At 40.1% G+C, this 108,854-nt stretch overlaps 1 protein-coding gene across 1 annotated transcript; it reads right to left on the minus strand.

Moving 5' to 3' along the window:
• Nucleotides 1-3,550: 3,550 nt before the first annotated feature.
• On the minus strand, nucleotides 3,551-63,624 carry KCTD8 (potassium channel tetramerization domain containing 8). The gene is made up of 2 exons (XM_063310408.1): nucleotides 62,754-63,624; nucleotides 3,551-4,779 (listed from the first exon to the last, which is right to left on the minus strand). Exons 1-2 carry the CDS (start codon nucleotides 63,622-63,624, stop codon nucleotides 4,319-4,321), a joined length of 1,332 nt encoding a protein of 443 aa, XP_063166478.1. The 3' UTR covers nucleotides 3,551-4,318.
• Nucleotides 63,625-108,854: the final 45,230 nt, after the last annotated feature.

Below are 108,854 nucleotides of genomic sequence, written 5' to 3' on the forward strand. Positions count from 1 at the left end.
TTGAGTGGCCCTGCATTCCCCATGTGGTGGACACTTATATGCCATGGGTAATATGTGCACGCATCTTCTTTACAATCATCTTCCATTGATTGTGCAATCAATAATAGAAGTACCTGACGCTTAGAGTTGGCATGCATAATGTCACTGTGGGGAAGGTTTTTTGACACTTCTCCCCTCCCACACAGACATACACACATGCACAAACATTGTCTTATGGAGGGATTTTACAGACAGTGTGAGGTTGTGTTTCTCTTTTTTCTTTTTTTGTACCTAATTGCTCGGATCATTTTCAATTAGAGGACAGTTTTGCTGGGTAGGCTAGATACTTAATCGTATGCAAAGTATAGCAGATCAATAAAGGTAAGGTGAAAATTGCTAGATCATATTTGTCTAACGAAATATCTACTTTTGATCTTCTAAAATGGCTGGCTGGGGAATTCTGGGAGTTGAAGTCCACACATCTTAAAGTTGCTGAGGCTGAGAAACACTGCCTTACTCTACAGTTATGTGATACTAAAAAATTGTAAAGTTGCAATGTGGTCCACTGAAGACCTGTTGTGAATACTCTGTGTAGAGTATCTTCTCTTTAAAATAAAGCCCAGGCACAGGAAATGCCATGAACCTAATGGTTATGTACATCTGTAAAGTGCATTGGGGAGTATGTCTGCGATGGATAGCCTCTAAGATATATTCATGCGATCAGTTCTGTATGTCCTACTCCATAATACTGTCAGAGAAAGACTCTGCTTTATTTTTTTTCTACTTTGGACATAGGCCAGAGCCAAGAGTTCTGTCCCTTTGATGCAGTGATTAGCTCCCTTGTGGAATACATGATACATAATTCCAGCCCATCCTTTCTGATGTTATTTTCCTTCAAAATACCCCCTTCTTTCTTGCTTTTATGACATCTCTTTCCAGAAACTGGCGCTCCCATGCACTGCAGAGTATGTCATCTCTGGAAGCAGTATTGCTATCCATTTCTCTTGCAGGATTGTGCTTGGGAGAAGTGTACGTTATTTATGTAAGCAAGGAAAATCAAGCTGGGACGTTTTTTAAATAGATATTGTAAATCAGCCCATAAAGGAATAAGATGGGCCTTGCTGGTAAAATCTTCTTGTGAACTCAGATCACAAGATCAGGCAACTCACCAAGGGGAGGAAGCAAAAACTGGGAAATAAAAATGAGGAAGAACAATAGTTTGAATTTGTGCCTCTTTGCAGACAGAAAATTGAACTAGGAAAAAAGAATACATGGAATTAACTGAAGCCTGAAACTGCATTTCTATTTTTTGCCCCAAATATGTTGCATTTCTAACATTGCCTATTTCTCCCTCAGTCACAAGCTGTGTGCTTTGTGCTTACTTTACTGAAGAGAGGCAGCACACAGATATTATGCTGCATTGTCATGGACCATCTGAGCAGCAATTACATTTTGGGAAATTATTGCAACCCCTGTGTCTTAAACACAGAAGGAGATCTAGTGTAGATCCTGCTAAAAATAATTTCCATGGCAACATTCACAATCTAGAATTTCCAGCCTAGGAGGTTTGTCAAATCAGGTTCCAGCTTTCTTTCTACTGGCAGATGAAAGTATCTGCATCCTTTCTGATTTAGTCCATGTTTTGCTGACTGTTTAAGCAGCTACAATTTTAACTTTAAATCATATCTTACACAGCTGCAAGTCACTTTGACCTTACTTAAGGGTGAAAGTTACTAATGTATACTACCTGCCTAGCAAAAAGGAAAATGGGCAGCTTGGCAACATCAAATTGTTGGTAAGTTTTTTGAACTAGCATTGATTGTCACGGTGATCTCTAGTTCCAACTGGTTTGTGGAAGCGAACAGTTGTTCAAGACTAGGAAAATCTTCACTGCATGCTACTTTCAGAGGTTGGTTGAAGCCACCTAACTCACCGTCAAATTTGCATCTGCTTTCTCTACATGTTCAGTCACTTTCCATCTGATTAGGGTAAAGGTAAAGGTTTCCCTTGACATTAAGTCCAGTCGTGTCTGACTCTAGGGGGCGGTGCTCATCTCCGTTTCAAAGCCGAAGAGCCGGTGTTTGTCCGTAGACACTTCCGTGGTCACATGGCCGGCATGACTAAACGGAACGCCGTTACCTGCCCGCCAAAGCAGCACCTATTAATCTACTCACATTTGCATGTTTTCGAACTGCTAGGTTGGCAGGAGCTGGGACTAGCAATGGGAGCTCACCCCATTACACGGATTCGAACCGCCGACCTTCCAATCGGCAAGCTCAGCAGCTCAGCGGTTTAACCTGCAGCGCCACTGCGTCCATCTGATTACATGCACACAAATATTGGGTTAGTCACACCCATAAGGAACATAATCTATGCAAAGTTTCATCACTCATAATTTCAAATAGAAAGGCCAAGTAGAAATACAGGGAAGGGAAAACAAAAGCAAAAGAGAAAGGGAGAAGATTTTGATTAGTATGTAATCATAGTTAGAATTTATCCACTGAAATCCTTGGGCTTCAGTTATGAAGCATGACTAAATCTTGATCTAATTTAATTAACCAGGTCTGATATAAGCATGAGAAAGTGCTAATTTGTTTGATTTCTGGGATTTGTATACTCTTAATTTGATGCCTTACATAGATGAGGATATTTAGGATATTGCTTACTTGGGTCCACAACTCCACATTCTTTTGATATAATTACGGTTTTAATCCATTGCTGTAAACCGCCCAGAGCCCTCCGATGGGAGGAGATGGGCGGGGATCAATTAGATTAAATAAATCAATCAATAATTACCCAAGGGGTGCAGTTATTATTGAGTTGATCCAGACTGCAAGAGTATGTTTTTAAACATATAAATTGAAGTTACTAAATAAAATGGGCTATACAATCTCAATACCTGAAAATATTTCAACACTTGTGGCACCAAGGAACTCTTCCAAGCGTGATCTGCTGAACTAAGTTATTGAAGGTGCTAACAATATTGCAAACAAAAGCATGAAAAAGTAGAATTAAGAAACAAACTCTCTGTATATTAAAAAAAACTCAATACACGGCAATATTTCACTAGTCTGCAAATTAATTTGTAATAAAGTCTGTTTTGCTAGATTAGTTTGTGGCATCATGAGTAAGTATTACTTTTCATTCATTGTGAAATGTATTTTGACAGCTATATCTTATTTGGGATATTTTAAATTTAGTATCCTAATGCTAATTTACTATCAATTCTCAGAGATATTATTTTCTTTGCCAGATAAAATCTGTGCACTCATGGTGAGATTTTAACACAACTATGCTGAACGTTAATCAATAAGACTCTTTTTTCCTAACTTGTTGAATTTATCTTGAACATTTTAATTAAAACTCATAACCCAAGCATTATTCAGTTTTGTCTATAATGTGTTATTTACAATATGGTAGTAGAATAGATGAGGAATGAAAAAACTGAGTAAATTCTTCTTAAAATGTACTTGAAGGTTCAACAGAAATCAGGAAGGAAGGAAGGAAGGAAGGAAGGAAGGAAGGAAGGAAGGAAGGAAGTTCTAACAGTAGTCCCCTTTAAACAAATACATTAAGGTCATTTTTATTTTTATTTTTCCAACATCATTAACATGAAAACAGAAGATTTTCAGATCATCAAACCAGTTTCACAATCTGTTGATATTTTTGCATTTCACAGAAATAACCCTGGTAAACATTAATTAGATGAATGTCGGTGTGATCGTTAAACAATGTAAGGCATATTTACACCATCCTTATAAAACAAACACACAGCCATACACAAATCCTCATGAGGTTCACTTCCAAAGGCGTTTTACATTTATAATCTTGCCAATGAACAAAATATTTATCCAAGCAGCATATAACCCCATTTTTTTCCCCTCGTGTGAGCTACTTGTCACTATCGTGCTCATGCAAAATGGAAATCTGCTTCATTGTGCTAACTTTTAAAAATGTGTTTGCACTGAATTCTATTACTGCATCCTTGGACCCATTCTTTTTTATGCAGTGGACTTTTATAACACTGCTATTGTTATGGACATAGAACGGTGAGCGACCGGATGATATATTTATTCCACAGATGAGAAGGCTGAAACCCCAAATGTCTTGATCATGCACATTTAAACTATTAAAAAAGAATCTAGGGTTTGTTTTCATTAATTATATCCTTTAAAAAAGAAAGAAGAACAGTCAACCCAGGTCCTATCCAACATCCAGTTCACAGAAAGAAATAAGCAGCAGAACTCCGATGAGCAGACCAACAAGAAGGACACCAGTAGAAACTGGCAACGGAATACACACCTAACGCACCACTGACATGATACTCAATACTGAAAAACTATAGCCCGTATTTTTGTAATAGTTCAGATTGCCACGGGCGTTTCCGTTCTGGAAAATCATCGGGGATGTGGATTTTTTTAAAATCCTGGATGCATTTTTTCATCTCTTCTTCAACACTGAGCTTCTCACACACCTTTTTTTTAGAAAGGTTTGCTTCTCTGGACTTACTCATGAGAGTCTGGAAAAGTTCGCTGTTTCGGCGTTTGTCTGGTGGGGGCATTTTCTGTACTGGGGCCTTCTTGGATGGGCGATCCAACGTTAGAGTATTTGGCTGGTGCCCTGTAGGCTGCTGAACACTAGTGGCATTCTCTTGAGGAGTGCTTGCTTCTGAATGGCTCTCGCAACTGGAGGTGGACAATTCGTTGCAAGAAGTTCCACTCTCACTTCCTTTGTCTGTCACCTTTTCATGCTTCCTGTCTTCATGTTCTTGTTTAGGAGACACTGTTCTCTGTGGTGGTCCTAATAAACAAAAGGGTTCAGACTATTAGGACACAACAACTGATTTGCAAAAATCCTCAATATCTTGTAAGTTAATTAAAAAAAACTAACTAGAAAGGATTCCCGCAAGTATATAAGTAAGAGTTCATCTCACGTAACCTCTTTGTACAGAACCTGTGAAGAGACAACAAACTTCCCTGTCTCCTTTCTAGCCAGGAAATTCCATAATCTTCATTGAAAATGGTAGGCTGTAGAAATGGCATAGCTCAGTATAACCTTAGTTACCCTACATATCTCCCTTCATTTTACTTTTAGGGTCAATGAACTATATGCATCTCCAGAATATTCTAGCTCAGTCAGGGAGCTTCAGGGGTTGAGAACAGATTTAAACTTAGGTATCCCAGTCCTGGTCCAAAACCTTAAACCTTAATTCATCCCTACTTTTCTATAACATCAATGCAAAGTTACAAAAGATCAGGTGCTCAGAGGAGGGGCAGATAAAGACCTTACCTTACCTCTAGGGTCCTCCTGCCTTGTGGAGGAGGGAAGAATCAGAATTTTATGAATGTTTCTTGACAGGAAGGCAAATAGCAAAAGCAGTGTCATGCCATTGCACCTCAAGCCCCACCCCTTTGGCATGTGCCTTATGACATCACACTCATGGACAAAAGGGTTGGGGCCTGCATTGTGACAATATGATGCTGCTTTCATAATTTTGATGAAAGACTTTGATCTTGCAGATGCCTTTTTTTCCATAAAGACTGGCAAAAAAAAACCCAAACCCTTTTAATAACTAAGTTTACAAAACAAATATTGCATTAATAAACATAATTAGCTTCTTAATAGAGTACAGAAGCAGAAAGAAATGGAGATTGCCCAAAACAGCAAAAGTGGAATGTGTGTCTTGAGATTTTTTTACAGATGTTAAATGTTCCGAAAACTTCCCTCCATAATAGTTACTGTTTTTCATTGCATAAACAGCGGTGTTGATATCTCCCTTGCTTGAACAGAAAACTTATGATATTCATAATTAGATTTGACTGTTTTCAGTAAATTTTTACTTTTTTTCTGGCATGCATTTTGTGGCTCACAGGCATTCCAAAATGACGGGCAGTTGTGTGGCTATTACCGAAACTAAAAAAAAAAATCATTTAACATTCCTTTATCTACTTTAGGATGATAACATGATTTTTCTGTGTAGAATTCTGTAGTAGCAGTTAAGTGAAATTCTCAGAAGGGGAATTACTCTTTCATATCGTTGAACTTGATGGTGTGCATCTTGGATGTTGAAATAAATGCAATTATTTATCAAGAAGGAAAGGATCCCCCACACCCAGTGGTTACTGCTGGGCCAAAATGGGCAACATGGAGGAACTGGCATGGCAATGCAAGCTCCACGCCTTTTGTACATGCATATGATGTTGATACATGTGAAAGAGAGGGAGGTTTTAATGCAATTCCACTTCTGTCATCTTGCTTTTTTTGACAACTCCCCTCCTCCCAACACTGCTGCCTCCACCCCATTCCACCTGTCTGCAAGAGATAAACTGTTTATGCTAACCTTCTGGAGATCTGGATCCTTCCTCAAGTAGCCAAGAATTGAGATAAAGTACTTCGCTTTTATGACAGATGACAAAGGTCTCCCACTCTTTTACTTATCATTCTGGGTCTACCAGGAAGTCTCAGATCTCATGTATCACAAAATCTGTTTTAAAGCTTGGCAGATAGATGCAAAACATTCTATGGAATAAAGTCAGCAGACCATCCACCCTGCTCCTTCTCTCCCCAGCTTGCCATTTATTTTGCTCATTTAATTTAAAAAAACTGGGGTGGGGGAGATCTGAAGGCACTATCTAGGAGGCTTGCTTGCAAGCAATGCATCGCTGACTCCTGGTCTAGCCAATTCTGAATATAGCTATGTCAGTTTGGTAGATAGACCTAAGCATTTTCTCCTTGTCATATTTTCTTTTTAAAAAAACTCAGAAATACAGCCAAATTTGGTTGAAGCCATTCAGAACAGCTTTTAATATGAATCTGCAGTATGATAGTAACCATGAATATTAAATTCCTTTCCCCCAGCATTGTGGCGCCGTTTTAAATCAGACCTGCTAATGCCTGCTTTTAAGATTAAAAAAAAAATCAGTCGGTCACAATTTTTTGCATTGCATGTCAATTCACCCTAACAGTGCAATCCTGCACAAACTGCTGGGGAAGAAAGGGGCTCCGAGGAACAGATACTACGAAACACAATGGGGGGAAAAAAGGGAACTACGTAGCTCAGCTGAAATAAGCTTTCCCTAAAGTTAAAGGAGCAATAACACATAAAAGGGGCGATTTCAGTTCTTCATTTCTGCATTAGAAAGAGGTTTGTTTCTAATGCAGAGGATTTTCCATTCTTCAATTTCCATTAGTTTTATCTTCACTATCTCTGTCAGAATGCTTTACTCTGGATTCAAGACCAAGGCTTGGGTACAGTTAACATGGAAGAATGTGGCAATTGGTTGAGTGGATCTCCTTTTTGATCCAGCACTTCTGAAAATCCTTGTATATACAATACAGTATGTTTTAAAGTAAAGCACCGTAACATTCATGCACTGTTCACTGGCACTAGAAAGCAAGTACCTTTTCTGTCACTCAGAATAAAACCTAGGAGGGGAGGAATGATAAGAATAGGTCGGATTGCATAAACCTCTCCCAAGATATAACCACAAAAATGTGTATTTTATTATTCTATAGATTATAACACTTGCATCCTTCTGGGATCACATACATATACCACCAGAAACTTTGCTATGACCGCAGTGAATTCTTCTGTTAATGAAAACAGATTGCATTGTTATTGCTACAACTCTAACCATCCCAGGCAAATCTGCCCAAAAGATAAGAGGCAATAACTGCTTTTGCTGCAATTTTTTTTAAGTCAGTTCTAATTCACTTTGCCTTATTTTTTTCCCTCCCACTGGATAAGCACAATGAAAGTCTAGCCTGCGGAAAAGTAAAATTAGCTGCCAACATTGCTACAGAGAGACTGGCAGGGCACTACCACAGTTCTGCTCAATTGCATAATTATAAGCAGCCATTTAGACTTAATAGAATTTCATTCAGGAAAATATTCCTTCTTCTCTTCAGAATGTTCATTTCACAACTTCTGAGCTTCAATTTTAGCATTGTAACTATCCTAAAAAAGTTGAAGGAGCAATGAAATGTCACAGATAAACATTAATCTGGTCTTAATTTCTATAAAACATTAAGGGTTATTTGTATTGCTTTAATGGGGAATAAAAAAAAAACACAATTAAAAATATTTGTGAGAAAACAAGTAGACAGCCCTGCAGGCTGCTCTATCCGTAAGTGCAAGTTGTCACTAAAATTTCACCATACCAAACCAGCAGTCTATTCCTACTGCTAATTCAGGGAACAAACCCTTTTGAAGACTGTTCTTCTGTTTTGTAGATTTGCGAAGGAAATAAAGCATGTTCTAAACACCTTCTTTGGGGGATGAATTCCCAATAGTCTTAACCTCAGGTCTGAACCAAACTTGACCCTGTTTAGCTTCTGAGGCAGGCAAGGCTGGCTAGAGGTTGCCATTTGCTGAGTCATTTCCTTAGTGTTCATACACCATGCTTTGCAGAGCATGTTAGTAAGAGCGAAGCATCCCATCTCAGAAGATTAAGGCAGCTGTGGCCTTTGGAAGATTTGTACAGCTGCTCTGGAGGCTGTCCCTGGAAGTCTGCATGTGTGTGCAGATGCAGAGCCCCTTCACTGGCCATCCCAGCCCATGGGATGTTTGTGCATGGACAGCTATGCAGAGACAGCCAAAGATGCTTTGATGCAGCCATGCAGCCTTCTAGAGGACAGGGCTGCTTTTATGCTCCACAGACTGTTGCTTTGCTTTGGCAGCCTCCTTTTCAAGTACTTTATCTTGCCCTATCATTCAGCCAGGTGTGGTCTGCCATAACCCTTTTTTCTGATACAGAGCAGAGATGTAGAAATGTGAAGAAAATTCCATTACAAAATTCAGACACCATTTGCATGACAGAGGTGAACTAGTATTACACAGAGTCCTCAAAAGGCAGAACGATTAATCATTCTTTCTTCTGAGGGCTGTGTGTTCAACAGTAATCATTTTCTATGCCACCTCACTCTCTCACACACAAAATACATTGTAAAATAATAATAATTTTAAAAAAAACCCTGTTGGTAAAGTGATTAAGAAAGCCAAGGCAACAGGATAATGAGATGAAGAACACAGTCTAATTGGTCATGAAATGTCAATATTTCAATAAATGTGCACCGGAAGTTCATTATATTTAATTAGCCTCTCTCTCCTTCTATTCCTCCTTGCAAGCAATAAATCAAGAAAAAGACAAATTGCCAACTGTTGCAAAACATTCATATACTGATTTATCAAAACTAAAACAAATTCACTGAATAATATGTTTTGGAGAGATAAAGAAAACATAGTAAGCAGCTTGACTCGTTAGACTAATGCTTTTTTATTACAGTAGCTATAAGTGACCTTTACTGTTTCAACTTACAATTTATTCCCAGAGTTCAGTGATAATACGCATGAAATTTTGGTATGTGATTTTCATAGTATAGTTTCACTTTAGACACCAATAGCAAATTGCTTTTGTATAGAAATTAAATTCAGATACAGGGAACAAATTGGTCTTATTAAGTTGGTGATTCTATTCTATACTTTTCTACTGAACTGGAATTAAAAAACAAATAGCTACGATCATATGACAAGGAATTTTATTGTAAGGCAAAGCTTATTTAATAAAACTTCTCTGGAACTGTTCCATCACCAAAGGGGCTGCACTAAAGGACAAATTCAAGAGTACCATGTAGGCGAGAGCAGAGTTGTTGTTGTTTTGGCAAATCTTTATTACAGCAGCAGTGATATACCAGGATGCATATACTGAAGGAAATACAAGCTATCTATCTATCTATCTATCTATCTATCTATCTATCTATCTATCTATCTATCTATCTATCTATATCTATCTGAATTTATATCACTGCCCATCTCCCCCCAGTGGTTTGTATCCCCATGCAATTACAAGTATGGCATTAGCTGATTGGCAAGAGAGTTGAAAATAGCATTATCATGAATATTCTCTTCCTAACTTGGAGATTGTGCTTTCTAATTTTGCCTTAAACGTCTACCTCGGGGAATGTTGATGCTAGGTAGTTCCAAAATAAAATCTCTCAGTGCTTGTAATGCATGTAAATTGTAACAAATGAGAATTGGTGAGGAGTTTCTTCCTTCTGGCATGAGTGACATCACTGAAGAGCTCACCTCCATCAGTACAACATAATTTTTTGTACTTGGGAGTAATTATTTACATAGACAGGCTGTGCACTCCCTGTTATGATTGGGTGTTCACTGACATCACAGCATGATGTAGAGAGGGGAGGATCCACACATTGCTCCTTGTATTGAGATTTACACAAGAAAGCATTGTTTGAATAGTGGGGCTTTAACTAGTGTTGTATTGAGCTTCTTGAAGAATACAGTTGGGAGAAATAAACTCCTTGCAGTTTATATGCCCATATCGTGGGTCTATCAGGTGATGTACTAATCTTTATACATTACTAGACAACCAGTGACCCATTGGATCATACTTTGAGAGGTATTTCCTTACCTAAACAGAGAAACAGAATGATCATGGGTGGGTCCTGGATTTTGGATGCATTCTTTAAGTTAGCCCATTTGAGGTACGTTGATTCAAAACTTGTCACCCTATGATGCACTGTCTTGCCCAATTGAAGGTTACAAACAGACAAACAGACACAAGAATTTTAGTGGTACTGTATATAGATTTCATCATGAGCAATGGTGGTATGAGTGTGATACAATGGTAGAATGCCCACTCTCTTTTGAGTGCCCAACAATATATCCGTACACTCTGAGTATTTGAACAAATGGAAGTCCTATAGAGGATAACAGCATCCCCTCAAACCCCTCCAGATTCCTCTGAACATAAATTGTCTTCTTCATCTTCTTTCTTCCTTCTTCTTAGATTGTGGAATACTTGCCTACAGAATATAGTTTAACAAAATGCTAAGAAATCTGTAGATGAATTTATTAAATTGAGTCAAGTGCTTATCAACAGATAAAAAAGAGTTTCTGAGAACATTTTTATCAAGGGAATCAGCTATAAAATATCCACTGCAAATTACCTAGTGCATGTTTCAAATTAACAATAGTAACTTGATGCATTTCAAATGCTCAAAATGATACACATATATTAATTTAATAATCCTCCTTACAATAATATTGTAATATCGCCTAATGTAGCTTAATTCCCAGATTGCAAATGAAGGGCTCCTGATTAAAATAAAATGTTGGGATTGACATTTATATGCCTAGATATTATAAATATGGGATAGTTACATCCAGCATATAAAGCTACTATAAAAATCAAGATTAATGTGATTTGTTGCAAACATCAACCTATAAAATATTATTATAGAAAATACCTAATTCTATTAGTAAACTATTCTTGAACTCCTTGAACTAATATGAATATGTGTAGTCTTACCAAGCATAATAATCTACAATTCATGTGTCTGATAATGCAGATATAGTTGAATGACATGTTGTTGTTTTTCTTTGCCATTCAATGGCATCTGATCCCTGCAGTTTTCAATCCCGGCAAGATTTCAGAAGTGGTTTGCCAATGCCTCCTTCCTCGGGCTGAGAGAAAATGACTGGCCCAAGGTCACCCAGCTGGCTTTCATGCCTAAGGTGGGACTAGAACTATGACATGTATAAAGGACTGTAAACATGTTAAGAAAATATGATTTCAAACCTGAGTTTTAAATATTCAAATATGCAGATGGCTACAAAATTATAAAGAACAACTTATGAACAGAATTCAAAGAACACCAGCTGTTTAACGCATTCTAGAGAAGACTGGGTGAAGAAAAAGACTGAGATAGAGATGGATCAGTGTGCTAGCGTTTGGAGGAACACAGGAGGAGGCTAAAAAGGAGGTGATGTTTAATATGAAGAGTCCAGACTGACAGGAACTATACAGTCATATGGGGTGTAACTGATTAGAGACAGAGACTAGAAAATAAATAACTCAGCTGGCAAAGTTACAGGCCAACCATTCTAAGGGATCTGGCTGTGATCCATAGGTATGTCTCCGGCATAGGAACACCAAGGCTGAGTAGCTGTTGCACGTGAGTTACCAAAGATCCTAGCATTTGGGTAAGTGGCTGATTGTTATGAACACACACACACACACACACAAGATTACAGGTAGTCCTCACTTAACAACCACAATTGGGACCTGAATTTTTAAACAAAGCAGTCATTAAGTGACTTGATTTTACAACCTTTTTTGCGTTATTAAGCACATCACCATGGGCATTAAGCAAACCACATGGTCATTCAGCGAATCACCAGTTCCCTACTGATTTTGCTTGCCAGAAGCCAGCCAGGAAGGTCAAAAATGGCAATCATGTGACCATGGGATGTTGTGACGGTCATAAATCATGATCATGTGACTGCTGGGACATGGCTACAGTTTTAAGTGTGAGGACTGGTCACAAGTCCTTTTTTTCCAGCACCGTTGTAAGTCCAAACCATCACTAAATGAATGGTTGTTAAGTGAAGACTTCCTGTATGAAAGAGAAAAAAGGACTGACTGTGCCCTAGAAGATTTCCTTGCACTCCAACTCAAAAATGAACTGGTTCCTGCATCAATTACCCAAACACATAAAAATTGAGTGACCAAAACATGAAAAAGCATGATTCTTTCTTGCTGGGACAAGTAGAGAAAAACTGGAGAAACAATGAATACATTGTCAAATTAACTCAACTGCATCTATAAAGCTGCCTTTGAAAAATGATAATTTTCAGGAGAAGCTTATTCTTAGGTCAATATTAGTATGAGAAGGGAAGAAAAGTTTTATTTACTTTCTTCATTCCCAATTAGAGTAGCTTGAAAAAAACAAACCATACTCCAGAAGTAACAAAGGAACTCTTAATCATCAGATACCCACTGATTAGTTGATCAGTTTTAAAGCTATAGTTGTTTAAGAATTAAACCTTGCATCCTCATTCATATTTCATTTTTATGTATTTATTTGTTCATTAGATTTACAGTATATCCTGCCTTTCCTCTAGGAAATCTCCCTTCATTTTATCTCTGCAGCAGCAATCCTGTGAGGTGGCTGGGGTAGATGACCCAAAGTCACCCAGTGGTGGTATGTGGGAAAGACCTTGGGAGGCCGGGCCAAGAGACGCTGCCAAGGGAACGGTCAGATAAGAGACGGCATAGCCTGCAGCTGGATAGTGGGTGGGGCAAGAGGCTCAGAGGGGAGCCTCCCTAGTTTCTCGGGCTGTAAAAGAGATGGGAGAAATGTGCTTATCTGTAGAATTACATAGCTTATCTGGTTGTGGTTCCTATCTGGTTTACCCCACAAGGCTGATGCTAAGCAGAGCGCATCCACAAACACCAACTAGCAGTCAGAAGACATGATGAAAACTCCTTAATCTCACAATGCCTGGACAGACTCAACCATAGTTTCAACTGGGAAAGTGTGAGCATCCTAAACCAAGCCAAATCCAAAAATGCTAGGGAATTCCTGGAAGCCTGGCACTCAGACAAAGCAGCCATCAACAGACACATAAACAACATTTACATACCATTCAAAAGAGACAATAGAAAAGCCAAAAGACCAGTACACTCCCTTGCCAGCAATCAACACCCAGATATGCAAAAATCAACACTAGGATTAACACAAGATGAACCATCAAACAGCACAATACGCCCTAATCAAGGAACTATTAACTCAGGCAACCAACCAAGCAGCAAACAGCAGCCCAATCAAGGAACTCCCAAGGAGAGAACAACACCCCTACCAACACAAGCAGGGCAAGCCACGGTATATAAACTGAGAGCAAGGCCCACTCCCTCTTCGCACTGAAGATGTTGCCTAGTCTGGCAATGAAATGTCTGCAAGAAAACAACAAGGCTCAGAGAGCACCAAGGACTCCACAGTTCAACCCTGAGCTACAGATATATGTTGATCTACTCAGAGTCTTATGGTGACCTGTTTATCTTTCTACTGGAAGTTCGTTTAGATGTTGCCTATGTTTCAAACAGTTCTATATTTTAATGTCCTTTGCCACTGAATGTTTTACATGGGACTTCAAAAGGAATAGTTACTTTTTACAATACAATTTTATTCTATTTGTGCCTTGTCAGATTGGTCAGCATCATCTCTCTTACATGCCAGGGTTACAAGGGAAGATGCCTAGAAAAATACCAGGAGGATAACTCTTCCAGGAAGATGAATGGTGGCTACAGTAACTAGCAAGCCACACATCAAAATCAATGCCAGTGGGTTGGGTAGCCCCAGAAGCCTTCTGAGAGTGGCTTAAAAACCTCCAGCCATGCTTAGCCATGCAGCTACAACATAAACTGACTACTCAGGTAGTCCTCGGTTAACAACTGCCCTGTTTAGCAACTGTTCAAAGTTACGACAGCACTGAAAAAGTAACTTTATGACCATTCCTCAAACGTACGACCGTTGCAGTGTCCCAGCGGTCACGTGATTGCCATTCAGGCAGTTTGCAACCAGCATGCAATTAAGACTGTTGCAGCATCCCTGCAGTCATGTGATCACCATTTGTGAGCTTCACAGCTGACTTCCGACAAGCAAAGTCAATGGAGAAGCTGGCACTAAAACTGCAAGTCATGCTCCCATGATGTTTCACTTAATAACTGTGGGTGATTCACTTAACAGCAGCAGAATTGACATTTTAAGTTTGGCGTGGTCACGTGATGTTTTACTTATCAACCATATAGCGGTATATAATTCAAAAGAGCATTCATTTCTTTAATCTGTATTACTCTTTGTAACACCCTATTAACAAATTTAAGGATATTAAATTGGGATAATAATGGGACAAGCCCAAATCCTAAAGACTAGATATTGCTTCCTCATCTAATTTCAGAATGGTGAAGTCAACAGCCAGCACTTTCTAAATATTCTCTGAGGGTTAGGATTGAATAAATCTAATTTTAACATCACAAGAAACATACTTTATATTCTCTAAAACCTTTAAATATTGTATTACATGAATTATTGTAAATACCTTGAATAATTTATATGCAAATAAAATTTACACATTAATAAATATTTAAGAATTTAACCATTCTAAAACAGGGTGTCCTCCAAATGCTTTGGATTTAAACTTCTATCAGCTGCAGCCAATATAACCCAGAGCAAGTTATTGGGTGAATTGTACTCCAAAACATCTGGGGGTCACCAAATTGCCTTTCTGTCTTCAAGAGCAAAACCTGGGCCAAGGTTATATATATCTCCTCAGAAATAAAACACACTAAGTTCTGGCTATATATTCTCAACTAAGGCTGCATAGTATTGTACTCCTAATGCCCGTATATTTTCTTCTCACTAGCTAGAAAAGATATTGTAAGGTAGGAAAAGAATGGGTTGCAATAGCAATTATTTAAATAAATGTGAATAACAACAACAACAACAACAATTTATTAAATTTATATGCTACCCAACTCCCAGCAACTCTGGGTAATTTACACATTGTTAAAAACATTTAAAAACAAAGGAACAACACAAAATACACAAAAACAACACATAAGAAACAAAGATGACAGAGAAAATAAACCTGGATGCGAACAAATAAAAAGAAGAAAAGGGACATCAATCATCTTCACCAAAGATATATATGCACACATATATATCTAATATAGACATCTGCATATATATATATCTTTGGTGAGGATGGTTAGATGTATATGCACACAGAACCACAAACCAATGAAAGTTTTAAGCAATGTTTGTTGAAATATTACCTCCTTAATGACATTTAAGAAAGTGTTTGGATTTATATACATGTTTTTCTTATATGCATGCAATAAGGTAACATCTGTTCCTGGAGTAGATAAGAACATTTAATACTGGCTATGGTATTCTACATGCAGATATGTTTCACTGGAAAGATTTTAGGTTCCAACATGCAAGTAACAGTTCCAAGCTTAGCACCGAAATTATGCATTTCAATTTCAATTTTGCCTACTTAGAAAACCCTCAGAGGTTAGGTCAACTTTTCAGCCATCTAAATAAATCCCCCATTAAATCAGTCAGCTGAACCATAAAAGTTTCTGAAAAGTGCAGGCAACTACTCTCTCTGCTCATACGACGGCAGAGTATTTTTAGCTGAACAGATCAACAGAAAAAGGCATCTTGATTGTAGAAACAGCTGACATAAAAAAGCTCAATTGGCTGAGACTGACATTCCTTTACATTTCTAAAGGAAAATATGTGAATTACTCTTGAAAAAGGCAAAATGATTTCAAGACAGATTTTTTTTAATCTATGGAAAACAACATTGATTATAGACACTTAATTACAAGGCAAGAAACAAGTCTTCATATGAACAGTGAAAATCAGCAGGAGAAGTAGCAGATGGCCTGCAATGGAATCTCTTGTTCCTTGAGAAGAAATTAAAACATTAGGTCTAAGAGGATTTTGCCTTATTTATTACATACAGTATTCATATATGCTGCTCAGACTGACTCAAGGTGGTTCACAAGAATCAAAAAAGTATGAACAATAAAAAATAACAACCCCCAGACCTCCCCCCACAACAAAATTGCAGCCTGAACCTATCACTAGATCCCACGTGCTTCTCAAAGGGAACTGTCTTAAAATCTTTCTAAAAAGCCAATGAGAAGACCAACCAAACTGCCAGGGATAACTGTTGCACACGTATATGCCCTTCTACTCTTATAGCATCATCTTTCAATTGAATATAATAGGACGAGTTGGTCTTGAAGGTAAGGGAGAGCTGAGCCATTTTGAGCTTCAGAGGTCAGCACTAGCAATTTGAATTCAACTCAGGAATCTATTGGTAACCAGTTCAGCTACCACAGTACAGACATGATGCTCCTGAAGTGACCTATTGTTGTCAGCATCCAGGCCACATTACTGACCAATTGCAATTTATGAGTCATCTTCAAAGACAGCCACAGGAAGAGGGCATTACAGTAGTCTAATTGTATGGTGAGAACATGTTTCATTGTCATGAGGTCTTCCCAGTCCAAAAAAGGCAGCAACTGGGCAAAGGCTCTGGAAAAGGTGTAGATAATCCAGTTCATCTAGGATTCTATGTAGCTGAGCCCCTGTAACTTTCTCTAGAACTGCATGAAGCCAGGTAAGCTTGGAAATTGGAGAGAGGTTTCCCAATACAGTTGGATCAAGAGATGGCCTCTTCAGCAGGGAGCACATCACCAGCTCCTTCAAGGAAGAAATGACCATCACCTTCACTAAAGAAGCATTTATCACAGCCCCAAACCATACATGCACATATATGGTTTATTGAACAAGTTGGGCAAGGATCCTATTTTTGAAGTGGTAAGCTTTTGCTATCAAGAACCCTGTCCACTTCCTCAGACTCCACTACCTCAGAAGAATCACAGATGACCTTGCAAAGCATCACTCTAGTTATCCCACTAAATTGCAGTCCAAGCAGCATCTGACCCAGAGTGAATGTGAACAACTTTATTTCCCTAATATCAAACATTCACAGCAGCCTGCAGAAAAAACTTCTTACTTGCTTCTCTCCGAAAAGCTATGGGTATATGGGTAACCTTAAACAAGAAGGCTGGACTAGAATCTGCAGATGCAATAAGATGCAATAACATTCCCAGACATGAACTTGTAGCTTTTGTTTGGTGGCAGTGTTTGGTCATATTCCCTTTCATTTTTTGTTAAGAGTGTTTTTTGCTGTAGAAGTCTCTTAAGTCTCTTCACCTTCTAGAGCTCTTTGGTTAACCAAGGAGCCCCAAGGAATAAGTGACTATAGGTAGGCTGCTCAGGAGTAATTCCATCCAAAATACTTGTTATCTGTGCTTCTCAAAATCCGACAAATTAAGAACTAGCTGCTTAATTTCATGGAAAATTCCCAAGCATCCTCAGGAAACCTGTAAAGTCCATCAGTGCTCCATACTAGCAGAGGCTGAGCTTGTTGGCAATCCATGAACTGACCTGAAATGATCTGACAATGGCAAAAGACTGATAACCATACCCTTCATCTCCAGATCATGCTTCATCTCCTCTGAGAAGATGACTACCTACATGCATTGGGTCAGAATTACCTTCATGAGCCCTGGGATCATGGAATTCCATCCACGGAGATGGATGGAATTCCATGATTCCATCCAGATTCCATCAATGGAGGCTAAAATCTCTAAAAGGGAGACTCAAAACTAAAAGCCTGGGGAACTCCAACATCAGCCCACTACAAGATCCAAGAACCCATGTAGAGCTGCTGCTGGTAGACACCCCTTGCCTCTATAACCCAATTTCCTATATATACCTTAACACTCATGAAGAAGCACACGTGTTCACTATCTAGGTCTCTTGAATAATGGTCACCATCTCCATCCCTGACTTTAATACTGCAGCTACTAAAGCACTTTTGATTGATTGCAAGTATGCTTGTCTCCAGCACAGCACTTTCTCAGTTTCCAAGGCCAGTCTATTCATGAAGTAAAGGGAGTTCATCTACAACACTGTGTTTGCAGCCTCTCCCTGTAGTACTCTCCAGAGTAAGCAAGAATTTGGTTTGAAGATGTTTAAGAAGAAAAGTGGGTGCTTTAAGCCTCTGGAAGACTTACATTGCCAAAATCATCCCTTGACCCCACCAATACCCAATATCCTGAAGGCTGAAAACTGAGTATGAATGCCTATATAGGAAATTAGTTTGCTGGTCACCGCTAAGGTGCTATGAAAAATCATTGCATTGCCCTTCCCAAAACTTAGCATTGAGGTTGCTGAAGGACCAGAACACCCTGGAGGCAAATCTCTGATAGACTACAAACCACTACATACATCTTCATAGAACTAGCTCTCATTGATAAAAGCCAGGTGCACAAACTCATCCACTACCAAGTTATGGATGGATGCAACCGTTTTCCACACAGACTTGATCAAGATGCCCAGTGATCTGGCTCCTGGACCCAGGACAGAGGTAGATGGCCCAGAACTGGAGGCCTGCATCAAATTGAAGTCCCCCTTCTCCTGGAACATCCAACCCAAATACCTATCATCCAGCCCCAGTCTTAATCACACAGCTTCCCAGTTCTTTGCCAAAAGACCAGTTTCAGTTCACTGTGCCCTCTCAACTCCAACCTCCATTTTCCCCAGTATTCCTCTAGGACCTCCTCCTTTTTGCCACTGCTCTGTTCAGCTCCTTCTGCAGGCCAAGATACAAAACTGTAATGCCAACCGTAATGCCAACCGTGGCAATGAAAGCAGAAGCAGCAGCTCTCACCACAGGCCATCCTTTCAACGTTCTGCATAATGAACCACTGGTTCTCTTGCATACCTTTGATCTGCTTGATTGCTGCTTGAAATGCGCTCTCCACATCCCTCAGCATTCCTCTATTCTCCTTCTCACATGCCCCTTCTATTCTCTTGCATCCTAATTCACCAGCATCCAGTACCCTGTCCAACATATTCCTCTTTTCTCCTCACCAGCTTATACCAACTCTAAAATACCACCTTATACTTTTTTTATGAAAAGCAATGTAGAGTGTTTATGAATGATTCCTTTTGCCAGTTCCTTTTAGATATAAACTACCTTCTTTAAAACAAAACAAAACAAATCCAGTGTTTAAAATGGGCTACTTTTATACCCATAGTTAGTTGTAGGTTAGAAAGTAGGTGTGCAAACACTGAGCAACACACTTTCACCCTTTTCCTTTACATATAAAAGACAGTGAGACATTTGAACTCAGGAAACAGTGCTTTGTTCTAATCAAAGTTAGTTACAATAAATTAGAATCTCAAAAACAGTTTGGTCCTAGTATTTTTAACTTCTCACATATGAATGCATAGAAACAGTGAGTGGAGAGGGGGCTGAACCAGCAGATGGAAAAGGATTAAGCAAAATCTCTCCTATCTCATAGCTTCTCTCTCAAATGTGCTACATTTAAATCCGCTTGTGTGGTATATGCATTATGCATATATGAAATGTAGCTAGTTCTTGAACTGTTTTAGCCATGAATTAGGAAGGTTACTGTGATGTATGAAGAGCATCAATAAATATAGATGGGTAGAGATATAATTTGGAAATATGAAGGGGGGGTTAATTAGCATAGTGAGCCTTCTTTGCAACCTGAATGCAATTGTTTGCTAAGTCATGCTATAAGCTATGGCAAGCTTATTCAGTCCTTGACTTTCCCCGATCCAAATCCAATTTACTTCTGTGTGACCACTGACATTAAGCTCTACAGTAAAGAGCATCATCCTTGCTTGCTTGTTTAGTGTAGTAAACATAGAGTTAAGATGTAAGTCAGTAAGTCAGCAGCAACAATGGGTGGTTTAAAGGCAAGTACTATTCACTAAGGTAAAGGTAAAGGTTTCCCTTGACGTAAAGTCCAGTCGTGTCCGACTCTAGGGGGCGGTGCTCATCTCCGTTTCTAAGCCTTGGAGCCGGCGTTGTCCATAGGACACTTCCGGGTCATGTGGCCAGCATGACTCACGGAACGCCGTTACCTTCCCGCCGAAGCGGTACCAATTAATCTACTCACATTTGCATGTTTTCGAACTGCTTGGTGTGCAGAAGCTGGGACGAGCAACGGGAGCTCACCCCGCCGCGCGGTTTCGAACCGCCGACCTTCCGATCGACAGCTCAGCAGTTTAACCCGCAGCGCCACCGCGTCCCTTTTACTATTCACTAAAGCCCCCAACTATTCATTAACACCCCACACCCCACCCCATTCTTGAGTGTCTCATAACTAGATTAACAGTAGGCAACTTTATTTTTTCCCTTTTAATTTTCCTGCTATTAACCATTGCACTTCAAAAGCTAATTCCTGTTTCTACGAGGGTGCAAATTCTGGAGGTGCAGTAACAGCCCATATTGGATTCTATCCATGGCTTGCAAATTCAAACACAGCCTGAAAACCTGGTGTGGCAGCTCCTCATAAATCAAGGTGTGTCAGTTATCATGGATTCTGCCTTTGTTTTAAGACATATTTTTAAAATGATTTGGCAAGAGATTGTGAGAGATTCTGGAGAGGTGGGAAAGGAATGGAAATCTGAATTGATAGATATACACAGACAAGAGATAGAAGGCAAATCTGTTGGCAGCTTATTTTATAAACAGCAGCGCTGATGTATCAAGAAAGCTGGGAAGAAGCATTTCAATTCATTCAGACTCTGCCTTGGCAAAGTAACTATAAATTCCACTCTCACTTTCCAAGATCCTGTCTTTACTCCAGATCAGCATTAAAAATACTTTAATGAAGTCTGTAGTTCTTGCTTCCTCGATTTTGTCCAGCTGTGTGAGGCTTGACATGTATAATGGAGTCTTCAGGGAACGCTGAAGTCTGTATGAACATTTTCTGTTCAGTTGTACCTCCAAATCTTGGGGGGGGGGGTTACCCCAAACTGTTAAATTCAGAAAGTTCAAATTTCCTGAAAATACACGCTTAAAATAGGATAAGTAGCAATCCCTACAGCAAACTATGATGATGCCAAAATAACATTCACATGAGATGTGATCACAAAAGTTGCCATATTATGTCTTGACATCTGAGTCAAGTACATATGCCACAATGTTTGCATGATGATGTTTCATGCACATTTTGTTATTTACTCCTCGCAGCCACCCCCTTCAGTGCAGTGCTCATGAAGGTGTGATATTTTTCCACAGGAGAACAACGGTCAAATGTATGTTCTGAAGAGGAACATCAATTTCCTTAACTATGGAAGGTGGCTGAAGGCTTTTTTCCCTTAATTAAAAAATCTTTCATAAGCAAGAGTCCCACAAAACTCACAATAAAGTATGCATCCTTCCATCACCTGCCCATTTTATCACTCCTCAAGGTTTATTCTAAAGTACAGCTGAACACATTTTGTACTGTTAGGAAAAATCTGTCCACTGGGAACTAGATCTTTTGTGCATTTTGGAACATAAACAAGAAATAGAGTTGCAAAAATATATGAGAAGAAATGAGAAAAATAGAATAGCCTTTCCTTTTAATCGTCATAACTTTATATTAAGAGTTTGAAGGTAGTCCTCATTTAGTGACTGTCTTGTTTAGTGACCATTCACAGTTACGACAGTGATGAAAAAGTAATTTTATAACCAATCCTTACATTTATAACTGAGTAGGTCTTTAAACAAAGGAAAGCTGAAGTAAGATCATAAGCACAGTTGCAGTTTCGCTTAGTGTGTCATGTTCAATGTTTCAATGTGCACTGTACATCGTAACGTTTCACATGCCATGGTGCTGATGCGCATTTCTGTTTGGGAGGGAGCTGCTGTGAAACCTTGTACCAAGCTCTGTATCTATGTACATTTCAATGGAACGTGTTTGGGTTATGTGCTCTGTTCAAGGACTTTTCCCGCAGACCATCAGAAGCCATTAGGAGCACCTGGGATTGTGAGCTTGGGAAGATTCTACATGGGGAGGGATCTCATTTGTACTGAGGGTTTTTAGTTTGCATTTGGTGCACTTTTATCATTCTCAGCTTTCTTTGTGATCCTGCATACTATTCTTTAATAAATCAGATATCTTTGCATTCCTGCTCATGAGTCTGAAAGCGTTTTAGAATAGGCATTCATTACGTAGTGACTTGTTCATTTAATGATCAAGTTGCTGGTCCCTATTGTGGTCACTAAATGAGGACTACTTGTATTACTGAGAACACCTACTTGTCTGTCAAAAGCATTTATTAAGTGTTGGCTGGAGTATAAATGCTATAGATAGGTGTACAATGGTTATATATCAGGGAAAAGAAATATCTATTATACTATCATGTACTGCATCCCCTTTCACATTATACTGAACATATCAAAATCTCTTTTTCCAAATCATCACCATCTGCAGCTGGGTGGGAGAAGCATCAATGTTTGCAAGCTTTTGCAAAAATACCTCTGAATTGAATCTGCTCTCTTGCTTTATGGTGATCTGGTTTTGTGGCCTCATCTCATCCTCCATAAGAATACTGATGCTCTAGGATTTCCATCCACTGCATATTGACATACAATAATATACATACAGGTACTTATTTTCTAACTTCAGTGAGGTTCTGTTTCCGGTTATGCATTTCAACACAGCTCTTGTGTTAGTGAGATGCCCAAAATTAGCACTAGGAGTTGTAGTGGCTAGATGAGGCATGAATATTGTCACATTTCCATACATATTGGAAAGTGGAAGAAAATCAACAGAATGGGATAATGGCATCTTCCAAGCATCACTGATATTGTCATGGAGTTGATCCTATCAAGGAATATCTTCTCATATTTTAGTTGACAATTCTGCCAGATGGTTCAAATCTTTTGGCAGACAGTGCAACGTACAAGGCAGACAAATTCAAGCTTTTGATGTAGGTTTTCTTTCTACTCTATTGGATTTTCCCAAATACAATAGCAGCCACCATGCAGAATAGTGTCATATCACAAATCCCAGGCTTCTTTGGGTCCTTGTGATTCCTTTCCACCTGCCTTAGTCCCTCTCATCTTTCCTAATAAAACCTGCATTCTTGAAAATATTTATATCATATCATTAGATACCTAGATATTGCAGTTCAGCAAAGGCTCTTCAAGAGGGGACATTTTGCAGAAAGATCCTAAGACTGTGAGAAGATCTAACCTTACAGATTGCCAGGTTTTACTGGCTGGGTTTAGCCAAAGAACTCAGGCACAACAAAGGTTCAGTGAACACACCTGACATGAATTTGTCCAGAGAGCATTGCCAATAATATGACGTTTCTTGCAGAAGTTGTGTCTCACTCTGGCTCCCACGAACAAGTCTGTTCAGTTGTCTACATTCCCCTGCATATTACTGACTCACCATTTTCTCCTCTTATGGCAAAATATGTCACTTCTGAAAGATTTTTCACCATTTCCTTATGGTCTTCTTCTCAAATGTTTTACCAGATAATGTAAACACATATCTCTGTGTTCTGGCCAAACCTCCTCCTTCTGTTGCACTTTCCCATCTATAGGTTTACAGCTAAAGTCGATGAAAAGCAGCAACAATTACTGGGCATCCGTTTTTGTGATTAACTTGTAGATCTTGGACATCTTAGAACTTATTATTCCTACCAGAACCTTCAATGAATGTTGCTGGACAAGCATGTTGTTATACCACATAAATTCAACAGAGGACATAAGAGCGGGAATCTTAGTCTGCAGATGTAGTTTACAGAACAGAGGTAACCCTGTCCATTCCTCAGAAAGCATCTTTTTCTTCCTTCTCTTAAAATTCTAATCCTTTTTTCCTTCTCTCTTTGTCTCATATGTTCTTTACACATTCACATTTGCACTATTCTGTGCATAGTGCAATAGAGATGCATTTCTTTTTTTTAAATAAGAAAATATTTGGAAGCTGGATTGTATTGGGAGTGGAAGAGATATGTACCACCTTCTTATACACTCAGATCAAAGCTTAAAATAAACCCTAGGAGTGTGGCCTATCATCAAATAAAGTATAAAACAAACTATCCACTTTCCATCTGGGCATGTGAAAGGTGAGTTATGGGTGTGTGAGTTTTTTAACCCTACTAATTAGCTTTGTCCATATAAAGATAAAGAAGGACTATCAAGCTTTCTTCACCAGAGAAACTTCAACATACCAGATTAATATTTATTCATTTATTTGTAGGATACCTTTGAAAGAAACCAATGCTTAATTTGGAATGGACAAAAATACATTGCATAATAAAAAAATGAAAACTAGGTAATTAATAACATGAACAACTATCCAGACAGCAAAGCAGCTGTGTCCAAATGAGTCCAGGAAAAATGGTCTACCTCTGTTCATCTTTATCTCAACAAAGTCTAGAATAGGCTCAATCCAAATGAAAGCTGAAACAAAAAAGAAAACACTGCTAAGGGTTATTAATGACAACAGGAGGGATTTTTGCACACAGAATAACCTCATTCCTTTTTCCATCATTAATCTGTAACTTGTTTTAGTTACAAGTTATTTTAAAATGCTGCATGCTGTACAGTAGCATACATCACGTGCATAAAATTCCGAAGAGTTACTGTGAAAATTTGAACTTGTAAAATTATATTTTTTATCTCATCCTTTTTCATTTTTCGGTACTAAGGCAAAATAATGTGCAGGCCTTATGGAAAGGACTACATTTATATTGGACATAATGTTCAAATTAAATTCTTTACTATGGAGAAGTAAAGAAAAATTCACATTCTGCACCTGCATAGGACTGCATAACATAATCATAAATTGTTTATATAAAGTTGCTGAGACTGAAATATTTTAGGTATATGTCGCACCTGATGAGTCAAAAGGAAGTTTTCCACTGGCATCTAAGATTAAATTATAAAATACAGTATATATACCAGAAATAAATCTATTAGTATCATAAAGAGCACCACAAGCTTTATGCATTTTTATATGCAGAGTTAATGTCGCTGAACCTTTAGACCTGAAAGAATGGTTCCCTTGCAATATTGTTTCCTGGGGAGGCAATTTCACGTGATGCTTTGACTGTACAAGTTATCTGCAATAGATGCACCAAAATAAGACCAAATAAGCTTGTCCTTTTCTAAAGCCCAAGATGGCCGAGAATAAATGTAGCAATGTAAGTAACATAGCCACACAAGGAAAAATTAAAGCAAGGGAATGAAACACTTTTCTTCTTACTGCTACGGTAGCAAGAATAAAATGCAACAAAATGAAACAGGGGAAAAAATACAGAAATACTGTATAACATTTCCACAACAGGCTGATATCCGGTCTGGTGACTCCTTTTCAGCACGGAAGAGAGAAAGTGTGACACTGACCACTTTTAACTTGGTCACACAGAATTTATGAGAGCTCAGCTTTCTAAACGACTTCTCCTTCTCCTTCTCCTTTTCCTTCTCCTTTGGCTTCGATCTGTTGCTTCAGGTTGAAAAGTATTCTTTTATTCATCCTCCAGTTAATATGAAATTTTCATCTCGGTTCTTTTTGGTGTAAGACTCCAGACCCAGGAAATGAATTGGGGTATGGAAAACACACTTGCCAATATTTGGCCAAAACAAATATGACCATTGGCAGTGAAGTCCCGACTTCATGGCCCATACATAACATACATGATTAGAAACCATAAGAACTTAGTTTCATGCTTGTTGTTCTTATTAGATTCATTTTTATTCCAGAAACTTTTGAACTCTTGCTTAAGTATTTTTATTCCAGTACCTAGTATTTTCCTGTCTTTCCTGCTTTCTAAATAACCCTCTTCATCTCACAAGTAAATATTTTGTTGAACATCATAATTAATAGAATATATTAAAAGAAAAAATAAAATATGAATTGAAATAATTTCTAATGGATGTCTTCACTACTTTTTATTTTATCTACAGTACTTATCACTGCCATAATTTTAATATAAGGTTGTCTATTTAACAATGAAAAATAGCATACGGTTCAGAGTACAAATATCACTGGAGGCTAGCTAGATTGCTAGAATTCAATCCAACTTAATGTTATTATGTCACTGACCAACGGTAGTTAATTGTGGTATTGCTGGTATTTTCTAGTAATGTCATCAGTGAATAAAGATGAGAAGGAACATTTTGAGGAATGTATACATTTCAACTGACTAAAGGCAATGAAGATCATGAAAACGAAGAAAACATGCCATTAAGAGTTCTGATTTGGAGGAAAATGATTATTTGGAAGGTAGTAGCTAAAAATACCCTATATATATACTGTATACACGCATGCACGCACACACACACACACATCCATCCATCCATCCTTATTAATATACAACCAAATGTTAGTGTTCTATAATACACATAGTTGTTTTGTATATTAAACTTTCTCTTCCCTATCAACTAATTTGTTACCACTGCGTTAAAATGCCTCTACTTTTTCAAGCAGAAAAGTTCATACTAAAAGGAAAAAAATATATAAATAACTGATTCGTAACATTTTATTTCCTGGTTTATTTTGGCTGTTTTTTTTATTCTGCTTTCTCTCTCTTCACTTACAAGAACTTCCACCCCCAAAATAGACTCATTTAGCCTAAATTTTTGATAGCCAAGTTATTTCTATGTTTTAGGTGTGGCAAACTGTGTATGAGGCTATTTTGTTTGGAAAATGCAGCGAATCTAACAAAGCCATGGTTGGCTTTTATGGAATTATTCTTTATCATTCAGGATTTTAAATCTATGAATGATAAACAGAAAATGTATAGCTAAAATTTAACAGTAAACAGCAGACCTAGTAATATTTGCCAGCTCCTAAATAATCTTTTCCTAGGAAATTTGATATATGGGTCATAGAATCCCCATACTAAATTCTAATATCACAGTCTACAGAAATTCTATTCTACAAACAGTTGTGACTGATAAAGCAGAATCTTGTAGATGGTAAATGAGTTGAAGTATGTTATCGTTTTATCTATTCTTGTAAACCACCTTTTCCCCAAGGAGACCGGGGCAGTATAAAATGGATGTTCTTATTCCTCTTTCATAACAGCCTTTTAGATTGAAAGAGCACAGCTGTCCTCCAGAGTCTCCAATGAATTTAACAGATGAAGAAAGCTATTCAGCCAGGTTCAAGTTCAGGACTGTAAACACTTCATGACTCTGTCAACATGTTCTTACCACCTATAAAATACTTCCTCTGGTAACAGAATTCAAATTATAATTTTCAAAAGGCTAACTAACCACTATTTGGTAAACTGGGGGCCTGTCCTGAACTGTCTTACAAATTGATTTGGAATATTTAACTTGTTTCCCCTTTGTCATTCCCTTGTTTCTTGTGACAAGTAACAAGAGCGCAGTTGGCATACCAAGTTGATATAGAGGCCATCATTAGCTCTATCTCCTGTTGACTCAAATAAATATAAGACTGCAATTCCCCTTTCACTTATCTGAGAGTAAGTCCTATTAAACTCAATGGGCATATCTTTGAGTGGCCAGATAAAAGACTGCAAGGATGTGATCCATATTAATTCAGCTCAATACGTTAGCTGCCTACTACGCTATATACAAAGCTAAGGCAATTTAAGGCCTTAAAGTGAAGGTGTGTAACTTCCAATTGGCTGAGCCCCACATCCTTTTAAGAGGCATAAAAGAGACTCACTCTTGAACTGGATGCATTCGTCCTCCCCAAAACACAGTGGGGCCGTTCCAGTTAAAAACACAATTGACGAGGAAGGCAATGGAACTTCTCATATTTTTGTTTTATGCTCTTAGTTAAGGAGAGCTTTTGGTCTGAGGTGTGGCTATTATTAAAGCATGGCCACTTTGTTCTGGACAGGCTGGAATATTCTGCTGCAGACAACCCGAAACCAGAACCTTTTGGCAAGCTACTGTGTTCTCAGTTGGATTAGCAATGTGGGTTACATGATACAGGGCCTCCAGTCCTTGACAGGCATTTGTATAAATATTCCTCAGGACAAATGTATTTATACAAATGCATGACACTACATTAGTGGTCTCTGCCCACTTAGTTAAGCCCAAGATAATGTGTCAGCTAGCCTGCCCTAGTCAGTCCAATAACTGATTTACACTTATTGGGTTAGGTGTCAAATTTGGAAACCTAGTTTAATTGTCTAAGATCTATGCAAAGTTTAACAGCTCCACCAGGACTTAGGACAAACTCTACCTGATTTTGCCACAGGTTATGAGATTCCTTAACTATCCCCAATTTTTCTTTAGCTTGCTCTTTTTCTTTAATAATCTGAGTTATCTTATGCGACTAAGATTATACTGGGGAGCAATCCAAGCAATCCAAATACTGTATCAATATATTAAAGTGGCCCAGCCTCAGGATCACTACATCTCAAAAAACAAAACAAAACCCACAAATGAGGAGATGCGAGATGATGACCGGGGAATTTCCCTGATAGCAAACAGAAACATTCCTAGCAACTTTTATTATCAACATAGCTGCATTTGGACGAAAAATAATCACATATGCTTTGGGATCTGGTTAAAGTGCTCTACCCATTTGGCTGAGGTGGTACATGGTTCTCTTGGGCCATGCACTGTGTCAGATTCCTCCAATCAAAAGGTTCACAGAACCCCTTATTGGAACATCTTCCATTACTTCCTTATCAATGGGGTAGACTCTCTGTCGCCAGATGGGAGGGGGTGTTGGGTTGGAGTGTGAATTGTATTATTATGGCTACAGATTTATGGTGGTTCACATCAAGGCTGGTCAGTAGAGATACACCAGCAACACGACCTGGATGGGAAGTGGGGGGACATACTTTCGTGGGAAAGGAAGGCAATCAAGGGAATGTAGTTGTAAATGTATGTTTTAGTGGGAATTCTCCATTCGCAGCTTTACTTCTGTCCTAGTCATTTTGCTTCATTAAATAGTTAAAGGATCCTGGTCTCCTCACTGTCATTGTGTGAATGCTTCAATGGTCTAGTGCTGACACACTGATTCATATTACAATTGTTTACATCTCCATGAATGGACCTGAATAAAAAGGTCCATCCAGGGATCAACCATAACCAGTATCTACTGTAACATTTTCCCATCTATCCAGATGTGTACTTCCCATGAGGTCCTGGGTCTATCTGCACTGATACCAAAGAATCAGCCTCGGGTACACTCCATTATTGGACATTCTCACTTCATGTGATCTACCAGGGCACACTTTAAAGAGATTATTGGTTTGAAACAGATTATTAGTCTGAGACTGAGCCACTTTGTTAAGGCTGGAATGTGGTTTCCTTCCTTCACCGAATGGAAACTCAGGACATTGACAGCTTCCATTAAATGACCTTATCCTTAAGCTTGGGACTTTTGGGGTAACTCCTGGATGAAGGTCCCCCAAACACCTCTTATCTTCTTCAGTTCCATCAGTTCTGGACCATAATCCCCAATATTTATTTATTATTACTTATTTGTTAGGCTTTTATCCCACTTTTGTTCAGGAGCTAAAGGCAGTGTACATGATGCCCTCTCCTCCCATTGTTATCCACAATAATATCCGTGTGAAATAGATTAGGCTGAGAGTGATGACTCAAAGTCATCCAGAGAGCTTCTGTGGCTGAGGATTGACAAGAACCTGGATCTCATCAGTGCCAGTCCAGCACCTTAACCACTGTGCCACTGTGTTATGTTAATGCAATGCTGAGATCAGTCCAACCACTTCACAGAGTGGCTAGTTTTGTTGCTTTATTACTTTATTATGGCTCACTGACTAGACCCCTTCAGTATATCACATTTCTTTCAGGTGTCTTCTGGAAGTTTCCTCTAATATTCAATATACCTAAAATTGGCCAACTTTACTTTACTGCTACACACTGCTCCCCGTGTAGGGCACACAAGATCAGGGCCCACTGTGGCTAACACAGTTCTTTTAAATCTATTAATAACAGTCTCCTCAGTTACAGTGGCAATGAGTGCACCATTGGGAGACTTGAAAGAATAGGTTAGGGATAGATTGTCATGGAAAAAAAATCTATGTGGTCACTAGGAGTCAAAAATGACTCAACAGCGCTTTTTTTTTTTTAAGTCTCAATGTCATTTTCAGGCCTGTCTTGGATAGTCGAGCTCTCAGCTAACTTGTCCCATACTTAAGGCCATCTGCTGGGCTGAAGGTTCATTTTCCTTATCTAGCATTTTAAAATTGCTGCCAAGCACTGAAGGTTTGCAGAACAGTCATGTCTGATCAGCCAGCTGTTACAACTGATGCAGCTGCATCAGTTTCTTTCTATTGTTCTGACAGCTAGACTAACTCATTGTCGACTGAAGGTATTCCAGCTTCCTCAACAGGATTTACAGGTACTGTACCTGGAGTGCCACTATTGGCAAGGAACCCAGAAGAATTTCTGGACACTGTCCTTCTTCACAGTCTTGATAAAATATAGCCATCAGTATGGGCGCATTCCATACCTTGTGTTTGTTGATTTACAATCTTACAGACATACAAAGTTCTATGGAGTACTTCTCAAATAACTTGAGATGATGGTGGAGCTTCAATATCAGGTACATCATGAGAGAGGGAAACACTTAGAATAAGCCCAGAGGTCAGCTCAGATTATACCATTTCTCCTGATTTCCAACAGCCCTGAAGTAGGGCTGCTTGGCAACTAAGACCTCTAACAAGAATGTGAAAAGTCTAAGGCCATTGCCAAAGTTCTTCTTCTGTGAACTGTACTTTTAGGAGAATCTTCTTCCCCTCCTCCTCTCCTTGCTTATCAATCATATTTTTCTTATTTTATACTTTAAAGAAGGATTGCTGCTTAGACTCGGTCCAACCCCTTCCTCCTCACTACAGCCGCCAAACAACAAAGGCAAGAAGCTGTACATCTCAGTTGCTTGCTTAATTTGTACTGTCTTTTCCTCTTAAGATGCATCACACATACGTACACCCAAACACTCACACACACACAAAAGAACATTCACTTGCACACCAATTTCTCTCCAAAATTTCTTCCATCTCTATAACATCTAGCAGGATGTATTTTGCATTACAGTATGTATCACAATACTCTTTCTATTAATTTATACAAAGGGAAAAATGGAAACTAACTTACAGAGGCCCCTTTTAACAGTATCCAAATGTTTGTTCTCATGTCTAGCATGGTCTTGGATATTAAGCAAGTGATCAACACAATGACAGATGAGAAGAACTGTCTGTTAAGGAGCAATTTGGATAATCACAAAAATAATGCAATTCATTAGCTAGCCTCCATCACTTGGTTTCAAGGACTGAGTATCTCAGAGAAGTTAGCATCTAACTTTGGGAAATAGAAGATGGGGAGCAAATTTTCCCCAATTTATCTTGGGGGAAAAAAAGAACAAAGAACTAGGGAAAAGGTTCTTCAGGGAAGAACTACTGAACAAATGCTGGATGGCAATGTAAACAAGGAATTGATTTGGAAATGCAAAGAAATAAAACGACAGGACTCCAGATAATGAGAATGAATTGAAACCATTAGTATGGTAACTATGCTTCTGAAAGTGGCTAGTATTTAAGGCAATGGGTCAAGCTGCTAGATGCAAATAAGAAATGGGAACACATGGAAAGCAGAATTGCCATATTATAACACTACCTAGCTTCTATATCAGAGCAAGTGAATTGAGAGAAACTGTGCACAAGCAGTGTTTGATGAGGGCCTGAAAATAAGTTTTGTTTTCACTAAAGAGGCAAGTAACCAAAAAAAATTGAAAGACAGGATGTAAAAGGCATAATTTTGGTACCAGATTCCTGTTCCATATTAAGAAGTTGCACTTTGTTTATGGGTTGAATGAATTAAGCAACTGCGGGTCTAAATAAAGACATGTTCTTCTATGTTTAAAAGCAAGACTTTCTCTAATACCAGCTTTTCAAGCTTTCAGGAATAGCTAATGTAGCAAATGGTATTCTGAACCAGATGCATTTTGGCCTTTAACAGCAATGTATCTGGTGAATTCCTCCTTCTCCCCTGGCTTATTGAGGCCACCAATCTACTATTCTTTTGCTTACATGGCTGGATATGGCAAGGAAAGCTATTTGAATGATCTGCTCAATCTTAAATTGGAAATAGAGGTAAACTGGGTAGCTTGACAGTAGGGAAAAAAAAAACCCTACAGTTTGTATCTTATATTTTCATAAAAGGACAATTCCTGCCTGTTGTAGGTGGATGAACAATAAAATATGCCTGTTTTAACTTAGGGGAAGACTAAAAAGGATTTTTAATAATCACATACAGTAGGATGCACTATTCTGTTTCTTTCACTAAAAAAATAAATTGAAATGAAATTAAAATGAAAGTTATGAAATATTTACGTCCAGTTCCAGCTGTTCCAATTCCATATTACATTTTTCTCCTAGGAAGCTTAATGCACTGACTGTGAAGATGTGAGTTGAGGACGGTAAATTTAGTAATGAAGAGATAGACTACAACATATTTGAAGTTCACCTTCAGAACACCTTCAGAGGTCCAAGATATCCTGTGGTTGGGTCTGCACAGGTTTACCTTCCTCCAAAGGATCAAGTCTCTAATTTGGGAGTACTCTTGACCTCATGGCTCCTGCTGGAGCAGCAGGCAGAAGCATGGTTGGGAGCATCTTGTCCATCTAAGGCTGGTGCAGCCCTACCTGGACTGGGAAGATTTGGTTCCAGTAACTCATGACTCTATCAGCATGGATTTGGATTACTGTAATGTGCTCTAAATGGGGCTGCTATTAAAAATGACTTGGAAGCTACACATGGCACAGAACACAGCAGCGAGGATGCTAACAGGTGAGAGCAGTGATGCAAACATAATACCTATGTAGCACCTATTCAGTTATGCAAATGTAGCATCTATTCTATGATTACTGGGTTGGTAGCCAATAAGCTGGGGAATCCAATTCACAATGCTGGCTTGACCTCTTAAGGTACCTTGGCTCCAGAATATCTTGGTATATGAGACTGTGGGAAGGAAGCAGAGGAGGAGAGCAGTTTAGGTGAGAAGAAGCAATTCAGCTCAGATGTGACAACCATGGTAAGGAAGCATTTCAGAAAGTCTCTGCCTTAATTAAATCATTAGATATCTGGTTGGAACTTTAGAGGTTTCAAGATTCTGTTTCACCCCAGCTATCATTAAAGATACCTTCCTGAGATCCTTGTTTCCTTGCCAATTACTCCCTTCATGCAGGGAGGGGACTCTCAGGATTCCTTCTGCGATGGCCCCCACATTTTGGAAATCTCCCACCAACACTCCCCCATTAGCCTTCTGTAAGATAGTTAAGACCATCTTGTTTGAACAGGCATTTGAAAGTTGATCTCTGACAATTAGGTGGCCACGTGTATCTCACGTGCCAGATGCTGATCCTGTTTTATGTGTTGGATTTTGATCCTGATTTATTTTTTACACCACTGAGCTGCTGAGCTGGCCGATTGGAAGGTCGGCGGTTCGAATCCGCGTAATGGGGTGAGCTCCCATTGCTAGTCCCAGCTCCTGCCAACCTAGCAGTTCGAAAACATGCAAATGTGAGTAGATTAATAGGTGCCGCTTCGGCGGGCAGGTAACAGCGTTCCGTTTAGTCATGCCGGCCACATGACCACGGAAGTGTCTACGGACAAACGCCGGCTCTTCGGCTTTGAAACGGAGATGAGCACCGCCCCCTAGAGTCGGACACGACTGGACTTAATGTCAAGGGAAACCTTTACCTTTACCTTTACTTGCAAACTTTTAGACACCATTTCAAGCTGGGCAGGATAAAAATACCTGTAATTAATTAATTAATTAAAAATATTTTGTGTTTCCTCAAGTCAAAAAAAGGGAGGTACCCATGTTTTCCCTGAGCATAATGGCCTTTCTGATATTATATGAAGAGGGGTATTGATCCAGAATACCAACCCAGAACTTTAAATCTGTGCATCAAACCTTATGGAACCCATTCATGGTTAGCTGACAAAGGTATCTTGTTGAAATGTGTGAAATCCAGATCTCATGCTTCTTGTATATTGCAAAATGAAGCTACTCTGTGATGTTCTGAAATATACTGCCTTGTCAATTTTCTGCAGAATTATTTATAGCAATAATATAACTTTACTTTGCTTCAAAAACCTAAACCCAGCAAATTTTCAAATCGTAACCTTTTCAACATCATCAGCTGGCGTAATTTTAAACACAAATGCAAGCAAACAGCTTCTTTTTAAAAACTGCATTTTACAGAATTCTCTGAAAAATTAGCTTACACCATATCTCAAAATAAATATCCTTTCTTTAACTATGAAATCTATATTTACAAATCCTAATATGAACTACATTTGTTTTCAGATTTATGATATATATTGCATTTTGATTGCTGTTGTTTATACCATTAAAACGCATAGACAATTTTGACTGTAGTCTGCCATGTATTTTTTTAAACAGTAACCTAAGATATAAACCTCAATAATAAAAATTTGAAAGAAAATTTTTCCCTTGCCTTTTCTACCTGAATAGAACACAGCTCAATTTCCTAGCCAGCTTTTAAAAAATGTATACGAGCAAGTGCACTCTTGGCAATGAAAAATTGAAATCTTTGCTTTTCTCCTTATTTCATTTGCATCTTATATCCTAATTAGTTCTGACTTTTTCCCATCATTAAATATGTTTACAGGCCTATGTTCTTTTACTGCAATTACTGACACTGGGCTTCATACTTCTTTCATGTTATTTATGGTAAGGATCAGCAATTGAGTGACCCTGGACCAAATCCAGGGATGCTGAGCTCCAAGTGTCAAAAATGTGCAGAAAATGTCACATTTCTGATGACACGAATTGCAAGCAGGGCATTTTAAATGCATTGCTTCAAACCCTTTACTTGTTTTCTGACAACTAATTGCTCATCAAGACTTTATGGGCTCCTGTTTTTAAATGTATTTTATCAATATTTATTGCAGTCATCGCTGTCACCATAAAAGTCGGCTTTATCACATTTAGTGGATGTGTATTGTAAATTCTTAGTTTAAGGCAGTGTTTCTCAACCTTGGCAATTTTAACCTGTGTGGACTTCAACTCCCAGAATTCCTCAGCCAGCAGTGCTGCCTGGGGAATTCTGGGAGTTGCAGTCCATACAGGTTAAAATTGCCAATGTTGAGGAACACTGTTTAAGGTAATGACAATGGAAAAGTTAAAGAAGCCCTCACATAATTCATTTCTGGTGAATTCATCCATGCAGGTTTCTTACCAGTGTTATGGATGCAAACTTCCACATTGCCACCATCTTCATTCCTCAAATTGCCCACAGCAGTTTTACACTATCATGCAAGTATCCTCACTGCTGGGCTCTGTTCTCACACTGAGAGGGCCAGCATTCCTTCCATCTGGCCAACTGGACAGTGGAAACAAAAAAGGACAGCCAAGCTAACATCCAGTTCCCATCCTTGTTCTTCCCTTGTGGCACCTGCTTTACTCAGGAAAAGCAAATGGAAAAAGAGTCCACCCAGCTGGTGTGTGGAATGAGTGACAAAGGCATTTCTCAGAACAACTGGAGACAACTGGGGACAGTGGTAGTTTTCCATAGTACCTTGGCCATAGGACAAGTATTTTGTTTTAGTGATTTGAAAGGGAATGTATTTTGACCACAGGCATCTGTTATAGTATGGTTCGCCTATTTTATGAACTATGTTACTGGTTTTTTGGTTTCATCTCTGTAGGCCACCCAAAATCACCTTCATGAGATGGGTGGCTATAGAAACAAGCAAACAAATAAATTGCTTTGAAGCCCTGAACTTTATTGCTAGGGAACTAGAGGAACTGAGGAATGAATTCTAAAAAATCATTAAAAATGCATGTGAAGAAGTTGCCAAAGGCCAAGCAAAGAAGGAAGCAAACTGGATGTCACAACAAATGGGAGAAATGGCTGAGAAGACAAGTAAAAGCCAAGAAAATCAAAGATCTCAGGAAGGAAATTAACAAAGAATTTCAGAGAGGTGTTGAAAAATATAAAAGGTAGTGTTACAATGACATTTATAAGGTCACTGAAGACAGAAACAGGCATGGAAAAACAAGGAAAGTCTTCCTAAAGATCTCCCAACTCAGAAGGAAGTTACAACCTCAAACTGGTATGATAAAGGATGCCAATGGAGAAATAGTAACTGATTCAAAGAAGATCACACAAAAATGGAAACAGTATACTGAAGTTCTGTACAGTAGAGATGTCAACATCCAAGATACCTTAGAAGATATTACTTATTTACAAGAACTTCTAGTACTAGAAGATGATGGTTATAAGAATTGATGGAATATCTACAGAAATATGGCAAATAACAGAAGAAGAATCAGTAAAAGTTCTACCCAAACAATGCCAGCAAATCTGGAGAATGACACACTGGCCAACCGATTGGAAGAGGTCAGTCTATGTACTAATAGCAACGAAAGGAGACTTAACAGAGTGTGCAAATTATTGCACAATACCTTAACTCTGCATGCTAGCAAAATAATGCTTAAGATCATCCGCCCTACATGGAAAGGGAGATGCCAGATGTTCAAGCTGGTTTTAGAAAAGGCCTTGAACCTGGGAACAAGGTTCCCAGCAAGGTTATTGCTGATGCACACAGGATAGCTCAGACAGACAGACAGACAGATAGAAAGAACTATAGTCAATATGTGCCTTATTTATTTAGAAAAGTCTTTGATTATGTTGATCATGTCAAGCTGTGGAATGTCCTAATGGCAGACTAATGACAAAAGGTACAGTAACCAGTTTTAGAAATGACAATGAAGATATTGAAGTAGTGGATAGCTTCTGTCTTTTAGGATTGACTATTAATAGTAAAAGACCCAGCAGTCAAAAATAAGTCATAGACCAGCATTTAATAGAGTATCAATGAAGGCCTCGGAAAATATATCAGATGCCAGGATGTGGCATCAGAACTGTGCAAGCCATAGTTTTTCCTACAACACTATGAAAGTGAAAGTTGGACTTTGAAGAAGCAGCATAGAAAAACATTGACATATTTGAACTTTGGTGTAGGAGAAGACTCCTGAGAATACCAAGGATAGTCAAGAAAAAAAACACAAATGGATCACTGAAGAAATCAAGCCAGCATTCTCACTAGAGGCACAAATGACCATGCTTGTATTATCACACTTTGGACACATGTTGTGAAGACTTACAGTACATATGTAGCAAATGCAACCTCATTGTGATGTTTGAGGAAAAAAATAAATGGATTGAAGCAGTGAATGCTTATACTTCCATCTCACAAGAGAGGATGCAAATTGAATAGGTTAAACAAAGGAAGAGCTAAAGTAGCAGAAGACAGAAGGAGCAACTCCTCATAAGGAACCGAATGAAACAGAGGAGGCAAGCTTCACATAAGACATGAAAATCAGAAATGAGGAATGAAGAAGATGTTCTGCAATTCCTGGAACTCAGAAACAGCTTACAGTTACTCCCAGAAGGTTTAGGCTCTGAGCCTTCAGGAGGAACAAGAAACTAGAACCTGGAACCCTGGAGAGCAGAGAGGATACAGTGGCTGCCTGCCAGAGGTCAAAGAGAAAAATCCTAGTAATTGACAACTCTACCACAAGGAACAGAAATCAATGTGAGTGACGGCCAGACTTGTTGGTTTGTGAAGTTGCTTTTTCTAGAAAAGCAGATACGGGATGAGACAGAGCAAATACCAAACTGATTATGTACCTTGACAGTTATTACTTCCTGCTCATCCATGTGGGGACAAATGGTACTGCCAAGAGCTGTGACAACTGTATCATCCTAGACTTTGATATCTGCAAAGGAAGGTGTGGAACTTGGAAGTATTCAAGGTGGTATTCTTATTTATCTTTTTGGTCTAGGGAAGAAGAAAGGAAAGAGTCATACAGCAGATGAATAACTGATTATGCAAATAGTGTACTTAAGAGAGGTTGGTTTGCCTTTTTGGATAATGAACTGCTGGCCTGAGATATACTACATTTAAGAAGGATTGTGAAAAATGTGTTTGGCCAACACATGGCAAGCTTGATCAGGTGTGTTTCAAACTGAATCTTATAAGGTCCAAAGATGAAAATCCTGAAAGCAGGATCTCAAATAAATACTTGCACACTATAGAATTAAGTGCAAATGTTGTAATGTGGCTTATTAAACCACTCAGTGAAAAACTGGGAAGAATATTGGCTCATAAAGTTCATTGCCATAATTATCGAAACACTAATGCTAAGGGTATGGGAAATAAAAAAAGATAAGCTTGAGCTACTATTACGGGAAGGCAAACATGACATTATACTGTAGGTATAATTGACACTTGGTGGGATTGGACTGAAGAGCAGCATTTGAAGAATACAACTTGCTCAAAAGAAATGGAAACAATAGAAAAGGAAGCAGAGTTGCAGTATGTGTTACAAATATCCACATCTGCACAAAAAGTGAATGGGATGTAATTGGTGTTGTGTAAAGGTCTGGAAGAAGGAATAAAAACAATATTGTTGCTGGTGTCTACTTGAACCATTTAAGCAAGAAGATACGGGTGAAGCTTTCCAGGAACAAATTACATACAGTATATAAGGGGGAAGCCGAGGAAGGTCACAAAGGAAGAATATATACAGCAGCCCTGATTTGTACAAATGATGTCAGGAAAGCCATGCTGAGTTGAAGGTTCCTATGATACTAGCAAATAAAAAAGAGAAGGTAGAACTACTTAACCTGCACAGTATTTTAGCTCAGTCTTCTCCAACTAGAAAGTGTGTGTTCCATAAGGATAAAGAGCAGGATGAAGAAGCAGAACTGAAATTTGATATTTATAAAAACTAGGTCAGGGAATAATTACTGACAATGAATGACTTTAAATCTATGGAGTCAGAAGAACTACATCCTGGAGTACTGATGGAACTAGGTGATGGTCTGGCTGGACCTGTATGCATTATCTCTAAAACCTTGTAGAACAGGTAACATGCCAGATGTAAGAAAGCAAATGTGCCTATCATAAAAAAAATGGTGGAAAAGAAAATCCAGGGAACCACAATCAGTCTGATGTTGATACTTAGGAAGATTCTAGACCAGATCACAAAGGGATTTATCCATAAATAATGCAAATGAACCTTATCTCATCTGTACCACATGGCATTCTAATTAGCAAGCTAGTTAGTCATGGACTGGATGACATGCAATCAACTGGATATGTAACTGGTTCTAAATATTCAAAATGGTTCCCCATCAAATTGAAGAGAGGATCAAGTAGGGATGGGTTGTACAAACTCCAAAGCAAAGGTTCTGATACCAGACTGGTCCATTACAATAACAATGCACAAGGATCAACTGATCCCGCTCCCAAATGAACAACTCTCAGCTTGCTACGATACACAGAGCAGACAAAGAAACAAGATTTGAACCTTGCTTATGTACAGGACCTGAATCTTACAGTTTGTGGTTAGTGATTTTCTTTGTGCTTTTCTACTATCTGTGATAAAACTCTCTTCTTAAGAACGTATCCTTGAATCTCTGACTGTGAGCTTTTAGGGGTTTTTTTATTTTATTTTATCAAACTTTATCACTACCCATCTCCCTCCCAAGGAGGGACTCTGGGCGGTTTACAATAAAAACAAAATTCAAATTCAAAACAATTATAAATACAATAAAAATAAAAATGTGATGGAATCTAGATGGCTTCTTCTTCTTTCATATCCAGATCAAACCTTAAGCTGCTAATATGACACCACCTTCTAGATGACTGAGAGTTCTTTATCGGTCCGTGAGTGTAATAGGTCCATCAAAAATCATTCTAGGGTGCTAGCCACCCCAGGTATGGCTTTTCCCCCTCCCGTTCCTAGCCTGCTGGCAAAACCAGGCTTCTTGTACTGGTTTGGTCAAGCCTGACAGTTGAGTTCTGAGGCTCTACTTCAATATCTTTATTTACTACTTGGATTAAAAGGTGCAGGGGATGATACAACTTTGAGTGTTCAGTGATGCATATAGCGTAGGATTCTTATTTTTCCACCCAAATCTGATGTACGGGCAACTATTCCTTGAACTCCTGAAGCAACACAATACAAGACAGTTTGTATATTGAAAAAAAACCATCCATTTCAAAACTTCAAGAACTCATTGTTATCATCCATACTTCACACATCTATTCCCATGCCAAAGTACTGCAGCAGATGATTAACAAATCAAAGCAAATTAATATTATTATGTACAATTCACATTTGAAAAGTATGGGATACACAGTATTGAATAATAAAAATATGTAATTGTGTATCTCTTTAGTATTATGTCATACTAAAACTCAGGGATAATGAAATGTTTCACATAGGTTTATGCAACATTTGGTTTTTAAAATTGGAAGAAACAGATATATGCAAGGAGGCCAAAGACATAATAACTACTATTTGCAGTTGTATGGATTTCCTTCATATAGTTATGAAATAATTAGGCCAATGCTTTTAAGAGAAAGCATGCCATTCAAATCTCTGTGGGACTTAACCATGGCCTTTAGCTTGAGAAAAAAAATCACCAATATACTTTCCCTAATAAACAATGCAATATTAATAAGCACAGCTGGGATCTAGGGCTCTGAAAACTCACAGCAGGTAATGAAATTGTCATTCAATTTAGTCTGAAAATTCACTTTTTAAATAAATAAATAAACAAATAAATAAATAAATGGACGCAACAAATTGCAGATAAGAAAAAGACCGAGTAGAATAACCAGAAAGCCTGAACTGCAAATGTAAGGGCAAAATAGGTAATGCATCTCCTTAAATTATCTAAGATTAAAACATGACACTTCTTTGCATTATTTTTGTGGTAGAAGAAAAAAATGCCCAAACCATGAGTTGGTACAGTAGACGCCTCCTGCTAATATATCTGTTTTTTCTACAAGCATTTAACTTTTATAGTGGAAGAAGAATTGTTCTGCAAAAGTGTTAGGAAATAATTAAAGCCAATCCAATTCAATACAGCTGAAAAGAAGCTACAACCAATTATTATTGCAACTGTTCGTATCTGTAGTATAGTACCATATGCGAAGTGGAGAAATGGATTTGCTCTGAAGTTGATTAAGCATAAGAGAAATTGTTTCAATTTTTTACTAACTTACTTCAGTGTAAACTGCATTAAAGTCACTGGAACTTCCTCTTATTATGTTTATGCACATTCATTTATTCATAAAATTCTAATCTGCTTTTCAATGTAAAAAACAAACCACAAAATGAGATGCAATTAAAAGCAATTTACAATAAATTAAAAACAATTACAACCCTAATAATTCAATTAAAAACAACATACTTAAAGCCATAAGTAGTTTAACAACTAAAATGTAGCTGATTAATGAACCAAAACAGAAAGTATAGCAGCAATTTAATCAAGTTCCTGGATGAACAGATATGACTGTGTTTATAGCTCTTTTTTCCTACTGGAATCTATGATATGAAGTTACGTATTTTATCTACATTATTATTTTCAACCACATATTTTCTACAAAGTGTTATTTTTTCCTATAATTTCTTTGCATATTGTTTAAATAGATTGCATGATTCAGTTACTGGCTCTGTATGATTTGTATTTCACTTTATGCCAATAGGTATTTTAGAGTTCAGAGTCATTCCTGGACCGAGATGCCCTCCGAACAGTCACTCATGCCCTTGTCATCTCCCATATAGACTACTGCAATGCGCTCTACATGGGGCTACCCTTGAAAAGTATTCGGAAGCTTCAGCTGGTCCAGAACACGGCTGCGCGGACAGTTATTGGGGCTGTAAAATCAGCCCATGTGATACCACCGTTACGTGAGCTGCATTGGGTCCCAGTTCGCTTCCGGGTCCAATTCAAGGTGTTGGTTATCACCTTTAAAGCCCTACATGGCATGGGACCAGGGTACCTGAGGGACCGTCTCGTCCCCATAACATTGACCCGTCCCATCCGGTCAGGCAGGGAGGGGATGCTACGGATCCCATCAGCAAAGGAATTTCATCTAGCGGGGTCCAGGAGGCAAGCCTTCTCTGCAGTGGTGCCCGCCCTTTGGAACATCTTGCCCCCGGAGTTGAGACAGATTTCCTCACTGTCGGACTTCCGGAAGAAACTTAAGACCTGGTTCTCCCGCCTTGCTTGGGAGGGGGAGAGTGATAGTTCTACCTGGGGATGGCTGGCGCCATAGCACCGCTTAGTGATCCATCTCCACTTGGATTTTAGGTTTGTTTTTATGTATATTTTTATGTAATTTTTATCTGGCTATGTTTTAATGCTATTTATTGTAAACCGCCCAGAGTTCCCCATTGGGGGAGATGGGCAGTGATATAAATTTAATAATAAATAAATAAATAAAAACATACAAAAAACGTAGTAGTGTTAAAAAGTGGAAAAACAACTTGAACTGGCTGAGTATAAGAGCATGCTTTTGCCTACGTTGTTATATGGAAATGGATTATGTTAGAAGAAACACAGAAGGAAGCTGAACACATTGGGAAGGATTATTTAAGAACCATGCATGGTAAAACAAGAGGCAGGAATGTCAGAGTCCGGAATGAATGTGGACTGAAAACAAAAGTTATGAACAGTACAGAATAAGTATTTTGAGGTCAATGGATGAAGAGGAAGGGGAAGACCAAGGAGGTCATGGTGGAATGGAGCTGATGAGTTTCTCAGAAGGAAAGAGGTGAGAAGAACCAAAGGCAATTCATAACCACGTGGACATGGTGGAAGCAGAACCGGTTCACAAGGACTGCAAAGGCACAGAAGGGACTAATGAATAGTGCTAGTGTAAACTAGATTCAATTATTTCCTTTTCACTTCTCCCTGGCCTTTATTTCTTTTCCTTACTGTTTCTTACTCCTTTTTGTGTTTTGCACAGTGTTACTTACCCTGCAAAAGAATAGTGTCACACACCTATCTCTATGTATGTGTGTATATGTCTGTGTATTACTGTTTTTTATACGTACACACCCACACACACATAAAACAGTAATACACAGACACATACACACATACATAGAGATAGGTGTGTGACACTATTCTTTTGCAGGATAAGAGGATATATATACAGTATATATTCTTTCTACCAGTATTTCATCATCTAAAAGTTTGTCAAACCATTTCCCCATGTTTATGAACATTCTATGAAGCAATATAAATAATTTCTTGAATTTTTGCCATAATTAAAACTTCCAGTTATTCACTCCATTTGCCTTGTCAAACCGGATGGCACTCCGTAGCATCATTCTTTTCACTCTATTTCAAGCAGCTTCTATGTCCAGGCTCAGTACATATTCTTTCCATTTATTCGGGTGGGAGGTTAATCCATCTTCTAATACTTTTTCCACAGAAGACTCTTACGTTCTTTTCCTGCAATTACTCTACTTTCACTCTCATTTCTTTCACTTCTTTTCTTTTCTTTCCTTACATATGCATCTTCTTCCTCAAGATCTAATTCTGACACTGTCAAAAATGGTCTGTCCCCTGTTCAGAAATTCTCGTCCCTAATTAGCTTAATCTTTCATCATAAATAATCAAATCAATCATGCTTTTAGATTTCTATTCATTCCTTGGACATGTATCTGAATAATTTTATGCTTAATACGTTTATTTGAAACAAAAAGATCTTTTTAAAGCAGATACTCACCAAACAGTCAGCATTCTTATTAATTATTGGGTCTCTGACCCCAATAACTTTTCCCCTACTCTTTTGCCTTGTTCCCACCTATTTATTCTGTTGCCTAACAGAATATATTTTCCCCTGGGTCACATTAATTCAGCATATTACATAATTTTCCCCAAAACGCAAACCTGGTTTTTCTATTACCAGCATTCACTGGAACCTAAAATGCAACTATCACCAATGTATGAATTTCCGTTTTCATGTGCACATGTGACAACTTTTAGCCCTTTCGTTCATTTAGCCCTATCCCTTCAGTTCCCCCCATGTATTCACTGACTGTATGCAACAAGATCACTTAACGACAGAATTGGGACCAGAATTTCCATTGCTAAGTGAGGCGCTCATTAGGCGAAACATCATGTGACCACACCACTTAGTGATGGCAGTTTCAGTAATCCCAGTTGTGGTCAATAGGCCAGGACCATGCCATTGTTAGGCGAGGACCTCACGCTTCTCCTGCCCTGCCTTGCTTGCCTCCGCTTCAACTCCCCCCACCCGCCTATCTCCCCCCATCTCTGCCTTTTTGGCCACCCTATGATCCACTGCCCCTGTGACCCTGCACCCCACCCTGCATTCTGCTGCCCCTCCCACCCCAGCTGACTTTGCCACCTTCTTCCTCCCGCTGCTGTCAATGCACACCTGGCCTGGCCCTTTGTAAGGCATCTGCTTGCATGTGCGGCTTTGAAACCTCGTGAGGCCTCAAAGCCACATACAGCCAGCAGCTGCCTTGTGAAGGGCCAGGCCGGGCATGCCTTGCCAGCAGCAGGAAGAAGAAGACTGTGAAGGCACAGGGAGGCCAAAAAGGCAGAGATGTGGGGGAGACAGGCAGGTGGGGCGAGTTGAAGAGCAACCTGCTGTCATAAATGAGGGCAGGCTGCCAAGCACCCCAATTTGTGGCTGTGGGGCCACTGCAATGGCCATAATTTTGAGAACTGACGTAAGTAAATTTTGTTCAGTGCCATCATAATTTTGAATGGTTGGTGAATGAATGGTTGTTAAGCAAGACTACCTGTACTGTCATTTGGATTGATTACATCCTTCTGCTTTGTCTTACTTTCATGAACACACACCGTATCTATTTTCCTTTCATCCAATTGTTACTTCATGCTCTTCACCATTTACCTCTTATATTCAAAGTTGTAATCTTCTATATGTCACAGTCATTATGAGATGGCTCTGCAGATATTGATCTGCACTCATTATGGCTTTGGTCTACTAAGGCTTTCACAGAATGCATTTTAGTTAGATAGATAAATTGTAGAGTTCGTTACCAGCCTTAGTCATAACGATGCCACAGGCGGCATTCCACACTAATGATATTTATTTGTTTATTTGTTTGTTTATTTATTTTTCAAATTTCTGTCACCGCCCATCTCCCCCAAAGGGGGACTCTGGGCGGTTTACAACACAATAAACAAATTAAAATCATAAAACATAGATTGCAATACAAAATATTATAAACAGATAAATATATCTGTTTATAATATGACCCTTGTGGTGAAAAGCTCTCATTCAACGGGGAGGGCACTATGGCACCAACCACCCCCAGGAAGAGCTATTGCCCTTCCCATCCCAGGCAAAGTGGCAGAACCAGGTTTTTAAATTCTTCCAGAAGTCTGGGCATGAAGGTGCTCACCTCACCTCCAGGGGCAGAATGTTCCAGAGGGTGGGCGCCACTGCAGAGAAGGCCCGCCTCCTGGACCCCGCTAGATGAAATTCCTTTGTTGATGGGGTCCGTAGCATGCCCTCCCTGCCTGATCGGGTGGGACGGGTCAATGGGGATGAGAGGGTCCCTCAGGTACCCTGGCCCCATGCCATGTAGAGCTTTAAAGGTAATAACCAACACCTTGAATTGGACCAGGAAGCAAACCAGCACCCAGTGCAGCTCGCACAGGAGTGGTGTCACATGTGCCGATCTAGGGGCATGACACATTTTGGTATGGAAGATAGGCACATTTTGGTCAGTATGCCAAAGAACAACCAAAGCCCAATTTTACCTGAAGTGTACTCAAATTGTGGGCAAGTTAGGATCTCTCATGCAGAAACTACCTTGCAACATTGGATTCTATTTATTTACTGTATTTTATAATAACTGTTTTTATGAGATGTTAATGTTTCTGTTTTGTGCTTGACTTTATTGTAAACCGCCCAGAGTCCCACTTGTGGGGGAGATGGGCGGTGGCTAAATTTGATTAATAAATAAATAAATATATACATACATACATACTGTTGCCTTTATCTCATTGATATACACTCAGGATTGCAAACCTATGTACATAGATATATGGTTTATCAGTTCAGTTCAGAAGTTAAGGAAGATAGAAGGCTAGAATAAATAAAATAAATATACTGCAGACATTTATCAGCATGTAAGATATTCTTCTGGCACCTGGAATGTTCCAAGGCTGGTCAACTGGGATATTTTCCAGTTTATGGCAGGCACAAGATTAAAAATGCCATCTGAGAAATCTGGTCACTAATTGTCAGGACAGCATGGGATTTATTCCAGTATTAAAAAAGACATTTGCCAACACAGATGGTAAGGTGTCTAGGGCCTGAATTAAAAGTAAGATCAAGTTCTATATTCTTGCTAATACTATTATTTTTCAGTGGAAGGCAACTCTGGAAGGCTGCCTCAGGAACTGAAGAAATATAAGCAAATTTTCTTGCCTGCAAGATGTGGAATGAGATGACCTTCTCCTCCCAAATAATGTGTATATTTGTTGAATGAAGTAGGAAACACAAAGTTTGAGAAGTCCTTTGCAAGCTATTTGATCCCAAACTGCACCCTTTCCACTCCAATTTTCACATTTTAATACATATAAACTGTGTTTTACTAAGGGTTAAGAATTCGAACCTATTCACTTAGAAATAAAAGAAAATAGTGTGAACTAGTGGATCAAAGTGGCTCATCTTCAACTTGATGTCCCACAGAAAAATGACAATAACGTGGCAAGAAATAGGTTATTGATGTTCGTTCTTTACTTGTAGGAGCTGATTCAACATTAAGAACAGCCACACAGAAGCTTTGGGAAATGTTTTGTTTGCAGACTATTAACTGCATCAATCAAATTGATCACAGAGACAATCTTCACATCAATGCAGGACATTCTTGGCAGCCATTCACACAGTGAGTCTCCCCACGGTCAAACTAATTTACTTTGCGAGCAGTTTGAACATTTCTCTTTTTTTTACACTGAAGAAAAATCACTCCCCAAACTGGGTCCATGACGTGTTGGGTTTCAACACCATAATTCCCACCCAAGACAAATGGAAGGTCGTGTTTTCTCAGACTCAACTGTATTTGAATTATAAATGTACACTCTCATTGTGCTACAGCAAATGGCTTTCAACATTCAGAACTGCATCTGATGAATAAGAATTTCAAACACTGCAAGGATTTAAAGTATTTTGTTTCTCTGAAAGTAAAACATACAACATCCTTCCAATCCCTTTCGGTAAACGAAAGATCTTGAATTGCAAGATCTCCACCGTTGTAAGATGCTGCTGCCATATGCTTTATGGCTGATTAAAAGAGATGAACGTATTTGTACAGGCTGCCCTTCCTAGAGTGGCCTTGGTCTCTGAGATAGAGAAGAAGCATTATGGAGTTCATAGTCCTGTCTTCTTCTGGAAAGTTTGTCAGTCTAAGACATCTTTCAACAAGAGGTATTTTCCCAAGTTGTATTTCAACGTATCTGGATGGGGTTTGAAGTATCTGGGATCAGAGTGGTAAACTGAGGAAATTCACAAAAGGCAATCCATATCACTAAAAAAGCGATGCAGAATGAGACAAATCTTGGTATCTAACAGGATTATGCTGCTTGGGAAGGCAAAGTATCAACAAAACATTACTCTAACGCATATGCACTGGTGTTTAGCAGTACAGACCAACCAAGGATTTAGTGAACTTGTCTGACCCATGTAAGCAACTCTTAGGAGAGGTACAGTAGACAGTAAACAAAGCATACAAGAGAGAAACATCTTCTGCTGTTTATTTCTGGTTTGTTTCATCTTTCATTTTTAATATTTCCTTTATTTAATTCTTTGTATGCAACAGAAAAAGCAGATGAGATTATTTCTTCCTTTCCCCAAGAAAAGAGTTCGGTAATCCATTCTAATGCACACAAACTGATATATTGCCTCTGCCTAAAAACTATACTGTATATACAAAGAAAAAAAGAAGCCACTCAGCAGCTATCCCACTGAAAATAAATGTCTGTATTGCTCATCATCTGCATTTCAAAATCACCAGAACCTTCATGCTAGACCCACCTAAGTGTAAGGAAATCGACTGAGAACTATGAATCCATATAATGAAAGTTCCAGACAGATTCTGTCAGGTCACAACTGAAGGCAATATATGTAAAAACAAACAGAAGTAAAATTATTGCTGACTATGAAAAAATGTTTAAAAGAGTTATATTCCTTAAATGTTTTCATAACACTTATTTATTACCCTGAAGATTTTTTCACAGAATATAACTCACAGAAAACAATCTCTATTTATGATGCTATTGGCTAGTTGTCAACTATTCCTGCAGTAGTAGCATCACACTTAAAAAAAGATAGAAGCTTAAGTTTAAACAAATAAATTCCAGTTAATTGGCACTATTGAATTCCTTGGCACTTTGGGTTTTTATGGAGAGATGAATTCAGAAATAGAATTCATGAATTCCCACCATGCCATTTAAGACCAAACTTAGATATTAAATGGTAGGTTGCTTTGTTCTATATATAAGAAGGCATATATAGGATATTTTGGAGATTCTAGCAATACAGAAATATGAAAACTTTTAAAGAAGTATGTATGTATGCATATATCACACACACTCATACACACACACAAGACTATATGTATTTGCCAGTAGTGAGATAATATTGAAAGCATAGGAATATAGAAACTGATTTCCACCAAGCCACAGCATCAGCCTGTCTGTTTATCTGTCTGTCTGTCTGTCTGTCACCTGCAATTGCTTTCTAGCACAGGATGCACCAACCTGGAATCTTTTATAATTATAGGCAGGAGACTTGTGACCTTCAACTTGTGACCTTGATTTCTAGGACTTCATAAACTCTTCTACATCAGTTTTTCTTGGCAACAGTACCGAAGTGGTTTACCACCACCTGCTTTCAATTTTTTTTTTAGCTACCTATTCTAAGATTCCTGATGGTCTTGCATCCAAATACTAATCTAGTCTGACCGTGTTTAGTTTTTTCCAAGATCAGCCAAAGTCAGCTACATGATGCCATCTGCTGTGGAAGCTGAAGGTCAGCACATGTGAAATGCACCAGATTGGAGAAAGTTGCTCCAGTGTTTTAGACAGCATCTGTACCAATCATATATGGAGACATCCTGGGTCCTTTTGTTGCAATTCATATATTTTACCACTGAACCAACACCAGCAATATTAGGATACCAGTTGCATTAGGAAAATGGAAGGAGAAAGAAAGAAATAGTTAACAGTTTATAGTAAATGATACAGTTGCTTCCTTCCTAGGATTACCAGGTGTTTTTTGGTATGTTTCTTTTACAAGAAAAGTAATCTTTAGTTCTTCTGGAAGCTGAGACAAAAGGCAGCTAGAAGAAAGATCCTGCTTTCCAGTAGTTTAGCCAATGAATAAATAATAAACATTATGTATTCGATGAGTAGTCTGTCTTTTCCTCTAAAATGGCAACTAGCAATTATTCAATATGCCTTTTGCCTCTTCTGGATCAAGCATCCTATCTATACTCCGTAACTGTTTTCAAACTTGAACTGCGTCTTTGGATTTTAACCCTTGGAGATTTTAGTTATAGGTGGAAAGATACTATAGATCTACATCTAGTATGCTCTAGTTTGAGAGCCGGTTTAGTGTAATTGTTAAAGGCACTGGACTAGAAGCTAGGAGACTTGTGAGTTCTAGTCCCGCCTTAGGCATGAATTCCAGCTGGGTGACCTTGGGCCAATCCCTCTCTCTCAGCCCTAGGAAGAAGAAGGCCATGACAAACCACTTCTGAAAATATTGCCAGGAGAACTTCAGGGACTTGTCTAGGCAGTTGCCAGGAGTCAAGACTGACTTCAAGACACTGAGAGAGAAAGATGGAGAAAACCTGCCTCAGGATTAGACTGATTTTATCCTTGTACACCTAATGCCCAGGGTGTTCAATTTCCAGAAGCACAGGGGATGTGGGCAGGGGGGATGACAAAACATATGTTGTGATATTGTGATGCAAAATTCCACCCTTTGCGTATTTGCATTCTGTACCTGCATTTCACAACAAACATTTCCTCATTCTGGCAGCACTGTGCTTAGGAATGGACATATTTCAGTTGCCAGAACTGGGAAACCTGACACTGTTGAGTTCCTTTTTATTCAACTAGGCCATTCCTACAGGTTTTTGCAGAAATGCAAACATTATGTTATACTAGCTGATTAAAACAAGAGGAACGTATCAACCACATGATGGTAAATTGAGCTCCAAACTCTGGTCACATTTTTAACCCCATCTCCATCACAAAAGAGGGAGACCAATAAAGCCACAACTGTTCCTACAAAATTTGTATTTGAATTTCAGAGGCAAAGGGAAGGACTACAGCTTAATTGTAGACCTCTACTTTCCTTACTGAGTATCCCAAGTTTTATCTCTGGCTTCTCCAATTCTGGCTTAAAAGATTCCATATAAAACAAGACAGATCAGCTGTCAATCTGTTCAGCCAACTTTCAGCTAGATGGTCCAATGGAGTGAATTTGTATAAGCCAGTTTTCCAAATTCCTCTCCTGGGCATGGAACCTTTTGCTGATAAATCAGAGGAAGTTCTCAATTTATGAAAAAGAGGTGGTGCTACCAAAAATACCGAAGTCATGCTTAAGGATTGCTGTACTGTGCTTATCTAATAAAATATGACACTAAACAATAAAACATACAAATGAAGAAAAATGGACCATGGATAGCTTATACCATCCATCCATCTATCCATCCTTCCCTGCAGGCTGGTTTCCTTATGGAAAAATATACGCAAGGACACAAATAAGATTCTGCCCAAAAGGTAAAGACTCCTTTGATTCAAGATCGGTTCCTGGTGACTCCATGGACCTATCAATGTAATTGCTTCCCAATGATACAATGCTACTGCCCTCTTCCAGGATGCTTTTTTAAAATATCCTGGTGGCCTCCCTTCTAAATACAAATTTAGGCAATACAAATTAAACCTTGCTTAGTTGTTAGAAATCTGCCAAGGTGGGTTGGGTGGGTGTCATGTTAATGGGCAAGCACCCAACCAATGTGCCATGACCCTAAAAAAACCCTGAACAAACTGCATGGTTCCACAGTATTTCAGGAAGAATGCCAATACCATTCTCTTTTCTAACTCAGGGCCATTTTAAGCCTTATCACTTGAAGGAAGGTTTTAAAAGTGTGAGAAAGAAAAAGAAGAGCTGAGAGACAGTCCTGTGTATTGGGCCACATGGTTAGGGGTCATGACCCACTTATTCTGGCACAGCTATTTCCCTGAAGCAAGGTTGGCTCCTTCAGTGATAGCCTTCCAGAAAGCTGTGAAGACAATGTTCTTCTGGAGAATGACTACACAGCATTAGGAATTGGATGACTGGTTAGTTGTTTCTTTATTATTACGTTTACTGGTATTATGTAGAGCAGTGTTTCTCAACCTAGTCAACTTTAGGATGTCTGGACTTCGATTCCCAGAATTCCCCAGCCAGCATGGGGAGTTCTGGGAGTCGAAGTCCAGCCATCTTAAAGTTGCCAAAATCGAGAAATACTGATGGGAAGTATTGTTGCGATTTTTTAAATTATTAATGAACTATCTTGTATATCATTTGTTTATGGATGTTTCACTGTGTTTTCATACTGTTGTAAGTTGCTGTGAGTCTAACAGATTCAATGGAACAAATATTCAATAAATAATATATATATGAATAATAGTGAATGTAGGGATGTGGTGGCGCTGCGGGTTAAACCGCTGAGCTGCCGATCGGAAGGTCGGCGGTTCGAAACCGCGCGGCGGGGTGAGCTCCCGTTGCCAGTCCCAGCTCCTGCTCACCTAGCAGTTCGAAAACATGCAAATGTGAGTAGATCAATAGGTACCGCTTCGGCGGGAAGGTAAGGGCGTTCCGAGTCGTCATGCTGGCCACATGACCCGGAAGTGTCTATGACAACGCCGGCTCCAAGGCTTAGAAACGGAGATGAGCACCACCCCCTAGAGTCGGATTCGACTGGACTTTACGTCAAGGGAAACCTTTACCTTTACTAATAGTGAATGTATGATATAAAGTCCCCTACATTTTATTTAAGGCTTACAGCAAAAGTTAGGATAAAACAGATGTGGTTCTGCTGACAAGACCCTGCTTTACCTTTCCGATTTGTGAGCTTAAGCCAAGTTGGTCACAAACTAGAGCAATTCACTCTTCTATTGCAGTCAAAGAAAGTCAAGTGCATCCGTTCCCTAGGATAATTTTCAGCCACAAGTTCTACAAAGTCCAACCACTTTTTCTCTCTTTAAGTCTCATTTGTCGCTGATTCACTGAAAATCATCAAGTTCAGCAAAGTTTGACAAAACAGCAACATATTGAGGATTGAAGCTCTTATTAGCATTCGCATAGACATAGTTCCTGTTTTCATTTTTCAGCGGCTCTAAGCAGCAACATAGTTACAAGTGTCTTTATCATACCCACCAATACAGTCAATATGAAATTAGGAATAAACTACAACCACAAATATTTTCCCAAACCTGCCAGAAGGAAAGGGTAATATCAGTCACTGCCTTTCCTGAAATGCAACCTTATTATTATGGATTTTTATGTTTACTCGGCAGCATTTTAACAGTGGTGATATAAACTCTATAAATCTTCCATTAAAAGAAGCTTCACCATATCAGTTCAGAAGTCATTTCACAGCAATATCAATAAGTGGATTCCCTCTATTTAAGACATTCTAAAAAAGCTCATTAGCATGGCTCTAACCCCTCTCCTAATCCTCTAACTTCTCTTCTGACAGTAATATATGGGGAATCAGGCTTAATTGTTAAGCACAGTATGTGCTAAAATCAGCATCGTTTAAACCCAGAGACCTTTCCTCCCCATTTCTTCTGAAAGCTTGTGAAGAGAACAGACTAGATACCAATTCACTGGATATTTACTTCAAAACTCAGCTGAGTTAAGCATGGCTTCGCTCATAGTGTAGTTGAAAGAAAAACGCTACCTAGTTAAAAAACCATTAGACCAGTGGGGCTGGCAAGCTCTGGCTACTTCAGCCAGAATGACAAAAACACTGAGCAAGCTCTGCCCCATCTGGAGACGAGTGTGACATTTGCAATGCATGCAGAAAAGGGGCGGGGCTGGCATCACAAAGCCAAAATGCTGCCTGGCTCATTTGGAATCCCCTTGCCCCCATCCCGCAGAGGTCCCTGGATCAGATTTTAAGTATCGATGACTTCTTTTATGCTGCAGGCTTGGTGTCAAACGTCGACACGTTCATGCCTTTGCCAAGACCAAATTGGATGCCATCATTTGAATGCCGCCATCTTGAGCTCCTGAGTAGAAAGTGGGATACAAATCTAATAAATAAATGTATTTCAGTCTCACTTGCAGCTTTTGGGGACCTCTCCGCAGGCAGGAAGCACTGTTCCCCTTTTGCCTCCCAGAGAGGAAGTGAAGAAAAATGAGAGACAGCAACTTGTTACCTTACCCCATCCCTCTGAAATACTTGCCTTTGAAAGAGCAGAAAAGAACCTCGGTGTTTTTAAAGATACTGATTGCAAGTTACTTCTTAGCTCAACCCTTTCTCTATATTAATGCCTATCTGTTTCTCATTAATAACCCCCCAACAATAGTCTAAACCAGTGTTTCTCAACCTTGGCAACTTTAAGACGTGTGGACTTCAACTCCCAGAATTCTGGGGAGTTGCTCTGGGGAATTCTGGGAGTTGAAGTCCACATGTCTTAAAGTTGCCAAGGTTGAGAAACACTGGCCTAAACTATCAAGGGGACAGGGTTTTTTTTTCCGAATCTTCTCCTGGCTGCGGGCAGATGGTTGGATCTCAAGCAGATGTCAGAAGGAACCCTGCAGAAGCAACATCTCAGACTCAGCAGAACCATCTGAAATGCAGGAGGTCTATAAATCACCCACACGCTGGTTTTCCTCTCCTACAGGATTGTCAAGTAGATTTTGGTAACCGATGTGAGGAGCAAGGAGCAGAATGCTGCTACTGTCCTTTCCACTTGCTAGTCATGAATTCATGCTTGTATCGCTGAGTGGGGCAAAGGGTAGACCCCTTGCAGAGGCATTACTTCACCCTGCCTATTTAGTTTCCAGGATAAACACACCAGTGCACACAACCAGTCCCCGTGTGACAATTAAAAGTGAGTTAGGTCAATGCAATCTCTCTCCCAGAGAGATGGAAACTGTATCAGATAAAGAATTAAGCACCATCTCCCCTCCTGGTCTGATTTTCAGGCAGATTTTGTAAGCATGGAGCAACTTAAGAAACCTAGTTTAAAAAAAATAATAATAAATAAATTAGTGGTCCTTTTTCCATTTTTATGCTTTTGTCAATGAAGCACTGATTTAGTAAGAATGGCACCTTTCTGTAAAGAAAGAGGGAGCTGATCTTGTCTGTAAGAGTCAGTGGCTATTTTATTTTGCTCTGTGCTGGCAGTAGCAGCTGGTACATAAATCATTTACATATGGTCTTTTCTTATAGGATTGCATTAAAATAAATATCCACTAACTCTTGAAAAAAGTATATCGCTTAGCGACATGCTCTTCACCAGATAGACCAGTGCAGAAACAGTGGATGATTACAACTACTTTTATCTCCCAAGACTCAAATACTGGTTTGAATTTTTAACATCCAGGAAGTTAGCAATTCTCAGAAGAAAAAATTACTTCAAATATATGCATCTAAGGAGTAATACACACACACACAGTATATATATACACACACACACACAGTATACACACACACACACACACACACTTCCATACATACACACACACACTTCCATACATACATACTTGGGTTTGAACTATATTAGAAAATAACATTCATAATATATCCCACTATGTTTGAATATATTAAGAAAGTAGTGCTAATTCTCAATATTATTGGTCCATAAGTACTCTTAGTAGACTTTTACATTTTTTCCTAAAACTCTTTTCACTGTTTAAATTGAGCAAAGCTTCATCATCTAAGATATTACAGTACTTCTGAACATCCACAGAATCGCTTTTCTCATCAAATTTTTAACAACCACAGCCAGCTATACATTTTACAAGAAGAAATATGAATTCTACACTGAAATGTGAATTCTACACTGATAATTATGGTTTCTAGACTGATTTAAAAAGAACAGTAACAGCAGCAGCAACAATGGTCTTCTGCAGGAGTCCACAAAATCCCACATCTGGCTCTGTTTCAGGTTATGTAACAGATGCTACTGACATCAATAATAGCAAATATGAGATAGTAGCTAATATTTTACCAATGCTAAAAGTGGATAAAATCTAGCCAAATGTAAACAGTTTTACATTATTGCATTAGGATCCATCAGCATATAAAGAGAATATTATTTTGGCTAACTCATAGCTTTTGTAAAAAAAAATATAGTGATAATAATGCATATTTTTTTAAAGGATCAGACAACCATCTCACACAGAATTTCCTGTTTAAATTCAGTCCCTTTTGTGTTTGTTTTTTGTACAGACTGATCAACACAATCACAACTATATGTTTGTTCCATTTTTGTACATTTTCTGTGACAGTCTTGCTTATGAACAAATATATATCGCTATACTGCTTGCTAAACTGTTTATGAGTTGCACATTTTACATTTTGTGTAACAGACTGTTTGCTTCTTCCTTAATATGTAATTCAAAGAATGGTCTGGTTCAAGGAATTCTGAATTAAGTAGAACTTTTAATCATGTATTATTTGACTTCCAGTGAAATATTCTACAGATTTTTAAAAAGAAATAGGGAAAAGATTACAATATGGGCAAACTATTAAAATAAAAAAAATTGCTAGGGTAAGAAGAATTAATAAATTATATTATCCTAGCAACTACTTGGCACTTTATAATATAACATAAAACAAACCAGCTCCATGCTGCAAAGAGTTTATAAGTCTTCATTTTGTCAACAAGTATATGAAAAAGAAATTCAATAATACTAGAACCAATATGTCTTTACATGGGAGGAAAAATGTTTACTTCTGCTTAGGTAATTTATAATAGCAGAAGGCAGAATCAAATACTTTTAGGTAACTGGATAAAACTTAGAACCACCACAACGAATCAGTTATCATTTTTCACTTGGTCTTTTCAATAATACAAAGGTAGTATTAACTCAACCAAATATTTATAGAAAATATGTGTATCAGTTTTTTAAAGAGTATTAATGCTTTCATTCAGACCATCTATTCCTCTAAGTCAGGGTTTCCCAGCAAGTGAGAACCCTAGAGTTAAGTGAGAGGTCACTGGGAGTTCCCTGGGAGATCAGGATTTATTTTAAAAATTATTTCAAATTCAGGCAACTTCACATTAAAGAGGCAAGTTTCGTTCTTTATTTTTAGTTCAAGAACACTGTTAATGCATATAGACAGGTCTATGTAAGGAATGCCTATTCTAAAACACTCTCAGACTCATGAGCATGAATTCAAAGATATCTGATTTATTAAAGAATAGTGTGCAGGATTACAAAGAAAGCTGAGAATGATAAAAGCGCGCCAAATGCAAACTAAAAACCCTCGGTGTAAATGAGATCCCTCCCCCCATAGAATCTTCCCAAGCTCACAATTCCAGGTGCTCCTAACGGCTTCTGATGGTCCGCGGGAAAAGGCCTTGAGCAGAGCACATAACCCAAACACATTCCACTGTAATGAACATAGATACAGAGCTTGGTACAAGGTCTCACAGCAGCAACCTCCCAAACAGAAACGCTCGTCCGCGCCATGGCATGTGAAACGTTACGATGTACAGTGCACATTGAAACAGTGAACATGACAGCCTACAGATGAAATGAATATAACAACTTTGTAACTTCTGGCCTCTATTTGAGCCTGAATGTGCAGTGGTTCTCCGAGGCCTGAAAAATATTTCCAGGGTTTCTCCAGCATCAAAAGGTTGAGAAAGGTGGCTCTAAGTAGAGGAATAGCTCTACTTAGTCATGTTATTACAAATGTCAATATAAAACTATTTCCCAGCACTTTAAAAACTATTTAATTTTCTTAATAATTTTAAGGAACATATTTGGAGTTTCCTTTTATGTACTGTATTCAACTCTTCTCATAAACTGTTTTTTTTTTTTAATCCGTTCAATTGTGTCTGATTCACAGAGACTGCCTGGATAAGTCCCTGCAGTGTCCTTGGCAAGGTTTTTCAGAAGTGGTTTGCCATTGCCTTCTTCCTAGGGCTGAGAGAGAGTGACTGGCCCAAGGTCACCCAGCTGGAATTCATGCCTAAGGTGGGACTAGAACTCACGGTCTCCTGATGCCTTAACCACTACACCAAACTGGCTTTCTCAAACTGCTTAGAAGATTCTAATTACAAAGCCAATAACCCTTTAACAGAAGTAAAGTTACCATTATTTTCCACCAGCCAAATCACACAGATTTGCAGACTTACCGATTGGAAGGGCAGTGACCCTTCTAAAGCTGAAATACTTTTTCCTTCCATCATTGTGTGCCAGATAGTGTGCCAGACCTTTCCTCTAAAAAGAAGACCCTGAAGAGATATGGTCACAACATGAAAAGCCTATACTTTGTTTTTCAGTCCTTAAATATACTTACCAAACTACAATTTTAGTTAGATTCAAAATAATGAATCTCAGTCTGAAAGTATTCATCACTGCATATTTTATTGCTTGTAGCAAAGCCACTCCAGGATCAGTATTCTCACCATTCTTGTCATGTCAAGTGTCTTGTCATCTTAAGATGATGACAGAAAACCCTACTCTCTAAATAAAGGGTGGAGGGGCAAATAATCAAATGTTTTTAAAAGTCTGGCTCAGTTTTAAATCTTCTAGTATATAGAATGTGGTGGGTATAATGTCCATAAAAACCAGGCTGGCCTTCATAGCTTTGGTCCTGGGTTTACTAATTAATCAATAGAAATTAATACTGAAGACTGGAGCAAAGGGGAAGACGATCAGAATAGGAAAATGTATTATGTATGTATTTATGTATGATGTAATATTACGCTATCAGAAAAGAATCTCCATGAATAGTGAACACAGGTCTTTAAAAATGCAGTTGAGCCCCACAGAGATTTATTTAACTCATTCTCTTTAAAAGCCTTTTTTAAAAGTTACCTTGAAAAGCACAGCCAAATGTGTTATCTGTCTGCCTAGTGACAGACAGAAAGCAATGTCCCAGTAGGAGATGACTTGTGACACAAGGTATTTTCATCAATATTAGGTGGCGGCGGCGGCGGCTGAATGTTGTTGGTGCTGTTGTTGTCAATTTCATGTTTTTGTGGGTTGCCTTCCCCTTGGAGCAGAGTGGAACACAAAGGCTAATACATAAATAAACACAGAACAAGACAGAACAGAACCCTGCATAAACCAAGAATGGTCTGATGGAATTTGGAAGATGAAGAAGAATGTGGGTTGCAAAGGATATGCTTACAAAGAAGCCTATCCACGCGTCCTTTTGGTCAGCATGGGGAGGAACCTCACCGGCCAGATGGAAAGCCACAAGCCATCACAGGAACCAACCAAGTATGTCAAATGGAGAAAATCAAGTTTACCGCAAGGAAGGCAAAACAGCCCCTAATGGTTAAAGGAAGGAACAAACCATGATGGAGAACTGAGCAAGAGCATAGAATATAAGAGGAAAGATGGTACAGGACAGGGGATAGAGATAGAAAAAAACAAAAAACCCTCTCCTCTAAAAACCAAAGGTAGAGGAGGAATGGGGAGGAAGTGACAACTCTTTGTATGCTAAGAGTAGTATCTTTGTTCTGGGATTCATTAGCTGCAGAATGGCAGTAAATTCAGCTGTGGATTGCAAAGGACTTCTGGGGGATCACAGTTATGATGCCCTTGAAGGACAACTTAAGAATCACAGAGAAGAGTGAAGTTAACTGGAATCTGAGACTGTGTTAGAAACAATAGAATACAAGAGTCCTCACTTAACAACCATTCATTTAGTGACAGTTCAGACTTACAACTGGTCCTCACACATATGACCGTCACAGTGTCCCTGCAGTCACATGATCATGATTTGGGCACTTGGCAACTGGTTCACACTTATGATCGTCACAGCATCCTGTGGTCACATGATCACCATTTCTGACCTTCCCAGACGGCTTCTGGCAAGCAAAACCAGTGGGGAACCATGTGATTCACTTAACAACCACCACAAAAAAGGTTGTAAAATTGGGTCAGATTTGCTTAATGACTGCTTTGCTTAGCAACTGAAATTCCAGTCCCAACTGTGGTTGTTAAGCCCAGACTGCCTGTATTGTGTTTAAGGATGTATTTATTTCATTTAAAGCATTTTCATCCTGCTCTTCTCTCCCAAAGTCTCCTACAGTACCTATCAAAAAACAGCAGCAAAAAATGTAAACAACACAATAGCCAACTGTAATTTTATAATCAAAGATACCACATAAAAGGAAAATGGAATGGAGAGAGAAAGAGAACTTTGAACTCTTTGGAAGAGAACAGCAAACTCAAGAATTACACACTTAAATAGTAATTTAATTGAGGCAGAGGAGGAGCGAGATAAAGAATAGAGGGGTCTGGTGTCTTTGTTCTTTGCTATATGTTAAGACTGGCTGCTCCTACTACTAGGTGGCTGTTGAAGGATTCAGGTGGAGCTGGAGTTAAGTGAATTACTCATGGCACTTGTCAAAGAGAAACTCTTTCAAACAAGAACCTTATGATGTGGAACTGCTCTGGCCAGCCTGGAGATTATAACTCTTCCAAATGTCATCAATATAGATGCATCCTTTGGACACTTGCCAGTTTAGAAAGCGGAACCCTTTTGTGTATGCTTATTTGCTCCACAGCCTCAGGAGATGATAGTTTCTGGCTTTGAAGCTTGCCTGGGCTTTGAAGCTATAAGCAGTGGTGGACCTGTACAGCACTTGGATGAAACTTCACCAGGAAATCCCACGGGTGTGGGGAGTTAAAAAGGGCAATGGCAAACCAATTCCAGAGTACTGCAGATAAATCTGGAGGGATGCGTCCATGAAGTAATTTCTTCAGAAATATTTTCCTAGATGAACACGCATGGAGCAGAACTTTTCAGCCCATGTTTTTCCATTAATTTCATAGAGTGTGGTTGAGAGATGGGCAAAAGAACTCCAGAATAAGCATCACAGTTCTGTGTAAAATTTTCAGAGGTGAGTTTATCTTAACACCAAGACAGATGAGTTACTTTTACCTTTCTTTTTTTGGACACGAGAAGAAGGAGGAAAAAAAATCCCCCCACTTCGGGCCAATAGAATTTTTCTTCCTAATTCAAACAGTAGGTGGACAGGATTTTTATAGGATCATATGGGGTGGGGGAGATTAAATACTCCATGCTCCATGATACCAGAACTGTATCTAGGCATCATAGAGGTTGGTATTCCATAACAAAAACTGGGCATGTCGATGTCATTCACAGCATTAATCTCTTCTCTTCCCTCATCACAAGCTTACGAAAATCAGGTAAGTTCTTCATTGAGTCTTAGTTCTCTAATGCTCAGCACAAAGCCTTTTCAATATCACTGCAATAGACCAGGAACAGAATGGACTTGGTCTCATTATGGTCATTATGGCCATAGACATACTGTACGTAGGATCTGTGTGGCACAACCCCTTCAGGAGCTCACACATCAGGATGCATAAGCTATCTTCAGTGGCTCCTGTGCCTCCCTTAGTCTGTAAAAATCCATAAATTCTTTTAAGGAAAAAGAAAACATCTCTGCCAAATGATGCTTCCATCTGAATCCACCTGCATTTTCTTTAGTCAAATTACTTTTACTTAAAGCCACACAGAAGTATGTACTTCATGAAAATCAGCAATGCCATCTACAGTTTCTTTCTCCATTTCTGAACATGAACTCTGTAATTTATATATTCCCGGTCTGAATGTAAAGTAATTGAAGAAGAAAACAGCCACTGTGGAGCTTTCTTCCACCCTTCTTCCTCTTATTATTTCTTGGGGTAAGGTAAGATTTTTCCAACAGTCTTTTGGAAAGTGATATTCTTTTTGCTGTTCTTTCTCCACTGAAATATGTCCAGATGGAGTCTGTTTACTTTGTAGTTAATGAGAATGGAGGGAAGGGATAAAATATTAACAACCTTTCCTTACTTCTAGCCTTGCCTGCTTTCATTTTCTGCAAAGCTTCAATTCAACAAAAGCAGTTAAACCTTTAAAATCAAACAACATCACTCTCCAAACCTTAAAAGAGATTATTTTTGTAAAGCAGAGGTTATTAATATTAGCAGGGGCCAAAACTAAAGATAAAAATCAATTCTCCAATATCTTGTTTTACAACCATATACTACAAAGCTTGGAAAGAGGCTAGTTAGGGTCTTCCTGTCACCACTAGAACTTTTCCCTTTGATTTATACTCCTGATGCAAAATGAAAGCAAACAAGTTCACACATACATATTTACACACTCCTTGACTGCAGAACCAAGGCATGTTTTACATAACGTGTCGAACTTCCATATCAACCAACGTCAAGTCAACATTACATCAATAGAAACAGTTCATACGTCAGACTTATAAAGGCTAGTGTAACAGCAAGTTCTGAATATGTATGTGAATCAGCTCCAAAAAGTGAGCATATGAAGAGGAGAAAAACTGAACCAGAAACATGAGGGGAATAGAAGAAGCCAACCATCCTCTTTATGGATTGGTATTTCATCCCACAGATCTCAAAAACACGAACTCATGCATTTACCTAGGACTTAGTCCCCCAAATCTTTTAAAAACAATGCTTGGCATTGATTCATTTCAGTTAGGAAAAAAAAATCACACTAAGAAAGGATGGTCTGGAAGGATGTTTCATTTGTTCCCACACACATTTACTCAAATAAGATGTATATTAGGCACACTGCTAACAGGTTATAACTTATTTAGCCCTCCTCTACAGACATAAACCACCAAACTGGATTTTTGTAAAGGAATCACTAAGGAAAATGATAACGAAGTTAAAAAAAAAAGAAAATTGAAAATTACTGTGTGGAACTTACAGTTCCAGAGACCATGCTCCAAATCTTCACTCTGCCATGAATTTCACTATGTAATGGTTCTCAAGGCTGTAGCTCTCTCTCAATCTAAGCTACCTCACAGGATTGTTGTGAGTGTGAAGCCAGAGGGAGAAATACAGTATATGCTGCTGTAGGTTCCTTGGAAGAAAGCAAACCAAAATTGCAATGATGCCTATGAATTTTAGCGTGACAGGGGCCAAACCCGCCTAATGGTGGACTCCAGTCAAGGAGACTCCCAAAGGCACTGGGTTGCCCTCTAGGGACAGTGAACAAGAGAGCAGATTGTACCCACCCTACTAGCCTTTCAGAGGGCCTTGAAGCCCTGGCCCTTCACCCAGGCTTTTGGATAGGGTGGTGTAAGCCACTTCTGAGTAGTGCATGTATGTTCTTTGTGATTGCCCAGTTTTGCCATCTTTTTGCTCCTTTGCCTTTATTCTTACATTGCTTTATTGTTATTTTTCTGTGTTTTACTTTGTGAACCCCCCCCCCGAGTCCCTGGGAGCCGGGCGGTGTACAGATTTCATAATCATAATCGTCAAGCTTTCCTATTTGAAAGCCTGCAAGAAACTTTTCAGCTAACCAGAGAAGCTAAGCAAACACCCTCTGTGGATGCCGAGGGGCACTTCTCACCTCACTTTCCCGACTGCCGGGCCATCCTTTTAAAAAAGAGACACGTTCCCCGCGTCAATCGAGCCCCATCCACCCCTTCAGGAAGCGGGAAGGCACTTACGGTAGAAGATGTATTCGGTGTAGCTGCTCCAGATCTTGTCTTCCCTGTACTGGTTGATGAAGGCGGCGGTGCCGGTGGAGTTGCAAGCCACCATGTGGAAGCCCGCCTCGGACAGGCGGTCGAAGGCCTGCTCCAGGTAAGTGTACTTCAGGTAGAAACGGGAGGTGTATTTCTCCGGCGGCCGATCCGGGTCGCGGCTTTCGTTGAGCGTCTCGCCGAAGATCTCCTTGGCCAGCGCGATCCTGCCGCACACCATGATCCTGGCCACGCGGCGGAACTTGGCGTCCGTCTGGTTATCCCGCACCGCGGTGTAGGAGCCCCGGTAGCCGACGGTGAGGAACCCGGCGCGCCTCTCGCCGGCGCGCGGGTGGGGCACCAGGAGCTCGCCGCTGCCCGGCGAGCTGCCCTCCTCCAGGTCGCTCTGGCAGCCCTCGTCGTTGAGCGAGCCCTGCTTGGTGACCTTGGGCGACAGCAGCTTGACCAGCTCGGTGAGCTGGAAATACTCGGCCTCGCGCATCAGGCGCTCCTTCTCCGGGAAATGCTCGGGCAGGGCGAGCTGCTTGTCCCGCAGGTAATCCAGCACGTACCTGAAGAGGAACCCGTCGCGGTCGATGAAGAAGCGCGCCCGGCTGTCGCGGGGCAGCTCCCGCGGGGCGCTCCGGCGCGGCGAGAACATGTGCGCCAGGGTGCTGTCGGGCACGCTGAGCAGCGTCGAGTGCCTGGTCACATACACCTGCCCCCCCACGTTCAGCTCCACCACCTCGGGGAAGGCGCAGCCCGCCGCCACCGCCGCCGCCGGCGAGGAGCAGGCAGACACCATCTCGCTGATGGGCAGGATGGTGGTGGTGCCGCCGCCGTCCTTCAAGGCCATCGTGGGGGCTGCGGCGGCCACTTCGCCTCAGCGACCCCGCTCAGCGCAGCGCGCCCAGAGGGACCGGACAGCAGCGAGGGCTGCTGCCGCCGGCGCCCGGCTCTGCGCCGCAGAAGTGTCTTCCGACGCCGCGGACGCAGCCCTCCGCTCGCCACGTGCGAGCGCCCCTCTGCGCGGCCGGCGAGGAGCGGCTTCCTCCGCCTCTGGCTCCGCTCGCGGATGGGGCTCCCTGTCCTTGGCCCGCCACGGAAGTCTTCGCCCGGGGCTCTTGGCGAGCGCGGCTGTCCTACGGCCGCCTCCGAGGCCCCGCGGGTGCCCCCCCTGCGGCGAAGCGGTTTAGGATTGCCGCCTCCCTCCAGAACGCGGGTCTTTCCGCTGCTGCTGCTGCTGAGCAGGGACCGCCGCGGCGGAGGGACCCTTCCGCCTCGCGGTAGACCCCGCTCGGAGGGGGGGTTCTCCCCTTCCCCTCGGCGCGTCACCTCCAGCGGCGGGGTCTCCGGCGGTCTCTCTTCAAGGTTGCTCTTCGGCCCCCGCCGGGGCTCACCCCCGCAGGGCGCCCGCTCGGCCCTCTGCCGCTGGCTGACGGCACTGCCCGCTCAGCCCGTTGGCGCAGCGGCACGGGAGAAACTGCGCCTGGGGGGCCGGGCTCGGACGGCGGCGGGCGGCCTCCTCGCCTGGAGGCTGCGGGTCCGCAGACCGCCCGGCTCTGCCTGGGTCCCGCCAGCCAATTCTCCAGCCCGAACCGCAGCAGCACTTCGGGAAAGCCGCGCTGACGTCAAGCCCAGCCAGCAAGAAAAAGAAGAGGAGCCGCTGGGACCTTGCGCAGAGAGCTGTCAGGAAGGGGGGAGGGCGGGGGGGTGAGAGGAGGAGATGGGACCTTTCTGAGATGGAAAGCGGAGGATCGCGATGGCCGCGGCTCTTTGCGTGAAAGCGTGCTTCTTGTTTCTGTGGGCGATAGAGATGGAGCTGGAGAATGGCCCTGCCGCCGACCCAGACGCCAGTGTCAGAGGGGGCAAACTTTCGAACTATCTCTGCAAGAACTTCCGCGTATCTGGTCAGAAAGAAGATCTAGTGCGTTCACATGGATTTGCTCTCTAGTCCAAGCGTAGGACTGCAATCCTGAATTCCTCTTCTCTCCCCTGAAATATCAATAGGCCAGACTAGAACCGAACTTTCTGGATTTCTGGCAACGTCTTGGACCCAATCGGAAGCAACCCGGGAGCAGAAAAAGCCTGTCAACAGTTACGCAAGACGACGCAACAGTCGTCTGGATAGAACCATCATCCCTTTGACTCCAGAGAGAAATAGAGCTCCTGCTTGCAACTTTATAGTCGGCTTGTTCTTCTGCCGTGTCCAGATGTTGGTTATTTCAGTCACTTTTCTGCAGCCCTTAAATTCAAGGAAGAAGAAGAACAATCAGCAACTGACACAACGGTGGTCAAGATATACAAGACAACAAAAAGCCCGTAATTAACATTTGCTTCTCCAGAATTTCAATTCCCCACCAGGACAAGCCCATTCTTTCCCTCTCAGCTTGTGGCTGAATGATGGCTCCACCTCTGGAGGTTGCACTTTTTATCTTGTAGAGGAAGAGGAGGGGAATTTTTCAGGAGAAGTGGCAGGCAGGGATACTCCCTCCTGCCTTTCCTTAGCAGAATGGCTCACTTGTTGCAAGGGAGGTTAGAATTTCTACACGTGGCATGTCAAGGTGAAATTTCCTCCATAAATGATGCAGCTCTTGAATTTTCTGCCAGTAGCCTCTACTCTACTTCCTAGTCATCTGCAATGTGGTCATTTTCGAAGGAAGGAAGGAAGGAAGGAAGGAAGGAAGGAAGGAAGGAAGGAAGGAAGGAAGGAAGGAAGGAAGGAAGGAAGGAAGGAACCCACACATTTAGTTCTTGGCTCAACACTTAACCTAAAATTGGAACACTAATAATCACTATGATTAATGTATTCATGTAATTATGTCAGTGTCTAAGGGGTTATGATAACGATGTTGCTATAGGATGAAAGCTAAAAAGCTATATACATAGTAGATCTATACTCATCTTTGTGAAACTGGCATATCCTCTTCCTGCAAAGAGATGCCCTCCAGATACATTGGAGTGATGGGTCTTCCCCTGTTATACCTAACCATGGCCCAAACGCGCTGCACCACACCACTTTTTCTATCGCATCCTGTGACATTGCTGTCATCTAATCCAGTTCTTGAGTGAGACAACCTTAAGTCATCCTTAGCTGTTCCAGCGTGAAAAGCAGACTGTCCAATGGCAGCCACAAAGTGTGTAAACTCTATTATGTTTTGAGATGGATGAGATTACAGCAGGGTTTATTGGCCATTTCATGCTGATGCAGTTGCATCTCCTCACATCACTTCCCTTCTGGTCTTGTCTGCTGCCACTCAAGTCTTGTTTCCCACAAAAACTGGGTATAACAGCTCTGTGCCGGTGATATATCAGGATAGCTCAACAGCACTAGACTGCTCAGCTGTTAGAACTGTAAGTGCTTGAACTCACAGTTCAGTCAAAGGCTAAAATAACATCAGAACGACAGAGCTACCATTCCACTACATCCTCAACAGAGCCTGGAATTTGGCCTTTCTTACCTGTATCAAAAAGGGAGAGGAAGGGGATCGGAATCCTGAGTAATAGCACTGCTAGAGATTCAGCTCCTGTGGTGACTTGTGAAGTTTTTTTGTTTTAATATTACTTTTGGGGGGAAAACCCCCCCTCAAATTATGGTGGAAGGGGATATAGGGGTATAGGAGGAGGCCACAGGAAGAAGCCTAGAGAAGACAGATTGAGTTTTGGAGCCAGATCTGCCCCATTCCAGCTGCAGTGCCATGACAGTGCAGCAGGGCTGCAACTAGGGTCTGTGTCACCCGGGGCAAACATGGATTCCATGCCCATTTTGGCGCCCCCTCCAGTGTGGCGCCCAGGGCACATGCCCCACTCCCCCCCCCCCACAGTTGCAGCCCTGCAGTGCAGGAAGGGTGACAAAACTGGAGGAGTCAACCACTTGTTTTGTTTATCATGCATTAAACCTGCATAATCAGGACAGCACCATTTGGCAGTGTATCAGAATAAACATACGAGAGGCATGGGTAGTGACTGAAAATGGGAAAATTTTATGCTAGTGTTGCTTTACATCAGCTCACGGGTGGGTGGACAGCACTTTAGTTGGCTATCGCTCCCAACAGTTCAACCTGAAAAACAATTTTAAAAAATACATATAACTCTCTTTTAGACATCTATCTGTCTAAAAGACTAGAACCCAAAGGGCTCTTTCATAGGACTCTTAAGTATGCGGCTTATTACCCTTGTCTACAATGCAAAGCATTATTAAATCAGGTATGACGAAGCCAGGATGGTTCTTGTCATCTCTTTCATGGTCTCTCCATGAAGTTACAAGGAATTGAACTTGATCCGAAAGAGACTAGACAGGTATAGTTATAGGTATCAGTATAGGTATGAATATGTGTATGCACATACATAATGATGTGCTTTACCTAGTGCAAAACAACAGACAGTTTGATGTAGTGGTTAAGGCATTGGGCTAGGAAGTGGGAGACCGGGAGTTCTAGTCCTGCCTTGGGCACAAAGCCAGCTGGGTGACCTTGGGCCGGTCACTCTCTCTCAGCCCTAGGAAGGAGGCAATGGCAAACCATTTCTGAAATCCTGCCAAGAAAACTGCAGGGACTAGTCCAGGCAGTTGCCAGGAGGCAAAAACTGACTCAAAGGCACACACACACAGAGCAAGAAACTGATATAGAAGAACAAGCAACATTTTTGAATTACTGAGTCAGGCCACTCTCTATAGTTGGGTTTGTGTCCTTGTGGAGTTGACTAGCATTTGTAGTCTGAGAGACAGGAAGATGTGTTTCTTTTGGCAAAATAATAGAACCACCATAATGTTCAGGGGTTCTAACAATAATGACGGTAGGAGATAGATTGCTGCCCTAGGAATATTAGAGCTTCGCCGTCTGTGTAACTGTTGCTGGGCCCAACAGATTTTTCAGAATTTTTCCCTACATTTGTGAGCAAAGAATTCCCCTTGGGATTCAGCTGGAGCATAAGAAGCCAGATTCCCTGCATGTCCCTGGAGAGATGAAGATGCAGAGGAAGATAGTAAATGCGCGCACACACACACACTTGACCAACTTCTTCACCAATAAGTGGTTCTCTAATCTGCTTTTCTTCAAGATAATTTCTGAAGCAAATTCTCAAAAAACAGAACAATAACTAAAAGAAAAACTGGAGATTTTACCTGCTCAGTCTAAGTATGTGATGAAAAAAAATTCACTAGTCAGTAAATGCAGAGGGAGAATTACATTTTTTCAGTGAAAATGTCCATAAAAATAAAACATTAAATGAACCCCCCAAGTCTTTGGACTTCAGTTGGTGTACTCCTTCCACACAACACTGTCAAACAGCTGTAGCTTACTGGACTGTAAAATATTTCTATGCTGTGCTGCCATCACTCTTAATGCAATAAGGTATAAATTATTCCTGTTCACGTCTATCTATGATTAAATACTGTCCTGCAGAAATTACTGCTGGCATAAACTATTTCTGTTTAAGAAGGTAGGTGCAAATATACCTTCTGTCCACAACTGCATGTAACTTCAAAAAGCCAGGACAGTTATGGGTGTGTGTGTGTGTGCATGTGCTTGCATATCATTGTTCCCCAACCTAGGGCCCTCCAGATGTGATGATGGAATTTATAGTCTAGCACATCTGGAAGGCACAGGTTGGCAGAAGGCACTCATACTCACACCCTCACCAAGCTAAATTTCTAACAGGTTGTGGGGCCAACAAAATTACCAGGTACACATTCAGGATTGTTACTATCGCCCGTCCTCTACAGTACATAGCGTTGCGTCATGCTGAAAATCTAAATGCTTCAGGTACAAACATCTTATTAACAATATTATTAAGGATGCAGAATTGTCCTTAATGGCAACATGACTCTGCCCAACGTAACAGAAAGCAGTGACTTTCTCCCCATCATAACTCTGCAGTGAAACAATGCAATCAAAATGTAAGACTAGTACATCTTCATCTCATACTGTAAGGTGCTGCATTTAAAGCCGAAGTCTCCCAAATGCATCATAAAGATAAATTAAAAATAGTATGGCAATACACTGAGTAAGGTTAAAGAGGACAGACTGTGCAGAACAGTCTAATAAGCTAACATATGTAAATGCAATATTCAGTGATGTCTTCTTCATAATGATGTAAATTGTAATTTATTATCTAGCATATGGCTAACAGTGAGGAAACTGTGTTTTAAGGAAATATGCAAGAAAAAAAGCAATATGATCTGTGGCAATGGATCTGTCTTAGAATCCTATGACAGAATCATGCAAAGGGTTACAACTAGGAGAATCATTGAGCCTAGTTTTGGAAGGAGAAAGAGGAGGAGACAGATTTTCATTTCAGGTTCATACAGTCATATGTGAAAGTCCATAAATCAGTCATAGAATACAGATTGGCTGTAGATCCATTCCCATGTAGAGCTGTGCTCTGAATTTGATCTCTAAAAATTGCTTTGGATGTGGAGGACCATGAACACAGCACCTGCCTGCAATGTAGCCACACCTTTTATAGGATTGCACAGTTGCTGTAAGATGCTCTATACAGGTGCTCTGTATAGAGCATCTTGTGTTTATGTTCCAACTCCCTCCCAAGTACCTTTTGGAGATGGTCCAATTATCTGCACAGTCCTTTTCCCTAGCATTTCCTGGTGGCAGCAGAAAGAAAGCAGCTCTTCCTGAGATACAGGAGAGTCGTAGCTGGTCATAGCATACTGTATATAATATGGACTGGTCTTCCATAGTGCAAGCAATAGCCTTCAAAGCCCTGCTGAGACAGGAGTAAGATCTACTGCTTCAGCTTCAGGTAGGAGGAATATTTGCCACCTCAACACCACAGCTGTCCCCTGCTCTAAGAGTATACCCCCAGCCATACCATCAGTCATCTTTCAACCAATATTTGGTTGGCTGCCATGTGGCCTTCACCCTGAGGGAGTCTTCAGAGTAGCACATTGTTAGAAGGCCATATCTCACATGACATTGTTCTTAGCAACCCCTCAGAGTGGTGGCTATGGGCCAGCTGGAAGGAGGATGGATGTTGGTGAAAGGGAGCATAAAAGGGCACATACTGTTGAAGAAAGCAGCAAGCAAGATACTAGATCCCCTCACAAAATGTTGCTCTGAGGATCTCCTCAAAGTGAAGATGACAGGGCAGCAAGCCACACACTACAGATGCAGCGAAGTCATTGTTCTATTCCTGGATTGGCTCCCAATTTGTCTTCTAAACCTGTGCTTAATTTTTGCTTATTGCTAGGACCAGCATTGTATATTCCAACTTTATTTATTTATCTGTTTGTTTGTTTGTCATATCTCTCTACCACCCATCTCGTATTACAATGACTCTGGGTGGTTCCTCCATGATGTTGGAACACATTCCTTATCATGCCTTCCTCTGGTTATTTATGCTTTCCCTGCCTTCCTGCTCAGTGCCCTTTCAAGGATTCACACAGAATATAAACACTGAAGACTGTTCCTCGGTTCCTGATGTTCCCTGAGCTTAGTTCTCTTCTTGCAGACGTTTCATTACCAGACTAGGTAACATCATCAGTGCTTAGGGGAGTGGTATTTGCTGTCTGTTTATATGTGGTAGCTTGTCTTATCAGCCTTAACTGGGGAAAACTATTGACCAGAAAGGACATGTTTGACCACAGCAGCAAGCCCATTTTTCTGTATTATCTGCTTTTCATACAAATCTACTTAGTGTCCTAGATAAACTGGCTCTTTGCTACTTGCTGTCCATCCTTACTCCCAAATGCCTAAAAGGGATAAACAATGACTAAAAGAAAGTTGGTAGATCTAGCAAGATTATACTAGCAGAGAGATGGCCATGGCCTTCTGTAATGCTTGTAGTCTTCCCTTCCTGTTCTCACTGAAGTCTGTGTGGATTCTATGAGTCAGAAGGTTATTATACGAAAATTATTTATCAGGGAGATTTTAGAACATGTGAATAAATTAGGGGTTAAAAGTCATATCCCAGAGGTTTAGCTTTACTTTAAAAAAGCAAAAGACATTTGTCATTAACTTTTATAATTATGTGATCATTTTGCATAAGAAAATAATAAATTGTGGACAACCAGTCATAAACGAGAATAATAAATATGCTAGAAATATTGTTAGTCCTCTGTGTGTGGATGTGTGGATGTCTGCACATGCATAAATAACTTCTTTGATTTTTGTCAACCTTTCAAGATTTGACATCTTTGGGAGGAGGGTGCAGGGATATATTTTTAGAATCTACATCAATCAGCAAGCGGCTCTGCATTTTTCCGCACTACGAGATCACTTTCCTTTGAGAAAGCTAATTTATTTCTGATAAATAAGGCAGTTTACTTATGTATTGCCCTGATAAGACTTTTCAAGGATCCTAGATCTTTTTGGAATAGCATCTTTCCCTCTCTCTCTCTCTCTCTCTCCACATTGAAATAATAGACATGTAAAAAAAAAAAGCCTGTAAAGAAAACATGACACATTTCCCTTAAAGGGAGAATATGTCATATTATGGATTCATATAGGATTTATAGATATTAATATCTAAGAAGTTCTATAATGGTAGACTGTTAAAAAGCCTACATAAAAATGGTTAGAGGTATAAAGAAATAGGAGAGGACTTGTTATTAAAAAATGAGGTATTATGGCTATAACTTGAAACTTGCTGGAAACATATACCAATAGATTGGTCTATTAAACAATAAAAGGTGTAGGTTAGATTAGATTAGATTCAGAAATATAGAATGAGAATGAACAGACACAAACTGAACTGTGAACAGGCACAAACTGTAAGCATTGATGGTTGGGAAAGAGACCATTTTTAAAGTAACAAACAGCATTTCATGCATGTTTGATCTGGATCTGAAGAGGTTCTGGTTAATCACAATATAGATCAACAAGAAATTAGATTTCTGCCCACCTAGGAGCAAAATGGGCTACACATAGGACTCTCTCTTCCATTTGTCCCTGGAACAACCTGTGAGTAAATCCCACTGAGAGAGAATAACCAGACAAAGTATCCAATGAGCTTCCATAGTCGAGGCTGGATTTAAAGCTGGATCCCCTGATCTTAATCCAGTACTGTAGCCGCAAGTTGTACAGTAATGGTATGTGGGCATGACCTTGGGAGACAGGAGGGAGAACCGTGGATGGGACAACCAGCATGTAAAAGATGTCTTAGCCCACAGAAGGGGAGAGGCAGTGGGAAGCATTTCAGAAGGGGCCGTCCCTAGTTTTCCAGAGAATAAAAGGAAAGGAGGGGAGGAAAACTTTCAGTCTTGCAAGATTCTGTTAATGTAACTTTACAATAAAAGTAGAGTTAGTACTCCTGGGTGTGCTTTTTGTCTGGACTACCTCATAGGGCTAACCCAAGTTCACGATGTCCATTTGGCATTTGCCTACTTCATCTGTTCTGAAATGGGATGCAGTTGCCAGTGGGACAGCTGTAGACATTTTTAGAGTAGAAATTCCAAAATATGGCATTATCTTGGTATTTATGTTTTGAAAATGAAAACTAGGATCATAAGTGAGATGGATAAATCTTTTTTAAAAATCTGACAAGGTGGGAATCTCTCTCTCTCTCTCTCACACACACACACACAGAGCTTTGTTGACAGAAGTCATTAGTAATGAAATATGACAAGTGGTAAAGTTGTTCCTCTAGACTCATTTGAAAACAAGTCTCATGGCAGTCCCTGAAATGAATTCATATATAAAAGATAAATGTAGTCAGACCAAGACATGAACAGTTGCTTGAAGACAGAGAGCAATCATTGTGTGAATCTGCAGAAAGTACTCATTTGATGACCATTGCATTCTTGGCCATTTGCATGGATGTATGAAATGGGATCCTTACAAGTTTGTATGTTTGCCAGGAGTGTTTGATGTGGTTCCTTAAAGCCTTCTGGATTTCAAGTCCCATCCGCCTAACCCAGCATAGCCCCTAGTAGGGCATTGTGGGAGTGGTAATCCAAAACCAGATGAGCACCATGTTGCCTGCTTCTGGTCTACAGTGATTTCTCTACGACGACTCATTTAGACAGTGAAGTTCTAAGATATCCTAAATCTGAGCTGCCTATATATTCATTTAGCGATAATTTATTTTCCCAGTCTGGAGAAACCCAAACAAAAAGAACATAACTGGCCCATTCCATGAACTGGCAGAATTTTTGCTGAGGTGGTGGTACAATTTTCTTATGTTGCTAGGAAAGGTTCTGAAGCTAAAACTTAGTTCATGTTGGACAAGTGAGAGAATTTGCAGTGATTTTGCTTCCTCTTTTAGCTGGCTCTAATGGTTGCTTTCTCTCTCATCAGGGACAGGGATCTAACTCATTAGATCCTGAGTTACCTTCTGTTGCTCACACATCTGCCATAAACCTCTGCATTGCTTCTGCTTGCTTCATTGTCCATTGTCCATTTCCTTGGAGGCCAGTGTGCCCAGGTGTTTGTTCTCCTGGATACATCTGGACATCCAGGCAGGGGAGGAGGCAGAGCAGGACCGCCTGGCACATAATTTATGTGTGTGTGTGTGTGTGTGTGTGTGTGTATATGTTGTTTATTCGTTCAGTCGCTTCCGACTCTTCGTGACTTCATGGACCAGCCCACGCCAGAGCTTCCTGTCGGTCGTCAACACCCCCAGCTCCCCCAGGGATGAGTGTGTGTGTGTGTGTGTGTGTATATATATGATTTTTATTAAAATGTTTAAAAAGAAAGATAAAAACTAATACAAGCTAACATACAGTAAGGAAGAAAAAAGAAGAAATCAAAGAAAAAGCCAAAAGTGCAAGAAAGGAAAAAAAAGTTAAAGAAAAATAGAAAAGAAAGAAAAACGATACAAAGAAGTGGCTTCCGATACACTTCACAGCAGTTATAAGTACAATTATATTTTAACCTCTCTTACCTCGTGATTCTCTTCTTTCTATAAGCTATCCTGTCTAATCATCTAAGTTATGAATCACAAATTCATTTTTTTCATTTTTACACAAAAAATCCATAAGAGGTTTCCAGTCACCAATGTATGTGGATAATTGTCTTTTCTCTAATCAGAGAAGTCAGTTTATCCATTTCAGCAAGATCTGTCAGTTTCCCCAACCATTCCTCCATAGTGTTGAGTCTTTCCATCTTTGTCCATATAATAATCTCATCACAGTAATCATATACTGAAATAATCTTTCATGACTTTTTCCTAACTGTGTATCCATCAATACTAAAAGGAAAAATTCTGGCTTCAATTGAATGTTAATCTTTAAAAACCTCTGTATCAATGTATGTATTTGAATCCAATATTTTTTGGCTTTTTTACATGTCCACCAAGCATGATAGAATGTCCTTGTTCATACTTCCAGCATACATGTGAAGAGCCTTTATACATTCTAGATAATTTCTCTGGTGTCTTGACACATAATTCCTGATGTGCATGTTTCCCTTGATCCCCGAAACATTAAGAAGTTTTGCTAGGCTGTTTCACACATGCACGTCTACCGCCAACTCCACAATTAATTACTGAACTACTACATAATGGCAGATGGACATGTGAACGATCTCTATTTTAAAGCTTGTAAACTTGCTTTAATAAAGCAATTAGCACATCAGATTGGTCTTCTCCAGAGACTTGGCCAAACCAAAGCATTTGAAAAAAATAATAATAACCAAGTGGTATTCATTCAATTCTTTTGTAAACTGAGAACCTTCTGTTAGATGATTTCCATTACAACATAGATAATTCTGGGCCAATCTTATTACTCGGTAGTTTGATGTTTGATGAAAATGGTTTAAAGCCAATACATCTGACAATCTGTGTTTTCCACTCCTCTCTTTGTGTTTTTCTCTGTGAGGGAAGAAGCACTTTTCTCAGCATAAGCATCTGTTAATGAAACATTTCCTTGTCAAGAGCACTGTGTTGGAGATGATAGGAAACTTCTGCTAGTGGTGATAAATCTGTGACAATTCATTGACACAAACAGGATGTTTCAGCCACCAAGCAGTGTGGAAGCCAGTCTTCATTCAGCCAACCTTTTCCTTGTTTTCAGGGAGGCACACAAAACTGATTTGGCTGGTAGCATGACAGGACTCCTTGCAGAACATGGTGAAATCTGAGCTTGAAGATTCACTATTATCTACATACATATTAGGGCTGTGCAAAACATACAAATGACCCCTTTGTTAAGCATCCTTCCTTGAACTACTAAAGCAGCTGTGTCCCTGGATGGCTCAGTGCAGCTGCATTAAAAGGCCTTCTCAGCTTGTACATGCAAGTATGTGCATATGCAGGTAATGGTTCCAGCTAGAACTGCCACTAAAGCAATATTGACATAACTTAGGAAAGCCATCAGAGCAACTGCAACTTCTGGAGGATGCTGCTGCTTTCATCCTTCAAGAAAGGATGCTTCATTCATGCCAAGTCCTTTCGTTAACCCATCACCATCACCTTCAAATGTTGGAACAGCTCTATTATATAGGGCCTAATTATGTCAATGAGCATTGGTATGCTCACGCTGTGCTCAGAAGAATGGTGGAATAAGGAGGCGCTAACTACCAATGCTGTAGTGAGATAAACTTGAAAGGAACTACATAGCCTGAAACTGTTATTTGGAGAGGGAGATGGCATTACCTCCTTCTTCAGAAACAGCAGCTGAGCTGTGAAATGAGTGCATAAATAAAAAAAGGCATCTGAAAAGGTCAGTGGTGTCACAGCAGTAATGAGAGCATTCCTTAACCCTGTGAGGGATGTGCGAGTCATACATGTTAGGAAAACAGCTGGCTGTGTGTGGCAGCACACAGATGTGGCACCGAGTTGCCTTGGAGCTCCAATTCCACTTTCATAATGATCTGAGCAATAATAATTGTCGAGAGAGTGGCAAATCCCACTGACAAAATCTATGTACAGAGGGTAGTATGGAAAGGTTAGTTTGGCTGAAGACTTGGCATGGCAAATAAATAAATAAATACATGCACACGATGAAAGATTTATGACTGAAAGGCAACCTGATAGGCATCCTGTTCTCATGGGCTGATCAGATGGGAAAATGAGGTTGAATGTGATATGATTCTGATAGCTCTGAAGGTGAGTGGCTAGAAAAAAACATTTACAGCATCAAAGAACCACACACTAAGTCACTATTTATAGACATGGGCTGGTTGTGATGATCATAATTAAGGCAATTTTAGTTTTAGGTGTTTTTTTTTTTTAGTGATAAAGCTACTGTTCTGCCACTTTACTTATCAAAAGAGCTGGTCACTGGGGTTCCGTATGGTGAAATGGTAATCAGAAGTTTATTTAAACACTCCTGGCATCTCTTCTCACACGAATTATTTCTTTCCCCTGGACTTAGTTGCAAACTGAAGTGTCCCAGTGTTTACTATCACGAGTTGAGAGACTGCAGGAAAAGCAACACAACCTAACCTCCTCTGTGTAGAGAGTAAGGAAGATGACATTGATGGAAGTATGCAAGAGGTATTACCTAGGCAAAAGGGGCTGAAACTTGTTTAAGTTCTGAGAAAAGATAATATTCAGAAGCAGCTCAGGGAAACACCTCCCTGATTCCCTGGAGTATAAGAAGGGGGAGGATGGACAGCACAAATCCATGATATTTTAAAATGTTATTGGAGATTGCATTTTGAACTTGTAAGGGAGAACATGGCAAGAAGAGTTCACCCTTCCCCAGTTTCTTGATTCCCATGCACTGTCTGATTCCAAAGCACCTTTGCGTACAATGGTGGTATGACCATGAAGCAGGAGAGACCAACCATCTAGTTTATTTATTTTATTTATTTACTCAGTTTATTAGCCATCCATCTCACTTTTCCAAGCGACTCTAGGCAGCATACAACAGGGTTAAAAAAGATCAATAAATACATTAAAAAGTATTAGAAATATATAAAACCCAACTAAAACAGAGAATAATAGACAAAGGAATGTTAAAAATAAGGGAGCCACCTCACTAGATCACCCATCCCCTGAGGTCCCCAAGCCTGCTGACACAACCAGGTCTTGAGGAACCTCGGAAGATCAATAGTGCTGAAGCCAACCTCACCACAGGGGGAAGAAGATTCTGCAGCGCGGGCACCACAGTAGAAAAGGCCCGATGCCTAGAGCCCACCAAATGTAGCTCCTTGGGCATCATAACCCATAACATGCCCTCTCTGCTGGATCTGGTAGGACAGGCAGATGAAATCAGGGAGAGGCGGTCCCTCAAGTAACCCAGTCCCAAGCAATGAAGGGTTTAAAGGTCAACACCAGCACATTGAATTACCAGAAACAAACTGGTAACCAATGCAGCTTGTGAAGCAGAGGTATAATGTATGCTCTACCAGAAGCACACATAACTGCTCATGCATTTTGCACCAGCTGAAGTTTCCAGATACTCTTCAAGGGCAGCCCAATGTAGAGTGCATTGCAGTAGTCTAACCGTGAGGTGACCAGGACATGAGTGACTATGTGTAGGTCCCCCTGATCCATGAACAGGCGCAACTGGTGCACAATATGAAGTTGTGCAAAGGTCCTCCTAGCCATGACTGCCACCTGCTCATTTAGCAGGAGTCATGAGTCCAGACTGCGCACAGGGTCTGTTTGGGGCAGTGCAACCCCATCCAGAACCAAAGATGATAAAGTCCTAGAACCAGAAGGGCTCAAAACCCAAAGCCACTCTGTCTTGCCAGGGTTCAGTTGAAGCCTGTTGTTCCCCATCCAGACCCTCACAACTTCCAGACACTGGGATAGGATGTCTGCAGCATTGTTTAATTCACCAGGGGTGGAGATGTACAATTGAGTATCATCAGCACACTGATGATACCTCACCCCATGGTGACAGATGAGCTCACCCAGCGGTCTTATGTAGATGTTAAATAGGAGAGGAGAAAGCACTGATCCCTGCGGCACCCCACATAGCAGGGGCTACAGGTGGGATCTCTCCTTCCCAATCACCACTGACTGGAACTGACTCTGTAGAAAGGAGATAAACCAGCACAACACTGTGCTACCCACCCCCAATCCTCTGAGTTGGTCCAGAAGGATACCATGGTTGATGGTATCAAAAGCCACCGAGAGGTCAAGTAGGGCAAGGATGGATGCCCAACCACCATCCTGCCCATGCCAGAGACCATCCAATAGTGCAACCAATGCTGTTTCCATCCCATACCAAGATCTGAACCCTGACTGAAAAGGATCCAGATAATTTACTTCATCCAAGGACCTCTGGAGCTGCTGTGCAACCACCTTCTCTATTGCCTTCCCAAAATCTGGAGATTGGATACTGGATGAAAATTGTTCAGTATTGTGGGGTTCAGCAATGTCTTCTTGAGGAGGTGGTGGACCAAAGCCTCCTTAAGAGGCAAAGGAACAACACCGTCACTGAGAGAAGAATTCACCACTGCTAGAACCCACCCACATGACACACCCAGGATGCTTTCACATGCCTGGAGGGGCATGGATCCAAGGACCAGGTGGCTGAGCTCACAGTCCTAAGGACCCTAACCCCTTCCAGATCAGACAGATTCAAACCATTCATGGATAACTGGGCAAGGCTCCATCCTAGGCATCTCCCCCAGACCTGCAGCAAAGCCAGTGTTCAACTGAGAATGAATTCAAGCAATTTTATCCAATAGATGCTGAGCAAATTCCTCTGCATGACCCTGCAAAATGTTCTCCAGGCCCTCTTTACCCATCAGGGCTCGTATCACTCAAAACAGGGCTGTAGGGCAGCAATTTGTGGATGTAATAAGAGCGGAGGAATACTGATGCTTCACCACCCTTCCCACCATAAGGTAGGCCTTAATAGTGGCCTTAACCTGTGTTTGGTCAAGTTCTTCCTTAGATGAGCACCAATGACGTTCTAGACATTTCTTCTCTCATTTCATCTCCCTCAGCCCCTCTGTAAACCACAGGGTATGATGGGATCTTTGAGAGGGGAGAGGTCATATACAGGGCCGTAACTAGTGGGGGGGCAAGCAGGACATGTGCCCTGGGCACCGCACTGGGGATGGGTGCCAAAATGAGCTCTGGGGGGCACCAAAATGGGCGTGGAATCCATGTTTGCCTCAGGTGACACAGACCCTAGTTGCGGCCCTGGTCACATAGGCATGTATTATATATAATCCTCTATAATGAATTGTATTATATAATTCTATATAATGAATTGCATATAATTATGAATTGCATATAATTCTGAAGCCATTTTTTGTAGCTCCAACAGTATGTTCATACAGTGTTACAACATAAGCAGCAAACTGCTGAACATGATTTCTTGCTGATTTTTGACAGATAGCAGCCAGAAAAAAACTAGTGTGTTAGTTTGATAGGCCTAACAAATATAGAAAATTTAAGGACTACAGATATGCATAAAAGAAAAAAGCCAGCAAAAACTCCATTCTTCTGCTTCAGGAAAGTGGGGGGGAATGTGGTTCTTCTATTTCTTTGGCATCTCTCAGTCATTTTCAAAGCCTTTGATTATAGTATCTTTTTGGGATTTCTATTGGGCCATGTCCAGTACCTGGTGCAGAGGGACGTCCCTTAGGTAGACAGATCATTGACCTTGGTGTCTCATAGGATTCCATCTTGTTCCTCATGTACAGAATAACAGCAGGGGTGCTGTAAGTAAGCTGATGACTCTCTGATCTTCTGCTTTTTGCCATCTAACTCCAAGAAAGCAATTGGTATCCTAGAAAGTTGGCTAAACTGATAATGAACTGGATTAGGGAGAACAAGCTGCAATTAAATCCAGACGAGACAGGTAATATGAAACTGGATTATATCTTGGTTTCAGGATTTGCAGACCGGATTTTGGTTAAGGATGAACTCCTGAAAAAAAGCAGGCCTACAGTTTGGGAGTACTCTTTAATCTTCAGCTCTCATGAATTCACATATGTTGGCTGTGGCAAGGAATGCATTTGTACACTTATGGCTAGTGCCATAGTTGCAAGCGTTCTTGAGTTGATCACCTCTGGTAACAAGTTCTCTACCATTAATTTTAACTGTTGCAATATTCTGTATTTGGGAATACTCTAAAAAGCTTCTGGAAATCATAATCTGTACAGAATGTGATACTTAGGCTGCTAACGGGGTGTGGGGTACAGAGAACTTATGATTCCTGGACAGAAGGATCCTTGATTGTCAGTTGCCTATTGGTCATAATTGTAGGTGCAGGTATTAAATATAAAAGTTGTAATAAGCATAGGGCCTGTATGAGGAGCATAGCTTGTTACAAAGCTGTCTGGCCATGACGATCTATAGGAGTGGCCTTTCTAAAGATGACCTCAATCTTAGACACCTTTTGATCTGGCAAATAGAAGAGTTTCTTTTCCACTGTGGAATGGACTATTTTGAGTGTGCTCTCCTTACACTCTTTCTTAAAAGAGCAGCCAGGATGGATCTCCTTCACTAGGCTTCTAATTGTCAATTAATGTTAGTGATAATTTCAGTTTAGGTTTATCAACTCTTCATTTTTCATTTTGTATTTTGACAGTTGTTTTGTTTTATTTTGTTTTGCTTTTGTGCCTTTGAGTCAGTGTTGACTCCTGGCAACTGCCTGGAGTAGTCCCTGCAGTTTTTGTGGCAGGATTTCAGAAATGGTTTGCATTTGCCTCCTTCCTAGGGCTGAGAGAGAGTGACTGGTCCAAGGTCACCCAGCTGGCTTTGTGTCTAAGATGGGATTAGAACTCACAGTCTCTGTCATGAGCACCGTTGCGCTGATTGTGTCAGCGCAACGGCACACATAACCATACAAGGAAACAGGGCCGAGGGATTAAAAAGATATGCAACTAACTCACAAAGAAAGGCAACAGACACCGGCAACAAGGTAACGACTCAAGGCGGAAAAAACCAATCAAGCAGATACATTGTTGCAAAGGGTGAAACTGACAACGCCTGAGCACGAGGCACGCCCGGAGCTGTCAAAGAAACACGGAAGATTATCGCCCGGCTTAAAGTCATCACTGGCCGGAGGAAGAAGATTAAGCAGACGCCCGGGGCACCAGCAGGGGCCCCGCGACCCCTCACCCACCGGCAACGGAACATTCGGGGCTCGGGGCTTACACAATCCCAGGAGGGGGGAGCGCTGACCGGCGCGGGCTATTTAAATCCCGCACCGGCGCGCTCCCTCCACTCTCAGCTTTTCACTAGGCACGCATACTCTGCTTAAATAAACCAGAACCTGATTTCGCCAGAATTAGCGTCTGTGTATTATTGGGCAGCAGGCAGAGCCTGACAGTCTCCCAGATTCTAGCCTGTTGCCTTAACAATTACACCAAACTGGCTCTTGATAGTTGTTAGCCATCTTGAATACTTGTTTAAGGACAAAGATGGGACACAAAATAAATGAATGAGCAAGCAACAGTGCTCATTATGGCACTTAGCCACTGTGCCAGAGCTGACTGTAGTATTTGGAAACACTTTAGAATGTAAGAAGAAGAAACAGGAACGTATTCAGAACACAAAGCACATTAAAATGTGTATAAATCCACTTTGTCAGAAAAGTCCTAAATGATCAGCCTTGAACAGCAGTCTTGATAGAAAAGGGACTGCTAAATGATTGGAATGAAGTGGATGATAAATGAAAACAAGTTAACTGTAATTCGGAATTGCAGTTAAAGCCACACAATAAATGGTGCTTCTAGGTGGATGGCTCCTGGCAATTTAGCTTAGAGAACACCATCGCAGGTTATTCCATCCACCTCTCCTTAAAAGTTCTTCTTAATCCCCCCCCCCCCAACAAAGGAAAATCTAATAGGAAATCGTTAGACAATTACAGTGGAAGATGACTACATCTCGACTCCCTCTTGTTCCTCTCTAAAATGCTATGAATAAGGAGAAAGGGGATATGATACAAACTGCATTAAAAAGAACCCATTCCAATGAAGAAAGGAAATGCTTTTAGGTTACAGTGCAAGAGTTGACAAGAAACACCCTGGATTTTGTTATAAGTCTGCAGTGCAAAGCAGTATTTATGGAAAGGTTTAGTCAACATTATACAGCAGTACCAGAATGGTTCACCAATATCTTCTTCTGTGACATTTTTTTCTTCTTTATTTCCCAGTACAGTAAAGCCCATAGTACTAAGATTTCCTGAGAGTCTCCCATCCAAGTGTGAATTGGCTGTGGCCCTACTTAGTTTCATGGATCAGCTAAAGTCATCTAGATGCTGCACAAACACTTATTGCACTTATTGCTCCACAACAATAAATCTTTCTGAGTTAAATAGGGCTTACTTCCCAAGTAAATATGTATCAGACTGCAGCTTTAAATTTCCATAAGTTTCACCTGAATGTTAAACATGTGTTTAATTAAATAATTGGTGCTTTAATTATTATGTTAAACGCATCTTCCATCTGCCCACACCAAACTGATCAAGGTGACTAACATCTTTAAAGCAAGACTTCTAAACAATAAATCTATCAAATGTATATGAATTTGCTTCAAGCCAGGGAGACAGCATGTTCAGAATGTTATGTAAACAAAGAGGACAGAAGCGTTCATTAAATCCTGGGAAGGGAGATAGTATTGAGAAGAGACTAAGGGTGCTTCCTGACTCTCTATGATATAAGAAGGAGGGAAGGTGAAGCATGATCAGACTTGCAAAATTCTGTTACTATTGTCTATCTCAGTAAAATATAGTTCTTGACTTCCTGTGGAATATGCTTCTTGATCTAATCTACCTTGAAGGTCTGACAAAAAAGCATTTTAAAAAAATGAATAAAAGTAACAGTCAATTAAACTAAAACAAACAACTGCCAACAGCAGGAGGCCATAGTAAGCTTAGAAGACCAAAATTATATCCCAAGACAGAAGCCTGCACTGGCTAATAAGAAACCATTATGAAGGAAGCGTAATGACTTTCCACTGAAAGATGGAGAAGATGCAACTCCAAAAACATTAACTAGTTGCACTTATTATGCTATTGATCACTAGGAGCATTACGAGGAAAGATAGCAGGCAAGGGACTCCCTCTTGATCTTCCCTTTGTCTTGGTCTGCTTTCTCTTGGCTGGAAAACTGATACTTTTAGGCTCTTCTCTTCAGCCAGCTTCCTATAGAAAGTGTTCACTTCCTTTTCATTCCTTCTCTTTCCCTTTTTTAGCTTAGACCTTTGAGCATCTGCTCCTAGATAGTCAGAAAAGTATCAGAAAAGGTTCTAGAGTAACTGCTTCTAGATACTCAGAGAAGGTTTTGCTCCCACTTGTATGTTCTGCTAAATCGGGACCCCAGTGAATGAACTGGACCATTCTGATCAAATCTCAGCAGTTTCCTCGTATACGCAAAGACTGACACAGACTGCAAACAAAGCTCTTTTTTAAAAAAATAAAATTGTTCCCAGAACATGCATCTCTGATACTGGTGAGATGCAAAGGAAGGTCAACACAAATGAAGGGGAGAGCCACAGATTCTGGATCAACCACCAGCCTACTTGGACCATCATGAGCAGTTATAAAAGTAGGACCTTGTTTATTCTTTCATGCCTTATATAAGATCTCAAACAGAAGCAATACATCTTAGATTGCATTTGAATTCAGATGAGCAAGCTGCTCTTCATTTCAAGCAATCTTCTGGTAGCACTGAATAGGATTAGAAATGTATCATTATGTTATATTATGGTAATCTAAGTCTGTCACAATCCAGGGTTCAGACCGCCAACAGCATTTTGCCTTTTGTGATGTCCAACTTTGGCCATAATGCAAAATCTAGGAATTAAAGGCATCATTTTCATTTGTAATAAACAGCCCAGCTGGGAATGCAGCTGCTTAATAAGAAAGAAACCATCAAGAGTGTTTCTACCTGGGAGGGTCTCATTATGCAGATTCTCAGAACATCAGAAAAAGAAAGCTGGAGCTGAACAAAGGAATTGCCCTGATCACTGGGAGCGATGGCATCTGAAACCGCATCCAATGGGTTATTGTAGTGTATCCAGTGATATCAGCCCAAGGATCTGTTAAATGAAACTGAACTAATGAGTTTCCAGGGATCTGTAAACTGAGAGTCCTAATTGTCCCAATTTACTTTGAGATCTTCCTACAAAGTAGTCTTCAAAAGGCATTCCTTCAAGCAACTGCTACGGTGTCTAGACACAACAGAGGAAGGAGCAGTTGTGTTGCATTAGAAGGACTTGGGTAGAAGAACAAGCATCAAGGAGCAGCCAGGCACATACTAAATCCCATCACCTAACAAGCATAAAGTGGCAATAAATTATGGACTTTTTTAAGATTGGGGAAATGGGCACTTCAAATATCTGTTAATGTGGTTCAAATGCTGATAGGCAATTGTGAGACAATAAGGTCTTAGGAAGCAAACTTAGCTAACAACTAAATAGACCTTTACTAAAACAACATGGTTATATATATAACAAATGGTGAAATCTCTATTATCTGAACTATCTGTGGACCATTAAATGAACTGGATGTAGCCTTTGTGGGCAGCATTGCTATTCATTACAAGGAGCTGATTTGTGAGAATATAGCCCAGGCCTGAAACAATTTGTGGCAGTCCCCACTTCCCACCACTGGCCTTTCAGGAGCTTAATATCTGTCAACTTTTGCAGTTCCAGCAGTTGTAAAAGCAGGGGGTTTGTAGTATGTCACCATACATGGTTAGCGATCTGTAATGAGCTTGATACTTACTATGATTCATTATTATTATTATTATTATTATTATTATTATTATTATTATTATTATTATTATTATTCATTCAATTTAGAGACCAACCACCTCCTTATAAATCTGGGCAGCTTACACTTTTAAAAAAGTAACCACCCTAAAATAGTGAAAAAGAATAATGTGCAGCCAGAAAAAGCACACACAGCATATCAAAGAACCAATTGATGGGCCAAGTCCCATCCTATCCAAGGCCTGGGAGAAAACAGGTTTTCAGGGACTTTATGAATATCATCAAGGTGGGAACCATTTGGATGTCTGGGGGATGTTGTTCCAGAGGACAGGCACCATGACAGAGAAAGCAGGCTTCCTAGGTCCAAATAAATGACACTGGAGCAGAGCCACTTTTCTTGATCTTACTAGCTGGGCAGAAACTATCAAACTATGTATGATTGAGGATACCTGGCTGTATTTTTATTACTGAAATATCTAGGACAGTATAGATGTTAATATATAAGGTTTATATAGATGCAACTTAAACAAGTGTTTAGTGAATGATTTTTGCAACCTCCCATGGACCAGCTGGGGGGAAAAAACAGTGGAGACATTAGCTTGATGTGAAAGTGCTGCAAAGGATTTGTGGCAGGTGGCCAGGGTTTGGGTAGAGGGGCCCTAAAACCACTTGAGAATGGAACCTCATAAATCAAAGATTCAGTGGCTTCGCCCTGCCCTCCAAGATAAGGACCATAACTGAATCCTGATTACTCTTTTTTATGAATGTATTTTCATTTTAGCAGGCTTCTAATTAATGCTCATTATTCAACATGAGAAAAGGGGAGAGCAGCAATTTTAGATCTACCTAAGAATAGTGAATCTAGCAGTAGTTGGTAATTGAGAAGTAATCATCAGGGTGTGTAACTGTTGGCGCTGGTGTGAGAATGGATCTCCTCCATTATCCTTTCTCAGGTATTTCATTGGTTCTAATATATTAACACGTTATAACAAATTGCTAGAAAGAAATCCTTGGCCATTCACAGTGGTAGAATATGGAAATGTACAGTAGTGCTTGCCAGAAAGCCCTGGAACTGACAGCTTTTCAATTAAAAAATCCTTTTAAAATTTGCAATCAGTGACTCAATAACTTGCATAATATTTTCTGAAAAGAAACATGTTGCCTGCCAGCAGTTTGCTGGAGGCTGCAAGGCTTTCTTCCAACTTTAATTAGATTGCCTTTTGAGTGCAGAAAAATGATGGGCCTAATTGATAGTGACTGGAAGACTAGGAAAAGAATGAAGGAGATCAAAGAGATTTGTCCTCAGATGGAGCTGTGGCCTTGTTGATGCTTTATGTTTGCAGGGAAACTGCTGCTATAAATGTGATGTAAGTTACAGTGCTGGGAAGCAATTATGGTTATAGGGCTACAAGAAATGGCAACCCTCTTCCAATCCAATTAAGTGTACTTAATATGAATTTATATGAATGATTAAGAATTAAACATTAGAAGTAGAGGTAAAGGACACAGGGGGTACTTATAGATTAAATAGATACTATTTGGGGTAGAAGGTCTGTCCTTAATATACTGAGAAAGAAGGACAAGGCTACACCCAAGGCCTCATAGAGCAAATAGGGCATAACTATAGGTTAACCTGACAACTAAATGTAAATGCATAAGCACAATCTTTCTCAAAAGTCCTAAAGATCTTACCAGGCAAAGGTACTTGAATTATGTTCAGTGGACCCAGGGTTTCCTCCAAAGTGTATTGCGATTCCAACTATGAAAAGGTCAAAACTGGAGGACAGGTTCCCCATAACAGTTCTACCTATCACCAGCTGAATTTAGAATTCAAATGCAGGATGTCCATGACTTAATCTTACATGAATAAGATAATGGCACATCCACCCACCCAAATCACTGGTCTTCAAATGTGTGCCAAACAAATGACTTAGCATGATAGCATGGACATTTGCTAGTCTCCAAGCTACATTTTATCTTTCTCTCCCCACTAGCCCCACTTTCATCTAATTTTACCTTACTGGAACCTTATCACAAAGTATCAGACAATATTAGGATGAATCAGAAGGATTTTTTAAAAAATAGTCTTATTTATACATTCCTCTATCTCAGAACAAGTAGTACAAAACAGTGCAGCCAAGGTGACGGGACAATTCCCCAACTCTCAGGAGCCAGTCCAACTTCTTAGCCTACTTCCTATGTAGAAAAAAAGGTTAGGTGAAACCATCTGCAGGTTCATCCCCCTTGAACAGCCTTTCTCAACCTTTTGACCCTGGAGGAACCCTTGAAATATTTTTCAGGCCTTGGGGAACCCCTGCACATTCAGGCTCAAATATACTGTAGGCCACAAGTTACAAAATTTTATTTGTTTCATGTGTAGGCCTTTATATATGCATTGACAGTGTTCTTAAACTAAAAATAAAGAATGAAACTTACCTCTTTAATGTGAAGTTGCCTGAATTTGAAATTATTTTTTAAGTAAGTTGTGACCTCCCAGGGAACCCCTAGTGACCTTTTGCAGAACCCTAGGGTGCCACAGAACCCTGGTTGAGAAACCCTGCCCTTGAAGATTTCAACTGACTAGAAGTGATTGTAGTCTTTTCCCATTTTACTGTCTTTGACAAAATAAAAAATAAAAATTAACTTGGTAAACAGACTAAAACGTTTGGCCTAATCCCTAATGATGGGACTTTCTAAGGGGGGTCTGGCTGCATAAATCTGAAAAGCCAAAGCATTCCCTGACAGTTACAAAGGTTTTTACAAAATGAAGTTCCAAAGAAACAAGGTATATAACACCTCCATCCTCCCAAATGTCACCTGGATGTTGCTCTGCTAATACATGAATATGCAGTGAAGAGATCTGATAAATAATCAGTCAAGACTTGGTCATCATAGGTAATGGGGAAAAAATGTTAGTCTCTTCATCTGAAGATTTGCTACTTATCACGACAACCATACTTAGTTCAACAGTAAGAAGATAAACTAATATTTCATTCACCTCTGTTAGTATTTAATGTGTAGCAAAATCCCCATATCTCTAATAACATTCTTTGTTAATTTTGCTACTCAAACAAGTTATAATAATGTCACCTATCATGAATCAAAACCCCTAAGTGCTTATCTTCATCAAGCATGATGGTTCTGCTGTCGTTTCTTTTCTATGAGACTTTTTTCAAGAAAAAGAAAAAAATAACTAAAGGAGGTTGAGGTTGAAAACAGAATGTGGATCTGAAATCTTGAGGACTATAGCAATAGAATATTAACGTAATAGATAACTCTGTATAAGAATGGCATGACATTCTTGAATACAGAAATAGATTCACCCATCCAATAGTATTCCTATATATGCAGTTCCATAAGACTTCATCAGGGTGACTCTACAATCTGAAATACAGATTGCATTTTAAAACCCCTGAAATCTATTTGGAGTTGCTTATCATTTGACCAAAAGATTTCCCATACCAGAAATGGTCATTCACCTATTACAGTCATGAAACATTAATGTCTCTCACATTACATGCTGATGGCATCATGCATATGGAAGAAGATTCAAAAGATTACTCAGAAGTTGTTAATATGTTAATAATATTGGATGAATCAGAACAGGATGGAATGGTATCTGGCACCACAGAGAATTTTGAGCTAAGGTTTACCACAAAAGGGTCTCCTTTCTGCTAATTTTCTTACTGTTAAACTGCAAAGGGCATTAATGTCACAAAAGCAGTTACATTCACTTTTTTCTGGTGTATAAGTTGTAGCCTGGAGCTGCATTAGCTTCAAATATATGTTTATTAAAAGATACATTGTTCCTGAGCTGCATTAGGACTCTTGCTCCACTTAGTATCAGGAAAAACTTCTATTGATGCAAATAGCAACTTTCTGTCCAGGAAATAATTGTTGATGGGAAACTTCAGAGCCTTTCTTTTTTAAATTGGATCTTGGTGAGACACACTTCTTTATACAAAGAATAGTTTTAACCATTCTCATCCATAATGGAGGACACATAGCTGTATGGCTAGGTAAGAACTGGAACACGTCTCAACCGATTCTATTATGGAAATCATGCAGCAAATTTGAGTGAGTAATCTGATGCAATCTTTGTAATTTTTTCAGACTTGCTCTGCCTCTGTTTTGGACTGTATGAGGTCCTGTAATAAAGAGAGGTGGCTCACAATGACCCTCATTAAATCCACTTAAAATGCAGGTGAAGATAGTAGCCGATGACAAGCTAAATTCCAGAGAAGGTTGTCTGCCCTTGATTTATTTTTAAAATGTAGGTTTCCAGCATTTGTCAACAAGCACTCAGAGAAGCAGTTTATTATCTAATTTTCTCATGGAGGAATAGCTGGGCAGGGGCTGCTACTGAGAAGGTATGCTTCCTAGGTCCCACACAGGTTACCTGTGTGCTGCTTCTAGAAAATCATAGTTCTTACCTCCTTTATTGCATATCATAGATGGATTAGTCACAAGGGGTTGTCCCCCCAAACTGTATATTTATCATAGTAATATTAATTTGGGCAAAACAACAAGTTAAGAGTATCATTCTCACAAGCCATCTTAGGAATTTCCCAGTTTACATCTCCCACCCATATATTCGATCATAAGTCATCTATGTCCTGTTTCCACATTTGCATTTAAAAATGCACAAATATTTTTGGTGCATAGTTTATGTACGCATTTTTTATGCAGCTTTCCATAATAAATATATACACAATTTTTAAGCTAAGAAAAGCAGCACAATGTTGGAGCAGAAACACTGTTTGCTAATCTACATCTACAAAGCAAATCGTTTGTAGTATAGTAGCTTACTTCTTACTCTTTGGCAGGAATGAACAGTCCCTAAAGAACTATTTCCTGTGTCACAAGGCTGCCCATAAACTGCAACTGGTACAGAATGCAGCAGCCTACACATTGTTTGTGTAAGCCAGTTCAGCAGTATAACATGGATATATTGCAGATGCTGCACTTGCTTCCAGTAGATTTCCAAGTATGATTCAAGCTGCTGATCTTAACCCCTAAAACTACAGTGTATGAGTCTAAGTTGACATTTCTGTTCATTCTTTTAGAACAGTGTTTCTCAACCTTGGGAACTTTAAGATGCTGGCGGGAGAATTCTAAGAGTTGAAGTCCACCCATCTTGAAGTTCCCAAGGTTGAGAAACACTGTTTTAGAGAAAGGATACTCAGTCTTAAAATGATGGGGCTAGAATCCTGGAAGCAGTGCTTCTCCATTGTTGCTCGGACCCTCTGGAATAAGGTCCCCTTTGCAAGATCTGATTGGCCTCGTCTTTAGTCATCTTCTGGAAAGCTGTTAAAAACATGACTGTTTCAAACAAGCTTTTGGAAGTTTATATTGATGCTTTGGCTGCCATCTGTTTGACAATATGCTGTCTCAGTTCTTAATGGGATTTAATAAGGGTCATTATTTGTATGGTTTTACTGTTTTATGGCTTAGGTTTGTGAGCCACCTAGAGCTGTGCTATTGCTTCCTATACAATCTGTGGAAAATAAGTACAGGCAGTGGCGCTGTGGGTTAAACCGCTGAGCTGCTGAGCTTGCCGATCAGAAGGTCGGCGGTTCAAATCCGCGTGATGGGGTGAGCTCCCGTTGCTAGTCCCAGCTCCTGCCAACCTAGCAGTTCGAAAACATGCGAATGTGAGTAGATTAATAGGTACCGCTTTGGCGGGCAGGTAATGGCGTTCTGTGTAGTCATGACTGCGGAAGTGTCTACGGACAAACGCCAGCTCTTCGGCTTTGAAACGGAGATGAGCACCGCCCCCTAGAGTTGGACACGACTGGACTTAATGTCAAGGGAAACCTTTACCTTTACCTAAATGAACCAATACATACATACGTGCGTGCAGAATATGCATTAGGGTCACTTGAAATCAGACTTCCTAATCTGATGCCCTTCAAATATATTGGAAAGAACTGCTTTAATTCCTATCCAGCATGGATTTTGGCTATATTAGCTGGAGGATCTGAAGAATACCAGATTGGGGAATGACAGTATAGATTTCCACTAAATATTGTGTCATTATTGTGATCTGTAGGTCGAATGTTATCATCCAGTAGCCTTTACCTAAGGAAAGGTAGTGTGCATTGTTAATACGCCTTCATTTCATTAGAAGAATGATTTTCTTATGCTTTTAGATAAGCCTATTCAGATTTCATTGGAACCTAGTCCCAAATATATATGCATATGACTGCAACCTCATGCACAATGCACATTTTTTTAATTGGTTGGCCTGTTTCATTTATTTAGTGTATCCAGAAATCAATTTAAGGCACTAAAAGTATATATTCCATAGGTCCTTTTCACCTGAGTAAGGTGGACATTTTCCTTAATGAAACCAACTTCAACCACAGAGTTATCAACAAGTTTGTCAACGTAATATTATATATGTGAAATATATCCTGATCTTTCCCTAAAACTGTTTTTTCTAATACAACAGAAATGTGAATAAAATGCTTGTGACATTATTTAGCATATAAGATATCAGTCCCTAAACAGCTTTACGGCATGACAGACTAATTCAAGAGGGTCTCAGTTACTTACTGTCAAAGATGGGGCATTCCAGTGCTTTCAGAAATATCTGCATCCCCATCACCCAAGTGACTGAGTAGATTGTGTTTTGTTGATGAGCACTTTTCACTTTTCATTGGGAGATGCATTCACAAATAATACAGTTGGTAACAAGTTGTGTAGAGCACTTCTCAACCTCAGCAATATTAAGATGTGTGGACTTCAACTCCCAGAATTCCACACATCTTAAAGTTGGCAAGGTTGAGAAACACTGGTGGTGTAGATCATACTTCTCCATCCTGGTGCTCCCTAGATGTGTTGGGACTGCAAGGCGAGGCTGACTGGGAATTTGAAGAAGTAAAGTCACAACACATTTGAAGAGTGCCATCCTGACGAAAGCTATTCTTCCTATTTTGAAATGCTTTACATGCATTAGGAATCCTGCAACAATCCCGAAACGTCAGACAGTGTTGTTTCCCATTTTACAAATGGCAGCCAAAGCATAGGCCTTGCTAGCCATACCACACAATTAAAAAATGTTATGTGCCATTTCTGAATTCTTACACAAACAGGAGCAGGAATGTCCATGCCAGTGGCCAATCCTAATTGCAAGATATCTTGGCATTTCCAACATTGCAAAATGTACAACTTCTATATCCATGACTGTGAACTTGTATTTTAGTTGCCTTCATTGAGGAAAATACGGTTTGCCAGAATTTGGCAAATTATTTAATGTAGTCTTAAGATCACCATGCCCAATACGAATTGCAGGTCATCTTGCACATATTTGAACGACTTGACAGCATAGACTTTCTGGCCAGATAGATGAATTAGTAGGAAAATAAAGAAGATAAAAACTTTGTCTGTCTGACTGTCTGTTTCTATCCATCCATCCATCCATCCATCCATCCACTTAAGAAATGTATTTTGGCTAGATTCATTCATCTGCAAAAGCAACTTCTCCACAAATTATGCATCTTATATATACAATCAGACATGACATAATTGCATACCATATAATGAATTCTACCACTCAAGCCATAAGCTCTTGCTTCCCTTTACAAATTGCATGTACTATACTGAGCCATCAGATTCAGTGAAAGAGCAGTTGTTCTCATATTGTTGACCTTGTTTTGCAGATGTGAAGTATCTTTTTAAAAAATGTCCTACGAAATGGAAACAAGCAATTTACTTCACGTCTTTCTATCATTCAATGGTGTATGAATGCAGAAATTATGGTCTTCAAGTGGATTCTGGAGAAGAAATCTCAGTATTTCCATCAGATGGAGATTGTGAGAAACGCATCTGAATCCTCTGTTGCCTAGACTTCTAGCTGCAGCACTGGAAGTGGAATACAGTAATCCATGTCAGAAACACATTATGCTTAGCTTCCCACCACAAACCTAAACTACTCTAAGAAAATTTGATTCATTCTATGGAGGCATGAGAATTGTAACTTTGGTTGGGTTTAAGGGAACTTTTGTGCTAGATTTTTTTTTTCTGGAGGTGTAAGAGAGCATTTTAGGTAAAGGTAAAGGTTTCCCTTGACATTAAGACTAGTCGTGTCCGACTCTAGGGGGCGGTGCTCATCTCCGTTTCAAAGCCGAAGAGCCGGCGTTTGTCCGTAGACACTTCCGTGGTCATGTGGCCGGCATGACTAAACGGAACGCCATTACCTGCCTGCCAGAGCAGTGCCTATTAATTTACTCACATTCGCATGTTTTCGAACTGCTAGGTTGGCAGGAGCTGGGACTAGCAACGGGAGCTCACCCTGTCACACGGATTTGAACCGCCGACCTTCTGATTGGCAAGCTCAGCAGCTCAGTGGTTTAATCCGTAGCGCCACCACATCCCTCAGATAGCATTTTACGGACAGAATAATAGCTAGATTAGAAACCGTTAGTCTAAATCAGTATTATGCAACAGTGCACAACTGGGCTGGATTCACACACTAAATGTCTGCTTGTTTATGGTTTGCAAAGTTGGGTGAATTTAGCTGGTACATTTTGTATAGCATGGTTTATGGCTTAGTGTGCTTTGTGAACCCAAATTTATTCAGTAAATTATGGTTAAGAAAACCATGGCTAAATGTATTGCATGAACTTGGTCTGAGTCTTTGAGTTATATGCTAGAAGCCATACCCCAGTGAATAAATAAATAGACAGAGCTCAGCCCAAGAAGACGGCAAAGCCATATTAGAAACTCAGCTTGATCTAATTTAAATGTAATTAAATTAATTATGATTACTGTACTTGTAGTTAATAAGGTTGATTTTTTATCCCATTAAAAACTATAATTCAAAAGACCTTTTGGAGATGCTTCTGGGGGAGTCCAATGAAGTCCCAGGGCTGAAGTTTGCACACTCATGGTGACTTTATCTGTGCACATAGCAGCAAAAATTCTTATGCATTCATTCAGCCTGCATATGTGAGAGCTAAAAGTATGGAGTAGATAAGGGCACATAAAGCCTCACCTTCTGCATCAAACAACATCTGAAAGTATTTGCATTTGCTTGATGATTTAAGTTTTCTCATCATGAAGAAGGTTCTATTTATGTACAAATGGATGCAAGCGCTTTCTGGATTAATGACCATAAGAAAATTGATTTGACTGGAGCAGAGGTAGGTAAATACTTCCTTCAGCCTGTCAGCCCCAAAACGGGGTAGGATCATTTAGTCTGGCATGGTAAGACCCCAATTAACCGTGCAGAACCTGAGAATTCAACAAAACCCATTTATTTATAGATCTACAAGGAAAGGGGGACTTCCCCTTTAAGGCAGGGAAGCCTCAAGCAGCACCAAGCAATAACTTTTATACACCTATGAAGTTATCACAAATGCCATCTTGCCATTGAAGCTTCTAATTGGTTTTCTAGCATTTGCGCAGAAGTTTTTGCATGTTACATACTACCCCATAATAATCTTTAGCATGTAGTGTGTTTTCTAAAAATCTCCACCTAGGGGTGTGCTTTTTAAAATGCTAATAAGCTGGGGTCACTACTTTCTGGTCAAGGGAGCTCTAATCTCGAATACACATAGCCAACCTTACTCCCAAACTCCATAACTCACCCTTTATCTTCCTCCTTGCCCGTAGATTTAAAACTTGGGCACAGGGAGTCTAAAGTCTTCTTCACTGACGTCTCCTGTTTTAACAAAGGGCAAATTGTTGTGTATTTGTAACAGCTTTTTTATCAGCCATCTCTGTTCAGTTGCATATTCCAACATAAAGCGGCTATTCAAGGTGGCAATTAGGGCATTGGCCTTCCTCTTCAACCTCAATCCACTTTCTTGTATCCAGTTTTTTCCTTCTATCTCTATCAAGCCCTCGTTACTTAACACGGAGAGGTCAGCAAAAAGGAAGTGGCGGTGCTGGTGCTCAGCCTATGGGCTTGCATCATGGTGAAAGTCCTTGTTTGCCCCACATATTCAGCATTCATGGGAAGGCTGAAAATGGGGAGAGTATAAGGGGGTGCCGATAATGTCTCTCTTCTGCCAGGCTCTAGCCTTTCTGTGTCATGGGAGAAAGTCTGAAGGAGGAAGCGTCCTTTTGATAGCTGTTTGAGGCTGCCAAGTCAGGAAACAAACAACACAAGGACTATTAGAACTCTACTCTACTGTTGTAGGGTATAATAACAGAATCTTGAAAACCGCTGGAGCTTCCCTGTGTCCTCTCGTATACCATGCAGAATCAAGGTGGGGTTATTTTGAGTCTCTTCCATATACTTCTTTCCCAGGAAGAGATGGCCTTTACTGTCTCTCTTGTCTGTTAAAACTTTCACTTTAACTTTGCTATCTCTGCCTCTCTCTACTCACATGCCTCTATTCTTGTACACTTTGTACAAGAGTAGACATCCTGCAGACCAAACTACTGGTGTAGGCTTTCACGGCTGGTATCATTCTGAAGATCAGGAAATCTGTTGTCTAGACCATGGTCACTAAAGCCTGAAGCCCAACACTGTCCTGCAGACCGTTGAACTTCATACAGGAAGTACATAGGCACTGAGTGTGGAGACCACCATTCTGAGGGCACAATTGTGCAATCGTTGATGTTCCTTCCTGATGCTTTGCCCTCATGAGAACTGGTTGACTGGCCATGTATAAGGAATTGTTGCATTTTGAGAAATGTACAGTTCTGCCTCAGGGTTGAGATTCTATGGGATCAAATTCCTGTCATTAGGAATCCCAGTTTGAGAAATATCTCCAACCAATACCTTTGACTGGTGCACAGTGTAGCCTCTGGCAGGTTTTCCATACCTGTTTTGAGCATCCACTCCAAAGCCCAACTTCCTCAAACAATGGGCTAAAATTTTATTCTAACACCCACTCTGTTATTATGTCATGTTCCTAGCAGTCCTTGGAGACATGATGGTGGTGGTGGTGGTGGTGATGATGATGCATGGGCCCCAACCACAGAAATATTGCCCACTTCTTCTCTAAAAAAGAATATTTGATTAGCACATTGTAGCCAAGTATAAACACATGTTGGTTGTCTAATAAAGATAAAATGGATCCATACATTCACAAGAGAAGCAGAGAGCTGATTATGAGTCATCAATAATAGAGAGAGTGGGAGCAGCTTGTGTCAATGAATTGTCACATCCAGTTCTTGCTGACTATGCATAGCAGGAACAAGAACATTAACATAATGAAAAATGGACTATAGTAAACCTCAAGGAAAAGTCTTCTGGGGAACAGTGTCAAGCAAATGCATTAGAATAGCATAAAATAATAGGTGCCATGTCCAGAGATAGGACTTGATAAGTTATGGGAGTAACTGCAGGATGACAACTTACAGATGTATCTGGTAATAATTTCTAGGTTACACTGAAAAGGCTTTAGGACTTTAAAGCTACACAAAGCTTTATGAGAGTTTCAGCATTAAAAGGTTGGGCTCCAGCAATGCATGGCCATAGGATGACTCTGCATAGCAAGCAATTGTTATTGCCACACAATCACCACCAGGATACTACCAGATGGTTGTCCTTCGTATCCTTTGATGTCATCAGGATGTCCACTGAATTCAGGAATGCCTGTTGGTCAAACTACTTTGGATAACAGCATGAATATATTAGTGCCCAACAATATTTTGGCCATTTTTCTTTAAAAAGCGGTGAACCGTGCAATTACATAGAGTAGACAATTTAGGAATAATTTTATCTATCTATCTATCTATCTATCTATCTATCTATCTATCTATCTATCTATCTATCTATCTATCAGATTTATCACCGCCCACCTCCCCCACAAGGAGGAACTCTGGGTGGATATTTGGTTGGGGCAGAAAGAACTGAATTGGGAGCATCTTGTTAGATTTCAGGACATAATCATGGTATTGCACAAAGCCTTCTATGGCAGTAAAGGAAAGGTTTTGTTGAGTTATGGATAGTCAGCTTTTAATAGGAAAAAAAACAACAATCTCCCCCACCCCCACTTTTAAGATGCATTTCAGAGCAGTCCTAAACTGGGCAGAAGGGAACAAAAATATCCAACTATTGTGATTTTGCCAGATATTTTAGCTCAGCAGTTGGAGAAGGGGAAGGAGAAGGAGAAGGAGGAGGAAGAGGAGAAGTATTATTATTCCATGGCACAGACTAATAGTTGAAGGTCCTGATCTGGAGAGTTTGTGGGAGGAAAAGGAGGTCTTCAGATACAATGGATTCAAAACATCCTGATCCAGCAGATTTGGAAGTCTGTTGCCTGATTTGTCATCATTTGTGATTTTTTTTGGAGCACTCTCTGTCAATCTTCCATGTAGAGTAGCCCTTTGACAATTCCTCTGATCCCTGTAGTATCTGATTAATCACAAAAAATACCAGTAGACCCATTTGTTTGATTTGTGTCATTTGTACCGAAATATAGCAGTGATGTTGAATTGAATTGCATGTAGATTCCATTGGAATCAATGGAACCAATAAATCCTGGCATGTCTTCAATCTCATTGTTTTCAGTGAGAATGAAGTGCCCGTAATGTATTCTTTCATGCAAGCACAGCCCTGATTTAGCTTCCAATGGGACCATTTACTTTGCCCAAGTACCAAACATACCTGAAGAGAGATCAATTTTTATTATCCTCAGGTGCAGCGTAGCCTTGAATCTGTTCATACAATAAAATGAGTGAACAGAGGTTGCCTTCATAGTAGCCCTTCCATGGTATTATGACTGATGGGTGCATCTGTCAGTTTCAGTTTTTCTGTTTTTCATTTTTCCCATTTTAAGCTTCCCTATTTCTCAAACTGCAACTTCTTTTATTACAAACTGCATACAAATTCATAAATACTGTACATCTTCCTTAACCATTGCATTTTCATGTGTGTTTGCCCAAGATAAGCATTCTTAAAAGGATGTCTTTGCAGTATAATTGTGCTTTCTATCTTTTCTTTCATGAATTTACAGAATTTTATGCACATTTATCAACTAAAGTATGTTTTTTTTGTGTGTGTGGGGGGGTGTTTCTGGAAATAATGACTTGCCCCCCTTTGGGGACAAGATCAAGCAAGAATTACAGACTTTAGTAAAGTGCCTTTAATGCTAATATTAGGGCTAAATATAGAATTTTGGAATCTGCAAGAGGAATTTCCAACCCACATTTATTAGTGGAGACTCTTGGAATATTTTGAACTGTTTCTTCCCACATTTTTCACCACCTAAGCTGAGTTGCCATTTAACCTAGCCATGGACTCCCCTCCTGTCTCTTGACTGTTTATGTCTAACATTATTTCCATTATGTCCCCAGCCTCCCCACATCTCTCACAAATACTATAGTACCAAAAATTTGTGGGGGGAAAAATAGACATATTGAAGGATATTGGCATTTTAGTGTGCACACTGATTCCAAAATCAATATGGATAAGCTCCTTTCAAATGTGCTCTGAACAAAACTCTTCCCCACCCCTACTTCTAATAAAAGCACTCCTGGGTCATATCACAACATGCTAAGTTCAGAGGGCACTGAGGGCAACTGGAATAGAAAGCCTGTTGCTCAAGGCCTTCCCAGATGCTTAGCCACTTTGTTGTGAGGGAGTGGACTATCAGAGGGCGTGCAGCCCAGATAGAATAATGGTATACTGCTGGTTGTTAGCAAATCCCTACCAAGATTCTAGCAAATTGCACTGGCTGATTACATATGCCATCATGCGTACCCTCAGAATACAAGGCCACGTGTAGTCCCAACAAATCATGTCAGTGCTTTAAAGTAACAGCAGCAACAACAAAAGGAAATATGGGTTTGAGAGGCATAAAGTGTGTCACTTCAGCTGAGACCCCATGATTCTGTTTTTCCCCCCCTTAAAAGTTCATTTAGAAAATACATTAAGCACCCCTGTTGCTTCTTTCATTAATGGGTCATTGTTCTTTTTTCTCTCTCTTTGCTGACCTGTAGTTTTGAAAGACAACGGCTTGCCTGATCGATAATCTTTTTGGAAAGTAAAGATCCAGGACACTTCTCAGAAATTGATTTTTAGCTCTGCAGTTTCAGCAAGAACCACCAAACTATTAGGGCAGGAGAGAGACAAATATTATTACATGGCCGGATTGCAAGTGACTAACTTTATCACTTGCAGTGTGGATGGAGATAGATAAGTTGTGAGTTTGTGTGTCTTGAACAAAAGCATTGAACAAAACCTGCAGAACACTGGACAAATGCAAACGATCGTGACTGTTGTATTTGCAGGCTTTCTTCTCCCTATAAAAAGAATGCAGTTCCTTAGATGGGTATTCATTCATATTTTTGGGAAGAGGGATTCTTCCATTGTGAAAAATTAAAATGATCATAATCATAATCATAATAATAGTAGTAACAGCAACAATAGCAATCAGAAGCAGCATAAAACAATTAATGGGGTTAATAAATGATTGGTGCAGATAGTCCAGTAAGACTGGCACCAGTGAACCTGCCTATCAAGAGCATTCATTGCTCAGGGCCTACAGCCAATAAGGCCCTGCCACCTCTCAAATGGTCTGAGCAGCTTGAAGATCAGCATAAGTTTGTTCCAGTGGGATACACTTTCTTCGAACCATGTCCAAAGATGCTCACTTGACATTCTGACAGCATGCAAATTTCCTTGGATACAATTCATTAAGGAACTATGAGGCAAATGATTAAATAAAATTATTTCAATCAATGGATGCTTTCCTTAATACATCTTGTGCCAACTGGCAGAGGGCTTTAACTTTCTGTTCATTAACATCTCTTAATGTTGTGCCCTGGTAACCTTATGATCCAACTTTACCAGTCCATGTTGTTATAAATATATCTCTGTTGCAATCCTCTTCCCAGTTCAAATAAAAATGCAATCATCTGGAATTGCTAGAATATTCAGCATTCCATATGTGCTTAAGCTGTACTTATATATTCTAAGAAGTTACTATGGCCATAGATATGAAAAATCTTTTAATTTCCCTTTTCAGCTATTTTTAGCAATTAGGCATTGATTCCATCATTACATCTCTGGCTTCAGATTTCCATAATAAGGAAATCCTAAATTATGCTAATATTCATAGATAAAGATAGCTCTGTATTTATTGGCTTTTCAAATCCACTGCAAAGGTATGAACAGTATGCCAATCACTATTATCTCTTTGCCACATTTATACAAAAGGAAGACTACTCTAAATGTATGGCAGTCTCCTCCTACAAAGAATGAACAGACAGGGGAAAAAAACCCACTGATTAAAATAAATTACCTGCAATATAATGTACCTTTTATAAAATTAATGGATTATCCATATGCATATTCCAATCATTCTCTCACATACAGGCACATACGTATACATGCACACATATATTCCCATCCCTTCTTCCAGAAGAAACATCAAAAGAAGAAGTGGAGAGGTGGGAGCGATGGAGCTTGGATGAAGAAAAAGGATAGTAGCAATGGGAAAGAAAGGAAAGAGAAAAGGAGGAAGAGAATAGACAGGGATGAGATGAGGGAAAGGAAAGGAAAGAGAATAGTCCTATTAAGCATTAGAAAGGGTTAAATTCACCAGGCAAACAGGTTCTCCCAAATAGGAGCTAACAGTCAGACTTTCTGGTTTCCAGCAGGTGTGTTTGTCGTTATTTGAACCAACAGCTCATTTTTTGGTTTGGTTTTGCTTCTATTATCATCAGTGAATGCCAGCCCCTCAACTTACAGGTAAATTATTAAGTATATATGCTATATGTTCAGTAGAACAGAAACAATCATCCCAATCATAACAGCCACAAAGCAAGAAGCATCAACACAATTATGTGTATGTACTGAACAACAAATAGGGACGCGGTGGCGCTGCGGGTTAAACCGCTGAGCTGCCAATTGGAAGGTCGGCGGTTCGAAACCGCGCGGCGGGGTGAGCTCCCGTTGCCAGTCCCAGCTCCTGCTCACCTAGCAGTTCGAAAACATGCCAATGTGAGTAGATCAATAGGTACCGCTTCGGCGGGAAGGTAACGGCGTTCCGTGTCGTCATGCTGGCCACATGACCACGGACGGGTCCTTACGGACAACGCCGGCTCCAAGGCTTAGAAACGGAGATGAGCACCGCCCCCTAGAGTCGGACACGACTGGACTTTATGTCAAGGGAAACCTTTACCTTTACCTTTACTGAACAACAAACAATGGAAGAAGAAACTATCCTTTCCCCATGAATAATCTTTCCAATATAAATGTGAACTGTTTTCTATTCTCACTGCTACTGAATAAAAATTGGTTACTTGCTAAAGACCAAATGCCTTTTGCACTAAGAGGCCAACTGAGAGAAAAGACGATAGACACCTTTAAATTATGGATCTGCAGATGATTACTAAGAATATCATGGATTGTCAGAGAACCAACATGGAAACAGAAACTCACATACATTGGGCATGAGATGCAAATAAAGGATGGACTTGAAAAAACTATGCCTGACAAGGGGGAGGGAAGTAGGAAAAAAGGAAGAAAACAGATCAGGTGGACCAACAGGATCCGAGAAATTTTAAAAATGTCCTTGGATAAGCTACAATTTAGTACTGGGCTGAGATCAAGATGGAAAGCATTTATCCATGCCTTCACTAAGAAGTGTGTCTGACTCAATAAGAGCTACTTAACTGGGAACAACCCATGAGGAACAGCCTCTGTAAAATGTTTGTCGAATGTCCAAGCCTAGCTTAGAACTGGAGAAAATGGGAAGCAACTTCAGTTTTTAAAAACTCGTGCAAGGCATGTGTATTTATGAAAGGTTGTAACAGCTGTTTCGTAAGGATTCCAGGTAGGTAAATGAACAATAGTTAACTCCAGTTATTACTTCTGTTAGAAGAATAGCCTGCTTCTAGTCTGCCCACAGCTTCCGGGAAAAAACATTGGGAGAATTTGGCTTCATGCCATGACACATTATTGCCATCTGGCTGTTTTGAATTCTTGCAAATTCTAAACACTAATCATGAAGCAACTGATAACTATATTGGCCCTTGGGGAAACAAAATGGTCAGGCCAATTGTCTAGTCATTCTGGCTTTAGCTAAAGCTAGTGGTTTCAGATACCACCAGACTGACCCATTATTTATTCTGAAAGAGTTGCACATAGAAAGGAGGGGGGGAAAAGACAACATGAAGACTGACTAATCGTTAGAGCAGACCGAATCTTAAGAAAGGACTAGGAGGGGAAATGTTCATGAAGAACCACAACTGCTATTCCCCAATTCCCTCACTCTTTCCTAATCTGCTTGTTGCAATCCTTGTTTCACTGGCAGGACTTGATTAATTAAGGATTTCTTCCAAGATTTATTATTATTATTTTTTGCTTAGCTTTTTTTGCTTTGGGCCATTTAATTACCCATTTTTATTTGTTTATGCGGAAAATTTATATGCAACCTGTCTTTTATTTGGATTGTGGGGGCTCACAAGGTTACTAAAACCCCTAGAAATATAAAAAGAAGAAAAAGAGCCTAGAACAATAAAAAGTAATAAAAAGCAGCAATGAAAAGTGCACAGAATTAAAACAGTGCAATAAAAATGGCATTATAAAAACAGCAATGGAACTGCACAAAAATCAAGGTCTTCACTAAAGGCTTTTTACGAGAAGCCAAGACAGGCTTTCTGCTGAAGGGAATTCCAGGAATTGGCGCAAGGGCTCACAATGCCATCTCCCTATTCCAGACAGATGGATATCAGGGATTATTAGGACATACAAGAAGAATAAGTGTCCATGCCATGGGAGTTCCCTGTTTCTTTTCTAAGCTGGTTTAGAATCCTTTGTTGCTGTTAGAAATTCTGAAAAAGAGTGAAGAAATGGCCAAACATGTGGTTGAGTATAAGAGAATTTGGTATGCAGATTATACTTTCCATTTTTATTGATGTCTCCTAGCCCTAATTGTACTCCTTGAATGCAAAGTTTGATCACTTTTCTTGCTTTGTGTGAAGTGGCATAAAGTAGAGAGGATGCCATTAGATTCTAATATGGATGCTGCTATGTTTGGAATTTCAGGTGGTGTTCAGGGATTTTTGTTTAGCTTGGTGTAATAATGTCGTGAAAATAAATCTATCTATCTATCTATCTATCTATCTATCTATCTATCTATCTATCTATCTATCATCCATCCATTATCTATCTATCTATCTATCTATCTATCTATCTATCTATCTATCTATCTATCTATCTTATCGTAAACTGCCCAGAGTCACTCTTTGAGTGAGATGGGTGGTGACAAAATTAGAAATAAATAAATAAATAAATAAATACACCTCTATCTATCTATCTATCTATCTATCTATCTATCTATCTATCTATCTAAATGCTGCTGCAATTAATATGGACTCTGAGCTGCCTACATACACTGTTGTGTTTCCATAATACATAAGAATATAAACTAATACTAACACATACACAGGTTGGAGATAAATAAAATTACTTCAACTAACCCCACCCCCTGCCATATTACAAGACATTTTGGTCCTTCCCTCAAAATGTGTAGCCTTTGAAAGAGTGCCAAACTCCTATACCTCCTAAGGACAGGTATTTGCAGCAAATGGTGATTTTGTCAAAATGAGGATGTGTGTGCAGTGATGTCATGATGCAAATCCTACCCTTGTATATTTATATCTTGACATTTAATGCAAGTACATCAGTTGTGGAGTTTGCGTCCTGATGTTGTGATGCACATTTTGTCCCCCCATGGATGCCTAGCAAGAGGGCTTTCTTGATGATTCCTCCTGCTCTGTTTATTTACCTTTCAAGTAATATATGGTAATTCCCTTTCAATGGTTGGCACCAAACATTGTTGTATGATCTTGAGGAGAATCTTGCTAGTGTGAGGGATGAGGGCAATCATGCAGTAATTGGAGCAATCCTTGGGATCACTCTTTTTTGGCATTGGAATGAACATTGATTGTTTCCAATCCTGGGGCCAGGTGTTCATTTCCCCTAATTTCTGGCACAAGGCCATGTTGGTCGTGGGTGGTACAGGCCTCAGCAATTCTGCGGGGATGGTATCAACACCTGGGGCCTTGTTTGGCAGTTGGCTCATTGCCCACACAACTTCTTCCTGAAGGATGGCTGGTTCTATTTCTGCTACCCTTTCCTCATCATCCTGAGAAGGCTGGGCCTTTGTTGTTGGCATACTGTCAGGCCCAGCCCAAGAATGACACAGAATCAATCCAGTCAAACTCCAGTTCTTTATTTCCTCACACCGTATAGACAGAATCTTGCCAGACTAAAGTTACTCTACCTAACCTAAGGGGAAATAACCTGGGAAAGCTCTAGGGTTGGGCTATTCTGAACCTCTTGGACTTCCCACATTCTGTCCTGTTCAGACTATGAGATGGCCAGGCAGAATTACTATTAAATTCTTTATTTACAAATAACTATTTACACCAATAAAGTCCTTAGAATAGATTAGGCAGTGCAGTTCAATCAAGTCCACCCAGGCAGTGGAGGATAACAAGGCAAGGCTGCAGATTCAGAAGCAGAAGGAGATTGTGGCAAAACAGCAAGGCAGAACTCAGCTAATCTTCTCAGTGAAGTGGCAAGACCCGGTGCAGCTAGAGTGCGTGGCAAGGAGGAGGCTTGAGGCACAAATCTCGGACTGGGCATGGAGGCTAGACTAGGCTTGACAATGGAGGCAAGGCAAGGCAAGGCTTGATTGGAGCGTCAAGGCAAGGCTCAGGTCTGGAGACAAGGCAGGACTTGGCTGGAATGGCAAAGCAAGGTTTGGAACTGGACACAGGGCCAGACTTGGCTGGATCTGCAAGACAAGGCTTGGAACTAGAAGCAAGGCTGAACTTGGCCAGAGCGACAAGACAAGGCTCGAATCTGGAGGCAAGGCTGAACTTGGCTGGAACAGCGGGACAAGGCTTGGAACTGGAAGCAAGACTGTGCTCGGCTGGAACGGCAAGACTAGGCTCGACTGGAGTGGCATGTGAAGGAAGCAGGTCTGCGACAGCAGGAGGAGCTGGCTCTGATTCCGCATCGGCTACAAGTGAGGCTCTCGACTCCAGTAAGGACTCTTCCGCAGATGCTGTGAGCGCAAAAGATTGGTTGTCTCTGGCAGCGTGCTCTTGGAGCGTGTGCCTTTTTAAGTGATCCTTTCCACACCATTTCTCCTTTGCAGCCAATTGGACTGCCTTTTGCTTTGCATGCTTCTCTGCTCTTCTTTCCTGAGCACTGATTGGAGGAGTCAAACCTCCCTCCAAAGTTTGTCCAATCAACGTCCCCAATTTCTCCCACTCTGCTGAGTCACTCCTGATTTCTATTTCCTCAATTCCTTCCTGATAAGTTTTGTTTTCCCCTTCTGGCTCAAGATGAATTTTGTTTTCAGAGTCAGGGTCAGACTCAAACCTCACACATACCGTCCTTGGGCTGTGTTTTCTCTTATCTTGCCCTCCTCCTTGGAATGTGCTCCCTCCTTCCTGAGAACCAGCAGCATTACTGAAATCCACCACACATACAGCTCTTCTGTATATTCTTGCCATCAAGTAATATATGCTTGGCTGCAACTGCACAATTTTTATCATATATGCTTCCTTTGTTGGTTATTTAAGTTGTGGGTTTCCCTTATTCTAATTTATTCATTCTTAAAAGGGTTTGAAATTTAGGATTTTATGAAGTTGCCTGATTTATATGTACTGTAAGCTGTATTGGGAAGTTTGCAGTATAAAATGTATTAAATAAAAATAATGAATTCTCACCCTATTACATTAAATGCTCCCTGTCCCATGACGCAAAGACATAGAGGCTTTTAGATTATTATTTATTAATGACTATTTATTCAGTTGATTTCTATACTGTTTCCTGTTTCTAAACACATCTCAATGGAGTGTATATAACATTTAAATAAAATGTTACAATAAAAATCTAATAATACAAACTCATAGCAATTAAAACATTTTATTTAACCATTAACAAAAACATACTACCCACAAATAATGCTCACTCGAAGAACTTCTCCATCAATCATATGATGGATTAAGTGATGGGATGCAGTCCTCCAACATTTCACCATGAACAGACCCTTTTTTTGCAATATCCCTTAACTATAAGAGATGCCATAGGATAGGACATTAGAGATGACACATCAACAGAAGAACACATGCTTGGCACCAAGAAGATCCCAGAAGTCCCAAATTCAATCACTAGTGTTTCCAGTGAAAAAGTAGATTAAAGTAACAGGTGCTGGAAGGCACCTCAGATCCTGGAGAGGTGCTAGCAAACAATAAACTATATTCAACTAGCAAGTTGCTATCATGGAATTTTGTAACAGAAATGCATTTGCCGTCAGTGAGATTGTGGTTTGTTTTTCTGCAGTGGCTTCCATGCCATTTTGAGAATAAAATCCTTCTGTGGGCAGGGGTACAGATGTGGCACCAACCATGTGGATGCAGATTTTAAACATTATCCTGAAAGCACAGCAACCCTCTGCAGAGTGCCTGCAACCCAATGACTCAGGTAGCATTAAAGCAAGCTTGAATGAGTTGATGGAACACTGTGATAAAGATCTTATCCACCCATTCTACAATATTTCATTCATCCCGTGGAGTCTCATGTTTTATTATACTCATTACCCCTTGTAGTACTTTGTATGCTGCAGGAGGATGTGTTTGCTGGGGATATATTGTTTGTTGCAAATTCTTTCCCCATTGAATGGTGGCGTTTTGAACGCCTCATGTTCCAATTCAATCCTGCCTTCCAGAAGACATATTTAGGAATTACCTTTGCTCTGCAAAGCACGGTTTCTGCTATGACAGCAGGTGATAGTTTAGTGGCAATTTTAGAATCAAACATTGCTGTAAATTATGTACAGCACAATGGAATTTTACAAAGCTATTTCTCTCTCTCTCTCCCTTTTTTAAATAAAAGAGCAACAGCCTCCCAATGGACTGGAATGCATAGTTTGCTCATGTCAGGCTATAATAAAATGTTCTTGCTGTCCTGTCCTAATGTGATAATTCTCCAGCATCACAGCAATTTCATTTTAAATACATTTTTCATACTTGAATAAACTGATCACATAAAGGGCCGAGGCAAACTCGTGTGTGAGCTATTGAAGATGCAGGCTGGCAGAAAATATTTGGTGATTCGTTTCTAACCAATGAATGTGTGTGGAAGTGCCTTCCCTCACATTCAGGCCTTGTTAGCTTTGCTTTCTCATTCTATGACTCTTCTGCTTTCCTTATTAGGTTTTCTTTTCCAGTCCCGACATCCTTGCAGATGGCAAGCTGCTGGGACAAGATCTGGCTGTTGGCAGTCTCAGTCACAAAATAAGGCAGCCAACGGTGTCCACGGCAAATGGCAACGATGAACTCACATTGTGTGCAAAACCTGTGGCATTTACACAATGACATCATCAAAATGACACCATCACCCCCATTTCATCATTCCCACTGCCCCCTGCACCTCCCCCTGGACACCCATGAAGGAAACTTAATGAATCTTGCTGGGAGAAATGCATTAACTGAGTATAAGGGCTTATTTAAAACCAGCCCTGTAGACTAGGGTAAAAAGTATGGCCTCAGTCACATGCTGCACAAATCATGCTAATAATTTGCTTAACAATGGTCTGTTGAATAAACCAAACTGACTGAGCTGGCACAATGTGCTTTGTGTGCAGGGATGCAATTCCTAGAGCAGTGTTTCTCAACCTTGGCAACTTGAAGACGTGTGGACTTCAACTCCCAGAATTGCCCGGCCAGCAAGTCCAGATCAATGCAGTTTCAATGTTACTTTTTAAAAAGAAGTCCTACCATATGTAGACAGTGGACAGGTAAAACTGCCTGGTTACTTTAAGTCACTGAACTGACCTGAAATTTTGATTTACCATGGACACTTTACTGTACTTGTACAGTATTAATTACCAGGAGCTATTTAGGAATTATGGCAGTATTGCAAGTCAGATAAATAATAAATAATAAATAAATAAGCAAGGAAGCTCCCAACAGCCACATACAACCAAACTGAGCAGCTATGAGGAAATCAGGGCTTTGCTGGGTAAACTGGAGTGTGTGAATGATAAATCTGTAGTCATCAGCAATTTCTGCATTAACAAGTGCTCTTGTAGAAGGTCTGGTAATATACTGTAGGATGTAGCACAAACCTTAACCACATACACTTCGTTCTGCAGCTCCAATAAGCTGATCCTTTCCTGTACTACCTTTCCTCTCTGTTAAGGCCAACTGCTTCCAATGCACCGTTCAGAGACAGTTTCTGCCTTTCTTTATGCTTTATTCTGTGTCTCCAGCTTTGGACATTTTTGCACATATGCAAAAAGGGCTTTCTCCAAATAATGGACATCCACATCAACTCAACTGGATTGTCCCAATCAAACTGGACCGATTCAAACTGTCAAACTGAACTGAATTGATTTTCTGAATTCAATCCCATATTTGAATCTGATTTTGCCAGATTCACTCAAGCCTATGAAGCATAGTGAACATATTTGTAGTACTGTGGCACTACAGAGTCTTCCCCCCAATTACTCTCCACATAGCAAACTGTTTTTAGATCTACTTTATTTCCCCCCCCCCAACTTTATAAGAAGTTTATATGCACTTTTTTTAAGCAATCCATTCAGCAGAATGCTTTTAAAACAAACATTTACAGCTTAATGCTTCTACTATGCAATTATGAACATTCTCTTCCTGGTTTTATTTCATTTTCATCCATTAAGGAAATAAAATGTAAATCATATAATATTGTGTTGTTAATGGGGTTTAATGCATATTGGGAGCAAGGAGAGCAGAACACATTAAATAGAACAAATGGGTGGCTACAGAAATTGATATAGGTCTTTTTCTCTTTTGCATGCGGTACCCTTTTTGTGATCATTCCCTGACTCCAGATTTGCTCCATTCATGCTACCCATATATACTCAGTGCGTGCCACTCAGAAGCTAGACTTATATACAAGCATTTAGACTGTTGCTACTTTTTCTGCTATAATTCTTCCCATGAACCATTCAATCTCCCTGTCCTTAAATTGATTGGCTTCCTGTAACATACGAGGTCAAAACCATCTCCCTCTCGTTCTAGCTTAGTACAATATATGAACCCAGCCACTCCAGTTTATATACCTTGTTTAATGGCTTAGTGCATTCATGAACTCCATCCAATAATGAATGGTTAAACCTGGCTTAGCATGACTGTCAACCTTCCTACTGTGGGCTGGCAATTTTATATAAACTGGAACATTTGGAAAAGGTTGACATAAATATGACATTTCAGCAGGTTTTTGTAGAAGGAAAGTTTATATAATAGCAAACAACTATGGAGGTTTCCAAGCCTATGTAGTATATTACATTCTTATTCTTATTCTTACTCTAAGGTAAAGGTAAAGGTTTCCCTTGACGTAAAGTCCAATCGTGTCCGACTCTAGGGGGCGGTGCTCATCTCCGTTTCAAAGCCTTGGAGCCGGCGTTGTCATAGACACTTCCGGGTCATGTGGCCAGCATGACTCACGGAACGCCGTTACCTTCCCGCCGAAGCGGTACCAATTAATCTACTCACATTTGCATGTTTTCGAACTGCTTGGTGTGCAGAAGCTGGGACGAGCAACGGGAGCTCACCCCGCCGCACGGTTTCGAACCGCCGACCTTCCGATCG

The sequence above is a fragment of the Candoia aspera genome, chromosome 8, assembly GCF_035149785.1.
Source record: "Candoia aspera isolate rCanAsp1 chromosome 8, rCanAsp1.hap2, whole genome shotgun sequence".
Taxonomy (NCBI): domain Eukaryota; kingdom Metazoa; phylum Chordata; class Lepidosauria; order Squamata; family Boidae; genus Candoia; species Candoia aspera.

What these genes read in the sequence shown, in the direction of transcription:
- KCTD8 (XM_063310408.1), bottom strand. Translation starts at nt 63,624, where the DNA reads ATGGCCTTGAAGGACGGCGGCGGCACCACCACCATCCTGCCCATCAGC. An exon ending in CACCGAATACATCTTCTACC is followed by an intron (nt 4,780 to 62,753) that starts GTAAGTGCCTTC and finishes TTTGTTTATTAG; the next exon opens with GACCACCACAGAGAACAGTG.